The 105,122-nt window shown below is 44.5% G+C and overlaps 1 protein-coding gene across 1 annotated transcript; it reads left to right on the top strand.

Annotated features, from left to right (window-relative positions):
* Positions 1–42,933: 42,933 nt before the first annotated feature.
* Positions 42,934–102,370, top strand: RTKN2 (rhotekin 2). The gene is given in 12 exon segments (XM_059730327.1): positions 42,934–43,395; positions 46,648–46,962; positions 47,767–47,803; positions 48,636–48,694; positions 54,257–54,354; positions 55,271–55,275; positions 60,872–61,064; positions 70,248–70,437; positions 77,271–77,435; positions 87,077–87,237; positions 91,134–91,243; positions 93,348–102,370. Coding segments are annotated over 12 exon segments (1,938 nt in total). The 5' UTR covers positions 42,934–43,347; the 3' UTR covers positions 93,905–102,370.
* The last annotated feature ends 2,752 nt before the right edge of the window (positions 102,371–105,122 follow it).

Here is a 105,122-nt window from a genome sequence, read left to right as displayed (position 1 = left end):
TTAGCCTGGGATGTCTGCTGCCTCCTGGGGGCCCATATCAGGGACATAGCTGAAAGGGTCCCCAAGTTTATCTGGTCCTCTGACCACAACCCCTATACTCCTTATACATGTGGGCACGAATGACACGGCTCAGAGCGATCCCAGCTGGGTCATGAGTGGCTACTGGGCTCTGGGAGTGGGGATTAGGGGGTTGGTGCAGGTGGTCTTTTCCTCGATCCTCCTGGTTACGGGTCATGGACTGAGGAGGGAGAGACAGATTGAGGTAGTCAACTGAAAACTGCAGTGCTGGTGTCATTGTGAAGGCTTCTGCTTCCACAATCAGTCTGTTCTTTGGTGAGAGAGGCAGTGATCTGCTGGGAAGAGATAGCTTCCACGTCACTTCACTGGAGAGGAAGCTCTTCTCAACCTGATTGGCTGACCTGCTTGGCTGGGCTGTAAACAAAGCCCTCCAGGGGATGGGTGGACTACCACCATAGCAAGCCCACCAGGCAACTACTGCAAAACCAGCAGGTTAGGGCGCTCAAAGAAATCACTCCTACCCCAGCCCTGGAATGGTGTCCTGGGAGTGCAAGGAAGCCTAGGACTTCCAACGGGACACTTACAGGTCTGTATACCAATGCCAGGAGCTTAGGGAACAAACAGGAGGAACTGGTCCTCCTGCTAACCGAGAATGACTATGATCTTATCGGGATAATGGAGACCTGGTGGGACTCCACCTATGACTGGGCCAAAGATGTAGACAGCTATACCCTGTACAGGAGAGACTTACCCTGTACAGGAGAGACTATGTGGAAAAAAGGGGTGGGGGTGTAGCCCTCTATGTCAAGGAAAGGTAGACATCCCTGCATTCTGACATTGGTACCCACAGAGGATGATTGGAGACCTTCTGGGTTAAAATATGTGGGGAACGTGGCACAGGGGACACAGTGGTAGGAGCCTACTATGGACCTCCTAATCAGGAACAAGAGCTCGACCAGGAATTTGCCAGGGCACTGGCTGAAGCTGCATGCTCTCAGTGCATGGTTGTCATGGGAGACTTCAACTACCTGGACATCTCATGGGAAGAGCACTTGGCCAAATCCGAACAGTCACAAAGCTTCCTCATGTGCATGGATGAGCTCTATCTAACTCAAGAAATCTATGGATCGACAAGAGGTAAAGTGCTGCTGGAACTGGTACTGGCCAAAAGGAATGGTCTAGTCAGTGACCTAAAAATTGAAGGAAAGCTGGGAGACAGTGACAACGAGCTGATCACTTTTACTATCCATCGCAAAGCTAGCAAGTCAGTCAGCAATGCAGAAGTCCTTGACTTTAGGAAAGCTGACTTTGATAAGTTTAGGAAGCTTGTTAGTAAGGCTCTAAGGGGCCATGACTCAACAGGGAGGGGAGTCCAAAATGAGTGGTTGTTCCTTAAGGGAGTGATCCTGAAACCGCAAGGGATGTCCATCCCATCTCAGAGGAAAGGTAGCAAAAGGGCACAGCAACCCCTTTGGCTCAGCAGGGATGTCATGGACCTCCTATGTCTAAAAAGAGAGGCTTATAAAGGATAGAAGACAGGAATCACCACTAAAGAGAAGTATTCTGCACTGGTCCATACCTGTAGGGAGCGAACCAGGAAAGCCAAGGCTGCAACTGAACTCCAAATGGCTACATATATCAAGGACAATAAAAAGTCCTTTTTCAGATATGTGGGGAGTCAGAAGAAAAGCAAGGGTAACATTGGACCCCTGCTAAACCAAATGGGACAACTGACACCCAGGAAAAAGCCAAACTGCTTAATGGGTACTTTGTGTTGGTTTTTTACTAGCTCAAAGGGAATGCCCTGCCCAACATGATGTGGGGTAGCCAGGGTGAGGGTGAATTTATATCCAGCTTCAGTTTAGACCTCTTAAAGGAACACCTTGAGAGGCTGGACACCTTCAAGTCACTTGGTCCTGACAGCTTGCACTGCAGAGTACTTAAGGAGCTGTCAGGCATCATAGCCCAGCCACTGGCAAGGATATTCGAGAACTCATGGCACTCAGGTGAAGTACTCAAAGATTGGAAGAAGGCCAATGTGGTGCCTATCTTCAAGAAAGGGAGGCAAGTAGATCCGGGGAGCTATAGGCCAATCAGCTTGACCTCGATCCCTGGAAAGATTTTGGAAAAAATTACTAAAGAGACCATTCTAGACAAGCTGGCTGATGGCACCATTCTGAGGGACAGCCAGCATGAGTTTGTTGCAGGTAGGTCTTGCCTGACCAATCTCATTTCCTTCTATGACCAGGTGACATATCACCTGGACAAGAGAGAAGAAATTGACGTCATATATCTGGACTTTAAAAAGGTCTTTGATTTGATGTCCCATGATCTCCTCATGGAAAAATTGGCCAACTGTGGCCTCGGCTACATCACAGTCCAATGGCTGGGAAATTAGCTCCAAGGTCAGACCCAGAGAGTGGTAGTTGATAGAAGTGAATCATCGTGGTGCTCCGTAACCGGTGGTGTCCTCCTAGGCTCTGTCCTTGGACCTGTACTCTTTAACGTCTTTATTAATGATGTTGACACTCATGTCAGAAATGAACTGGCCAAGTTTGCTAATGACACCAAACTTTGGGGTACAGCATCCACAGGATAGGCTGGTGATCCAGGCTGACCTTGATAGGCTTAGAAAGTGGGTGGATAAAAACCTGATGACATTCAATAAAGATAAATGCAAAGTACTCCGCCTCGGGGGGGAAAAAAACCCCACATCACGCTCATCAGCTTGGCAATGCTATGCTCACTAGCACCACGGCTGAAAGGAACTTGGGGGTCATGATTGACCACAAGGTGAACATGAACCACCAATGCGATGTTGCAGCTGGTAAAGTGAACAAAACTCTGGCTTGCATCCATAGATGCTTCTCAAGCAAATCTCAGGATGTCATCCTCCCATTGTACTCGGCCGTGGTGGGGCCACAGCTGGAGTACTGCATCCAATTCTGGGCTCCACAATTCAAGAAGGGTGTAGAGAAGCTTGAGAGAGTCCAGAGGAGAGCCACGTGCATGATCAGAGGGCAAAAGAACAAGCCTTATGAAGAGAGGCTGAGCCATGGAACTCTTCAGCCTGGAAAAGCACAGGCTCAGGGGTGACCTGGTGGCAGCCTATAAGTATATAAGGGGTGTGCATCAGGATCTGGGGGGATGCCTGTTCACCAGAGTGCCCCAAGGGATGACAAGGTCCAATTGTCATAAACTCCTCCAAGACCATTTTAGGCTGGACATAAGGAAAAACTTCTTTACTGTCTGAGCTCCCAAGGCCTAGAATAGATTCCTTCAAGAGGTGGTGCAAGCACCTACTCTGGACTCTTTTAAGAAACATTTGGACGCTTATCTTGCTGGGATCCTTTGACCCTAGCTGACTTCCTGCCCCTGGTCCCTTCCAGCCCTAATGTCTATGAATCTATGAATCTGGCACTATTCACATAGCTACAGTTTATGACTCATCCTTGAGTTTCCAAGGGATAGGAGGACATTATTCAGTGTATTCTTATGCACTTTTCATTCATGATCTCTTCAGGCACTTTACAGTAAGACTTCCAAAGATAAAAGCGAGACAAGTGAAGCAGAGTAGAATAGATTTCAAACAATGTGAGGTGTTGAATGGAAGTTAAGGATGCTTAGGGTTCCTAAGGGCGTGATCAACACCTGTTACAGGTCAGTCTCAGAATGCCTGATTTTTGTGGAAGCTGATGGATGATTCTCTTCTTTTAAGGAGTCTCAGTTTAGCAACGTATTTAAAAACTCAAATCCATTCCATTTCGATTTTATTGCTACATTATTAAAGATTATTAAATTAGATTAGAAACAATCCTTATTTCATTTTAACACATTATGTTGTTTGTTTACTTTTGAATTTCTTTGCACCTGAACAATGAAAATAAATGTTAGTTTCACTTTTGTTTATAATCACTTTCACTGTCAGATTCATAATGCTGCAGTTGTGTTGTAAATAGTATGAGAGATTTTAAAAAATCAGGTTCATTGTGATCTCTTTGTCTTGCATTTGATTGGTGGTTTGATTTTTGAAAAAGGGATAGAAAATAAGGAGAGAATTAAAGAATGTTAAGATTTTCTTTCAAGATCTCTTGCCTGTACTATATTATTTTTGCCTATACAAGTGCAGGTAGACTGGAATCTGCAGAGATCTCTATTTTAATATAACATTACAGTCATTAATTTTTAATAAATGCATGAGAAATATATTTTCACTATAAGCTCAAACTATGGGTAATGGGCCCAATACTGGTGTCACACTAGTTTTACGCTACTGTAAGGTCAGTGAATTTCCTGATTACTTAGGACTCCTACCAGTATAAGACTCAAGCCAAAGAGGTTTCTGTTGCTAACCTTTATATAGATGCACAGATGAAAACTGGAAGTATGAGTAGAAAAAGTCAATATTTTTGTTCACTTTTAATGAGAGTGATCTATGCACATGGTAACTGTGTTATTGATTCTTGACTGTTATTAATATTGGGTTAAATTGTGAGATTTTTACTGAATTTAATCTAGATGTTAAGTAGGAATTTGCCTAAGAAATGACTCAGTAAAATCCAAGTGAAAACTTAAGGATTCTGTCCATGGAATTAATATGAATTATTATTAATTAGTTAAATACTATTAATCACCTCTGTTATAATAGTAAGTACCATTGGGGTCCCTTCCAGCTTTTTGCTTATGTATACTATATGCATACAATGTACCTCAGTGTTCCTTTTATTGTTGTATGTGTGACAGACCCATGACCTACCCATCACAACATCGACATCCAGGTGGCTGGTCTGCAGGCAGATTGGCTAGCACCATGTAGCTGGAAGAGGGCCTGCGGATTGGTCTGGCCCTGAAAAGTTCCATGGATAAGAAGAGCTCACCAGCTATATCCTAGGGAAGAGAGAAAGAGCGAGCACTAGACATGCTGCTGGAGACTCTCCCTGCATTGGAGTGTAACCAGCATGCCCCTGGGGAAGCTGGCTGTTTGGTAAGGCTGCCAGAGCTCAGACCACCCAGACTGAAGAACATTGAAGACAACCAAGCACCTGTGAGAGAGAGACCAGGTGTCAGTGTGGGAGTGGTGACAGGCAGGCCAAAAAGTGTGGAGCTGATCCAGCACCCACCTACTCACCGTGCCGCCAACAGGTACACTGAGGGCGGCTGGGATGGGAGGAGGGCCCACCCGATACTGACCGGTGGGACCCACCAACAGGAAGAACCTGTGTGGTACCCCTTGACTCTGTCTCCTGTAAGTGAGTGATTGCAGACCAGACCCAGATTGCAGACCCAGACAAGTGCAAGGTGCTGCATCTAGGGAGAAGGAACCTGCAACATACTTACAGGCTGGGGAACACCCTTCTCAACAACACAGTGACTGAAAGGGATCTTGGAGTCATTGTTGACTCCAGAATGGACATTAGCTGCCAATCCGAGGAAGCAATCAGTAAGGCTAACTGCACCTCGTGCATCTACAAATGCATCACAAGCAGGTCCAGGGAGGTGATCCTTCCTCTCTATGCAACGCTGGTCAGGCCACAGTTGGAGTACTGCGTCCAGTTTTGGGCACCGCAGTTCAAGAGGGATGTGGCTAACCTTGAGAGGGTCCAGAGGAGGGCCACTCACATGGTCAGGGGGCAGCAGGCCAGACCCTACAAAGATAGACTAAAGGGCCTGAATCTATTCAGCCTCCACAAGAGAAGACTGAGAGGGGATCCAGTGGTCATCTATAAACTCACTGGGGGGACCAATAGAAAATAGGTAAGTCTCTGTTCCCCCAGGCACCACCTGGGATAACAAAGAATAACAGCCACAAATTGATTAAGAGTAGGTTCAGGCTTGATATCAGGAGGCATTACTTTATGGTTAGGGCTGCCAGGCTCTGGAATGGGTTCCCAAGGGAGGTGGTGCTCTCCCCTATCTTGGGGGTCTTCAAGAGGAGGTTGGATAGGTATCTGGCTGGGGTATTATGATCCCAGCACTCATTCCTGCCCAGGGAAGGGGGTCAGACTTGATGATCTGTTCAGGTCCCTGCTGACCCTAGAAACTATGAAACTATGAATTCCCTGATAGGGAAGAACCAGTCTCATGGGGCCCACCTGGGCATGAGGGAATATATTGTGGAGTGCTGTGGTACATGGATGGGCGCCAGCCAGTCTAAAACATCAGCCTGCCTGGGGTATATCTACAGTGGGGGAGCATGAGAGCTGTGTGAAGCATGTCATGCAAATCTCAGAACTCTGAAGGAAAGTGTTAGATGCAGGGAGCATTGTTCAAGCACTTTCAGTTCCAATATTGTTAAGTTGTGTGTTCATTGGTTGAAAAGGCCTAACCTCATTCCTGCTGACAGCCACAAGGGCAGGCGTTCTGAGGGGGTGTGCAGTGCTTGTGGCCCATCCAAGATATCAATAAGACTGAAGGACCTGAGTGGAGGGGGGTGGGATGTAGGGAAAAAGGAGCCCCACAGAAGTAGTGCTGGCTGAGGTGCCTGGGGTCAGAGGAAAAGCACTGAGCAACACCTCCAGGTAAAATAACAAATCATGGTGGGCAAATATGTCCCATGGGGGTGCCCAGGTGGACAGGGCATGCTAGTGGCGGCACTGCAAGCATGTTGGAACTGCAAGCACTGCTATCACAGTTCCAGTATGCTGTAGTCCAGCTTCAAGTAGGATAAAGAATTTGTCCAGCCTTTCTGGTCTGATAGTTGAGGAAAGGGTTGGCTGTCCAGTGAACAACAGAAAAGGAAAGGATATTATTGTACATACTGTCTCTACATTGCTGTTCAATGCTGTTTAGTCCACCACAGGCTGTTAGTTAGGGAAAGCGTAAATTGTGCATTTAAGTTAATTATTTTTTTAAAAAGCTTGGATCTGATCATTTAAAGGCAATTTACTGAAAAATTGAAATCTCTTTTTGTTTCAAATGAGTTCTGTTGTCAAGGCAACAAAGAGGCAGCGTACAGCAGGACTGCTATTAATCCACTAGTATTTTGTCAGGCCAAGTACATCAGCAGCATCCAGCCCTTCTGTGGTCTCTCAGAAGTAATTACTATTCCCATAGGTAGCCCCTTTCTGGAGATGACTATGGTTAGCTTTTGTCCTGTGGATAATTACTGTTTCATGACAGTAAAAAAGTAAAAAAAATTCTAGACAGTTTCTAAGTAAAAAATAAAGAATGAGCCCTTTTTTTTTAAAAGATGACCTGTGTAGTGTGACCTGCAGTGGATGATGTTCATGAAGCCTCAGTGTTAATGGCTTCTGAGAAGGCTGTAGAAATATTTCCAGGAGATAAAAAAGGAATGAGAAGGATAAAAGAGGCTTTAGTCATGAAGATGGTTTGCATTTTGAAGATCTTGCACTTGTTTAAATAAATTACTATTGTGGCAGATTAAGACATATTTTCCAGTCATATTTTATGAAACAGTGGGTGCATCTACATGTTCATTAATACATAGTGCCTACTGCACATTAAATGTAGTACTTGCAAAAGGAAGTACTAAATAAATGCACAGTAGGCTGCCCTACTGTGCATTAGCGTGATACCATGCTTTTTTGTGATGGCTAATGCACAGTAGACTAATACTACTGCGCATTAGCCTAATAGTACATTTTTGCTGTGCTGTTGTAATGTGTAGTGAGTCATAGATTTAATAGATTTTTAGGGTCACAAGGGACCTCAGTAGATCATTGAGTCCAACCTCCTGCCCTAGGCAGCAAAGAGTGCTGGAGTCAGATGACCCCAGCTAGGTGATTGTCTAGTCTCCTATTAAAGACCTCCAAGGTAGGGGAGAGCACCACCTCCCTTGGAAGCTCATTCCAGATTTTGGCAACCCTGACTGTAAAGAAATTTTTCCCAATGTCTAATTTAAATGTCTAATCTAATCAGTCTACTGTGCATTAAGCATCTTGTCTAGATACAGCCAGTATGTAGATGTGCCTTGTACTTAGGACATGGAAAATCCCTTGAGAGAGAAAATGTATGAGAAAAGACCAAGATGCAGTTTCCTCTCATCTTACTGAGTAATATATAAAGTTAAAAAACACAATGCCCCTTCTAAGGAGAGGTATGTACAAGCTCCTCAGGCATACAGAGAAGGGTAATCTATTCAGCTGAATCTTAGGAGGGCTGTATCCTGTACAGTACTAGGAAATCAGAATTCCAGACTGTCTTACTGATTTCAAGCAAGTTATCTACATTCTTTGTGCTTCACTTGCCCTGATAAAAATGGGACTAATGCTACTTAGGATTCTTTTTGGCAGGTGATCTAATATCTACTTACCACCTCATCTGTATGCCAAAATATTTAGACCACAAATTTAAATTAGGTGGAAATATGTTTGAAATAGATCATATGTTCAGTTGGCCTGGGAGTTTATTCAATCTAAATAATTTTGGTTCTATTGCAGGCATAAAAAAACTGAAAGGGTTGAATGAAGTCTTCCTATTACTGCCCCCACCCCCCATAACACTGATGGTCTTTTGCCAGAATACATTACTTCTGGAAGAAGTGCTAGGAACTATGGGATGTATATATCCAGATGCTGTTGCAATGGAAAGGGGCTGGAAAATCACTAGTATAGACACAACGAACCGGTAATGGTTCTTGAACTGAAGCAGTAATAGCTAATGTTGACAAAATTCTTTTGCTTAAACCAGTTCTGTTCAACCAGTTCAGTTACAAACAGTTCACTTGTACAGTGTTTGCATTTGAAACACTTCCTAGTTTGGACATTAGGAAGATTAGATTGGACATTAGGAAGAACTTCTTCACAGTTAGAGTGGCCAAGGTCTGGAACGGGCTCCCAAGGGAGGTGGTGCTCTCCCCTACCCTGGGGGTCTTCAAGAGGAGGTTAGATGAGTATCTAGCTGGAGTCATCTAGACCCAGCACTCTTTCCTGCTTATGCAGGGGGTCGGACTCGATGACCTATTGAGGTCCCTTCCGACCCTAACATCTATGACTCTATGAATAATGATGTGGACACTGGAGTCAGAAGTGGACTGGCCAAGTTCGCCGATGACACCAAACTTTGGGGCAAAGCATCCACGCCAGAAGACAGGTGGGTGATCCAGGCTGACCTGGACAGGCTCAGCAAGTGGGCAGACGAGAATCTGATGGTGTTCAACGCCGATAAATGCAAGGTTCTCCACCTTGGGAAGAAAAACCCGCAGCATCCTTATAGGCTCAGCAGTGCTTCGTTGGCTAGCACTATGCAAGAAAGAGACTTGGGGGTCATCATTGACCACAAGATGAACATGAGCCTGCAGTGCGATGCTGCAGCTAGTAAAGCGACCAAAACGCTGGCTTGCATCCGTAGATGCTTCTCAAGCAAATCCCGGGATGTCATTCTCCCCTCGTACTCGGCCTTGGTGAGGCCGCAGCTGGAGTATTGCATCCAGTTTTGGGCTCCACAATTCAAACAGGATGTGGAGAAGCTTGAGAGAGTCCAGAGAAGAGCCACACGCATGATCAGAGGTCAGGGAAGCAGACCCTATGATGACAGGCTGAGAGCCCTGGGGCTTTTTAGCCTGGAAAAGCGCAGGCTCAGGGGTGATCTGATGGCCACCTATAAGTTTATCAGGGGCGACCACCAGTATCTGGGGGAACGTTTGTTCACCAGAGCGCCCCAAGGGATGACGACTAGGTCGAATGGTAATAAACTACTACAAGACCATTTCAGGCTGGACATAAGGAAGAATTTCTTTACTGTCCGAGCCCCCATGGTGTGGAACAGCCTGCCACCGGAGGTGGTTCAAGCGCCTACATTGAACACCTTCAAGAGCAAACTGGATGCTTATCTTGCTGGGATCCTATGACCCCAGCTGACTTCCTGCCCTTTGGGCAGGGGGCTGGACTCGATGATATTCCGAGGTCCCTTCCAGCTCTAATGTCTATGAAATCTATGAAATGTTTCAAAAAATTAAAAATGTTTTGAGTTTTGACCATGAAGCTGGGGCTTGCCTTCAATGACTTGCCTGCAGGGAAAGAGAAAGTAAAATAAAAAGAGGGAGGGGGAGGAGGGGGAAAGGTTGGGGCGAGGGGGAAGGAGTGCTCTTATTATTGACTGTCTAGTTGGCCAGTGACTGTCACCCTTCCCTGAGGTCCCTTCCAACCCCAGTGCTCTGGGGGAGGGATGGAAAAACTGCATAAAAGCCAGCATTTTTTGAACTCCCCTGCTTTCTGCTTACTGAGCTGTGTGTTCTAGCAGCACACCATCAGATCACTATAACTAGCAGCACTAATTTTCTACAGGATTCCCTGCTTGCTACCCTAGCAAGAGGGATTTCAGAATACCTTTTTCTTCTAGGCGCTTTTATTTTATTATTATATTCATTGATTTATTCTTTTGAATTTTATACTGATATTGGATAGGATTACTATAGAATTTTATTTATATAGGAAGGGAAATACATTTCTATTTTATTTCTATACATTTAAAGCTTTGCAGCATACCATACATCATACATTATAGCTTTTATATAGGAAGAAAGATATATTTATATTTGTTTTTATACATTCATTCTTTATACCACACATACGCTATAGAATTTATATAGGGAGAAAGATATATTTCTATTGGTTTCATACATTTCTTCACTACACCACACCTACATTTTTGAATTTATATACAGAGACAGATATATTTCTATTGGTTTTCATACATTTCTTCACTGTACCACACCTACACTATTGAATTCATATAGGGAGAAAAATATATTACTATCAGTTTCACAAATGTCTTCACTGCACCACACCTACATTTTTTAATTTATATAGGGAGAAAGACCTATTTCTATTTGTTTGTATACATTTCTGCACTGCACCACACCTACACTAATGTATTTATATATAGAGACAGATATATTTCTATTGGTTTTCATACATTTCTTCATTGCACCACACTTTCACTATTCAACATCTTTATCAGCAATTTGGAGGCAGGCATGGAAAGCACGCCGTCCAAAATCGCTGATGACACAAAGATGTGGGGAAAAGTGGGCACACTGGAGGGGAGGGACAGAATCCAACTACATCTAGACAGGTTACAGAGGAGGATGGATGAGAATAGAATGGAATTCAACACAGACAAGTGCAAGGTGCTGCATCGAGGGAGAAGGAACCTGCAATATACTTATAGGCTGGGTAACACCCTTCTCAACAACACAGTGACTGAAAGGGATCTTGGAGTCATTGTTGGCTCCAGGATGGACATGAGCTGCTAAAGCGAGGAAGCGATCAGAAAGGCTAACTGCACCTTGTCATGCATCTACAGATGCATCACAAGCAGGTCCAGGGAGGTGATCCTTCCCCTTTATGTGGCACTGGTCAAGTTGCAGTTGGAGTACTGTGTCCAGTTCTGGGCGCCGCAGTTCAAGAGGGAAGTGGCTAGCCTTGAGAGGGTCCAGAGGAGGGCCACTCACATGGTCAGGGGGCAGCAGGCCAGGCCCTACAAAGATAGACTAAATGCAAATGCTCCCAATACTGAATCTATTCAGCCTCCACAAGAGAAGACTGAGAGAGGGGATCTGGTGGCCAACTATAAACTCACCAGGTGGGATGAGCAGAAAATAGGTGAGGCTCTGTTCCCCTCGGCACCACCCGAGATAACAATGAATAATGACCACAAATTGATTGACAGCAGGTTCAGGCTTGATATCAGTTAGGACTGCCAGGCTCTGCAATGGGTTCCCAAGGGAGGTGGTGCTCTCCCCTACCTTGGGGGTCTTACACGAGGAGGTTGGATAGTTATCTGGCTGGGGTATTATGATCCCAGAACTCATTCCTGCCCAGGGCAGGGGGTCAGACTTGATGATCTGTTTAGGTCCCTTCCAACCCTAGAAACTATGAAACTATGAAACCTATGCTATTGAATTTATACAGGGAGAAAGATATATTTCTATTGGTTTCATATATATCTTCACTTCTGTGGGGCTTGCGCTCCTCTCACCTCCCAGTCTATCGGGGCTTGCTCCTCCCCTCAACTCGCCTGCCACGACTTGGATGTTAAACGCATTTTAAGAGGGGTCTACAGTGGAGATCTTAGCACGGATGGGGCCTCCCGATAGACGATGGTACTCACGGTTGTTCGACACGGTGTTCCACAGGGCTTCGCCTCCCCTGCACCCCGTCCACACGCCAGCCGCTGGATGATGCATTACAGATGTTTCCTGGCCTCGTACGACGGCCTTGGACTGGTTCCCAGGGTTCCGGTCGCTCTCCCTTCCATCTTGGGGAAGATCTCTTTTTTTTTATAGAAAATTTTCCTCCGAATCAGGAGGAGCTGCAGGGTTATCCCTCTTATGCCAGCTCCCACCCAGATTCTCTGCTGTTTTCTCTCCCTTACCACCAGCAGGGAGCTCCCTTGCCTCCTGAGTGTAAGCTCCTGTCAGTGGCTGCAAGAGTGCCTCCACTTGCCCTCCTTGCCTGCCTCCTGCTCTGCCTCCAGCAGAAGGCTTAAAGCCCTTTCGTGGGCTGCCTGCTGAAGCCTTGCAGGCTGGGTCGTCCCCTTCTCATGCCGGAGCTCGCCTCACGAGCTGCCAGCCCGTGCTCTCTCTCTCTCCGGCTCTTTCCCTCCCCGCTCCACCGGCATTTTTTAATCCTCCCGCAGCGGCCGATACGGCTGCTGGGATTGGCTCAGCTGTTCCCCTTATCGAAAACAGCTGAAGCCACAGCCGGCGTAATGCGGGTTCGCATGGCTGTGGCCGCGAACGCGGCTCCTGCTCCTGCTGTTCTCCTGAAGGTACGTACGCCCCTCTGGGGGCTTGCTCTCGGGGTCTGGGGTCCGTGGGCTCTCCTCTCTCTCCCTCGAGAGCCTGTGGGGGCATCTCACCACCACAACTGCACCACACCTACATTTTTTCATTTATATAGAAAGAAAGACATTTCTATTTGTATACATTGCTTCACTGCACCACATCTACACTATAGAATTTATATACAGACACAGATATATTTCTATTGGTTTTCATACATTTCTTCACTGCACCACACCTATGCTATTAGATTTATATAGGGAGAAAGATGTATTTCCATCAGTTTTATAAATTTCTTCACTGTACCACACCTACATTTTTAAATTTATATAGGAATGCAAATACATTTATATATTTGTACAAAAGGAAGACATGAAACTCACCATGAAGCGTGATGGAAAGGCAGGTGGCCACACTGGTCAACCTTCAGGGAGAGGTGGAGAGCGGGTAGAGGGAGAGCTGTAAATTCCCCCTGCCTCCCACCAAACTGAGATGGAGCCTCTTTCCTCCAGCTAAAAGGGATGAGGCTGCTACAAGCATCAAGGAGCAGTGCCACTGCCACTGCCTGTGACCCTCACCACAACAACAACCACAACCAGCAGCACCAGCACAGCAGCCTACTCCACCCCTATTTCACTTCCCATGCTGAGCCTTCCAGTGCCAGAAGAATGGGTGCTGGATCTGGATCTGAGTGCTCTAGCAAGGGAAATTCTGGGGAAGGAGGGGGGATCACCTGAGTTTGTGCTCAACACCCCTCAAGTTTCCCTTTGAGCCAGGCCTCCTTCCCCAGAAGGCACTTCGGAGGAGGCTGATGTACAGGTGGAGGCAAGCGGCACAGCTGAGTCTTCTCCTCCTTTTGCTGTGCCTCTCCCTGCTGAGGAGAGGAAAAGTGCAGCAGCATTCACAGATGCACCCACACCCCAGAAGCGAATGGGTAGTGTGGTCTGGGATCATTTTGAGCTGGCAGACGATCCCACGTATGCTATCTGCCTGCACTGCCAAGTCAAAACCAGCTGGGGCAAGGGAAAAAAACATATGAGCACCACGGGGATACTGATGCATCTCCACAGGCACCACCTCCTTGCCCTTGTTCCTTCTCAGCCTGGCACTAATGGAAGCATGCCCAAAGGAAAGTCCCCCGCTCACTCCAACGCCCTTGTCCCCCACAAAGCAGAGACAGGCCACCCTGGAACAGTGTGGGAAAGTGGGAGTGCACCCATGGGCAGGGCAAGCTGACCCGTGGGCTCATGGTCATCGACAATGGGGCCAATATGGTCAAGGTGGTCCGCGATGCCATGTTCGTTGGCATCCGCTGTGTAGCACACAAGTTGCACTTTGTTGTCAGGGATCACCTTGGAGGCAGCAGGGCTGCTGGTGATGGCACCAGTACCACCAGCAAGCTAACTTCAAAATGCAAGAAGGTGGCAGGCTACTTCCACTGGAGCATCAAGGGGGGCAAGATGCTGTGGGATAAACAGAAAGAGCTGAACATCCCACAACACAAAATCATGCAGTATGTGGAGACTTGGTGGAACTCCACTTACCTGATGCTCGAGAGGCTGGTGGAGCAACAGAAGGCCATCCATGAGATGGCCTTGCTCAGGGAGATTGGGATCAGTGGCCCTCTGAACAGAGCTGAGTGAGATAACATCTCCCAGATCTTGGTGGTCCTCAAGCCCTTCCTCGAGGGCACCAAGACCCTCAGTGCTGCCAATGCCCTCCTTAGCCAGATGATCCCTGTAGTGAGGGAACATCAGAGCCAAATGGAGAGCTTCCAGGGGATCAGTGTTCCTGGCTGTGGCAAGCCACTCACCGGACATGCAGGCACTGGTGAGGCGGCTGAAGGAGGGCATCAGGAAATGTCTTGAAACCTTGTGGTTCAGTATAGTACATATGCTGGCCATCACGTGTGACCCAAGGGTGAAGGGCATTATGGCCAAATGCTGAATCAGTGAATGGAGGTGCTAGTAAAGAAAGTCATGGAGGCAGAATGGCGGAGGTGGGGGGATGTGGAACAAGGCGATCCACTGTCTCATGCTAGCACACCATCCATGAGCCAGTCTTCTCCTCCACCACAGGTGTTGCCAATATGGGCTAAGGGCATGGCTTCTATGGTGGGGTCCAGAGCCACCAGACCCCAGCATCAGGCAGGTAGCACTCATACCACATAGGTGGCTGCACCTAGGTGGCTGCCACATAGGTGGCTGCCTATCTTGCTGAGGACATGGAGCTGCTGCTGTGTGACCCCTTGGCCTACTGGGCAAGCCGCAGCCAGGTGTGGCCAGATTTGGCCACAGTTGCCCAGGAACACCTGGGCCAGGAACAATGTTCAGAGTGAGAGGGTGTTCAGCATCGCTGGGGATGTTGTGACACCCCACTGCACCTGCTTGGATGCTGATGTGGTGCAGCAGCTGGTGTTCCAGAAGCTGAACCTCCCACTGCTGGCATTCCCCAAGCTCCAGATGCAGATGGACTGAATGCCAGTCTCCTCACTCCATCCATAACTATTTTCTTTTTTCCTTTTTTTAAAAACCAGGTAATGCCCTGCTCTCAGCTGGAGGGATCACTCACCACATCACTAGCCAGCAGGGAAAGAACATATCCCCTGCCAGGGCAAACTTGGAGGTATGGCCTGGGGCTATGGGGAAGGAGGAGGTCCCAGGTCTTGGGTATGACACTAAAACTGCACCCTGCCAGGGTTGGGAGGTCTGGTGGGACTGCTGGTGACACAGCAGCCCTGTAAATGCCAGAACCAATGATCCCCTGGTGAAAGGTGGGTAGGAGGCGCCATAACCTCCAGATAATGCAATCACGCACACAGTCCTGGCTGGGGAAAGCCCAGACCTAGATTCATAGATTCATAGATGTTAGGGTCGGAAGGGACCTCAATAGATCATCGAGTCCGACCCCCTGCATAGGCAGGAAACAGTACTGGGCCTAGATGACCCCAGCTAGATGCTCATCTAACCTCCTCTTGAAGACCCCCAGGGTAGGGGAGAGCACCACCTCCCTTGGGAGCCCGTTCCAGACCTTGACCACTCGAACCGTGAAGAAGTTCTTCCTAATGTCCAATCTAAATCTGCTCTCTGCTAGCTTGTGGCCATTATTTCTTGTAACTCCCGGGGGCGCCTTGGTGAATAAAACTTCACCAATTCCCTTATGTGCCCTGTGATGAACTTATAGGCAGCCACAAGTTCGCCTCTCAACCTTCTCTTGCGGAGGCTGAAAAGGTCCAGGTTCTCTAGTCTCTCCTCATAGGGCTTGGTCTGCAGGCCCTTAACCATATGAGTGGCCCTTCTCTGCACCCTCTCCAGGTTATCTGCATCCCTCTTGAAGTGCGGCGCCCAGAATTGCATGCAGTACTCCAACTGCGGTCTAACCAGCACCTGATAGAGGGGAAGTATCACCTCCTTGGATCTATTCGTCATGCATCTGCTGATGCACGATAAAGTGCCATTGGCTTTTCTGATGGCTTCGTCACACTGCCAACTCACGTTCATCTTGGAGTCCACTAGGACTCCAAGATCCCTTTCCACTTCCGTGCCACCCAGCAGGTCATTCCCTAGGCTGTAGGTGTGCTGGACATTTTTCCTCCCTAGGTGCAGCACTTTGCATTTCTCCTTGTTGAACTGCATTCTGTTGTTTTCTGCCCACTTGTCCAACCTGTCCAGGTCTGCTTGCAGCTGTTCCCTGCCCTCCGGCGTGTCCACTTCTCCCCATAGCTTTGTGTCATCTGCAAACTTGGACAGAGTACATTTGACTCCCTCGTCCAGGTCACTGATGAAGACATTAAAGAGTATTGGTCCAAGGACTGAGCCCTGCGGGACCCCACTGCCCACACCCTTCCAGGTCGAAACTGACCCATCCACCACGACTCTCTGGGTGCGACCCTCTAGCCAATTCACCACCCACCGGACTGTGTAGTCATCCAAGTCACAGCCTCTTAACTTGTTCACCAGTATGGGGTGGGATACCGTATCGAAGGCCTTCCTGAAGTCTAAGTATACGACATCCACCTCTCCTCCTGTGTCCAGGCGTTTCGTAATCCGGTCATAAAAAGAGACTAGATTAGTCAGGCACGATCTGCCTGCTACGAACCCGTGCTGGTTTCCCCTCAGCATAATTTGTCCTGCCGGGCTCTCGAAAATGTGAGCCTTGATAATTTTTTCAAAGATTTTGCCAAGGATGGAGGTGAGACTGACTGGCCTATAGTTGCCCGGGTCCTCCTTCCTCCCCTTCTTGAAAATGGGGACCACATTGGCCCTTTTCCAGTCCTCCGGGACTTTGCCCATGCGCCACGAGCGTTCAAATATTCCCGCCAGTGGCTCTGCAATGATGTCGGCCAGTGCCTTCAGCACCCTCGGATGGAGCTCATCCGGGCCTGCCGACTTAAAGGCATCCAGTTCTTCCAAGTGACTCTGCACCATCTCAGGGTCTACGCATGGTAGTCTGGCACCTTGCTGCTGCCTCTCTACAACCCCAGTGAGAGACTTGTCATGCCCCTCTCTTAGGAACACTGAGGCAAAGAACTCGTTGAGGAGTTCAGCCTTGTCCCCCCTGTCCGTCACCAATTGTTTCTGCCCATTTAGCAGGGGTCCTATTCCTCCCTGGGCCTTCCTTTTACTCCCTATATATCTAAAAAACAATTTCTTGTTGTCTTTTACTTGGGTTGCCATCCTCAGCTCCATGGTAGCTTTGGCCTGTCTAACTGCCTCCCTGCAGGCACGAGCAGAGGAGGTATATTCATCTTTGGTGATCTCTCCCTGTTTCCACTTTTTATGTGCTCCCCTTTTGCCCCTTAGGCTGCCCTGGATTTCTGTGGTCAGCCAGGGAAGCCTCCTGGCCCGTTTTCCTCTTTTACCTTGCTTGGGGATCATCTTGCTTTGTGCCCGAAGGATCGTTTCCTTAAGGCACAGCCACCCTTCTTGGGCTTCCATTTCTTCAAATCTCCTACTCTGCAGTGCGTCCTTGACTAATCGCCTGAGTTCATTGAAATCAGCTTTCCTAAAGTCTAGCACTTTCACCCTACTAGTTACCTTAGCCACTCGACGTCTTATGGTGAATTCTATTATTAGGTGATCACTGTCCCCCAGATGGCTACCGATCTGGAGGTCCCCTACCATGTCATCCCCTGTTGCCAATACCAGATCCAGTATGGCATTCCCCCTAGTGGGACCGTGTACCTCCTGAGTCAGGTGGAGGTCCCGTACACAGGTTAGAAACCTGCGTGAGCAGTGGGACTTTGCCGTCTGCGTCTCCCAGCAGATGTCTGGGTAGTTTAGGTCCCCCACGACTACCGCCTCTTTAGCTTTTATGGTCTCTGGGAGCTGCCCAGGAGCCTCAAATCTAGTTCTTTCCCTTGATGTGGGGGTCTGTAGCAGACCCCTACCACCAAATCCCTTTCTCCTTGCCCCCCATGTAGCCTAACCCACAATCCTTCTACTTCCTCATCCTTGGATTCCGTCTTGATGAGGGTTGATGTATAATGCTCGCTGACATAGAGCACAACCCCTTCCCCTTTCTTTCCCACCCTGTCCTTTCTGTACAGTCTATAACCCTCAATATGTACCGCCCAGTCGTGGGACGAATCCCACCAGGTTTCCGTTAGCCCTACTAAGTCATAGTTGTTTTGTGCAAGCAGGAGCTCTAGTTCATCCTGCTTGTTCCCCATGCTCCTAGCACTAGTATATAGGCACTTGAGCTGCGACTGGTGCCTTTGCTGCCCCCCCCCGCTCTGAATCCCAAGGGGCCCCTTATTTCTTACCTTCTCATTGCTTACATGTGCTGTAGTGCTGGACACCCCATGGCTTGCAGGTTCCCAATGTTCTTCTTCAGGCTGTGCTGTCCTTGTGGGTGCCACAAGGTTTGGTGGTCCACAGCTTCTCCCGCCCTCATCTTCCCCTCCCCACAACGAGCCTAGTTTAAAGCCTGCCGGAGGAGATCCGCCAACCTAGAAGAAAACACATGCTTACCTTTGGGGGACAGGTGAAGCCCATCGCAACTGAGCATGTCCCTCGTCGTGATGTGCGGGTCGTTGTTCAGGAAGCCAAAGCCTGCCTCGAGACACCACTGCTGAAGCCGCCAGTTGGTCTCTCGGATGCAGTTCTCATGCCGTCTTCCACATCCGTTCACTGGTAGGATGGAAGAGAATACCACCTGTGCACCGAACACCCTCAGCACACCGCCCAGAGCACTGTAGTCCGCCATCAGGTGATCGGGGGTTCTCCTGGCCGCATCATTAGTACCCACATGGACTAGGACCATGGGGTAGTAATCGTTGGGCTTGATCCTGGCCTGGATTACTTCCGTCACATCCCAAATCTTTGCTCTGGGCAGGCAGTAGACCTCTTGTGTTGAGGGGTCCTGGCGACAGATGGGCCATTCCGTACCTCTCAGGATGGAGTCGCCTATGATGAGCACTCGTCGCCTCCTCCTCTGGGTCCGCTTGGATCTCTTGACCTGTTCGGAGCGTGGAGAGTGTGGTGTTGCTTCCTGCCCAAGGGTTTCCTCCTCTCCTTTCATCTCCTGCAGGGTCGCCAGGGCCTTGTACCTGTTCTCCAGTTGGACTGGAGGAACTGGTACCTGTTCGCTGCGAGCAACTCCGGTCCTGGATGTGACCGTCTGCCACTCTGCTGTGGAGGGCATTCCCCGGGCTGCTTCTTCCTTAGGTGCCTGGTCCTGCAGGGAAAAGAAATAGCCGTCAATTTCATCCTCCGCCTCCCTGATACCCCTCAACCTGCTAACCTCCTCCCGGAGCTCCCTCACCTGCGCCTCCAGAGCCCTGTCACGTTTTTGACAGGCCTGGTTGCAGTGCAGTTGTGAGGCTCCCAATGAGCTCAGCTTAGCTGCCCAGGATGCCAGCTTTTGCATTGAAAAACTCTTTGTCAGGGTGAGGAAGTACCTGCAGTTTTTGTGTCTCCTGGTCCTGCATGGAAGGAATAGTAAAGAAGTCAGAGGCTGGCCTGGCAAGCAATGCAGGTAAGAAAGACAGTCAGTGAAAATGGAAATGGAGGTGTCAGGGGGTGAGGGACAAGCTGGGGTGGGGCAGAGGGGGAAAGGAGGCTGTGGCAGTGCAGGCAAAACTGCAGAGGTACCTGGGAAGTCAGATGTCCAGCAGGTTGCAGTGTGTCACAAATCCAGTGCCTATATTGAGTCTATGAGTTTCTGTACCTACGAGGCTGAAGAAGTGAAGTTCATAGGCCCAGCTGTGAAAAGTGGTTTTTAATTTGTTCCCTCTCAGGATCAGGCTTGAGAGACTGAAGGCAGAGTGATTTTTTGGTGAGGAATGTGCCCCCACAGGTAGTTGGGTTTTGTTGTCTTTGATAGATTCTGGTGTGCAGTTTGTGGGGGTACTGGAGATAGTTGGCAGGTTTTGTGTTTTGAGCTAGAGGAAGTTGGCTTCAGTTCTGGTGATGAGGTTAGGTGCTTGTTTGAATGTACAAACCACTTTTCAGAGCTGGGCCTATGAATTATACTTCAACAGCCTCCTAGGTAGTAGGTATAAAAACTCATAGACTTAATATACACAGTGGAATTCTGGCACACTGAGACCTGCCAAACATCTGACCCCTCAGGTACCTCTGCACTTTTACCTGCACTGCTACATCCCCCTTCCCCTCGCCCCCCCCCCCCCCCCCCCAAGCCAGCCTTTCCCTCACCCCCTGATGCCTCCATTTCCATTTTCACTGACTGGGTTTGTTGCCTGCATTGCGCACTAGGCCAGCCTTTGGCTTCTTGCCTATTCCTTCCATCCAGGAGGAGGAGACACACCAAGTGCAGGTAGTTCGTCAGCCTGACAAAGGGTTTTTCAACCTGAAGGCTTCCTAAGATATATTTCTCTATTCTGTTTTTTTTTTTCATAACAAACATATAAACATAACAACACAAGATAAGTCATCACATACCACGAGTAACATATATCCAACACAACATCTTTACTTCTTGCTGTCGATTCCTTTATAACAAGAAAGGCTCTGTGTGACAGTTCTGTTTGGCTACCTTTGATGCTGCTGGTGCTGACTGCTGAGTCACCTACATTGTTTTCATCTGCTGTCATTTACAGTGGTGGACTGGACCGAGGCTGTAGGGGAGGAGGAAGCCTCACTGGGGCACACTCCCATGTTGTGCAGAGGCCCCACCACGAGGACAGGCACACCTGAATACATAGTGTCACCCACCCATGTCATGAGTTTTGCCTGCCTGTGACCAGAGGTGCAGGGCCCCAGAATGCAGAATCCCCCTGCACCTATCTCCTTGACAGCTGGGAGGCTTTGTGGCTGCAGCAGGGCCTGGCAGGCCTGCAGTAGTTTTTTTCACCCCCCTGTGCCCTAAGACAGACACAGCTGGCAGGCTTCATGGCCACAGCAGGGCCTAGCAGCCAGGCTTGCAGTAGTTTCCACCCCTCTCTGCCCCAAGACAGACAAAGTTCCACAAGCACCCATGTCATGAGTTTTGCTTGTCAACAGCCGGAGGTGCAGGGACCCAGAACCCAGAATCCCCCTGCACCTATCTCCTTGAAACTTGGCAAACTTTGTGGCCTCAGCAGGGGCTAGCAGGCCTGCAGTTTTGACCCTGCTGTGGCTTAACACATACAAGTGACAGGAGTTTTGTTTTCAAGACTTTGGGGTGCAGTTTCTACAAATCCCCTGCACCTATCTCCTTGAAACTTGACAGGCTTCATGCCCTCCACAGTGGCTACCATTCCTGCAAGTTTCACCAAAATCAGGCCAGAAATGACAAAGTTACAGGCTGTTTTAACTTTCCCCATTATATCCTATGGGCGAAACGGCAAAATTATTTCGATGGCATGGAATTGAACAGTTAGGGCCGTAGAAATCTCTGATAAACCAACCACAATGAAAAAGTAATCACTAGTCCTCCCTATTAATGTCTGCTTTCTAATAACTGTGAGTAGAAAGGTTCTTTGCAAAACAAAAATAAAAGCATTAGTAGGTGGTAATTCCCACTTGGCACTAAGGAGAGCATAAATACACAATCTGATATAGTCCACATGTATCCCATTTCTATGGCTTGACTTCTAATGGTTACCCAAAAAATAGCAAAGAAATAGTCTGCTTATTCATACAGTAGAAACCTGAATATATCAAAGTGTGTGTTCTATTATTAACCCCAGCAGGACCAGGATTTCATTTCATATGTAGAGTCTTTCTTCAGAATTTGTCTGCTTTTATATCCCTCTGCTTCAAAAAGCCCCATTTCAATAGCTCATATATTTTAGTGCACAAACTTGATCTAATATCAGAGTGATTCAGCAAAAATGGTTCTTGTTTCAATTTGGATTCTCTTGAGAGGATGTTTCACAGGGGGAAATTATTTCACACTTGTGTTTCATCCTAAATAAACAGACAAACACCCCGCCCCAACCCTCAGCAAATAAAAACAAAATCTCTCCAGACTCTTGCACAGTAAATAAAATAGAACAAATAAACAGAAACATCATGAAAAACACACATTGCATCCTCTAACTCCATATGGCTTTTTTAACTCTGGAATGAACACAAGCATCAAAAAGTACAGTTTTATTTCTAATAATGAGTGGAAGAGGAAAACTGTATTAAAGTTCTGATTTAGTAGGGAAGGTGTAGTGAAAAAACAGACTGGAAACCTTTTAAATTGAAAAACTAACAGTCAATCCTCAACATTAAAAACAAATTTTGCTGATGGGTGGATTCCTTTAGAAATATAAATTTTGCTGAACTACCCAATATCTTCTTCATATATACTCTCCTGGGAAACTGCAGAACTGTAACTGAAGTTTCTGTGAATAAAGACTGCAGATTTAAAACCTATAAAATTAATTTCCAAGTGCAAAGAGTTATGCTGATTTTTAAAAAAGATGTCCTTTATTATTTCTCATTAAGAATTGTTACTTCCATACTCGTATGTAACTTTTATCTTAATGATTTTTCTCTTTCTCTTCTCTTCTCTTTCCTTTCATACCCACCAGTATAATGGAAGGGCAGTTCCTTGCTATGAGAATGACAGTCTTCCAGTAAATAGGGAAGTTATTGGTAAGTCTGTAGTTGACTGAAGAGGCTGATCCAAGATCTGCATGTCTGATTGCAGATGTGGGAAGAGTTCTGGGAGGAAAGAATGATGTTGGGTGATGTTGGGACACAGCTCTTTCCTCTTGTTTCTCTTGTCTATCTGCCTCCATAGTAAGGTGAGTTTGCTCAAAATGAACTATGCCTCATCGTACACCATAGTGCCATTGGGAACAGTTCAGTTCTCGAATCTTCCAGGTATTGATGTTAATATTGCACATCTTCAGATTGGCTTTCAAGGTGTCCTTGAATCTCTTCTTTTGTCTGCCACTAAGCTGATGACCATTGGTGAGCTGAGCGTTTCGGGAGCTGGTTGTCAGGCATCCTTATGACGTAACAGCTGCATCCACCCAAGCTAGCATGTCTGTTTTGGCATCTCAAAGCAGTTTGAGATGCTACAGAAGGCACACAATGAACTAAAAAATGTTCCCTGAGCTGCATATTTGCAGCGCAGACACTAAGTTTGCTACTGAGGAAGCAAAAGAAAACATACTGGTAAAAATGATGCATGGTTTGATTCTACAGCATGCCCCAAAGCAACTAGAGGCTGGGTCCTTCGACGACACGCTCTAGCACCCAGGCAGAGCATCTCTATGCCTGCTGCATGCCCCTGCTGCTCTGGCATGCTGCCTCACCATGCTGGAGGAAATAGAAGCAGGGTATGGCTGGCAGCAGTGGCTCTGAGCTGTCTGGGACCCAGGCTTTGTCCCTGGTAAGCAGGAATGTGGGGGTGAGGGGACTATGTGACAGTGGAGGAACTATGAGCTGTGTGGGTGTGGGGGGACTGTGTGGGAGGGACTGTGTGGTAGGGATGGGTCCCCTCCCAGGCTCTCCCACAGCTCACAGCCCCCGCCACCAGTACCAGCAGCGGGCCCTCGGGGCTCTCATGGCCCAATGTAGGCAGAGCTCCTCAGCCATGATGCCATCTGAGTTGTGGAGGTTACACGTAGCTCATGGAGCCGGCCCAATCCAGTGGCATGTGCCTTCAGGCAAAACCAGGCCAGCTTCGGCTGCCACCCCGTACTCCTGGCACTGCAGGCAGGAGCCCTGCACCATCAGGCTGGATTGGCTTCTGACTCCACATGCCTGCCACGTGGAGGCAGGAGCCGGCCCAGCCTGATGGTATGAGGGCCACATGGAGGCAGGAGAGGCCACCAGAGCCAGCCCAGGAGCCCTCCTGACCCTCTAGACCAGCCTGCGCAGAGGAAGGCTGGCTTGGAAGGTAAGGGGCATGCCCAGCCCAGTTCCTGAACCCCAGTCAAGAGCTTCCCAGGAACAACATAGGGTTTGCTGGGGCTTGGGTACTGGCACAGGAAACAGAACAGCAAGGGGTGGCATTACTCAGAGCTACAAAGCAGCGGGTGGGACAGCTGCAGCTGGATCCATGTCCTGATGCTGGGAAAGAGCTGCTGTCAGGAGGGAGCCAGCGGGGGCAGGAAGGGGCTGTGGGTCAGGAGTGAGGGGCACAAGTGGGGATGTGGGTTGGGAGTGAGGGGGGAAGGGCATCAGCATTACAATGCTGTCCAGCACCAGAAAGCAGCTGTGGGTCCAGCTGCAGCTATCTCCACATCCTGGTGAATGAAGGGGGTAGAGGGAGCTCTGATTTTTCTATGATAAAAAAAAAAAGCAAATGCCAAAGTGTAAGATATTTAGAATTTATTTTATTATTGTGATGGAGGCACTGGTAGGCTTCCAATTTGCTTTAAAATTGTAAATATATCAATAAAACATTTCCCTGATCTCTTTTTCTATATAGTGGCGTTTCATTTTAATCGTGACATGGGTGGCAGTGTGTGTATTAAGGTGCAGCAGGATGAAAGCTGCAGGAATGGTGGCCCCTGCTGTGGCCTTGAAGCCTGCCAGCTGTTGAAAAGATAAGTGTAGGGGTTCTGGGGCCCTGCACCTCTAGCTGCTGACAGACAAAACTCATGACATGGGTGCTTGTACAACTGTCTCTGTCTTGGGACAGTTGATTGTCTATATTGATTCTTTTCTCTCCTTAGTCTGTGGTTTTGTAGGTGTTAATTGCTGCCAATTAACTGGTTACATTAGCTAGCAACCCTGTCTTGAGCTAGTCCCTGAGTGAATCATGATTGATTGGTAACTGACAACACAGTAGCTTAGCAGCCAGGCCTGCAATAGTTCCCCACCCCAAGACAGACATAGTTGCACAAGCACACATGTCACGAGTTTTGCCTGTCAGCAGCCAGAGGTGCAGAGACCCAGAACCCCCCTGCACCTATCTCCTTGACAGCTGGCAGGCTTCATGGCCATAGCAGGGGCTACCATCCCTGCAGCTTTCACCCTGCTGCACCTTAGCACACACAGTGTCACCCATGTCACGAGTTTTGTTTGTCCACAGCTTGAGGTGCAATTTCCCCCAAACCCCTGCACTTACCTCCTTGAAACTTGGCAGGCTTCATGGCCTAAGCAGAGGCCACCACTCCTGCAGTTTTCAGCCCACTGCACCTTAACACACCAGGGTCATCTATGTCATGAGTTTTGCCTGTCAGCAGCTTGAGGTGCAGTTCCCCCTAAACCCCTGCACCGATCTTCTTGAAACTTGGCAGGCTTCATACTCTCGCCAGGGGTCACAACCCCTGCAGTTTTCACCCTCCTGTGATGTAACACATACATGTGACATGAGTTTTGCTTTCAAGAATTTGGGATGCAGTTCCCCCCAAACCCCTACACCTATCACCTTGAAACTTGTCAGGCTTCATGGCCTCACCAGGGGATACCACCCCTGCAGTTTTCACCCCCCTGTGGTGTAACACGGATGTGACATGAGTTTCCTTTCAAGAATTTGGGGTGCAGTTCCTCCCAAACCCCTCCATTGATCTTCTTGAAACTTGGCAGGCTTCGTGCTCTCAGCAGAGGCTACCAACTCTCAAATTTAATCCAAATCAGACAAAAAAACAACAAAGTTATAGATATTTCATTGATTCCCCATTATACCCTACAGCTGGATCTCCAAAGTGGCTCCGAAGCTTTTCCAAATCACTTCAGAAGCTCCAAACTGCTTTGGAAAGCCTAAAAAAGCCAGTGCTTTGATTTGGACATACTGCTTCAGACACTGAAGCGTCTGAAGCTTCTCCAGATCTGAAGCACAGTCTGAAGCCTCACACAGCCTTATTGCTTAAGCCAGAACACTAGCATTCATTCTTATATCCTTCCATTTTGTATGAATGATTTTCTGAAGGCGTTGCTGATGGTAACATTTCAGCACTTTCAGGTGTTTCCAAAAAGTCCAAAGTTCATACCCATATAACAGGATAAGGGTGACAACAGCCTGGTAGATGAGAAGTTTGGTTTGGTTCCTGATGTCTTGGATATTGAAGACATCCAAAGACATTTGATCGTTTGGAGACATCCAAAGGCAGCACTGGCAGATTTTACCCCCAAGCAGGGGAAATGCTCAGCATTCTTCAAGGATTGCTTTCTGATTGTAATATATGAAGTAGCAGTTGGTTGATTTACAGGAGGATTGGTAAAGTATCTTGGTTTTCATGAAGTTGATAGTGAGCCCAAGCATTTCACATACTTCCCAGAAGCAATCACGAGTGACCTGGATCTCTTAAATTGAGTGGGCACACACCATACAGTCATCAGTGTACTGGAGATCAGTGATGGAGGTGTTCTTTATATTGGATTTGGAATGTAACTAGTTGATATTAAAGAGATTCGCATCCATGAGATACTGAATGCTGACTTCAGATGGAAGTCTATCACCAATGCGAAACAGAATAGCTTCAATAAAGATGGCAAAGAGAAGTGGTGCAGTCACACATCCTTGCTTGATTCTAGTTCCAGTAGTGAAGGGGTCTGTTTTTGAGTCATTGCTTAGGAGAGTTGCTGTCATATCATCCTGAAGAAATCTGATAATGGCAACAAATTCTGGCAGGCATCCAAATCCCATTAGGCTCTTCTGTAGGCATCAGGTAAATGAAGGACATATAAAGATCTTGGTGCTCACAGCACTTCTTTTGCAGCTGTCTAGCAAAAAAGATCATATATTTTTTTACCTCTGAGTGATTGAAGCCACACTGGGACTTGGATAGAATGTCAACTGAGCCAATTTAGGAGAATGCAGGTGAGGATCTTCCTCTTTCAACAAGCCCTTGGCCAGTCCTGGCTCTGGTAATTATTTCCCGTACCTCAGAAGCCATATCAAACAATGATGTGTCCAGCAGTGTTCTGCATTGGTCATAGCTGTAGTGATATGAACATTGTGGCGGTCCAGGACACAGTATAACACAGTCAATCAGGTGCCAGCGTTTTGATTAGGGGTGCATCCATAAGGTCTTCCATTGGTTGCTTTGGCTGAATAAAGATTTTGTGATGATGAGATCATGTTCCAAACTTGTTAAGGAGAAGAATTTCATTTTAATTGATTTTTACCACCCCTTCCTTTCCATAGCGCAGAGTCCCTGCCCACTCTAGCATTGAAATTGCTAGACAGAGTCCCCCCATGCAGAGTGGGGCAGCAGGAGGCAGTGGGGATTGCCCTCCTGCCTGGCACCAGCCGGTGAGTGGGGGTTTTGTGTGTGTGTGTGTGTGTGTGTGTGTGTGTGTGTGTGTGACAGACTCACCCAACCAAGCTCCAACTTATCTTGGGGCTCGGGAATTCGCACTTCTGATTGGTGGAGCCAAACCACCAATCAGAAACAAGCTTGGGAGAGTGGGCACCGCGTCTTTTCCCAGGGGGAAGGGGAAAAGAGCTCCACGACCTGATTGTAAACTGCGGCACAGTAGGTCTGCCGGACTTCAGGGGCAGGGCCCCTGAAGTGTATAAAAGGACAGCGTGCTTAGCATGCTGGGGAGATGCAGTGAGGGACTTAAGAAGAATGAAGCTGAGAAAAGCTGGGGAGCTCCTCCCCAGCAAACAACAGACCCCAGGCTCCTGAAGCCGCCACTGGAGGAGCAGCCTTGGGAGCGGTGCAAGACCACTCAGGCTATTGACGGTGCACAGGGTTTGTGCATGGAGACATAGCCCTAGGAGCGGTGTGAGACCACTTAGGCCCATCATGGTATGCAGTTCGGTGCACAGAGCCCAGGGTTGGGAGCCACAAGTAGTGGCTTGAGCCTGCAACCCCAGTAGGTGGCTGGGCATCACATTGCACATTTCAGCGCACAGAGCCCAGGCTTTGGGAGCCGCAAGCAGTGGCTCAAGCCTGCAACCCCGGAGGACCAGTGGGCCACCTGGTGCACATGGTGGTGCACGGTGTTCTAAACCCTGGAGTGACGCCAGGCTGCTTGGGTTTGAAGGCAGAAGGTGAGATTTGGGTTTTGGGACCTGCGCTAGGTGGCTCAAGCCCCAACGAACAGCAGAAGGTGAGAGCAGGCATCGGAACCTGCATATCAGGCAGTCCAGACCCTGACAGAGGACCCAAAGAGCAGGGACCAGGGTGGCACAACAGGGCACCCATGACTCAGGGAGATCCCTTCCAGGTGGATCTTTGAACTTGTGAATACCTGGGAAACGGGTCCCCATTTTTCCCCCCAGCAGGAACAGGGGAGGTGCCAGGTTCTCCACCCTGAGGAAATGATGAACGGTCTCACCCAATAGAGTGTGTAGAAAAGGGAGGGAAGACTTGCACCTCCCATGTAAGACCCAGTTATGTTTTAGAGATAGTTATAGATATTGATATGTATATGTATTGATGTGTTGTAATGATATTAAGATGATTGGGTTTGGGTTATTTAGTTGATGTGTGAATTTATTGATAGATATTTGTGTTTATTTGTCTAAGTGTATTTATCCGTGGTTATTGAATATATTTGTTTCTTTTATGACCCTTATTGATTTGTAAATATTCTTATTGTATTGTATATTAATAGCTATTTTATTGTTGGGTAAACAATAAAAAATCTGTATATAGTTTAGAGTTTGTATTCGCCTGGCTCTATAGAGGAAAGAGGGAATTATCCTCCAATGACACACCCTTCTCACAGCACTCTCACCTGACCACCCCAACCCTTCCAACTGAGGACAGGGCATACCCCAAGGGTGTACCCGGACTACAATTTTTTTTTAAAGATCTGGGAGCTGGGGCTGAGAGAGTGGGTGGGGGATGGGGGATTGTGGCAGAGCCCCCCCCCCCATGCACTGTGGGGCAGTGGGGGACAATGGGCTTTTTTTTTTTTTTAAGATCTGGGAGCTGGGGCCAGGTGGGACAGCCATTGATGGGGCTGGGAGAGCAGGCGAGGGATGGAGCCAATTCAGAGATTTGTCTGAGTCGGCAGTGACACTGAATCGAATCACTGGTCCCCGAATCAGCCAAATCCGAATCCAAAGTGCTTTGTACAGACCTATTAGCTAATTCCAGCAGCTCTGTTCAGCCTCTCTACAAGCCCATTTATTTGATTGAAACATATGTTTAGAAGATCTTTTGAGACTTTAGCATCAATTGACAGATGCACTTGAAATCTGTAGTGAGACTTCAGGATAAATTGCAAAAAACTGCTTAACTTAGTGCATGCAATAGTGACTGAAGGTTTGTCATGCCAATTAATGAGCAGTGAGGAGAGCCAGCAGAATGTCTTCATACCTGTTGTCTGTGTTGTTCACTTCCAAAAAGATAATCAGGCATTTACAAATGTCTTCAAACACTCCTCCACCCTTCCAATCACTAGCTCTTTGGTCATAGCTGTTTTTCATGACCTGATCCAAAAAGCATGGGCTACCAAATAAAAAAGACAAAGATCCTAAAAGAAAGGTGAATTCATCAGGGAAACTTCTCTTGATTGAGTTAATAAATGTGCATTGGTAATTGTTGAGCCCAATATGCCTGCCTGAATTCTAATTCAGGGGATGGAATTGCACTTTTTTTAAACACTGCTTCAAGACCAGAGGTATAGTCAGCTCTTTCAGTGCTTGGGGCAGAGATGGAGGGTTGGAGGTAGGGGTGGAAATTATGCTGACCAGCACAGAGCAGGGGGGGTGGGGAGAAGGAAGTAGGGGAGAAGTCTTATCTTCCTGGCTCTCCTCACTCCAGTGGCAGGTGCTATTGTTGAGTGACAGGCAGTAGTATGGGCTCCTGGGGGACTCTCCTGGTACCATGTTTTCTCCCCCTACCCTCCAGGTACAGGGCTGTGCCTCCCATGACAAAACTTCCTGGGGTGGAGTGGGGTCATCATTCTACCTTCCTCCCCTGCAGATATACTACTGGGCGTGGGGCTGTGCCTGCCTAGTTTCTACAGGTGCTCCCTATCATTACGCTGGGAAGAAATGGCCATTTATTTTTGCAGGTCAGTTGATGAACATACTTTGCTGGTTGTGTGAGTGCCAGACAGCATAGCAAGATTATGCCTGTATCCATTGCCATTCATGGGTCCTCTTGGTTACAGGTTTTAGGAACTTCCAACAGAGTACAGTGACAGGGGAGGCTGTGATTTGTTCAGCCCAAAGACTAGTGAAGATCTGCACTCCTTAAAATATTTGTGAGCTACTCTACTCCTTGGTTGTCTACACCCCTGGCACTTACAAGAAAGTAGGCCAGACCACAAGGTTACTGCAAACATATGCCCTCTACCTAATAATAATCATGTGAGATCACCTAAATTACTTTAGGAAAAGAAAAGATTTCAACCAAGGCCACCCTATGTCTTGTCCCCTACAATGACTCACCCTCAATCCATTTTGAGGCAGAAAACGTCCTTTTCTCCATTCTGTTTTTAACGACCACCACTTTTTGTTTCAGAAGACCTTAAATCACCTCAGATCTCTGCATTTTAGAGATTATATTCAATGACCCTGGCCTTCTAATGAGGTAGCGTTGCATCAAGAAATGGACTCACTTCTAAATCTCAGAGCATTGGAAGATGTTCAGGGGAAATAAGGATTACGGTTAATTTTTTTCCAGTTTTGAAGAAGAAGGTATTGACATTCAGTCCTAGATTTAAGACAAAAGAAAGTAACCATAAGGATGTGCAACCCCCTTCTTAGATTCCCAAGAATGGTTTGTAACTCTGGGCTCAGTAATCTCATCCTTTCAAATATCAGTTAATCCAGCACACAGAAAATACCTGAGGGCACTTTTGCACATGGTCCAGAGATGTAAGGGGGTGGTGCTTTAATTAGTGTGGCCCCAAGTGCTGCTTTAATTAAAGCAACACAGCGAGAGTTCAAATTACAGGGGAGTTTGGGGGTGGGGGCTGGGCCCCCACATAAGAGACAAGAACCTCCCTGCAGGCCAATCAGCTGCCAGCCCACCTTGCACCTTCCTAAGCAGCCCAGGTGGTGGTGGTAGCAGCTCCTTCCAGCTGCCACCGCCACAGACATCCACCACCCAAGAGTCTTAGGTGTAATTTGAACCCTGACCGCAGTGTCTCATGTATCAGTGCTTCAAGATGTGCTTCAAGATGGCGGTGGAGGTGCTTGAACTAAGCTCATTTGATGAACTTTAGTTCAAGCATCCCCATGACCACTTTGAAGTGCAGGGAAGCTGATACAGAAGATGCAGAAGGCTGCTGGAGTGTGAGGGTGTGTCCTGGGATAGTGAGAAGCGGGACTGGGAAGCCCCACCCGCAGGGCTCAGCATGGGAAGAAACACTAAAATAAAAAAGAAATGCAAAATAACCACTTACCTGCAGGAGGAGCAATGCCAGAAGACAGAAGAGAAAAGCCCACATGGTTTACAAGCTGCGCCTTTATGCAATTAAGGCCGGCGGGTGACATCATAAGGATGCACCAGCTGCCAGGGATAAAAGTGGCTGCCAGCAGTAGGGAGGGGAGAGCCAGGGAGGTGGCGGAGGCTCTCTGTGCCGGTAATGGGGGGAACCAGCATGCACAGGGAGCACCCGGACATTGGGCGGCTGGGGAAGCAGTGAAAGCTCCCCAAACCATGGGCACTGTGATTGAGCCCCGGGAAGGGTGGAACACTGGGGGTGAGTTCCCCCTTGTGTCATTAAAGAAGTTCATTGGGGAAGACACCAAGTGGTAGTGTGGCAAATTTGTGTCCGCCTGGCTTTGAATGCCCGGTCATGGGCTGCCTTGGCCTGGACAGCAGAAGGTGTACACTCTCTAGGTTCGTGGGTTCCCCAAGGTGGGTTTCGGTTGTCCCACTGGCCTTCCCCCAAATTCACCTTCCACGTCTTTGAATGTTACATCAGTGTGGGGTTCAGCCTCTAAACGCCCCTCAGGGATGACCAATCCACTTGCGGAATGTTCGTGGGGCTCCACCTCCCCTACACCCCAGCCTTACACCAACCTCCGGCAGGGTGCCAGATATTGACTCGGCTGCCACTCCAGTGTGGCTGTTCCTTGTGCTCTGTGGTATCCCCTTTTCTCCTTGGGGAAGGATACTTAGCCAGCCCAAACTCTGGGCCTGAGATCCACTTTGAGCCAGTTGGATCTCTTCTTGGGCCTTAAGGGTGCCCCTGTCGAGCAGGGGTAAAGAAATAAAACGAACAAAAGGAAATAAAGAAAAAAGGAACCAAAAGGGGTCTTCCTATCCGGTATCCTACCGGTTGGCTTTCCTAGCCCTCCTGCCTGAACTTGGCAGTTCTCCCCTGATGCTGGTCCTGCGGGGTCCCTCTCTTCCTTCTGGCCTTAGCTCAGCTCCCTGACCTGATACCTGGGGCGTTCAAGTGGGAAGACCTCCCCTTCCCTGAGGTTGTTTTTCACTTCTTCTTTGCATTCGCCAAATTGACCAGGCCGCCACTTGGCATCTCCTCACTGGCTCACCACCACTTTATACATCTCCTCACTGGCTCTCTCCTCCCTACTGCTGGCAGCCGCTTTTATCCCTGCCGGCTGGTGTGTCTTTATGACATCACCTGCTGGCCTTAATTGTATAAAGGCATAGCTTGTAAACCGCATGGGCTTTTCTCTTCTGTCTTCTGGCATCGCTCCTGCAGATAAGTGGTTATTTTGCATTTCTTTCTTTATTTTAGTGTTTCTTTCTGTGCCAAGCCCCGCTGGCGCAGCTTCCCAGTCCCACTTCTCACTAACCCCAGGACAGGGTGCTTGAGTGATTAATGGATTAATGGATTAATGAAGTCTGCTCTAACGCACTGCAATTACAGTGCATGGGATGAACCTCGAAAGCTTGCTTAATAACCATTCTCCAACTATTTGGGTTGGTCTAATAAAAGATATCAAATTCACCCAAGGAATCTTGTCTGCCTAGGTCCTTAGACCAACACGGCTACAACCTACACCCCTGGGATCAGCCTCCACACTTGTGTATAAGCACCCTTAGATTCCAAATGGGAAATTCCAGCTATCGGGACAAACTTCTGTCCTTTTATTTTCAAAGAGCTCCATATGTTTTCAACAAGGACTTGGCAGTTGAGAATTTGCCTCATATGAGAAACAAGGCATACAGATAATTGAGAACATGATGTTTGGCTCATCTAAGGAAGATCACCAGAGCAGGTCAATGTTTTCTTTCACCTGATGCCAAGATTTTTCATCCACCTGAGACCCAGTATCAAGAAGGAAAAATCACTGTTACTGAGTCAAATAATAGCATTCATAGGAGCAATGCTTGATTCTACAAGAGCTTATCTGCTATTGGATAGATGCAGTACCACAGCAGGTGTGATCAACTAGCAGCAGGCTCAGCCTCAGACATTTGTAAGGGGCTGTCTCAGATTCTTTGTGGTCTAATGCACTCTTTCACCTATCCAGTGTGCAAGGGTAAGTGAAATATGCTTTATCCCAAACAGGCAGCATCTGGGTTTCTGTGAGCACAGGTCCTCTAGGAAATCATTTTGTCATTAAAGTGATAAAAAGACCCCTCCATGTGTGTTTATGAATATGATTTTTCCCACTGCTACCTACCAATGTGTTGGTGGCAGATTATTCTACACTCAAGTGGGGAGCACACCTGGACTGCTTTCAGACTAGTTTTGCATTTCCCAGGCTTTCAAAATGAAATGGTTTCATAGAAGAGGGCAGCAGATATTCAAACTATTCACCATAGAATAGACTGGGATTGCTCAAGCCCTGGTCTGCTGGCCAAAGCTGACCTGAGAGCCATGCCATCCAGCCCACAGGGATTCCCAGGGATCTGAAAATGTGGCAGCAGGGCAGTAGTAGCAATACTTGCTACTCCCCTGCTGCCAAATTTGTGCACCTTTGGGGAGCCTTGTGGGTCAGATAGCACATTGGGTTTTCATGCAGAGATGGTGCAGGGCCTGATCCAGGGATGCAGGAGCCAACCCCAGGATGTATTGTGTTTTCTGGGAGGTGGTATGAAGAATTTGGATGTGGCGCAGAGCCCCAGGTGCTGTGTGGGGAGCTGTGCCATGAGCCCTCATCCTCCTCCCGCTCTCAGCCCCATCAATGGCTGCCCCTGTTACATGGGAACTTAATTAAGCACCTAATTAAATAAGGTCACTCAATGGGCTGTACCTTATACTGTTTACTCATGTAAAAGGAGGTGTTTCTTGGCCCTGAGACAATTAGCTGGTAAACCAGGGTATATCTATCACTACCCAATTTACCAGGCAATTAAATGAAGCTGGCTTAACTACCACACAGACTCAATTAGCACTGAAACAAATAACATGGTTTATTAATAACAAGAGCAACTAACAACATTTAACAAGTAATATTAACCACAACTAATCAATAAACATTAATCAATTAACTATAACAGGGAGGAAGGGGTGGAATATATTAGAGGAGCAAGAGTAATTTTATTTATCTCTGCCGCCGTCTGATTGGTCATCAGCTGGCCATCCTCTAGTACAGGTCAGTGGTGGCTTATCTCCCACCTTGCTGCCTTTCTAACAAGGGTGCTTAACTGATAAAAAGACAGAAGAAGGAGTGGAGGGATTGAGGCGATACATACTAATAAAGTAAAAGGGCTGCTCTTTGTCAAAGACACATACACCCAGGGAGGAAAAATCTGGGGAGCCAACTCTATTTACTTTGATAAAGAAGCCGAGCCAGAGGGGAGCAACCACAAGGAGACCTTCAAGCCTCTGGAGTATACACAGCACAGCATCCACGGAGTGCCTATCTCAGGGGTGGGCAAAATGCAGCCTGGGGCCCAGATGAGGCCCACCAAGCCATTCTATCTGGCCCACGGGGCCCCTAAAAAATGTAGAAAATTAATATTAATCTGCCCTGGGCTGCCTGTCATGCAGCCCTCAATGGCTTGCCAAAACTCAGTAAACGGCTCTCTGCCCAAAATAATTGCCCGCCTCTGGCCTATCTTCTCCTTCAGTCAGTCTCTTCCTATGCTCTCACACCCCAGTCAATCTCCAATACAGACCTCAATCAATCGCACTCCCTTGACCACATACACACATATGTGCCCTCAGACACACAGACCCAAAACCTCAGCCACACATTCACCCACAGATATGCCCCAAACCACACACAGCCCCAGACACGCATGCCAAGCTCTGCCCACACACACCCTTTATGCACCTAGGTGGCTCTGCACTCAGCTCCAAAATCTTCACACGACACCTCTTTCAGGGGTCTTACATCATCTTTCATGAGGCAAGGTCACTCACAGTTTTGGTGACCCACTTTCCATTTGTGCTATGTGTCTTCCATAGTGTCTTCATCCTTATACGTAGACCCAGACTCTAATTTTGGCTGCAATACCCTGCCCAGTCCCAGCATCCTGACGCTTAAAAAAAAAAAAGCCTTGCACCCAACAGCTGCTGCAGCAGCCATCAGGGCCTCTGCAGGCTCATGCCGGATCCCCCTCACACAGCACGGGGCAGTGGGGGGCAGTGGGGGTGGCCCCCCTGCTGGTAGCAGCCGATAAATGCAGGGCTTTTTTTTTTTTTTTAAAGAGCCAGGACAGCCATTGATGGGGCTGGGAGAGCAGACGGGGGATGAGGCCGAATCGAATCACTGTCCCCAGAATCGGCTGAATCTGAATCCAAAGCAAATACTAGCCTAATATCTACTACTGTACGAAGCCTCTGCACTGACATCCAAAATTTATTAGTACAAAACTGGAAAGGTTCCAGTGGAGTGATATAGACTGCCAAGTAGAAGAGACATTATTTAGACAGTACAGATGCCCCTTCTGTAAAGACCTTATTTCCTCTTATTTTGGATTACCAGCAATCCCTATAAGAATTTGGGCCTATTTAGCAGCTGTGTGAGGTGAACTTAGCAACAATAGCAGATCAGTCCTCTTCAGGCTAGAATCATGCCACATTTCCCATCCTACAGTTGTAAAATTCTTAAAGGACCTCCTTCTGGCATCTGGAAGCCCTTTCCTTCCTAGGATCTTATTATAGTTAAAGGGTCCTTCCCTCAGATCCTTAGTAGCATGTTCACTGAACCATCTGTCTATTAAAAGAGCTTCTCTATTAGTTACAGTTTGTGCCCGTTGCAAGTTTTCTGACACAACACAGGCTTGTTGGAAAATGCATGTTCATCAAGCCTGAAATGTTTAGTTAGAAATATCATGGGTTCAGTGAATTTTTGTCCAATCCAAACCAGGTTCTGATGGAAGCCTCTCTTAATTCCCAGTGAGTGAGGCCAGGGAATCTGGAAGCCATGATTTCCAGTCTTGGGAGATTCCCCCCCTGGCAAGTAAGCATCAAATATATATGACCCTTGAAAGTTCCAGTTCCTTGGCTGTTAATCAGTCTGCCTGTTAAGCAGTCAATCAAAGATCTACAGCATCCAGGGCCCCTAGCCCAGAAGCAATCTGCCTGGTAGAATTCAAGAGTCATGGTTCTGGGGCAAACCCGCCAGGCAGACTGCCTTAGGTTCAGGACCTTAGTATTACAAGTTCCATAGCTCCAGGATATATAGCTATGCTAGATTTTCCAGGCTCTGCCCAGGACCTGGGATTCTGAAAGCTCTGGGCACCCTAGATCCAATTGGACCTTGGCTGACAACTCCACAGCAGGGAGTATGAAAACATTTAGAACTCCCTTTGGAGTTCCATTTGGGGTAAATAACTACCATTTCCAGCATCAGAGCCAGCTGAAGGAACTAGCTTGGGTTATCTCTGCATAGCACTGCACTGGGCCATGTGAATATATCCTAAAGTGCTTGAGGTGAACACTTCTTAGTGAACCATAGCACCTATAAGGTAGATAACTTATTATTTGTATGAGCAACTTTAGTACATGGAGTGTGTGTCTACATGTGCAATTAATGCATAGTAAGGTTACTGTGCAGTAAAATAAGGTTCAATAATATGTGGCCAGGGACACATCTACATGTGCACCCTGTTGGGTGCAGATTTGTGCTCAACAGGAGCAGCCCAGTCCAGGCCTGCACCTGCCATGCTTTTCTCCCCTGCAGCTGCCAGGGGGAGCTCTAGACTCTACCAGGTGCCAGCCTGGGGGCTGGCAGAAGGGCACAGGAGCCAGTTTTGATGTGCATGGTGTTGGAAGAGCTATGCCAGCTGCAGGTGCAGCTTTCTCCCAGCCCCATGCACATGGGAATGGTCCTGATGTGCATGGAGCTGAAAGAGCTGTGCCAGCTGCAGGGGCATCTGTCTCTTGGCCCTGTGCAGCCAGCCTACCTCTCCCTGTCCTGTGCACTTTGGGATGAGGAGAGAGCTGCCTCTGCAGCCGGCACAGCTCTCCAGGCACCGTGCATGTTGGGACAGGTCCTAATGTGCATGGGGCTGGGAGACAGCTGCCTCTGCAGCTAGCACAGCTACCCCCACATTGGAGATTAGCCAGGCAGCAGTGGCCCCCTGCTGCCTGGGCTATCAGCATCTCCACATGTGCTACTGTGCATAACCTAATGTGCCATCTATCTAGTGCCTATATGTGCTGGTACTAGCAAACAGAACATTCTACTAATTTAATGCACAGTAAGTCCAGCACACTTGAAAATGGTGATGCTTTACTTTGCAGTAGTCTAATGTGCCCAGAGGTATGTCAAACTGCAATTCAACACCAAACAGATGTAGCTAATTTGTTTTTTATTGCATTTGAATTTGACGTAGAAACTGTACATTATTTTTCAAATGTATATGGGAACAGATTTTTGGTGAGTTCATATTTCCATTGCAAAATATAATCTTAATGCAGTTATCCCATATGTACTTATTACAGTGCTGTGTACTCTAATCTTGGTTTAGCAAAGCTCTTAAGTATGTGCTTAACGCCAAGGCATCTTGAATAGTTCCAGTTTCTGGATACTCTATGGAAGGAGAAAAATGAATTCTAATAACTACATGTCTTGTGCTGTTTTTGGTTTCCTAATATTTGTGTGAGAAATACTACAAGAATATAAATGGCAAATGCTACCAAAATGGTTTATTAAAATAATCTAATAAATTTATTTATTGATGTTGCCATAAATATAATAGAAAAGCCCTTCACTGAAAGGTGTCCCTAGCTAACTATGCCACCGGAAGCCCAGACGCAACTTGCAGAGCACGTCAACCTTGTAAACATCTTGAAAAAAGGTGGACAAACATTCTTGATAATGGAGACAACAAAGCCTCAGTGTTCTTCCTTAGCCAATATTGCTACTTTGTTTGGATTAAGCCAGTCAACTGTCTTTTATTTAAGCATTAATTTTACACTCATAGAAGTCTGTCCAGCTCAAGATGAAGATTCACACAGGGCAGTGGAAAGAAGGTACCTATGTCAGTCTGTTCTGTAGGTAACGTGCACTCCACCCCCCGCCTTTATTTGTTGCCTCCTCCGGTCAGTGAAAAGAATCTCACTAACTTCAAATGAATTAAATAAAAAAATATTAGTTGTGAGGGCTGACAGTTTCGCCCTTTATCTTAATCTTTATCTTAATAAGAAGTGGAAGAAAAAACATTAAATTGCTTTAGTGATAAGTTTGTGCCTTTATCATATTTAAAATGGTGTTATGGAATGGTAATCCATGATAATGGTCCTCTTTTCCATTTTAAAAGAAATAATAAAACCCCCCTCAGATTATTATAAGCCTTGTAAAACCTTTTGTGTGTACAGAGATTTGTATCTGACATGTTTCCATTAAGCAGAATATTTAAATATGATTTGAACATGTTTCTACTGGAAAACTGTTATGATATTCAATGAGTAGGTGTAACAAGCTGTAGGAACCAAGAAATTAAGAAAAATATTGCAAGGCTATCAAGAGTAGGCGTAGACATTTTGTACCTGCTAAACTAAAATGATGGGCCTAACATTTAAAAGAATATGCCAGTGCAGTAGTCAAGCAGGAAAGTAATTTAGATCTCTACTATTCAGTCAGGCCTAATTCTGGTTCCTCACGGGCTGCTCTGAATGCTCCAGTATTACCAACACCAAGCAGCCAAAAGGCTGGTTTTACTGATTGCTTGGGACTTTGCTTTTCACATAGAGCCAGCATGGCAGTTCTGTACCACAAACCCTCAAGTCCCTCCTCATGGAGTCATAACCTGGGGAAGACGGCATGGCTAGGTTGTTTGCTCTTAATTATTCCTGCATCCTGGAATTGCCTATTCGCATTAAAATTAGGCTAGGGACAAGACTAGTCTGCTGCTGACCCATGAATCTAGGGGCTATCATAGATGGTGTGAATCCAGCCCTCATTCAGAACTTGTGCCCCTCTCTCCACAGCAAGCCAATATAGTCAAAGTTAAGCAAAATTTTCAATAAAAAAACCTACTTTGCCCTGTAAAGACACATCTACAAATAGAATTTAAAAACTTTAATTCCATATTTACTTAAAGAAACAGAAGGGTGCTTGTGTTACAGATTTTTGCTGATGTGTTTTATTTTTTTAATTGAAAAATTTTCAGATTAAATGAACAATAAAAATTTGATCTATAGAAAAACTAAGGACTTTAAATAGAAAGAAGTAGGTGTAGGTAAATAAAAGATTAAACTTTGCAATATTTTAATATAAGATAGTGTTTCACGATTTCAGTTTTTACTGAAACTGACCAACAAATTCCCTGATTTTTTTACTGAAGTTATTTGGTTTTTACTGATTTACACCCGTTTTTTAGTTCACTCAATTTTACCGGGTACAGTAAAATCCCTGTTAAATGGCACGAGTGGAGAATAGCTGGGGTGCCGGTAAGCTAAATGTGCCAGTTACCCAAGGCACAGGTTTCCAGATGGACATGGTGGGGAAGGGGTGTGGTAGCTGCCACACGCAGAGAAGGGGGTGGTGGCCGCACAAGGGTCAGGGGAGGTTGGCTGGAACTGCTGCCTGCGGGCTGCTGGGGCTCTCTGCTCTGAACCCAGGCCTTGCAGCTCCAGCTGCGGCCCTGGCCCAGGTGCTGGGGAGCTGCAAGCCCCGCCAGGAAGGGAGGCAGAAGAGCCTGGCCCTGCTCCCTGCGGGCGCTGCACCCGGCCATTCTGCATGGGCCTGCAAGGCTGGAGCCGCTTTCCGGGGTCATGGGGCTCCCGCCTCTGACCATAGGCGTAGCAGGAGGTGCCAGTGCTGGTGCCAGGGTCGGGTCTCCCCCACTCCACGTCAGCTGCTCAACTCTCCCCCCAGCCCCTGGACTGCGCCGTGCTGTGGTGCAGGCAGGTGGTGTTGGCTGCTTCCAGGGCTGCTGCAGCAGGGGCTGGGGTGAGTGGGTACAAGCTGCACCGCACCCCTCGGGACTCCATTTGTTCCTACTCACCCCAGTCCCTGCTGCAGCAGCCCCAGGAACGGCAGTCGCCAGCTGCAGAGGTAAATCAATGGGTGCAGGGCGCAGGGGGGGTGTGTGTGGCTCTTGCTGTTCTGTGAGCCCTGGAAGGGCTGCACTGGGCCGTTCTTGCATGCTGGACGAGATCTGCATGCTGGTTGAGAGCAGGCTGCTGCCCACCCCGAGCACCAGGAAGAGCCTGGTGCTGCTGCCTGCCCCAGCCTACAAAGGCAACCTGCTCTCATCCTGCATGCAGATCTGGGGGCAAGCGCCCCCACCCTAGGAATAGCCCGGTGCAGCCCCACAGCCTGCCCCCCTCCTGGGGTGCACATAGCAGCAACAGCTACCCTGCCCTGCCCTGTCCTACACCTGCTGACAGTTCCCTCCGCTTTGCTCCGTGCTGCAGCCCTGGGAATGGAGGGATGGGCTGCACGCACCCTCCACCCCTTCCCTAGTCCCAGCCTTACTCTCTCCCTTCCTCACCACCACGGGAACATATTATTTTCCCCAATTTTTTTCTTTTCTTCCTTTTATCCTGATTTCAACCCAATTTTTATGTTTGGAAAATAAACCCTGAAAAATTCCCAATTTTTTTTTTTTAATAAAAACTGAAAATGTGGAACACTAAAGATAAATCTTGATGCATGAGCTACTTAAAATGGCTATTTGACTTAAGAAGAATAAATATTCACATTAATTAGGACCCAGTTATACTGAGATTACCTCCCCCCCCCCATTGATTTCTTCCGGTTTTCAATTCAAGTCAATATCAGTTAAATGTGTAAAGGCTGGGGGTATAGTCCCATTTATTCTATGAACAGAACCACATTTTGGGGCTCATTAAAGCTAGGATTTGCCAAACAAGATTTGGGCTATAAAATCCAATTAGCAATGTAAAATTCTTGGAAGGCTGCCTGGGATTTCCAGGGGTTGTCTATACTGCAGGAAAATATGTTTCAGGAATACTGAATGCATGGAATGGTTTGTGATACCATAACTTGTACTTGCAGTGATTTATCATATCCACGCATTGGCATTATTTCTGGAATAACCATTTTAGTGCCCTCTTGAGGTATCTATCCATCTAAATTCACCAATGTTTCTGGGAGCAAGCGATTCTGAGGTTTCTTAATATGGGGAAACCTGCACTGGAGGGAATGGATTAGAAGAGCTGCCTGAACGACTTGCTGTGGAGGAGCTCTATGCTGAAGGTGCAAGATGTAGGGTACATAGGTTGCTGGTTCTGACGGTTTGAACCATTTGAATTGGTTAAAACTGGTATCAACTGATTCTGACTAGTTTGAACCTGTTCTGAAAGTTTCCAGATAGTTTCAACCAGTTCAGAGCAGTTTTGACCAGCTTGAACTAGTTCTGACCGGTTTGAACTGTTTTGAATTGGTTAGAACTGGTTTGATCGGTTCCAACCTGTTGGAACCTGTTCAGTGGCCATGCATAGTGGTGCACAGGGATGCACGTGCACCCCGAGAGTGCTGATGCACCCCCTGTCAGCCCATGTTCCCAGGTGGGGGGGGGGGGAGGGGGGCAGGCAAGAGTGCCAGTGCCCCCCTCAGAGTGCCAGCTGGGGAATGCAGACACCAGGAGAAGTGGTCTCCCCACAGCCAATCATGTGCACCTGGAAGTGCCAGTGGCACGCTGTTGCCACTTGTGGGTCAGCGGAATTGGCCCCAGGGGGACTCCCCCCCCAATCTGCAGGATCAGCTGTGGGGGGACGTTCCCCTGGTTGCTGACTGTCCACTGAGGGGGCAAGTGCCCCCCCCCCAACTCAGGAGGCACCAATCGCCTGTGAACTTGTTCCAACTGGTTTGAACCTGTTTTGAAAGGTTCTGCCTGGTTTCAACCAGTTCCAAATGGTTTTGACCACTTCTGACCAGTTTTGACTAACTTGAACCTGTTCCAACTGGTTCCGGTTGGCTTGTACCCGTTCTGACTGGTTTTGACAGATTCCAACTGGTTCTGACTGGTTTGAACCTGCTCCGATCGATTCTGACGGGCCTGAACAGGTCCCAAGTGCTTTGAACTGGTTTTGCGTGGTTTGATCCGGTTCTGACCTGTTCTGGCCAGTTTAAACCAGTTCCTACTGTTTTGAACAGTACTGACCAGTTCCACCTGGTTTGAACTGGTTTGGACAAGTTTGAGTTGGTTCCTATCAGTTGTAATAGCTTTGACCAGGTCTGATGGTTTGATCTGGGCCCTCCACTGCAGAAAGGATGTGGACAAATTGTAGTCCAGCTGAGGGCAACGAAAATGGTTCAGGGGCTGGGGGACATGACTGGTGAAGACAGGCCGAGGGATTTGGGTTTATTTAATCTGGAGAAGGAGAGACAGAGGTGACTTAATAGCAGCCTTCAACTCCCTGCAGGGTGGTTCCAAAGAGGATGGAGCTGGACTGCTCTGTGGTGGCAGATGACAGAACTAGGAGCAATGGTCTCAAGTTGCAGCAAGGGAGGTTTAGGTTCGTCACCAGAGTTGTGAGGCCCTGCAACAGGTTACACAGGGTCCGAGACGCGGTGGAGTCTCCCTCCTTGGAGGTTCTTAAGACCAGACTCGACAGAGCCTCGAGTGGGGCGATGACCCCTCCGGTCCCGTCCAGCCTTCCTGTCTCCGATCCGATGTCGCAAAGCACCACCCGCTCCGCGATGCTGCACCGTCGCTTCCTCAAGGTATTCATTCCCACCGCCAGGCTCCCGGGTGCGACCCGCCCGCGGGATCTGGAAAGGAAACAGCCGCTTTCCCCTCGGCGCTTGGAGCCCCCAGGCCTTGCGGCTTTGCATCAAGGGGCGCCGCTGCGCGGAGCCGGGGCTTTGATCAGCAAGAGTCGGGCGAGTCTCAGGCTGAGCGCTCCGCGCGGGGCGGGGCCTGCGCTGCCAGCGGGGCCTGCGCTGCCAGCGCCTGCCTACAGCAGGGCCGGGGCGGGGCTGAAGTGCAGTTTGGCAGAGGTGCGCCGGGGGCGGCGGCAGTTTCGAAGACTGCGGTGGGCGCGATGCGGCGGGGCCGCGTGGCCTGGGCCTGCCCAGAGCTGGAGGAGCCGGTAAGGAACGCGCTGCCCATCCCGCGGCGGGTGGATCGGGCCTGGGGCCCCAGCCCGGCACAGGCAGGGCACGGCCAAGGCGGGGGAAGGGGACCCTCCCACCGCCCCGCGCGCGCAGCCAATGGCGTCACGCGGCAGGATTTAAACACGGCTGGGAAGGGACTGGTGGTTGCCCGGCAACCGAAGGCGTCGGGGGCGGGGCAGGGCAGGCTGGGCCTCTGGCGGGGGGAGCGCTCCGCTCCTGTTGTTGCTGTGGCTGGAGGCGGTTTGCAGTTGGTCTGTGCCGGGACCCGCCTCGCCCGAGCCAAGCTGCCCGCTGCCTCCCTCGTTCCTGCGGCCGGAACGCTGGCGACGACAGGGCAGGGCCAGGGGCAAGGTGTTTTCTATGAGAGCTGGGTACCCAGCCAGCACCCTCCTACCTGCGTGTGTAGGGGTGGGACCAGGCGCTGGGATTTCCCTGTTTCTGCCTCCTGTGCCAGGATAAGCACTTAAAAGCGGCGATCATGAGCTGTGCGAGGAAACGGGAGTTGCAGAAAAGAGAAGGGTGTAGAGCCTGGGGCACTTGAGATCCGCTGAAGGGTGTCGTGGGGTTAGCCCTCTTAACAGGGTTAAGTGTGCAGATGTGATTCGCAAGATAAACTGGGGCCTCTCAGAGTTCATTGCAACAAGAGTTGCTCTATTTTTCTATTGTCAAAAAATCAAGTGAAAATTAAGAGCTGATATTATCTGAGGGTGCCTCGAGTCTAAAATAGAAGGGGAGCCACTGATGTAGAGCAGGGGGGTTCTCAACATCTGGCCCACAGAAATTTTGTCCTGTGGAGCTCCCCTTGGCTCTGGAAATCCAGTGGTGAGAGAGCAGTGGCAATCAATACTGCCCCCCTTCCCCTTCTGCCAAATTCCCAAGCCTCAGGCAGCTGGTTTGGGGCCAGGCCATGCACCCTTTCTACCCTTGTACAGCCAGATTGGGGTCAGCTGTACTCCATATTTGGAGTGGATCCTTGGGCAGGATCTGGCCAGTAGACAGATTGGGGACTGCCATCTGGCCTGTGAGACAGAAAGTTTGAGCAGCACTGGTGCAAAGAACAAACAAACAGAGACTGGGACAGCCTGTCCTCATCTGTCTTCACTGAATTCTTGCTAGTGGCAGGCAAATGAAATTGCCCTTGCTGTCAGGTCTCAGACACGCACACATTCATACCGCACTCTTCTTACTAGGGCCTCTCAGGGCCCCCCCCCCCCCCCCCATAAGGTCTCCTTCACGCATCAACAATTTGTACTGCCTTGCTCCCTTTCGGAGCGGGCCCCTTCAGCCATAGGTTTTACCTAGCACACGCCTTGGGTGGCAGACGTACCATTTTTTGGGCCTCTCCCATGGCCGTCACCAGGGTAGTGGCCAGCCGATTACCTAACCGGGGCCAAGCTTGCCCTGGCTCCTCCCATGGCAACTCTGTACACACTCACATTGGGCTCCCAGCCCTCTGGTTTTCCCCTCACTGGGACTCCACATTTCCACCCCCTCTCACTGGGGCCATGGGGCTTCCTTCCCCAGTGGGGCCTCAGGTAGCTGTAGCCAGGCCTGGCCCCACCTGGGTCTTACACCCTCTTTGGGCTCAGGTGGCCATAGTACAAGTCCCCTTGTACCCAGTGTTGTGGGGGCTAGAGGTTAAGGCACCCCAACCCACCTTTCACTAGGGTGATAACTGACCTGGTATTTCCTGGGGACTCCCACACCACTGGGAGCCCCACCAGGCCACCCACTCCTGGCAGTGTGCAGTTTTAGGTCATGCCCAGGACCAGGAGCCTCCAAACCATCCCCCTAAGCTCCTGCCCTTACCTCCAAGATGTTTCATGTAACCTTTCAGCCAGGCAATGTTTCTGCAACAGATTTGTCTCTGTTTCGAAATCCAGAAGTACTCATGGCCCCACATTTGGCTATAGTCAAGCCACACCACTCAAACCTGATTTACAGCTGAGTCACCTGCTCTCTGGCAATGTAAAGTTATGCAACTAATAACCCAAAGGGAAGGGAAAAACAAGGGTCTGTAGCGGTGGTAATAAAGAAAGAAGCAGCTTGGTTATGTTCACTGCTGTCAGCTGCTAACTGCTGGCCCTAGTAGCCCTTGGTAATATTGGTATTGCAATAGCAGGTCCCTCTGGCCGTGTCTTAGCCTACACCCTAGTGAGAGTTACCTTCTCTTAATAATCATTCTCCATATTTATATGAATTGACATTCTCCATACTTACATTAATTAATATTTTAATTTTCTGATCTATACATATAAGAAAGTATGCCCTATATTTCTGGACTGCCAAGGCAACATTATTGGCTGTTGCATTTCAGTGAACATAGGTAAAGGAACATTTTATTTCATCCTTTTGGATGAAAAATCTTCTGTTACCTTTAATGGTTGATCTTTAAACTATAATTGCTAGTTGACCTTTGGCTTTCAGTTCACTTTAACTAGCATTAAATTTGCATCCAATTACAAATAAAAAAGATGGCACTTTTTAAAACATTTTTCATTTTCAGGTGTTAATTGATTGTATAAGAATATAGAGCAAAAGTTGAGTTAACTGATTTTTATACCTCTTTTTGTAAGATGACCAAAGAAGGAAAACTGAAATGTGTTTGTTTTCAAATCTTTTTCACCCTTTTGCGTGTGCGATGTTTCCGTAGAGTCACAGAAGCTCCCTCCACCCTGCAAACAAGCCATAGCTCTATCCGGTGCCCCACCCCCCAGTTGGGCAGTGCCTGGCCCAGCGCCAGCCCCACTCTTCCCTCACCACAGGGGCGTTGATCTGCCCCCTCCACCCCCACTTCCCTTCTACCACAACAGACCAGCTGGACGTAGCTCTTCAAGCTGCAGGACTGTGTATCGGAAATTGGATTGGTATCGGCCCCTAAAATCTCACCCCTATCATTTTCTAAAAGTGGTGACTGAGCACATACATGTTTCATGCCCTTCCGGTGATTCAGTAAGTCACTGTCAATAGCTTATTTTGGCTCAGCATCTGATTCTCTACATCTTTGTACTTTTTTATATTCTGCATTGTATATGAAAGATACTAATTTTAAATATTTCAGTAGACCAAACAACTCAACACAGGACTTGGGGTACCAAACACTTCCTATGATGTGGTAAACAGTGCCTGCTAAAAATACTTAATAAGATTTCTGTGCTGTTAATCAGTTTTATGTTTGGTACCTTTTTTTTTTTTAAAAACAATATTGTATGTATCTTGACACCTAGGAATGCAGCATTCAAGAAAAGATCAACTTTGAAATCCACATGCGAGAAGGAATTTGTAAGCTGCTTACAGTGAGCACTCAAAAAAATCAAATTTTGCAAGTAGTTAAAAACCTGATGGTTTGCAATGATCGTATACTTGTCTACAGGACAGAGCTCCAGAAACAAAAAGAGCCAATCACATGTGCAAATGAAGGATGGTTAGCAGAAGTCGGGAGTTTTCTATTGCAAACTGAGACTCTTGGTATTCATCCATTCAAAAAGGTCTGTGGTGGGGATTCTTGCTGCTCAGGAGCATGTATCTCTTTTTTTAGAATATAACTTATGTCTGTCGGCTTCTGTATTGGTATCAGCAGAACTAAACCACTGTAATTATAAATCTATTTTGTTCACGTTTAATGTCATTATGGTTAGGTCTGCTTAACCGTTATAGGATTGGACAAATGTAACAGTAGTAACGAATAACAACAGAATAACAGTATTCTGAGGTATAGCTGTGCATACCCTGACAGATTGTATGTTTGGGGTTTTATTTTTGGGGGTTTTTTTTTTTTTTTTTTCAAAAAGGTAAATTGGTACTGTTACATTACAATTTATCCTCAGATAATTAGATCCAAATAAAATCCCAAAACTTTATCACTGCATTAATGTTCCAGTCCAAATCTTCACTTTATAATTTCATTTGAAACTATCTTTTATTCTGTCAGAAATGAAAATTCAGATAATTTGGTTTTCAACTGGATGGTATTATGGATTTATGTATTAGCATTTAGCACGTAGCCCCCATGGGAATGTTTTGTTGATTACAGTGAATATGTCCAGAGTTGTCAGCGTGTATCTGGATGAACAACGCATGGAAAACCTTGTAAGAATATTCCTCACAACTAAGGATGCCCTTATTTTTTTGCTTTCAGTCTTTTCCTCTAAATTTACTTTAATAGTAGAAACACAGTGGTTAATTGGTACCCTCTGCTGGCCAATGTACTCAACTACATCCATGTAATCAAAGTATACAACTCCATTAACGTGAAGAAAAATCAGCTTTGTTGAAACTATCCCCCAATTTTAACTCCTGAGGGAGCTAAAGCATAAAAAGCTTATTTGCATAATGTTTCTCTGCAGAGTGGAATAGAACTTGTATGCAGTATTGAGAAGAGTGGTACAGAGTTACTATTTCTCTCAGATTATTGTTTTAATGAAGTATTCTATATCAGCTTGGTGCAGAAACTCTACAAATATGTGCTTAGCTCTAATGAATTGTATCTATAGCATCAAACTTCTGTTAACACTCCACATATAGAAATGTTGTTGTTTTTTATTGGGGGGTAAGCTAGTTAAGGAGACAATTTTATTTACGCTTAGATCTACCATCATCATAAATGCTAATTTTTAAAATTAGTACTTTTGCACTTAGCTAGAAATTCTAATTCAATTTTAATTTGGACAAGTGATAGGAGAAATTGCATGTGGATATGGAACATGCTACTGTTTGTTCTTTCTAGAGGTTGTATTCATTTAATTTTCTTTCACTTTATTGGTCTGGAATTCTCACAAGATCTCAGTTGACATAAATAAATTGAAATATTGAAAATTTAACATAATGACTTCTGTTAGTTGAAGAAGCAATAGTCATCCCTTATGTCTAATAACAGAAGTGCGAAAGTTAATTGTAGTGGCTCCCCCTGTGTGTATGCTTGATTTTTCTGGAGTTGTTAAATGCAGCAGAGAGAGAATCTATATTTTCAAAAATATTACCTTGAAAACTTATCTAAGTTAATGGATCTTCCTTCAAGAATATGTAGAATCTAACTACTTTATCTGAAGACCTCTAAATCCAATGGTAGCCAAAGTTATCTTTAAAGGAAGGCATTTGAATTGAACATATATTAAACCTATTTTTGAAAAAAAACTACTGATTTTCAAAGGGTTGTTTTTTAGAAATAAAGACACATTTTCCCTAACATTTCTGTGTTGTTTTTCTTTTTGAGCAGGAATTCAGTTGTTCACCATAAATAGCATGCAGTGTGCAAAGGAAGAGTTGCCATATCAGGTACACAATGGTATAATCTTTATATCATATTATGAAAATAAAGAAAAAGCCGAATAAATTGTCTTAAAACCTCTCTGGCTTTACAGCATGTATCATATCAGTATAGCATCTCTGACCTTACCAAATTGGGCCAGGTGTCTGAAAGTACCTAGGTAACTTAGAGACATAAATCTGATTGACTTTCAATAGCAGTGTGCTCCAGTGTCATTTTAGCTACATTTGACAGTTCTACCCACTATCTTGATATTGTTTTGAAGGTCTTTCCTATTAGGAAATAATTTCATATATATCTTACTAAATACTCTACATGTTAAAAGGCAAAATTTTTAAATATTTGGAATACTTTTTAAAGTGCCTAAGTTACTTTGAAACTTCATAGGATTTATGTTACTTATATATTTATGTTTTACTCTTGCTCTTGACCCCTTATGACCCATCTTCTACAGCAGAGGTGGCCAACTTGTGCCATAAGCAGAAAGCAGAGCAGCAATTGGGCAGGGAGCACAGCGTGTGGAGCAGAAAGCAGAGCAGCTGATCAGGCAGGGAAGATAGGGTGGGGAGCAGAAAGGAAAAGAGCTGGTTGGGTAGGATGCAGAAAGCAGAGGAGCAGATGATGTAAGAGAGTGGGATCAAACTGGCTCTGCAGGGAGAGGAGGGGTGAATTTGTGGCATGCTTGTCAAAATGTTTTGGTCCCACTGTTGTATAGGATCCAGAAGATGTAATTGGTTGATAATGCCCACTCTAGCCCCATACGTCTTGGTCAGCGTTTGGGCAATTATTTGGGCTGGAGGGCAAGCTAGAGAATTTTAGTGTGCTATTGTGTGCCAGGTGAGCCACCCCCCTACCCCCACCGCACTGGGACAACACCCTCTCGTCTCTCCTCACACACCCTGCAACAGTGCACCAAAACTCCCTAAGTGGCCCCCCACAGGCAGGGTGCTCTTAGCTGGGTGGATGGGATGGGGCCACAGGTGGGTGGGGAGCAGTGTCTAGAAAAGGGATGGGTGATCTGAAAGTGGAGAACACACAGTGGTGGTGCGTGGGGGTTCATGTGCACCCCCTGAGAGCACCAGTGCACCCTCTGACAGGCCGCGTTTGCCGGTTAGGTGACGGGCACGGGGGCACGCGGGAGCGCTGGTGCCCCCCCACCACAAGTGCCAGCTGGGGAGTGGGAGCACTACAGCCGCTTTGCAGTCGGCTGTGGGAGACCCCCCTGTCGATGAGATTGGCTGCGGGGAGGATCCCCCCCAGTGACTGACTAGTCACGTGCCCCCCCTGACTAAGGTGGCACCAGTCGGCCACAGGAACACATACTCCTGGGAGACTGCGACAAATTTCAAGAGCATTTGTAAGAGGAAGGAATGGGGGAAAAAGGAGGGAAGGGGAAATATAAATGAAGGAATATAAAAAATGAAGGACTTAAAAAAGGGGATGTGATGCACAAAATTGAATCATAGCTAGCACAGATAACAATGGTGGTGACGTTGCATTAGCACAGATTTTAGTTTATCTGGGAACCTCAACAGCCTGGTTATTGGTTTCAGCAGAGATTAGCAATCCAAGTTATCACAGTTTTGCTGCTACTGTTATTCGTATTAGATTAAACAGGCGTAGGTCTTCCATCTTATGCCACAGTTACATCTTCATTTTCCACATCCATTCCTAGTAAAATCTGTAGGATCGTATGACATTGGTAGTTCTCATTTCTATAACATTGGGTTGTCATAGCACAAGGTTTTGCCTTCATTTGTCTACAACCAAATGATGCTTTTTAATTTTTTTCAGATAGTTTGAGCACAATAAAGGAAACTCTAAGGAAATGCAAACATTAGATTCCAAATGTAATGCAATTCCAAGTGCTGTAAATATGTATGAGTCTTTCTGAAACCAGAAGTTCATGCGCCTAAAACATTTTTAAACTCCTTCATTCTAGGTTTTTGTTAAGCAAGTTTTTGTACGAGTTGGGCCATCTGCATCAACTTAATATTACAACTCGAGTTCCCTTTTACTGTATGGCTGATGATGGTAAGAGTGCAGATCTTTTACGAATCAACAGTGTTTTTTAAGACATTGTTAAAGGATCAATAAAAACAGAAAGCAAGGTTTTTCTTATAGCAGGGATCATTTAAAAGTTAGTTAAGGGTGTGGGGAGATCTGACACGACTGACTTTTTGTGATGAAAGTGTGACATCTGCTGTTTTTCCATCACCTAGTATTAATGGAATTCTTTAATGATTTTGTCTGGCTGCTAGGGTACTCATGCTGTGCACTCATTAGTCTGGCAGCATTATTTCAAGCATGGAGTTGGGAAGTACATTCCTTATCCATAAATTTTCTTGCTCTAATTTTCACACATTGAACCCCCACTTGTGTGAAAACATTACATAATTTATGCGTTTTACCTCTTACTCTGTCAGGAGACAATAAATTAAATGTTGATCAATAAGCATAACTGTAATTTAAAGTTTTCTGTTTTATAAAGTTCTAATAAATAAAATGTCAAAAGGAATCATTGGATTTAAAATTGATTGATTATAGTACATGAATGTATCCAATTTAAATATCCAATTTAAGTCCACATGGATTTACAGCTAATTGTAACTGAAATTAAGATGTGTGAAAATTGATCTACATTTTTGATAAATTCTAGCTGAAGGATGGACTGAAACTGATTTACTAGTATTATATTAAAATTGTTCAAGTAATTACGTATTTATATCCCGATGACTCTTTCAGATGAAGTTGTAAATTTTTCATTTTGCCTGATTTCAAAAGAAGCAAACAAAAACCTTTAATCTAACACGCGTAATTGTTAGCTGTCATTCACAACCTGCTATGTACAAAACTGTGAAAAGATTCCTATTAAAACTCCTTATTTTCACATTTATACTATTGAGAACTTTTAGGGCTTAACTATTCTGTTCTTGGTCTTTGATCATAGATGAATACTTCTAAGTCTGAGAGATTTTATAGCTGTTTGGGTTAACTGTGGACAAAAATACTCTCTCTATTTTAAAAACTTTCAGCTATTTGTAGATGTAGCTATGACTCGAGTAAATGAATAAATGAAACTCAAAATGAAAGGCGGTTTCTGAAATTGGATTGGATTGAAGTATTTGGTATTGATTTTAGGAAGCTGCAGCCATCTAAAATGGTGATATATTGCCCAAGGTATTGGTCACCCACTGTAAAAAATTCAGAGGTCTCATGTCTGTAATTAAAATGAATGAGCTAGGAAGCTCTGTGTTTGAAATAGCTTAATACAGTGCTACTTTTCATAGTAGAACTATACCTTAACCTTTTCTAAACACAGACTTTGTTGAATGTGATACAGGTCCTGAAACAGGAGTGACTATTTTATACAGTTGTTCAAATATAACCCCCCAAATGTGCAACCTTGGATGAAAAATCCTTCTGGGAATACATGACTAATGGGATTTGTTGCAGAACTATCAGTATTAATTGCCTCTAAGCAAATTATCTATGCCTTTTTTTCTGTATTCCATATGTGGAGAACAGCTTCACAGCTAGAAAAGTTCCTGTATGAAAAACTAAGTTTGAAGATTTTTACTGTGTGCTGTTCACTGCTGCCATCCTATGCCACTTAATATATTGCAGGCTTTTCAGAAAGCTGTTGATTGTACTTTAGAATCCAACTTTCTTAAAATTATAAAGTTATTGTCATATGACCTTTGAAGAATAAGCTGTAAGTAATAGCACTAAAGCCTGCGGTGTCAAAGTTGAAGATGTGTAATTGAATATTGTACTGATTGTGTAGATAAATTAAGATGTTTGTTTAAAGAAATACCAGCTCCATTAGTAGTTAATATCATGAGTGACTTAAAAGACTAAGGGAAGCTTAATTGCTTTAATGTGCTGTTATGATATTGAAATAAATCTTTCCCCTTACCAAAAAAATTACGAAAGTAATCTTTATGCCTGCTGAGGTGATAACCTTGGTATACGATTACAAATGGTATTTGCTAAGTGTCTGACAAAACAAGAATAAGTATTTGTCATGCAAAGATCTCTAATGCGTGCTCACTTGCTCTGTCTCTCAAAATATGGGGGTTTCTTTCTGGCAGCAAGCCAAGAAGCTCCCAGTGCAAACCCACAAAGCTTTTACTTAAGTCTTTTCTTTATAATTTCTTTCACTATCACACAGTTTCATGTTACAGCAGCCACTCTGAAATATTATTCCAGATACTCCTATATAAGATGATAAACTATCCTGGAATAAAGAGCATTCTAAAGGAAAGTGACCCTTTATATTGGACTATGTAAACTAGGAAGTTTCTTTTGGCTTAACTCTAGTGATTGCATTAGTTATGTTATTTTATTGGACAGAATGGTAGGTTCAATTTTCCTCCAGAAACAGATGAACAGGAAAACAGACCAGAAATAATCTATATTAGTTGGACCACACATCTACAGTGTCTCTTGTAACTTAGTTTTTTCTTTTCTTTGTAGATATCCAAGTACCATTAATGTGGAAAGACTATGATCACTTCAACAATAAAGAAAGTATGTAAGAATTTAGCTGTTTTTTTCTTTTCAAATATATGCAAGCAATGTTTGTCAAAAGGTTATACAGGGCATGTACCTTAGACTTGTGTTTTCAGTCATTCTTTTGCAGGAATCATTCAGAAGCATATATCATCTTGTTTTTAACTGTACTACTGCATAGTAACCCTTACCGTGAAGTTGATAGTGGTAGCAGTTTGAGAGAGCTTATGACTAGTTGTATTCAGTGGAACTGTTGTCACTGTGGAAGGACTCCTGTGGATAAGCATAGATGTAATTGAATTGAATGAGACTCTGACTGCTGTAGATGGAGGTTGGAGGGACTAGAATGAGAGATACAAACTCCAGAGGAAGAAATAGAAAAGTGCCACCACTAATTGGACTAATAGCAGAGAAATGTCTTGTTAAACATATTATAGTATTTTTTGCCTGCATCTGAAAGAGACTTTACAGGGAGATCTCTTGGCAGAGAGAAATTAAAATGAAAGTTTTGTCTGGTACCAAGTGGATTATTGGAGAGTCTTGAAATACATGCACTTTGCTCTATCATGGAAATTAACCCTAAATTTGTTCTAGCTATCACCTGGCATGGATTTCACTTTGATTTTTGGGCAGGTCAAAGGGGCTAAGCATGGCAAAATACTCCAATCCTATATGTAATGTATTCATAATACAATATAACCTTTGGTAATTAGATATTTTACTTTTAAATATTCAAGGATAGTGAGTACAATTACTTTTTTTTACCAAAGGTTTTGAAAGTAGTAGCAAACATAGATGGTTACTAAAAGGAACACTTGAGCAGAGGTTGAAATTAATTTTTCCCTATGCAAATGTTGCTCTATTGATGCAGCAGCTTTGGTAGTTTGCCTCCTGTAACACTCTGGAATGTATAATTTATGACTACTTGAATTTTATGATGCCATGTTAAGAGAGTCAAGTGAAATTTCAGTGAAACTCATTTCAGCTTTTGTTTGCCAGAAACATTTCACATTGTGATATGTAATATCTCTGCTTAAACATTTCTGTGGTTCTAGGATCACAGCGCTATGCAATTTTTGCTCATTCAAATGGGAGCTAAGGTTTTTGATACAGATGTGGCTATTGAGGATAGTTTTGAAAATGTAACCATGTTGTGAGTATCAGTTTTTGAATGATGAAGATGTTAGTTTGTGTTATGAAAGAAGCCTGGTAGGATGTGCACATGGGCTCCAATCTAATGTCCCTTAAGTTTAATCTAAGTCCTTGTGTTGATTTCAGTGAGTAATGGGTCCTTTTTTTCCCCAGATTCCTTGAGTATATAATGACTCTTTTTTTAACTAGATCACTTGACATATATGTCTTTTCCTTTGTGTCATTTTGGAGTATTTTGTAATTTAAAACACAGGGCAGTTAAGAAGAGGGAGTCAGATTTAATGCATGAACACTGAAAGTAATTTGCAGAACAACAGTTAGATGATAAACATTGATTCCATCAATAGATCAGGATCCCATAACTCATCTGCCTCATGGCACTCTAGATTATCTTCCTCATTTTTACCTTTTGATACATTTTTTTGTGATCCTCCGTCCCTCAGGCTTAAGGGAACTGGACAGAATGCTTTTCACTGTCTGTTAAAGGTGACCTGCAAAAGAGGGGAAAATGTAGGTGTAGGCCTTTTCATCCTCTTTATAATGTATAAATAAGGCCTGAGAAGCACTTATCCACATTTCCTGCTTGTTTAGATATTAAAAATTTGGCCTATATTTTTTCTGGAAGATTCTTGTAAAAACAAATTCAAGAGCTGGTAAACTGGGCAGCCAAAAAGGGAAGGAATTTCTAAAATGACTTGAAAAACATCTTTGCCACCTGTTCAAATGAATATACAGAATAAAGATTGAATTCCACCACTTAAATGACATGAGAACAGATAATACAGATCCCTGATAAGGCCTGTAGCAAAGCCAGAGATCTGGCTGATTTGTCAAGGGCTCAAGATTTGTCTTCTTTATAAAGCATATGACCTATTTATAAAACGATTTTATCATTTCAAACCAACTTCTTAGTTGAGCAATGGTTGACAAACAACTTGAAATAGTTCTCCAATCCATTCAACTGCTGTTGCTACAGATAAAGCTAGACTGGAGAACACTAGGTTGTTGGAGAATTAATTCAGAATCACTGTTCATGTGTAAAAATCTAGGATGTCTTAAACCACTGAATTTATTTTGCTATACCTATTTTTATTTTTACTGATTATTCAATTCACTTTCTATCAACATAGACTCTACATAGCTGTCACACACAGTGCTATTTTTTTATTTGAAACTTTCTAATGAATAACAATGATAGTGTTGCTTTTTTAGCATTTGGAGTATTTTCTTTTTATGCCTTAGATACAGGGTTGGGCAAAATATGGTCCTCAGGCCAGATCCAACCCTCCAACTGATTGTATCCGGCCTGTGGGCAAGTCGCCACCATGGGGTCTGGCCTGGGGGTAGCCAGAGGCTCTGGCTGCCATGTAGTGTCAGATAGGCAGGATGGCTTTTGCTCAGTGCTGATACGGTGGCATCAGCTGTGGACCTGGGTGGGTACCACAATCCCTACCTGCGTGGCACGTCTACAGCTGATGGTGGTACCTACCTGGGGCTGCTTCTGCTGCTTTGGGTGGTTGGTGGTATAAGCTGTGGATGAGGCTGGCAAGTTCTAGATGGGGATTGGGATTGGGGTGTGCTATAGCTCTGAGTAGGAGGGGGTGGGGGAGAGGGTAAGGGAAGGAGAGAGAGAGAGGATCAGGGCATGCTGCATCTCTGGGGAGGCAGGGAGAGAGAGAGAGGATCAGGGCATGTTACCTCTGGGGGTGGGAAGAGAGGATTAGGGTGTGCTATAGCTCCGGGGAGGAAGGGAGGAGGAAAGAGGGATGGGGATGGGGCATGCTGTAGTTTCAGGGAGAGGGGGACAGAGGGAGAGAAAAAAATTGGAGCTTGCTACAGCTCTGGGAGGGAGGGAGGGAGGGAGGCATGGGGAGGGAGAGAGAGAGGTGTGGCCTTCAAAGACACCAAAACTGATTGAGTGTCCTTCCAGCCAAACTAAGTGCCCACCACTGCCCTAGAATCTAATCTCAAGAGTTTCAGCAGTGGAAACTTAAAACTGAACATTTGTAATGTGCCTCTCACAAAAAAACCCACACTTGACATTAATGGCAAATACACTTGATTAATCCAAAGCCAGTGGACTCAATATCAGGGAAATTGCTACTTGTCCATACCATTTTGTGGGCTTTAACCCAACCATGTAACCCAAATACATGCATGTTCTGCAACAAACTACCTATTAAATCCACATAAAACCTTTTCTGTAGCACTTATTTAATTCTTTACAACCTTGCATACAAACTTATGCTTCAAAAAGATCAAGTGCTTATTCTTTATTGCTGCACCTGTGGTGGCATTTGTACCTGAAATCTGAGGTCACACTTAAGGTTTTGATGTTTCACCTTGAGGACAGAAGCAATTAATGAGTGCTTGGTGGGAAGGGACACAGGGTAAGGTATGGGCTGTGGATGCCATGAGTGACAAGTGGTGCTTGCAGTTGAGGAAGCAGTGTTTCTGTAGTAGCACAATGAGGAAAACATGATCTAATGTCTTTAAAACCGTTTAAATTAATTTGGGACTATGACCACCATATATGTATTGTATAATTATTGTACAGCATCACTACAGGGCATATTTAAGTTTGTTTCATCGATTTCATAGACATTAGGGCTAGAAGGGACCTCGGAAGAGCATCGAGTCCAGCCCCGTGCCCAGGGGCAGGAAGTCAGCAGAGATCATAGGATCCCAGCAAAATAAACACCCATATGTCTTTTGAAGGCATTCAGAGCAGGTGCTTGAACCACCTCTGGTGGCAGTCTAGTCCAAATCTTGGGGACTCGGACAGTAAAGAAGTTCTTCCTTATGTCCAGCCTGAAATGGTCATGGAGGAGTTTGTGACCATTTGACCTTGTCATCCCTTGGGGCGCTCTGGTGAACAGATGTTCCCCCAGATCCTGGTAAGCACCCCTGATGAACTTATATGTGGCAACCAGATCACCCCTGAGCCTGTGCTTTTCCAGGCTGAAGAGTCCCAGGGCTGTCAACCTCTCTTCATAAGGTCTACTTTCCTGACCTCTGATCATGCGCATGGTTCTCCTCTGCACCCTCTCAAGCTTCTTCACATCCTTTTTGAATTGTGGAGCCCAAAACTGGATGTAATACTCCAGCTGTGGCTTCACCAAGGCCAAGTACAATGGGAGGATGATGTCCTGGGATTTACTTGAGAAGCATCTGTGGATGCAAGCAAGCATTTTGCTTGCTTTACTAGCAGCAGTATCACATTGCAGACTCATGTTCATCTTGTGGTCAGTCATGACATAGTGGGGCTCACTGAAACTTGGTGGGACCCTACGCATGATTGGGCCGTAAACATCAAGGGCTATAGGCTGTACAGGAGAGATAGAATAGGGAGGAAAGGTGGGGGTGTGGCGCTCTACATCAAAGAGCAATACACATCCTCAACAAACAATACTGGGTCAGAGGAGGGGCAGACTGAAGTGCTCTGGGTCCGAATACAAGGGGGTCGGGGGGAAAGGAACTTAACGGTGGGGGTTTACTACAGGCCATCCCAGCCAGGGAGAAGATCTGGACCAGGAATTCTCAGGTCAGCTCACGGAGGCAGTTAAGTCAAGGGACATGGTCATCATGGGTGACCTAAACTATCTGGACATGTGCTGGGAAGAGCAGTCAGCCAGGTCTGACTGCTCATGTAGGTTCCTAGCCAAGTTACAGGACCTCCAGCTAACCCAGGAGGTGCACAGTCCCACCAGGGGAAATGCCTTGTTGGACCTGGTCCTGGCCACGGGAGACGACCTGGTGAGTGGACTGTGGGTTCTCGACCATCTGGGCAATAGTGATCATCGCCTACTGGAATTCACCATCCAGCGCAGTGTCAAAGGCCTGCAGCAAGGCAACAGCCCTAGACTTCAGGAGGGCAGATTTCAATGAGGTAAGGAGACTAGTCGGGGAGGCACTGAGGTCCCAGAGGGGAGGGGAGTTGGGAGTCCAAGAAGAGTGGTGATTCCTTAAGGAGATGATCCTCCAAGCTCAAAGGGCGACAATCCCAACGTGGATCAAAGGGGGCAAGAGTGCTCAAAAAGCCCCTGTGGCTCACCAAAAGCATCCAGGAACGTCTCAAAGCTAAAAAGGAGGCATACACCCAATAGAAGGGAGGGCCATCACCAAGGAGGACTATACCTCCATTTCTCAAGACTGTAAAGGGGCTGTTAGGAAGGCTAAGGCGGAGATGGAACTGGGACTAGCGACCTGGATCAAGGATAACAAGAAGTCCTTTTTTAAATACATAGGGGTTAAAAAGAAGGTACCAGGTAACGTAGGGCCTCTGCAGGACAAGCTAGGAAATCTGGTGATTACACCAGATGACAAAGCTAACCTCTTTAACAATTTCTTTGCCTCCATTTTTTTGAGCAGGGACCAGGGCATCCTCCCCACTGGGATCCCCGATGGACCCAGGGGAGGTGCTGCCAGGCCCAAGGTCACTGAGAACCTAGTCAGAGAACTTCTGGTGGGACTAGACGTGTTCAAATCAGAAGGTCCTGATGATCTCCACCCCAGAGTGCTGAGGGAATTAGCAGAGGTCATTTTGGGACCCCTGGCACAGCTTTACGAGCACTCATGGTGCTCTGGTGAGGTGCCAGAGGACTGGAAAAGGGCCAATGTGGTTCCCATTTTTAAAAAAGGGAGGAAGGAGTACCCAGGATACTACAGGCCCATTAGACTTACCTCAGTCCTAGGGAAGCTCTTTGAGAAAATTATCCAGGAGCACATCTGCGAGGGACCAGCAGGGGTGATCATGCTTAGGGGCAACCAACATGGGTTCATTTGAGGCAGGTCCTGTCAGACCAACCTGGTGGCCTTTTACAACCAAGTCACAAAATCCTTGGACACATGTCACGGTGGACGTAGTCTTTCTGGACTTTAGGAAGGCCTTTGACACTGTCTCTCACCCCATACTCATTAAGAAATTAGGCGACTGTGGCATCAATGCCTATACAGTCAGATGGGTCACAAATTGGCTGGAGGGCCACAGCCAGAGTGGTGGTGGATGGGTTTTTTTCAACCTGGAGAGATTTGGACAGTGGGGTCCCCCAGGGCTCGGTCCACAGGCCTGCACTGTTCAACATCTTCATCAGCAACTTGGATGAGGGGGTGAAAAGCACCTTGTTCAAATTTGCAGATGACACTAAGATCTGGGCAGAAGTGGGCATGCTGCAGGAAAGGGACAGGCTACAACTAGATCTGGACAGGTTACAGGGGTGGGTGGATGAGAACTGGATGGGTTTCAATATAGACAACTGCAAGGTACTGCACCTGGGGAGGAAGAACCAGCAGCATACCTATAGGCTGGGGAACTCCCTTCTCATCAGCACAGAGGCAGAAAAGGATCTTGAAATTATTATTGATTCCAAAATGAACATGGGCCGCCAGTGTAGGGACGCGGTCAGGAAGGCTAACTGCATCTTGTCATGCATCCACAGATGCATCATGAGGAGGGCCAAGGAGGTGATCCTTCCCCTCTATGCGACACTGGTCAGGCCACAGTTGGAGTACTGCATCCAGTTCTGGGCGCTGCACTTCAGGAGGGATGTGGGCAGCATCGAGAGGGTCCAGAGGAGGGCCACTCGCATGATCAGAGGGCAGCAAGGCAGACCCTACAAGGGAAGGCCATGGGGCCTGAACCTGTTCAGCCTCCACAAGAGAAGACCGAGAGGGGATCTGGTGGCCGTCTACAAACTGGCCAAGGGGGACCACCAGGCTATAGGAGAGTCCCTGTTCCTCCGAGCCCTACCAGGAGTAACAAGGAATAATGGCCATAAGTTGACTGAGAGTAGATTCAGGCTAGATATTAGGAGGCACGACTTCACAGAGCGGCTAGGATCTGGAACCAACTTCCAAGGGAAGTGGTGCTCTCTCCTACCCTGGGGGTCTTCAAAAGGCTGGATAATCACCTAGCTGGGGTCATTTGACCCCAGCATTCTTTCCTGCCCATGGCAGGGGGTCAGACTTGATGATCTACTTAGGTCCCTTCCAACCCTACCAACTATGAAACTATGACCCCCAAGTCCCTTTCATCTGTAGCACTAGCCAAAGTAGCACTGCCGAGCCTATAAGAATGCTGCAGGTTTTTCTTCCCAAGGTGGAGAACCTTGCATTTTTCAGTGTTAAACACCATCAGGTTCTCATCCGCCCATTTCCTGAGCCTGTCAAGGTCAGCCTGGATCACCCTCCTGTCTTCAGGTGTGGATGCTTTACCCCAGGGTTTGGTGTCATCGGCAAACTTGGCCAGTCCGCTTCTGATACCAATGTCCACATGGGTTTGAATGCCTTAACAGTATATCTCCATAACACACTCAAGTTTCATCTTTGGATTTCTTATGTTTATCATGTGTGTTTTATGGTCTTTGATTTTGTTCTTACATATGATTTTTATTTTGGAAAGTAATGGAATTTTCTGTCTTGGTTATCAAGATATGTTGTTGGATACAAATCTGAGTAAGAGAATACCTGTGCTATACACTCAGCTAGTTTACAGATGTTCTGAAAAACTTGTTTTTCAGAAGCAGGACCTGACTTCCAGCTGAAGATTGAAGTATATAGTTGCTGTATGGATGAGTCTTCATCTGTAACAAACACTCCTAAAAAGCTAGCCAAGAAACTCAAAACATCAATTGGCAAAGTTACTGGGAAGAAATTCAAATCTCTGCCAGAAGACAACTCTGAATCCTTTTTGTTCACTGACCCACGCATACTGTAAGTTAATATTTTTCTTGATTTTTTTTTTTTAATTTGCTGTTGTATAAGCTATCTTGTAAACCTTTAGGCATTTACCAAGAAATAAGTATTTCTGTACTTGCCTGTGTAAAATAAAATTTGCATTTTAAATGATAAATCAGAATGTAGGCATGAATTCAGACTATGTACTCCTGAAAGCCATGGGGAGGCCAGCACTACGGCACAGGTAAGAAATGAGAATGTAAGAATCAAAGGGCCCCTTGGGACTCGGAGCGGGGGGGCAGCAAAGGCACCAGTCGCAGGGCTCAAGTGCCTATATACTAATGCTAGGAGCATGGGAAACAAGCAGGATGAACTAGCGCTCCTGCTTGCACTAAACACCTATGACTTAGTGGGGCTAACGGAAACCTGGTGGGATTCATCCCATGATTGGGCAGTACATATTGAGGGCTATAGATTGTACAGAAAGGACAGGGTGGGGAAGAAAGGGGAAGGGGTTGCGCTCTATGTCAGTGAGCAATATACATCAACCCTCATCAAGACGGAATCCAAGGATGAGGAAGTAGAAGGATTGTGGGTTAGGCTACATGGGGGGCAAGGAGAAAGGGATTTGGTGGTAGGGGTCTGCTACAGACCCCCACATCAAGGGGAAGAAAGAGATTCGGGACTCCTGAGGCAACTCTCGGAGACCATAAAAGCTAAAGAGGCGGTAGTCGTGGGGGACCTAAACTACCCGGACATCTGCTGGGAGACACAGACAGCAAAGTCCCACCGCTCACACAGGTTTCTAACCTGTGTACAGGACCTCCACCTGACACAGGAGGTACATGGTCCCACTAGGGGGAATGCCATACTGGATCTGGTATTGGCAACGGGAGATGACATGGTAGCGGACCTCCAGATCGGTAGCCATCTGGGGGACAGTGATCACCTAATAATAGAATACACCATAAGACGTCGAGTGGGTAAGGTAACTAGTAGGGTGAAAGTGCTAGACTTTAGGAAAGCTGATTTCAATGAACTCAGGCGATTAGTCAAGGACGCACTGCAGAGTAGGAGATTTGAAGAAATGGAAGCCCAAGAAGGGCGGCTGTGCCTTAAGGAAACGATCCTTCGGGCACAAAGCAAGATGATCCCCGAGCAAGGCAAAAGAGGAAAAGGGGCCAGGAGGCTTCCCTGGCTGACCACAGAAATCCAGGGCAGCCTAAGGGGCAAAAGGGGAGCACATAAAAAGTGGAAACAGGGAGAGATCACCAAAGATGAATATACCTCCTCTGCTCGTGCCTGCAGGGAGGCAGTTAGACAGGCCAAAGCTACCATGGAGCTGAGGATGGCAACCCAAGTAAAAGACAACAAGAAATTGTTTTTTAGATATATAGGGAGTAAAAGGAAGGCCCAGGGAGGAATAGGACCCCTGCTAAATGGGCAGAAACAATTGGTGACGGACAGGGGGGACAAGGCTGAACTCCTCAACGAGTTCTTTGCCTCAGTGTTCCTAAGTGAGGGGCAAGACAAGTCTCTCGCTGGGGTTGTAGAGAGGCAGCAGCAAGGTGCCAGACTTCCATGCGTAGACCCTGAGACGGCGCAGAGTCACTTGGAAGAACTGGATGCCTATAAGTCGGCAGGCCCGGATGAGCTCCATCCGAGGGTGCTGAAGGCACTGGCCGACATCATTGCAGAGCCACTGGCGGGAATATTTGAATGCTCGTGGCTCACGGGCCAAGTCCCGGAGGACTGGAAAAGGGCCAACGTGGTCCCCATTTTCAAGAAGGGGAGGAAGGAGGACCCAGGTAACTATAGGCCAGTCAGTCTCACCTCCATCCTTGGCAAAGTCTTTGAAAAAATTATCAAGGCTCACATTTGTGAGAGCCCGGCAGGACAAATTATGCTGAGGGGAAATCAGCACGGGTTCATGGCAGGCAGATCGTGCCTGACCAATATAGTTTCTTTTTATGACCAGGTTACGAAATGCCTGGACACAGGAGGAGGGGTGGATGTCGTATACTTAGACTTCAGGAAGGCCTTCAATACGGTATCCCACCCCATACTGGTGAACAAGTTAAGAGGCTGTGACTTGGAGACTACACAGTCCGGTGGGTGGCGAATTGGCTGGAGGGTTGCACCCAGAGAGTCGTGGTGGATGGGTCAGTTTCGACCTGGAAGGGTGTGGGCAGTGGGGTCCCGCAGGGCTCAGTCCTTGGACCGATACTCTTTAATGTCTTCATCAGTGACTTGGACGAGGGAGTCAAATGTACTCTGTCCAAGTTTGCAGATGACACAAAGCTATGGGGAGAAGCGGACACGCCGGAGGGCAGGGAACAGCTGCAAGCAGACCTGGACAGGTTGGACAAGTGGGCAGAAAACAACAGAATGCAGTTCAACAAGGAGAAATGCGAAGTGCTGCATCTAGGGAGGAAAAATGTCCAGCACACCTACAGCCTAGGGAATGACCTGCTGGGTGGCACGGAAGTGGAAAGGAATCTTGGAGTCCTAATGGACTCCAAGATGAACATGAGTCAGCAGTGTGACGAAGCCATCAAAAAAGCCAATGGCACTTTATTGTGCATCAGCAGATGCATGACAAATAGGTCCAAGGAGGTGATACTTCCCCTCTATCGGGCGCTGGTCAGACCACAGTTGGAGTACTGCATGCAATTCTGTGCGCTGCAGTTCAAGAGGGATGCGGATAACCTGGAGAGGGTCCAGAGAAGGGCCACTTGTATGGTTAAGGGCCTGCAGATCAACCCCTACGAGGAGAGACTAGAGAAACTGGATCTTTTCAGCCTCCGCAAGAGAAGGTTGAGAGGCGACCTTGTGGCCGCCTATAAGTTCATCACAGGGGCACAGAAGGGTATTGGTGAGTATTTATTCATCAAGGCGCCCCCGGGGGTTACAAGAAATAATGGCCACAAGCTAGCAGAGAGCAGATTTAGATTGGACATTAGGAAGAACTTCTTCACAGTTCGAGTGGCCAGGGTCTGGAACGGGCTCCCAAGGGAGGTGGTGCTCTCCCCTACCCTGGGCGTCTTCAAGAGGAGGTTAGATGAGCATCTAGCTGGGGTCATCTAGACCCAGCACTCTTTCCTGCTTATGCAGGGGGTCGGACTCGATGATCTATTGAGGTCCCTTCCGACCCTAACATCTATGAATCTATGAATCTACTCCAGCCTTGAGGCCTGATTCTGTTTTTAAAAATATGACCATGTTTCCTCCCATAGCCAAAACACAGTTCAAAGCTGTATAATAATTAACCTATGCATGAAAATGAATATTCAGCTTGTAGTATAACCAGCAAATGGCTCATAATAGCGGTTGAGTATTCTGGCTGAAGTTTTTAACTCTAGGGATTTTAAGTAAGGTTCTCAAATATGCTTTTAGGTACCAAAATAGAAGTGGCCTTTTATTTTTTGTGTGTGGAATTTCATGGTATTATGCTTCTATTGATTGCAATGGGATTTATGGATGAGAAGCTGTTAGAAACTTTAATAGTTTTAATATTAACACTTGCATTTATAGTTTTTAAAAAAATGATTTATATAGCAGACTTGTAAGAAGACTATGATCTAATAGTCCCTCTGATGTGGACCTTTCACATTATATAGGACTGTTCTTCCTGAATGTGCGCTTTATTTAACATACTGTCAGTTCTGTGATGAAACTTATGCATCTTTCCTTGATAGACTGATTCTTAGTTATGCTGTTCTTACTACTAGGTTACATGTGCACATAGACATCATTGACAGCAAATCTGTAGGGTGACCCCCCTACTATTTCAGTTCTTGAGTTCTCATTATCAGAAATGAGACAATTTTTATTTGAGCCATTATTCAACTGTCTAGAAACCCTACTGAAACAGCAAGCTAGCACTTATCTCACATTTATTTTAAGGACAGTAGTGGATAAGATGATAAGAAGGTATAGTAATGTTCTGGGGACTTGAGGGTAGGATTGGGCCCCTTAATCTCCTGGAGCACATGCTCAACTTCCCCAGCTTACAGAGAGGTGCAGGGAAATTCACAGTTCCCTGCTTGTGGAGACCCACCCCAGAATCTCAAGGGCACATCTCTAAAACCAGGGAACACCCACATGGATCCCTGCATGTAGGCATTGAACCTGGGGAGTCTCTGGTGCCCCACACCTTTGTGCTGGGACCTACGTGATTCTGTGCCTTCACACTGGGACCCATGCTGAACCATGCTACATGGACCAACATAAGTCCCAATGTAGAGTGGCTCAGGAGCCAGGGAATTCCTGGTTCCCCATACCTCTGCACTGAGACCTGTACTGACCTATGCCTCTTTGTGTAACATGGGCCAGCACTAGTTCCAGCAAGGTGGTGTGGGGGGAATTCTCCAACTCTCATGCCAAGCCACTCCACAACCTGTGCTGACTTGTGCATCTGCATGAAGCAGAGGCCCACTTGTACTAACAAGGAGCCATGGACACTGCCCTGTGCCTCTGTGTCAGCATAAGCACTGACCCATGCCTCTGAGTCAGCACAGGACCCAGCCTGGGCCCCAGCATGGAGGAAAGGGGAGCCAGGAATTCCCTAGCAGAGACATGGATTAGTGCACATTCTTGTGTGGAGGTATGGGATGCTGGGGGTTCCCTGGCTTCTGTGCCACCTTGGCGGGACCCGTGCTGGGACTTTTGCCTTCATGCAAGGCATGGGTTGGTGCAGGACCTAAAGGAGGTCCTAGCAAGGAGGCGTGAGGCAGCAAGAGATATGGGGACTCCATGAGTATGGTGAACACTTTCCCAATAAAGCAGATTAACTGTGGTGGGAGTGTTTCTGTCCTGAGAGGTTCTCTTTCCTATCTGGTTCTGTGGGAGGAAAGATTCTGGGTTAAGGGAAGGGGGTGGGATGGAGGGCTGTAGAAAAAAAATCAATACTTGTTTAAACTCTTATTTCAGGACTTGAATATTTAAAAGTAACACTGATCTTATACACCTATCCTGAGGTCCTGTTATTAACTTTCTTCTCAAGTACTGTAACTTTGAGCAATTAAGTGTTACTATGGCTCAGGTGCTACTTTCAAAATTGAATTTATATTATCTGTTCTATTAACAACTTGACATTAACAGATCAGCTTCTTTAAACCCTATCCACCCCTCTTCACTTCTGTCCCATTACTCGTTAAAAACCTAATAATAATTTGAACAAAATTTAAAATTATTTAAATAATCTCCACCAAAACCTTTTTTATTGAATGGTCATGAATTAAATTTTGTTTGTGCTATCTTTTGCTGTATATCATGAAACAAATTTGAATAGGGTTAATTGATATCACTGATATATTTAACAATAGCTTTTCTATGTCAGGGACAAATGTTTTTTAAAAGCAGGATTGAATAATTTTGGAGAGCCCATCTTGAGTTCCTATTTTTATTTAGCTTATCTTAATGTGGGTACTTCTTGGATATTTACATCTGTGTACTCTTTGCACCTTGAAAGAACTATAAAATAAGAACCAAACCAAAAAAAAACTGTAGTATCTAATGCAAAAAATAATTTAAAACACAGTTCAAACAAGAACTTCTCAGCCTATACTTGTTCTTTGTAAACTTCAGCTGTCTAGGCCTCTTCTACCTCCAAAGCTCACATATATTTTAGCTCTTATCTCAAAAATCATATAAACTGCCAGACATATTTAGTCTCAACTTCTAAGCTTCCATGTTTTGTCAGTGTGCTTTGTCAGCTCATTTGATGAGCTTTAGTTAAAGTGCCCCAGAGGCTATTTTTAAACCCACAGGGGCTTAGACATGTGACTGCGGCAATGCTAGAGCATTCTAACTAGAACGTATCAGAGCATGTGTATAGACATCCTAAGTGCTTTTCTTGCAGTCTTAGAGCACATCCATGTGAGTGTGCACATGCCTCTTGCAGTGTCTCAAACTCTTTGAGACTCTGCAAGATGCACACTGGAAACAAAAAAATGTTCCCCATGGTACAAATTTGCAGCATGGGCTCAAAATCCAATACCTGGAGATCCAAGTATCTAAAAATACTCGGGGGGGGGGGCAGGAAAAGTGGGGCAGGGCATAGTCCCAGACCATGCCCTGAGGCAACTAGAGCTTCGGTCCTCCACAGAGATGCTCTGGTAGCCAGCCAGAGCATCTCTATGGCTGGCCCTTGCCCCGGTGCTGAAGCACTGTGCCTGCCTGTGCAGGCTGCAGGGACCTGGATCCAGGCTCTGTGCTAAGTAAGTAGCGGGTGGAGGAACTGGAGGGGGGGGAGGGGACCATAGGGGGGCTCCGCCTAGCCCCAGCCCCCCCCTCACTCCCAATAACTTCCGTAGCCCCTGCTCATTCCCCCAACCCCGCCACAGCCCCCCCACTTGCTGCCCTAACTGGCCCCGTCCCCACAGACCGCACTCACCGGCTGCAGCAGCGGCTGTCGGGGCCTCTCAGGACCACATTGCACAGCCCCCCTGCATAGCGGGGGGCAGCAAGGCTCAGCCCCGACTGCCTGGCACCCATGTTGCTGCATCGCACAGGTGCAGCCCAAATTGGCAGGGCACCATGTGGTGCCTCACACAGTCTGGCAGTTTGGGGCCGCTCAGGCTGAGTGGTGCTGAACCCTGGGTGACAACTGCGGCATCCCCGAGTGGTCTGACAGCACGTGGTACCCTGCCAAGCCTGGCCACACCTGTACAATGTAGCAGTGGCTGTGCGGGTGCCAGGCAACCAGGGCTGAGCTCTGCTCCCCAACGCTGTGTGGGAAGGGGCAGGGGGGTTGTGCCACAAGGCCCTGAGCACCCCAATCGCTGCTACTGCTGGTAAACTGCGGGTGGTGTTTGAGGCTGGAGTCTGGCAGGGGTGTGATCAGGAGGCTGGAGCTGAGCAAGGGAAATCCCTCAATCATCTCTAGCCTCCCAATCACTCCCCTGCTTTTCTCCAGCTCCCTGCTCCTTCCATGGCTCATCTCTAGCTCCCTGCTCATTCCGTTGCTCGTCTCCAGCCCCCTGCTTGTCTCAAGCCCTGTGCTTGTTCCCCTGTTCATCTCCTGCTCCCTGAGGGCTGGTACTCCAGACTCCCTTCCTCCCCTGCTGGTCCCCAGCCCCTTGCTTGTCCCTCCCCCCTCATTTCCAGCCTCCTGCTTGCTACCCCACTGGTCTTCAGCCCCTGGCTCATTCCCTTGCTTCTCTCCAGCCTCAGGGGCTGGAGAAGAGCAGGGGAAAAAGCTGAGGACCGGAGAGGAGCAGGGGAATGAGCAGGAGGCTAGACAAGGTAGGGGAGCAGCAGGGGGCTGGGATCAGGCAGGGGGCTGTCAGCCCTGTGGGAGGTGTGCTGGGGGGGGGGGGGTCTGGGACGCTACAGGCAGGGCAGTCCATGTGCTGTGCCGGGGAGTGCACTCTGCGGGGGGTAGGGGACCCACCCCTCCAAAGCACCCCCCAACACAGTCCCCATCACACAGTCCTCCCACACCTACCCACACACTGACCTGCATCCCTCCACACCCACCCACACAAACACCCACCCTGTGATAAGGAAAACAAAAGCAAGCATCAAAACATATAGCTATTTAGGATTTATTTTATTACGATGATGTAGCCCTGTGGGGTCAAGCCAACTCTCAGGATCTCAATATTGTGCTGTTAGACAGGAGGGTGTGACACAATTGCACATATACAAACACACAAATCAATTAGGTGCATACATACACACACTACCAGCTCAGGCACATATACATCCAAACCAGCCTAGGCACATGCATACCTATCACCAATTCAAGCACATGCGCTATACACCCCAAAAGTTAGACACATCACTAATTCATATATCATGCACATAATGCCATACACACACATTCACCAGTTCACACACATACAGCCCACCTACACATACACACAGGTAAGTTCCTAACTTGGATGGTACAGTGTGTATGTGTGTGCTTGGGGTACCTGGAATACTTGGGGAAAGGTTCAGGTGAGAGAGAGAGAGTTAAAGTGTAGGGAGTGAGAGTTGCCAGAACTGGGATTAGAACTGGTGGACTACAGAGAAGCTGGCTGAGGAACTGAGGCTTGGGTTTACTTAAGGTAGACTGGGGCTGGAAACTGAGGCAGACAGCTGAGATGTTGGGGGGGGGGGCGCAGATAAGTGGTGGCAAGGAGGAGACAGCCAGGAAAGAAACTGAGGCAGAAACCTGGTTGCTCAGGGGAAAAGGAAAAGGCAGTGGGGATAAAACAGTGGCAAAGAAACGGAGTTTGGAGGCAGAGAGGAGCTCAGGACAGGTGTTGGAGGTGGCAGTGAGCTAGAAGCAGGAGAGGGAGAAATGAGACAGAAGTTAGAGGGGCGAGGAGCAGAGATTGGAGCAGGGCCAAACCATAGTAAAGCAAAACCCAACTTAGGGGTCCCGATAACAGTTTTATTACACAGACGACACACTACACAACCCCATGAAGTTACTGGTTCACACACGCACGCACGTGCGCGCGCGCACACACACACACACACACACACACACACACAAAAGCACTCACAATGGCAGCAGGAAAAAGAGACTCAGTGGAAGAGCTGGAGTCCACGTAGGGAAGAGAAGCAGAGTCCAAGTCCTTGGTTGAAGAGGGGGTGGGAGGTGATAACTACCTGTCCAGGCTGGAAAGGGGTCCTTGTCCAGTAAGTGTTGTCCAGAAAGGGGGTGGGGGGGGGGGGGTCGCTGGCAGGGCCTCTGGGTGGATAGGCAGTGTGGCATGGTGCTGGTCCAGATGGAGAGGGCACCCCACGGGATCTGTCTTCACTGCCCCTTTTTATAGAGGCAGACCTTGTGTGACCCTAGTGACAGGAGGCATGCCCAGGCAAGGGTCAGCCCCTGGCATACTGAGCATGTGTGCTCCATGCAGGGATGTGCAGTTTCGGGTGTCTGTAAAGGTGGGGTACAATGGGAGAGTTGCTGGTTCTGCAGGGTCTTTTGTCTTTCAAATGCTGGGTTCTTGTCTCTGTTCCTGGGTGAGGCCCGTGGTTCCTGGATGAATCAATGTGTGGTGATGGCCTGGTCGTTACAGGCCATTCAGTAGAGGCCTGCTACCATTGTATTTCAATCATGCCCAATCACTCATTCATCCAGGAACCAATTTACATGGGAGGGATACATGAATCATATAGTTGCAACCCACGGGATGCCCAGTCAGAGGACACAAAATGGAAACTTGACATTACAACAAAAAAGTCTCTAATCAATATTGGGTGCCTGTCCTGCAGAGTTTCCAACAGGCTCTACTCACGGTGCTCCAGGCTGATTCAACTGCTGCTGCCCTTGGGGAATGCTTTCGCTCCCATGCCTCTGCACAGGAATTGGCTCTGTCGCTCAAACTTCCTCTCTCGGCTTCGGCTCCTCCCCCTTCTGGGGAAAAGCAGCAAGTTAAGTCCCACTCCTCTTATAAGAGCTCACTAATTAGTAATTTACAAATTTTCTGGTCTATGATGCAACGAGTATTCCCAGCACCGGCGGAACGACATCATCTCGCCAGCTGGTCCTGCCACATGCCTGGTAAGTTTCTCGCTCTCTTTTCTCCTTCGTAACAGAGTCACCAGCTCCCTGTTACACTGAGAACATGCTGCTTTTAGCAGCAGTTCAAAGAAAAACAGCGTATTTAATGCAATTCACTTGTATGTATGGGACGGGTGGCTTTGTCTTGTATTTGAGTAAATATGGTAGATAGAAAGCTACTAGAGAAATGCAAAATGCTGTTCCACAAGTGGCACATAACAAAGTACTATCTGCTATATTTATAAAGTCTATTTAAATCAGTGGGCTAATTCTCTCAAATACACAGGCAAAATTCTGTCAGCGATGTGAATTAACTCATTACATTTGAAAAACTGTTACTTTTGGATAGTTATGTTTGATAAGATTTTTGGAAATTTTATTGAAGTTGGCTTAAAAGAATGATTATGTTTTAGTAAGAAAATATTACTGTGAAGCATATTTTTAAAGTAAAGTAGCTTTTTTTTGGCAAAGCTGTTGCTGTAATTCATGCTTTAAAAACCAAGCCACTTAAAAATTGGGAGAGAAAAATCATTTTATCTGTGAAAAAAAAACTGAACTTTTCTATACAGTTCAAACAGTACATTCACAGATGACTTAATTATATATTACATTTGGTATTTAGTATTTATTAATTAAATTGTTCCCAACAGAATATGGGAGTATCTTGTAAATGCTGAGAAAACTTGTGTTTAGATCTGAGTGAGTCATCATCTTTGCTTTGCCATGTAGCATAAATACTGAACACGTGTGATGTCAGCATAATATTTAATTTTCTCCTCAGTCACTGAGCTGAGTGAGTACCAGCACTGGAAAAACAAACTCCTTGCAAAGTATATTGCTGCTTTTGGCCTTCTCCTTTGGTAGGTTTGAGGTAGGACAGCATGTGCTTTCTCTGTAAAGCTTTGACTTATTTTCTTACTGTGTATTTCCACCATGCTATTAGGAAAACTACCAATTAAAAATAATGTCGTATTTTAAAGAAAGTAGAAGTGGTAGAACTTTAAAACTTTTTAAATTAAGCAATTTAGTCTAACCTTGCCTTCTGCCCTTTCTTCCTGTTACTGAACAGTGGACGCATCTACACATGTACTTTACTGTGCAGTAGACTAATTAGCTGTGGAGTAAAGCATCACTATCTACATGTGCAATGGTATTAGGCCACAGTAAACTAATTATCACTGCCATAAGATAGTACTGCCGGAGTAATTAATTGTAATTAAACACGCATGTAGATGCTAACCTCAGGCATAAATTGTACCTGGTCAGTCCGGGCAGCAAGGGTCCAGACTCCTGCCTGCTGCCTAGCCCATGGGTCTGCACTTTCAGCACCCTCATGCCACAGCAAACCTCTCTGCTGCCAAACACCACGAACTGGAGTCCATGGCAGAGCAAGGCAGGAGCAGCCCTGACATAAATTGCTCCACCCTGGCTCAAATTGCCACTGTCCCAGTGTAGACGTACCCAGTGTTATTCTGCACTGAATGTATTTTAAGTATTGACTAGTGATCTCAGGGTGAGGGGTGAGTTGTATTAAGCAGTTGTCTGTGAACTTAGTTTTAACTCATTAGCCAAGTAGAATACATATTGTACCTCTGGGTTGTAAATCTGTGAATCTGTCTGAAGTGAATTTGGAACAAAAAAAGGTTAAATGACCTCTGTAAATTTTGTGGGCACGCCATGAGTTGTTCCTTATGCCCTATGCTGAATTGTAATTGTGACTCTTTTCCTTCTTCCCTCCCCCACCCAAAGACAAACAAAACAAAAATAGCATTCATCAGTTTGTAAGCAGAAGATGTCAAAAAGTCCATCTGTGCTGTCAGTCCCCTATATTAGTCCACAGCTTGGTCTTGCCTATATAATCAGAACCAGGTTGTCACATATCAGAGTTCCAAAACAGTATTTAAGCCCTGTAGGAAGCATGGTGTAGTGCCATCTACAAAGGCAAGAGCAATGCATAATGTACTGTATAGCTTTATTGTTTGTTTTAAATAGGCCCTTAGAATTACATTAGAAAATGGACAAGGCTAAGAACAAAATATTTTTTGAATCATGTTGACTTGCGGGCCATACATCATTAAAATATGTTAAAGAAAAATATATTTGCTCCAAGGAAAAAAATACAAAATACATAGAAAAGAGAATACCCATAGCAACAGGTGCTGCAATTAAAATCCCTCAGTCAGTGATTCAGAGTGTTATACTCAAGCAATATAAATATTATAAACTGGTCCACATTATTTGGAGGGTGTTGCAAGGTACTAAAGTGCCTGCTCCTTTAAGAGCAGAAACTGCCTAGGGAGAGGGCCCTGAGAGCCAGACAGAAACCCCACAGGTGCAGGCTACTATGGCAGCAGGCTAACAAGGGAATTAGCCTGCACCTGTACCCAGTCAGCTGGCTGGAAGAAGGCAGGGCACTGGGCACATATAAACCCCAGGGCTGAGACCAGCAGGGGTTAGTTCTCTGGCGGCAGCTGGGGGAAGGAACCTCCAGGGAACAATTGCCCAGAGACACTGGTGGCCACCTGATATGCTGCATATAGGCCTAATGCAGCCCCAGGAGCTCACCAGGTACCCTGGCCTACAAGGCACTTAGTGCTGGGGGGAAGTTTGACTCCTTTAAAGGGAGAGAGCACACCCTGAACTGTTTGTATCATGTTATAACCTAGGGGCTCATATTTTGGTTGCTGTTTGTAAACCAGTGGATCGGGGAAGGAGAAGGCCTCATTGGGGGCCCACTACAGTGTGGGGACCTCGGCACCAGAGGGCATGGTGACAAAGGGGGTGAGCAGACCCCAGCACCAGGGGGCGCAGTGACAAAGGGTGTGAGCAGACTCCAGTGCCAGTGTGGGTGCAGAGACAAGGCTGCGGAGGGCCCAGTGCCAGTGTGGGTGCAGAGACAGGGCTGCGGAGGGCCCAATGCCAGTGTGGGCGCAGAGACAGGGCTGTGGAGAGCCCAACAATGACAAGAGGCTGAACTAGACTATGGCCTCAGAGAGGTAACATGTAATTACCATCTGTGAGGCTTGGGGCATGGTGAAGGGGTGGTTTTGGAGCCACATCTAGCCCATAAGGCTCAGGATGCCTGTGAGGCATCCATTTTGAGCGGTCCAAGAACCCACAGGGTTCAGCAGGGTCCATCAGGACCATGTCCAAACAAAAACTCGAGGGCATCCTCCCTATATTATAATTACCAGCAAGACGTGGTAGACGAGGAAAAGGGTGCCCATTGGGCAACACTGGCACGGTCACGGAGCCTTAGGAGCGTCACGGCCATCCCTGGGGACCCCATCCTGTGACAGAGGGAAATGCCCCAAATGGTAAAAGTCAGAGCAGGTTAGAAGTTATTTTTTCAGGAAAATGACTTTTCGTGTTCTCTTACTTTAAAAATTGTGAAAAGTCCTGGGTACAGATAAGAATAAGAAAAAATTCTGGAATCTCAAAAATCTTTGTGAAATGGACAAAAATGTCTTGCCTAGTTGCAGTAAAAATAAGAATGTTCACTCTCAGCAACTTACTGAACACTATGGCCATTTTATAGGTGTTGCATGGCACCTAATCATTTCACAGTGCCTAAAAGTATTATCTACAGGAATGCCTAGACTCTTTTTAATAACTGCCTGAGAAAAGCCAAGCAGAAATATTTAAAATGTGCTTTGTCCACCAATTCACCAATTTAAGGAAAGAAAAGATAAAGTGAAATTAAAAAACTTATAAAAAATTTCTGAATGCTTATTTTTTCTTGCTACTTGAGCTAACAGAGAAGTGATTCATACCTCTACTAGATCATTTTAGGCCTAGTTGTAGATCTCCTTAGTCCCAAGCTTGTTGCCAAGTAGATTCCAGATTTGAGAGAGCACAAGAAACTACAAGAAGCAACAGCAGACCTAGACCATGAACAGGTATTACGTTTGTGCTGAGAGAAAAGGAGTGGGGTAATAACAGAAACAGAGTGCATGGGGTGGAAAGCCCTCCCAGAGCTGTGGGACAGTTCCAGCCCTGACAGAGTGACCCCCATCAGTGCCAGGGGCAAGGAGTATATGGGGTGAGGACAGCAGTTCTCTGTACTCTCCTCAGGCAAGAAACTGTAGCAGCTGCTGCTTTTCAACAGCTGCCTATTTCACAGTCTGTCCCTTTCCCTGGCAATGGAGAGAGCAGGCTATCAATCCCTAAGGGCTGGGGTGGCCTAGGGAGCAGACATCAAGTGCCCCTTGGCTGGAATGCTCTCCTGTGTAGCTCTCCAACTACAGGGCTGGAAAGCACATACACTCCCAACTCCCAAACTAGAAATGAGTGCCATCCATGGCTCTGGATTACAACATGGAAGCTGCTGAAAATATGGCTGCATGTAAAATTAATTACTAGCAAGGACCTAGTTTTAAACATATGTTCCATCAAACACATTTCCCAGAATTGTATTTTGCTTTAATTTGTACAGATTTATTTGGTGTATTTGTAAACACGTAACTTTGCCCAAAATTTGTTTCACAAAAAGTAAGATCTTGTTTTTTAGCAGGCTTAGGTATAATAGCTTAAAATACTTATAAATGCATGTCATTCTTCACTTCATTGTATAAACAGTCTTTTCTTGACAAATATCAGCATTTTGGAATCTTCCCTCCTTTTTCTGTTGAATGAAATCAATTCATTTTTGTGTCATCCAACAATTGACACAATAGTTTGGCTGTAATTAGGGATTTATGAAACCTGACTTGCTAGCTGTTCAGTGGACCTAAACTTCAAAAGATAAATCTTTAAAAAAAAAATATATATATATATATATTTTGAGAACTGTGGGGAATAGTAGTATGCCTGACAGTTTCCTTGGTATCTCAGAAGAAATTTCTGAGTGCAGAAGAAACAGCATTTATTTCTATGCTAAATAGAAAGAGAAATCATATAATGTTTAATAGTATTACACTCATCTTGTGGTCAGGAATAAGATATAAAGAACATCACATTTTAAATGTAATTGCTTCTAATATTATAAAATAGCAACAAGGGTTTAAGTACACATTTATAAATTGGTCATATGTCATAATGGTAGAGGCTTAGAGACTGTATATGGTGGTTTCTTAAAATTGTAGCTATAAATGTAATTTTAAGTGACAGACAAAAGTTGGCTTAAGAAATAATTTACTTGACCTTCTAAGGAATAGTAATCAAAGCACAGTTAAGGTCAACCCTGCTCACAAAGGGGCACACTAGAACTTAGCATTATGATACTAACCTTTAGAAACTTACTCTTTTTAAAAAGGAAGCTAATCAAAAGTGCAGAAAAAATGGAATCTCTATGATTGTCAAAGAAAAATAAATATGCTATAGTAGTTGCAGAGGACATGTGAGCCACTAACTCAGGACTCAGCAACCTATGGTTTGTGGGCCAGATCCAGCCTGCAGAGCCATTGGATCCAGCCCAGAGTCAGAGAGTTTTGGTGGTAGGAGCTATGTTTGTGTAACCTTGGACCTGAGCTGTTGCCAAACGGTGCTCCAGACCAGGGATGTTTGACTGGCGGCCTGCAGGCTGCATGCAGGGCCAGCATGTGGACCATGGGTCCCAGAGGCTGATGTCCAGTTGTCTGTGGGGTAGGTGTCTGTACATCACTTTCATGACCCACTGGCCTGGTCAGATCTGTGCACTGCCCAGGGGCAGCTCCCACAATGTGTTGCCCATGTAGTGTTGGGCCCAGGGTTTGTATGGAAATTGGACAGCCCTGCTTTAACCAAAAAACGAAAGTTAGAAAAATCGTACAGTTAAATTGCTTTGTTCCAAAGATTATTTAAGCTGTAGTGTATCCCTCAGGAAATGAATATCCAAAGTTCAGGACAGAGCTGAGCATTCACCAGGGCAGATAAAAGGTACTTACACTTAGAAGACCAAGGGAATTTAAAAGGAAACAACAAGAACACATCTCACTTTCTAAAGGAGCTTTGAGGAGGAAGAGGAGGTGTTCTGCAACCTAGTGCATTCAACTATGAGAGAGAATAGTTAAATAGTGCTTGTATTGCTTTTCATCACAGGGAGTGTTGCGGTATACTTGCCTCTCTAGGGTAATAAAGGTGAGGCACAGTCAGAATGAGTGTTTAAATGAAGTGCTAGAACAAATCATTAAATAGCAGTAGGTCATCAGAATTTTCATGGCAGCTCAGCTCAGAGTTCTGATAGTACTTTGGAATGAAGTGGCTGAGCTGCTGGAAAAATATATCATCTCTTGTTAAAATAGCTACTGTGTTGAAGGACCATATGATAGCAAATGTATTGCTTGGTATGATAGAATATGATAGCTGTACTGGTAATGGTGCCACCAGAAAAGGCTCTGATAATGATCTTGAGAATTAGGCCAACAAGCTTCACTTGAATAATCCTTATGTTGGATAAAGACTGTCATAAAATACCTGAAAACAAATTGGCTTGACAGCTATATAAAGTAGTGCCTCTCCCGTCTGTTTTTAGACTGTTCAGCCCTGCAAAATCATAGAATCACAGAAAAGTAGGGCTGGAAGGAATGTCCTGATGTCATCTAGTCCAAGCCCCTGTCTGAGGCAGGATCATTCCTGTCCAAACCATCCCATAACAAGTCCTTGTCTAACCTATTCCTAAAACTACAGTCAACCCTGGTGAAAATCAAAATGTACGCATGAAAATGTACGCAGTTAAGTTCAATACTAAGAAACTCCTATTTTCAGTCTTTGCTTTATGTGAAGAGCTCTATCTCTTAGTTTACTAAGTTTCTTAGGTTAAAATATATACAAATCACTGTCTGGCTTTATGGGCAATGGTTGTGACTTTTTCAGAGGAATCTTCTTTCTGGCTTCCTTTGTATGGAAGCATGTGCTGCTGTTTAGTTGTTCAACCATCCTGCATGACTGACGATGTGGTGATGGGATTTCTTCATCATCAGGTAAAATAAAGCTGGCTTTTTTTGTTGTCTTTTCATGAACAATTGACACTCAGTGGTAACTGGTAAAACATTAGCATATTCTTATCTTGATATGTTGTCATCTGGTATCTTACTCCAAGGCTGGGGAAACAGCTCTCTTAAGGTGAATACTGGTAAACAGTGGCCTAATAATGGCAACCTTTGGGCGCGGCCACACAAGTATGCATGTTCTCCTTGCCCCACCTTAAACCCATTTGAGGCAGGGTAACAGTCACGTGCGGGAACAGAAAAATATTCCCCACGCTACAAACTTGTAGCGCAGGGAGAAAATTAGACCCCTGGATATCCAGGGGTCTAAAAAAACATCGATGTTTAAAAAAGCTGGGCAGGGCATGGTCCCTGCCCATGCCCTGAGGCAACCGGAGGCCATTGGGAGGGCTGCAGCAAATGGTGGGGGCTGGGGCCGGGGGGGGGGGGCAGCAATTGGGTGGGGCAGGTGGGCCTTGCAAGGGGGGCGGTAGCTCCTGTGGGGGCCATTTGGCCCCCTCTGGGGGGATGTACCCTTGTATCAGGGCTGAACTCCCTGTTGGGGGCCCGTACCCCTTGTATCAGGGCTGAACTCCCTGTTGGGGGGGCCAAACCCCTAGTGTGGGGGCCATTGCCCTGTGGGAGTGCAGCAAAACTTGTATTCATGAATTCATGAAACCTGTATTTAGAGTTCACTTTATTATTATTATGAGAGACTTAACACTGTAACATATATCAATAAAACATTGTCCAACTGATCACTGTCTCTCTCTTGGCCTCTGTCTTTATAGTGGTCTTTTGTTTTAATTGTGGACGAACATGGATTTTGGGGTATTTTACAGAGTGACTTTGGGATTTTTTTTATCAGGGATTTTTCAGTTTTCCAATAGGGAACACCAAAATTCCTGCTAGGGAGGCCAGTGGCAGGACTCTGCCTGCTCAGAGCTGGCACCTTGCACCCATCTGGCTGTGGCTGACCTCCTGGACAAATTGAGCCAGGAGGACATGCTTTGATAGTTCAAAGCAGACCACCACACCCGGAACATCTTCCGGGTGATAGCTGCCCAGATGGCCGGGCAGCGGGCACAAATGGCAGTAGTGCCGCACAAAGGCCAACCCTGCAACTGCAGTCCACTGGCAGCTGGCCCAGAAGGGCAGATGCCTCTACTGGCTCTGCACTCCCCATCCGAGTCTGGCAAGTGCACAGCAGGTCACAGCCAGATAGCAGCCCCCACTGCCACACTGCTGCAGTGGGTAGAGGGTGCAGGAAACTCTCAGGGCTGTTTCAGCAGTCCAGCTGGCATAAGGGGTAGTGTCCCCAGGTACCAATTGGCTGGGCCCCACAAGCTCCTGAGAGCTAGTAGCGCTGAGCTACTTGCCAGGGCAGCTTTTTATACTGCTGGGGCCAGGACAGGGTAGGTTTTTATACTGCTGGGGATAACACAGGTGCTGGCCCTGGACTCTAGCTCCCCCTGGCTGAAGATCCAGGAGGAGCCAGGCAGGGTTATTTTGCCCCTATTGGCACAATTTGTTCCACAACAAAGTGCGTGTCCGAGCACCTGCTCTGAAGCAAAAAGCTCTGACTCAAATTTGCACCACTTGTATTTGAGCTGCTGCAAGCGCACATGCTTGCATCTGTGTACGCGCCCCTTATGTTCTAGTGAGTGGCATTTAATTTCTTAACAATGGACATAAGCTACATCTCTTATACTAGAAGTTGGTTAACTCAATTTACATGCTAAAGGATAGAAAAAAGAGTGAAAAGAAAGGTTATTAAAATGTGTTTTTTTAGGAAGAATAGTAACTTTAATTTCATAGTTTTAAAGTTATAGATGAAAGGCCATGAAATTCTGCAGAGTATCTTGGCACTAGTCTAATAGTGTTATCTCTGAAATGACAGGATTTCTGCAAACAAACTTTAAAAATTTTGCATCATTTTATTTGGCATCATTTTTAGTCTGAAACTGTCATTCTGGCATATTTATTAGCTTACTAAAATTAAATGCTTTTGCTAATAATGATTCAAAGTTTTGTACAAAGCCATAATAAATTCCTTCTGCATGGTTTGTAAATTAGTACTTTATGGTGGTATCATAAATGCCATTTCTATGCTACTTTGAAGATGTTCTATTTAGAATTGAATGTGTCTATAGGTAAATAATTAAAATATTGAACAATTTGCATATTTAAAATTAAAGTATATGAAAAAAATTGTAGAGACTTTTAAGCCATATTTAAAATTTTTAATCATAGGTCATCATTTTAGGACATGACCCAGATTGTATTTCCTAGTTTTCAGAAGTTTTTTTTTAAAGATCTAATAAAAAGAAGCTCTATTAAAGTGATTTCTGTTTTATCTTCTAAGTTATTGTTATTCCTACTTACTAAAATGTATTTTCATGTGGCTTCTGAAGAATGGGTGCATGTAAAATCCATACATCCAAGTTTTGTCTCATGGAAATGTCATATTGTTAGAGAATGCATTCTTGTTTATTTTATATTAAAGGAAAATCAAATTTGTATGCACGTTTGAGTGCCTTACTAGTAAAGCTGGAAAGTTTCTAACACCAATAAACATTTCTTTACTGTACTAGGACTTTCTTTCATAACAAATTATTAAATACACAGAACTGAAGCCTGTAGTACTCATTTATAACATGCCTCTTAGTTATGCAATTACAATTTAAACAAAATTGAGAGAAAACATCTTGAAGTAATGATCTAGCTAAAAATCTGCTCCAGTGGCTCAGATGTATAGCATTTTTTATTTTTTGTGTGGGAGTTGATTTTTCTTATCCTTTCAGAAATAGCTTCTCTTAAAGTGGCCAGACCTCACAGAAAACTATCTATAGATATTAATTTCCATAGAATTATTCCTCTCTCCTTTGAAATAAAACTTGAAGGGGTCATTAACATCAGAGTCATTCCTTCAACTTCATATGATTGAAGTACTAACATTGTTGAACAGAGATGTTTTTGTAACACAGGCTTAACAGGAGTTACAGTTTCTGTTTGAATACAACAGCCAGGTACAGCCATTCAGTTTCTACCTGAATTGCTGTTCTCATGGTAAAAATCAAGAGTGTACAGACATTGAAGCTTTTTTATTTTTTGAGCAAAAATGACCACCCCAAGAGATAACAAAAATAACATGGCAACAACCAGGGTTAAATCACTTTGGGACAGTTTCTCCTGGAAGACTGCACCTCTAACCATATTCCCCTGGCTTAATTTTTACTCGGGACTGTCATGACCCATGATTGTGTGTGCACTTCGGCACTGCAGAATTATTTCCTGCCACATGGAGCTTTCTTTGCACGGTGCAGTTCTCAGCTGCAGAGAGAAAACCCCGGTGCAAAGGAGTTCCCGCCACTCGCATGCAAATTTGTTCCCCATTATTGGCTGTTTCTAAATTATTCCCACATGGCGGCTAGTGATTGGCTTGCTAGCCATATAAGAGGCTTGAGCAGTTTTTGCCCAGGTCGGAGATCTCCGGGGAGGACCTCATTTAGGAGGACTCCGCATCCATCTCATGGAGAACTCTGGGCCACGTGGTAGAGCCTAGCAAACTCTGCGCATGTCTCGGAGCCGACCGATGGTTTGATCACCCATCAAGAGTCTCTCCCCGTCACCAACCGATCCCTCGATGTACCCCTGCCCTGTGCGCTCATTGAGAGTCACAGCTTGGACTCTCGTATCTGTTCAGAGAGCTCTCATCGTGTTTGTTTTGCGGAGCCTAGCAAACTCCGCTCGTGTGTCTTTGGTGGAGCCTAGCAAACTCCACTTGTGTTTGTCTGTAACTGCAACTCAAGCAAGTTTTCCTGCCTGCACCGCGACCATCTACGGCGTAAGTAAAATAATCTTTAATCGACCTCCACGCGTCTGTGCCTAATTCTAGTTCGCCGTGCCAACTTCCTCGGCCCACGTGCCTGGGCTGCTGGCCACAGCCCCTTGGCCCCGACAGGGACTAGGATGAGTGGAGCTGGGGAAGAAGGCTCCATGTCTTCCTCAGGCTGGGGTGGCCCCAGTCCTAGGAAGGTATGAGGGGTGGAAAACATGGAGTTGAGGGGAAGAGCAACCACCACTCTCTGCCTTTTCCCCAAATGGGCAGTCCCCAGTTTTGGGAGGGGGCAGGGGGCCTTGCTAGCCCTTCTGGCTTCCCCTTGCCACCCTCTGCTGCCTAGATGAGTGACATGTTCCTTTGTAAACAAACATCTTCTGACTCCCTTATTTTCCACCTACGAACATCATTTTCTGTAAACTGAGATTGTTATAAGTCTACATAAAGTATTAAGTTTGAGGCAATTTTGTTTCACTACCTGAGGCTGGCTACTACTTTTTGGTGGCTGTTTATCCAACACTTTTTATATCTCCTTCCATTTCAAGAGTGGAATTTTTTATTAATCAATGGCATCCTTTCATCTGTGAAACAGTGGTTATTGCAGCCTGTGATGTACATGGTTTGCAGTGTCTCATGTGACTGAATAGTTCAATCTAAGATTGCATCATCTGTGGCAGTGGCTGCAAATGTGTGTGTCATGGTTGGGTGGTTTGGGAGCTGCTTGCTTCCTACAGACTCTTTTCTTTTCAAGCTGTTGGAACCAATTCCTGTCATGGGCTTTAATGCCCTGGTGGAGAAAATTATGCCACTTATTCCAATTGCTCGCCAAGGTTTCCCATGGATCAGGATCAATTCCAAATGCCTTCATGCCTCACTTGCATGTGTCTTTATAACAAAGCTTAGGGCATCCTGTTGTTCTTGTTCCCTCCAATAGTTTCCCGTATAGCATGTCATTGGGTATACGTCTATCTTCCAATCTGCTCAGATGGCCTAGCCAGTGCAGTCATCTCTGTCTGAGTAGGGCTGTCACACTTGGTAAATTTGCCCTTTGCAAGAAAGTTACCAATGTGGAGGTACTTCAGTTTAACGTTGAGTATGCAGTGTAAACAGTGCAGGTAGAAGCTATTTAACCATTTTTCTTGATATGTGTAAGTTGTCCATGTTTCCCCACGATACATGAGAGTGCAGAGTACACAAGCTTTGTACACTAGCATTTTAGTCTTGATGGTAAGCTTTCAGTTGTTCCATACTCTTTTAGTTAGTCTGCTGAAGGTGGTGGAAACCTTTCCTATGTGAACATTAACTTCTTCATCCAGTGAGAGGTTGGTGGTCACTGTAGAACCTAGATAGCTGAACTTTTGGACTACTAGCTGGTTCTCATTAAGGGTAATTGATGGATTTTGTGGAACTCCCTGTCCTAGTACAACTGTTTTCTTTATGCTGATAGTGAGAGCAAATGCCTGACAAACTCTTGAAAGGCGATCCTTGAGTTCTTATAGTAGGTCTTCATTGTGGGCTGTAAGGGCAGCATCATTGGTGCATAGAAGCTCCTTGATAAGCATCTTTCTAACTTTAGTCTTTGCCTTGAGTTGTGACAGGTTGAAGAGTTTCCTATCTGATCTTGTGTGAAGATACACTCCACCTTACCATATCTTTAAACATACAGTTCAGGAGTACCAAGAAGAAGATTCCAAAGAGTGTAGGGGCAAGAACACATCCTTGCTTCACTCCACTTTTCATCTCAAAGCTGTCCAATGTAGACCAATCAAACTGAACAGTTGCTTTCATGTTGTCATAGAAGGAACATATAACACTTAACAGAATTGGTGGGCATTTTGTAGGACTGCAAGTCGACCTGCTGTGCTGACAGTGTGAAATGCTTTGGTTAAATCTTTGAATAGTCGGTTTTTCTCTCTGCATTTTTTTTGAAGTTGACGCAGGGAGAATATCATGTCTAGGGTTGATCTTCCAGTCCTGAATCCGCACTGAGATTCCAGGTAGACACAACTCGCCAGCTGTTGTAGGCACACCAAGATGACCCTTGCAAAGGCTTTTCCTGCTATACGTAGCGAGATACCTCTGTAGTTGTTGCAGTCGCCCTTATTTTTATACAAAGTGACAGTGTTTGCATGATTTGAGAGGGGCAATTTTGTTGACAGTAGAGCACCATCTTTTGAATCCCTTATTTTCCGCCTACCAACATTATTTCCTGCAAGCTGAGATTGTTATAAATCTACATAAGGTGTTTAGCCTGAGGCAACAATTTTTTTTTCACTACCTGTGGCTGACTGCTGTTTTTTGGTGGGTGTTTATCCAGTCCTTTTCATATCTCCTTCTATTTCAGAAATTGAATTATTTTTTAACACACAGCAATTTCCTTGTCCTTCTGAAAAGGTAACCACACTTTGAGATCTCAGGGTTAAAAAGCTTATAATCATTCTAGAGGGGTTGATTCCTTTTTTGCAGCCTTGACTGTGGCCATGTTCTGTGTCACCTCTATATAGCATCTATTGTCTTCCTACCTGAATAAAGGGGTAGGCAAGATGTACAAAAAAGTTGTAATTATGTCGGGAAGGCACAGATCAGCTAACTGTTTGCAGATCTACTCTCTTTATAATATCCCAAGTAATATTGCTTAAGCCAGATCTACAATTGCTTAAAAGAATTTGTGGATTTGTGAATGGGAAGCAGTTATAATATCCAGATCCCACTTGGTGAGCCCTGTAACACAAATGTTGAAATTGAGTGGTTATGAAACTATGCTTCATAGCCCGCTGGTGCTCCTTGGAAGGTTGGCTGGTTGTGTGGTGCTGGCTCCTTCCTCTTCTTTCTGGCTGCTGTATTAAATTAAAGACTTCTAAAAATACATATGTTTCCCAATATAGCTCTTCTACTTAGTTCTGTACTTGCTGTAGTTCACACATGGATGCTATATAATTACATATGGGTGGGGATGTAATTCATATGATGATGATGCAAGCCAGAGGCAGAGTAGCCATGGGCTCATGAGGAAGATGTGATCTTTGCTATTAACAAGTTTGAACAGCACTGTTTTAAGTCTAATGATACCTCTTTGCCAATCTGAAACAAAGATGGAAACATGACATCATGCAAATAGACTGTTTTGTTTTGAATTGGGGCTAAAGTGATTTAAAAGCAGCTTGTCGTAAGTGGTAAGCTTTGTTTAATCATAATCATAGTATATAGAGTTGTTTTCTAAACTATTGAATGTGTGATCTTGATTTCAGAATTGTAAGTAGCTTTGGTTATTTTGAAATATGCCTTTTTCAACTCCATTGTTCTTTGAGAGGGGAGGGGGCAGGAATGACTGTTTGGAGGAACTGGTCCCACTTCTCTTCAGTGGAAGGTTCCTTTTATTTGAACTACCTAACACAGGGGCCAGCAATCTACAGCCTGTGGATCAAATCTGGCCCACCCTACCACTGGATCTGACCCATGGGGTTTCAGCAAAATTTGGGGGCAGGGGCTTTGATTGCAGATACTCCCTTCATGTCTCCATAGGGACAAGTGCCAGGGCTGACCCCCTCTGACCTAGGGTGGGTCATTCTGGCTCGCAGCTGGAAAAGTTTGCCTACGCTAACTTAACCAAAGTGAAGTTTCCTGTGGGACAGAGTGGAGGGGTGGGTATTATCAGGCAGAGATGCTTGGGATTGGGGCAGTGGAAGAGGGAATTTGAAGTTTTAATTTATGAAATCTATCCATTCTCTTTAGTATTGCACCCCTCCAAAAATTCTTCTTATGCACTTAGATCAGAGCACTGCCCTCATCTCAGAAAAGGAGCAATGACAATTCCACAAGGCTGCCTACAGTAGAAACACTGAGCTTAATCAACATGCTGGTTCTGACTTTTATTTATTTATTTTTTTACAGTAGCTGTAAGCATAGTTGATTCAACTGCTATAATGCTGTCAAAGGTCAGGGCACTGTTGTATTATAACATAGTACTTTATATTATAATTTTTTGTTAATGAAGAGAGGCATGTTGTGTAATGCCTTGCTGCTTAGTAAGCTCATCAGCCCATTACTCTAATGATATCTTATATCATTTCTGAAATATTCAAGTGTTAGGTATAGATTGTTGCATGAGGATTTATCTCCTTTGAATGATAACATATTTGTGGGGTAAAACTTGCAGCAAACATCATTAAATAAACTTCTGTCTATGGTATGCTTGAAGTTCTTACCTGTCAAATGTTAATCTATTTGATTTAATTTTTGGCTGGTATCTATGGTTACCCAAGTTAATGGGATATACAGCACTTATGGATGAATTACTTTATCTCCTATTTTTAGACAGAAGAATTTAAATGAGCAAATCCATCAGATATGCTTCAAGCAGCTGTTAGTATTTCATATAGTTACCTCAGTAATGCATTTAAAAATCTGGAGAATGTTCTGTAGAATAATTGTTTTTCAGAGTATTAGCACTAGATTTATCCCCACAGGACAAAGTATGTAGCTTAATTTCTGTAGGTATACATTTGATATTTCTAACAGGTGTTTGACATTAGGTTGAAATGGGTTCTGTGGAGTGAACCACAATGACTTGTTCAATCAGTTTTGAAGTGATATATGTGTAAATAAGAGAATGTCTTCTCTCTCTCTCCTCTCTCTTTCTCTTCCCCACATCCCTTTAAATGAGGTAGTTAATGGCTTTATTTAATTTCATTGAATGTGTGTGTGCAATAAAAAGTGGCTCTACTATCAAGGTCTGTGTTAGGATATTATACCATGAACATCACAAGATTTTGAATTTTTAAAATATTACCATATCTTACACTGAAAAAGTACTTAAGGTAACCTGGCTTTTGTTCAGTCAGATTGCAGAAAGTACTATGTTTCACTGTAGTAACACCATATCAGGGGACACAGATATGATTAAAATAGAATTCAGTCTACTTTAGATGATAAAACGAATTTAGTCACGTCCCCGAAAAGTGAATAAAGCCTTGGATAGAGTAATGCTGTAACATAGTTCAGGATAGAGTATTTTAATCAAGTCTAGCTAGAACTCATTAAATAAAGCACTTATACAAATGTATATGTTTTTGAAGTAGCAACTTGATTATTGTCAGGATAACAAAATAATAAGAATTGTGGGTTTGAATTCAAAGTTTAAATTTCTGAATGTTGGAATGTTGGAAACTTGTTCCAGTACAGATGTGTGGGTACAACATTTCTTCTACAACATTTCTTTAAACTTGGATTGGGTCACTTCCTTTTTAAGCTTCTATTATTATGGTATTAGGAAAGTGACCTGCTTTTACTGAAACTAAACTAAAATAGATATCAAATTAGAATATGTAACTGCAGTCAAAAGTGGCTTCCAGCACAAAAGTAGGAAAACTAAATAATCTTTATTGAATGCAGTTGACCAGAAATTCAAGTCAGAGAAATGGAATAACTTGTATTAAACTAGTTACCAAACTAATCTGAAGAAAGATGAGCCTCATGGGATGACTTTTTTATGGAATAAGTGCTTACAGCATGTATACCCAATGTAACTTCTTATCTCTTCTGTATCAGTTCTGTTCTATTCCTTTATCTTTTATGTTACTTCCTTCTCTCACCTTTAATATATGAGAAAATAATTCATATTGCCTTTATTCTGTTTACATTTGATAAAAAAGTAAATTTGTATTGGATTAACAGACCAGTTGACAAGTGTCATGTCAGCTGTGGTACATACCTGCTACTAATGCTGAGCAGAAGATTTGTGACTCGGTGCAGCAATAATTGATTACTAGTCTGTCTATTTTATCATCATTCTTAGGAAAACACAATCCGTGCTGTGCATAAGGATTCCAAGAAAACTCATAATTTTTCTATTATTAATCCTGTGGCTGGAGAGGCTGTGACTCAAATTTTTGCAGCTGACAATAGGGAAGAACTTCATAAGTGGATGGAAGCTTTTTGGCAGCATTTCAATGATTTTAATAAGTAAGCAGTTTTGGCAGCATTGTCCTCCAAGTGGTTATTATGTAACATCAAATGAAACATTAAACAATCTGAACTGAAATTTCATCACAATCCTGTCATTTATAACAGGAAAGATAGAAGTATTTGCCTGATGAGTTTATTGTACTATGGCTCAGTCCTCTGTAATCTTTAACTTCTTTTATTAATTCTAATGTGCCCAGAAATGTCCAGTATGGAATTCCTTAGGAAGTCAGAATAGAAGTTTGGACTACTTAATGGTGCGTGTTGGGGCAGGAGCAAGGAAAAGTGGGGAAGGGGATCCTGAAGTGATTGGTCAGAAGTGATTGGTCTAGTTAACTTCTTTGGAACACCAGTACCTTTCCAAGTGTTGGTGGAATCTCACCATCCTTCCCTCATTTGTAGTAAATAAAGAAATACTCTTATAGAATCCTGAAAACAGCATCTTTTTGGTAAGAATAATTAGAGGAGATTTTGAGTGCTGACTTGATGGAAGGCCTGAACAGTGTATTGGAAACAATATTTGATCAATCCTTGCAAATAGAAAAGGTTCTGTAATGACTTGGACTTAACTGGATGTGATTATGATACCACTGAACACTTAGTTCTTGTGCAGTGTTGGAATTCTTCATTTTATAGAACTGAGAAATCAAAGATGACTCAGTTTCACTGGTACCTTCTCAGTGGCAGGTGCAGCTTTTGTGCCCAAGGGTTAAATGAGAAGATGGGTGTGTGAGCGGGTGAGTGATCCTAGCTCCACCTTCTTCTGAACTCGCCTGCCACGACTTGGATCGAAAGAAAATGTAGAATGTATCAGTGTCCTTTTAGAGCTAAGAATCAATGACGCCACCCAGATAACACATGCTCACAGTGTAGTTTTTATTTTCTAGTGGAGGAATGGCTCAGTAACAGTAGCTTTGCTAATTACTTCATTAGTGAGGTGCATCTGAGCTGCCAATAAGTTAGCTCAGGGCCAGATGCCTCACAGATACAATGTAGCACTTCCCATTCTTACTGCTAATTGTCTTGTTAGTGAGGTGCGTTCCCCATGTCTCTCGCATCTGGGAGCAGTCTCGGATGCTTCTCCGCCTCTCACGCTGCCACTCTTGGCATTGTAGAAGTCCTGGGGTCAAGGCCAGGGCTTACATGCGATCCCCCTGTCTGCCCATCATCCAGGGGGGTCTCTCTCTACTCGGGGTTCCCCCGCCAAGCAGTTCAATGGAACCCCGGCTCTTCCCACACTCACCAGAGTGGCGGGAACCTCAAGGTAAGTAGCTTGTCTTGAGTCCTGCGATCTTGACACTTTCCCAGGTCACCAGGTGGGTTACTCATCTCTCACTCTCTCCATCTGGGGCTTCAGTTGCCCTGCACTTTTCTCTTATGCCCAGAGGCAAAATGCATATGCCCCGCTGCCGGATATATACTGTCCATGGCAGACTAATCCACCCTGCCCTGCCCTGCCCTGCCCTGCCCTGGGTAAGTGATTACCTCCACCTGGCGGGGGGCATCGTTGGGTCAATCTTGCCTGATCCTGCCTCAGTAACAGGGCTCCCTCCTGAGCCCCTGTTACAGGGTGCAATACAGAAATTGTTGTTCTGTTCTCTGGTCTTAGTGTTTTCAATAGTAAAATATTTGTATTTTGAAAGGAAGTTCTCTCTTTTTTGGCTTTGGCTTAAATCCTTTGACTACACTGTTTTTGCACTAGTATAAGACTGATTTATATGCATTGGACAGTGAAATCTTACTGAAATTATATGTGTTGATTAGACTGAACTCAGGGTATTATAATATGAAGTGCACAGGGGGATTAATTAACATTTTCCTGATGCAGTAGTTTGAAGATATATTTGAAGATTTTTTTTTAAATACACATAAAGTGGTTACAGACTACACAACAAAATATGTAAATGCATCTAATATCTTTTAATGGGTAAGTTATAAAAATTGGTGGCTGGTCATGGGGAAATGGAGTTAAATAAATGCATAACATCAGTGTGTTAAATCAGGATCTATATCTTTCAAATCAGTCAACTAAGGATATGGAAATTGTGTGTTTGTAATTTGAAGTTTTTCTTTTTTTTTTATAACTTTCTCTGTGTTACAATGATAAACAGTATCAATTAGGAAGACACAGAAATTAAAAACTAGAATATCCTCCATAAATTAATGGTGGGGCAGGGGGCAAACAGACTAATTTTTATTCATTGTAGGTAGAATACCAGGGTAGGTTGCCTTGGATGAGCCATTTTCTTTTGACGTAGGAAAAATTGGGCAACTTGGCATTCAAATGCTTGCTTCTGGTTTTAAAATGTTCTCAAAATATGGTCAGAAAAATTAGAATAATCAGCCTATACAACGTACTTTTATGGGTGTATTCTATTTTCCTTAAAGTAAAAATCTAATAAAAAAGAAGTTTCCTTGGATTTAGTTAAGTTAGGTAGCCCTTTGTGTTCTGATAGTTGGGGGAAGGAAAAGAAACTTTACAGGCAAAACTGTATGTAACAAGTGATGGACAGCATTGAATTTGCTGTATTTTGGATTCATATGCTCCTGACTTACTGTTTCCCTAAGGTTTCTGTAACAGGTTGCCCTCCCCAGCGGCATCTTTTTGCTTGCTATCTGTGATCTACGAGGGGCGCCCTTGAAGTCCTTTAATGTTTCTCGTGTCCCACTTTTACTTACCTGCCACATCTTGATGGAAATTTTATACAGATGTTCTTGTAAGCAGGAGAATGCCTATTGTATTTTTATGTTGGGGTTCTCAGCCACCATGGGCCTTGACCCCTGTATTTCTCTAGCTAGGCCTTCCAGTCTAAACCCACCAGATAGGGTTCAACTCTGAGCCTCTAGCTCCTTGGTCTTGGGGCTTGTGGCCCTCCTTTTTGCCTCCAATACAGAGACCCAACTCTCTGGCCTAGAGGCCCATCTATTGGCCCCACAGCCCAGGGGCCGCAAGTTCAAAGCTAGGCAGTGGTCTCAAACCCCCACTGTCCCAGCCCAAAAGCACACAACTGTACACCTGGTGTACCAGGCCACCTTGGCCTTTTATGACTGCATCTAAGGTGCTACTGAGGCCTCCTCCACCCCTACAGCCTCATCCACAAACCACCAATTTATCAATCAACCAAAGTGTATGTGTATATATATATATATATATATATATGTGTGTGTGTGTGTGTGTGTGTGTGTAGTCAGTTAGTGAGTTCTAGCCATAACAAAAAAAATAGAAATTGAAGAAGGCAGCAATGCCAGCTTATATTTTCTTTGTGGCTTGGTGCTTCTGCTTCTTCATTGCCTGTGATGCTCCTCCCAGTGGCACTGCTACCACTTCTCTGAGGATCAACAGCAGTTCCCTCCTTACAGCAGTCAGACCAGCAGCCAAGCCTCTTTGGGGAGCTCCCATACACAACTTCTTTCCCCTTTGGCCACTGCCCCTCTACTGCTGCCAAGCCCAGGGTTTTTATAGTTCTGGCCTGCCCCTTCCAGTCACCTGACTAGCTGGCCAGGCTCAGCTTTTAACCCCTTCCCTGCCAGCAGGCTGTGCCCAGAAAGTTCTGGTCTTAAAGGGACCAACCTATCTTCTGGTAACAGGGATAGGTTTCCCTGTTACAGTTTTCTTAATTTAAATTCTCAAAATCTTGCAAAGTCCCCTGTTTGGGGATTTGGGGGCATACATGAAGGTTTAGCATTATAGTCTGGTAATATTGCTGAGATTAGTTTAATATCTGTTTGTTACCTTGTGGTAAGGGTTAGGAAGAGCTTACCTGGTGGGACCAAACATTTACTGCCTAGATTTGCCTGTTTGGAGGAAGTTTGAAAATATAACCTAATTACTTCAAATTTTTCAAAAGATGAAGTGTATAAATTCTAATCATTGTTCTATATTCCCTCCCAGGCCATTGGAAACATTGTTGCGAATAATTAATGAAAATTGAGATTATGTCACCACAGAAACCACCTTTGTTCTTGACAAAAGAGGCAACCTCAGTCTACCATGATATAAGTAAGTAGGATTTGTCTTTTCAAGTTTTGCAGGGTAACTGAAACAACATTATCTGTATTCAAATGGCTTCTGGTGTTGATGTTGAAACACTGAATTTTTCAAGGGCGATTTCAGATAATGAAGCAGAGCAACATCATTGCATACCAAGAAGTTTGTATTATATATGAATTAATAATAGCAAAAAATAATACGTTTTCATACCTTGAACCAAAAAATGCAGTCTGAGCTATAATTAGGGAGCCCTTAAAACGTTCAGACAAAAAAAAGCTATTACTTGAAATAAACGTTCACTACAGGAATAACTTAAAACCCAAAGAATTAAAATGTAGGAGTTTTAAATAGTTCAGACTGCAAACCAATAATGCCCAGAACTAGTTACATTAAATTAATTCACTGTTTTTCCAAGTTTTGTAAGAACTATTTATAACTTAACAAACTGTTCAGTCTATGACAACAACATTAAGACTAGGGTATGTGAAAAAAATCTTCCTTAAATGCATCTGAGCTATGCTAATGTTCTTACCCCTACTTTTGCACAGTAAAATATAATGCCAGAAGATTACTTGTATATATATGTTAGAAACGAGTGTTTGCAGTCTAGAAGTAGGTTGCTTTATTTCACTGAGTCTCATGTGACATTGTTCGGGAAATAATGTGCGAGTATATACGCCTGGTTGCTTGCAGCAGGAGAGGTAAGTTGCAAAGATTCCCAAATTGACATGCTAGTCATTGAGTTATAATGCATCAGTGTATTGAACAATGTAAAAGTAATTCCTTTTTAACCATGAATACAGAGAAGAAAAGCAGTAAATCAACTATAGATGAGTCCTGTGTAGGCAATGTGATGAAGTACTGTTGCATATACCTGCATATATTAGAGAGTTAATTGAAGAATCTGGACTTAAATTTGAAACCACACTTAAAACTTAAGTTCATTTTTATGACCAATTATAGCATTCGTCGCTACAAATCCAGCATCTATGGATATAGGGCCTGTGAGACATGCATGATCCTCCTACTCTTTTTGATCCAGGGTTTAGGACAAATGCCAATGATTACACAAATGGACAAATCAACATACATTGAACGTAGTTTGTTCTGTACACTGTAAATTATGTGGTGGTGGTTGGGAGAATAATGAGAGGAAAGGAAATGGGTCAAAGCTATCTTCAAGTATTTGAACACAAGACTTGAAGGTAAAAAATGCCCTTTTTGGTGGGGTAGAGGTGCAAGAATATTTGGCAGTTTTGACTTTTTTAAATTGATCCATGTATTCTATGCACTTTTCTAAAATGAAATATTCAAAGAATTGAACAATTAAATGTATAGAATCAGTTCTCCTAATTTTCTCATTGAGCAAAAGTAAAAAGATAATCTTCCCTGGGTGCATCTACACAACATGCTTTACTGCAGAGTTGACTAATTAGCTCCACAGTAAAGCCTCACCATCTACACATACACCCCTTTTAGCCTGGAGTAAACTAATTAACTCTCCCATAGGATAGTACTAGTACTAACTCCACCATAGGATAATATACAAGTACTATCCTATGGTGAAGTTGTTTACTCCACTGCAACACGCATGTAGATGGTGTCCAGTGCTTGCTAGCCCTGCACTGTAGCACCTTCATGCCCCAGCCAGCCCCTGTGCAGCATGATGAGCTTGTGGGGTGGAGCTCCAGGCTGGCAAGCAGACACCACCCCCTACCCCAGTTTCCCTTGCCTGCTGGGACTGTACTGCCTCAGATCAATATGCTGCAGTTTGCATTTACACGTGCACCTGAGAGCAATAAATTCCAGCGTGAACTGCACCAGAGTTTATTGTGCCTCATTAATATCACATGTAGACACGCTCTCTTTGAACGAAAATAAATAGAGCACTTGATGTTCACAACAGTTAAATGCTGGTATTCCTGATGCTGTCATAGGAAGCTTCTAGTCTTCTGCATTTAAATGTATACCATCTTTTCCATTTTTGGCTCTCCAGAATTTGGGGAAAATGATACTCTGTTTTCTATATTCATAAGACTGATAACCAAGCTGGTATGAATGAAGTTGTTGTATACTAATTCAATCAGTGTTCAACCAACTTCTAAAATTATAGGCATTGATTCACCAAAGAAACACAAGGGCTTAGTTGACATTATACAAAGAAAAATTGAGGAAACTGATGGAGAGTTCCTGATCGGCCAGCAGAAAGAGTCTGTACCTTCTCTGTGGGCCCCCATATTTGCTGGTGCTCACCAGATGCTTGTCCAGAAAAGTATTGTACTTCCATGTGAAACTACTAGTCCTAATGATAGCAAAGGGAAGAAAAGAAGAGCTCCACTGCTGCCAACTGATAAGCCACCATACAGCTCAAAAACACAGATGAACACAGACCAGTTGGACAAGGAGAACTTTGGGAAGAAGTCTGCCATTACACATAGGACCTCTTCTTCTTTTGATTCCAAGTTATCTTCCGTAATGCATCACTTGCAGAAGCCCGTTGCTGCTCCTCGCAAACTGGGACCTTGTGGAAAAAGCAGCCTACCTGACAGTGAAAATCCCTTCTTTTCAGTTACTGAAAGAGAGTTTGAAGCCAAACCAGTACCAGCTCCTAGGAAGAAACCTGTGAAAGAAATGCTAGACCCTAGATCCTGGATGGAGTCACAAATGTAACATTTAAGCCCTAGACAAACATGCTGTTTGAGGTGCTCCAAACAGCAAAGTTAGAGACGTGTGGCTGAAGAAGCATTTAAAAAATGGCCAAAGTATTTCAAATATGACCTTAAAAAAACAAGGAACACCTTTTAAATGCTTCCTGAAATATCTGCATATTCCATCTGTCTTTTGGCATCCCATGGTGCTCCATTAGCCATCCCCATGGGTCACTAGGGGAGGTGGGGCAGACAGGGAGAGAGGCGTGCAGGAATTCCTGCTCTCCAGCCCCCTGGAGAGGTGGAAAATAGAGGTGACATCTATCTCATGCGGTGCTGAATTTAAAGTGCTCTAGGATTTGGAGTGTTTCAGATGCATGTCTGTCCATGCCCTTAGTTTAAAAATATGCTCAGAATATAAAAGAGCAATTGATGTTCATCAGTGATGCAAACCTTTTGCTAGAACTTTGTGGCCATTAAAAATAATTTTTAGCATTAAGTTAATAAATGTGGTTGATTGGCAAAAGTCTCTTATTTGGCCTTGAATTTTTTTGAAATCTTAGCTTTGTTTTTCATAGCTAAGATCCGAAGAAATTCCCTAGCAAAGAAGACTTTTTGGGTGTACAGAGGAAGGAAAACCATGATCATGCTCGGAAACTGATTTCAGGTTTGTCTTAGCAGGTCTGATATGCAGTCACCAAGTTCATCAGTTAAGTTTTTTAGGAGTTGGTTCGTTTTTAAACAATCCTGCCAACTCAATCTGCAATCTATGAGGTTCCTTGTGCTTGATATGCTGTCAGAATAGGCCAGGATTATTACAGCTGGCTTGTTAGTTCTGATAGCACATAATAGTCTAATTTGTTAGTGTGGCTGCTGGTTCTATACCAGTAACACATTAAAAAAATCCTATTTAAGATGGGAAATATTTACTAAAAATCAATTACTATACACAGAAAGAAGTTTTTAAGAGTAAGGTGTTCAATTTGTTGTCACTTTTATAACATAAGGGATACATGAAAACCCTCCATGTCAAAAAGATATATTTCATACTACTCCATAGCAGCTAGTGGTAGACAGAATAATTGTATGCAGGACCTTGTACTAGAATGCAGTTAGGGGTTTCTCCCTTGTGTTCTTTAACTCCTTGAGACAACATGTGAATATAGTGAAGTCAGACAACTCCTTTGTGGTCTATTGACTACTTGTGGCAAGTTTAGAATTCTGTGAGCAGGAAATTCACTGGGACTGCTGCAGGACACCAGTAGATAGGAAGATCTTCTCTTTCTGATGGTTAGAGTGCAAGACACTACATTTCCTCCCTGGAAATGGTCAGCACCTAGGTAAGGGGATGCATTTGTCAAACCTCAGATAACTATGGATTCTGTTCTGAAAGTCATACCAGTAATTTATGCATACATATCACTCAGTTGCAGACAAGACCAGTCTGCAGTAAACCACTGCCTCTGAGGTTAGAAGGCAAGGGCTTAAAGTATTATAGTAATGCCAGTCTAATATTCCATTGACCTTGACGAGTTGTGAATTACTGATCTTTTTTTAAGAAAAGGAATATTTAATCCTGGGTAGAGATCTGGAATATTGAACTCACTAGCTGAAGACCCTAATTGCCCATCTCTGTGTTCATGGATAGCTTTGTTTTATATGCTGGATTTTAGTACATGAGAAAATCAGATTATTTGTTTTACTAATAGAAGCAGTTAGTGTTAGATGCCTTTATACAGTTATGAATTATCCTGGTTTATAGCTGGTCTTAATCTGCTGTGCTACATGATGCCATTTATTAAGTTTTTAAAAATCTTGATACAGTTTTAAAGTACTACAAGCTCAGATATTTATAGTTTCTCAATTTTGTATTTTTATCCTCATACATATCCTCTTTGCTGTAGCCTTGCAAAGGGTTCTGCAAGCAAAAACCTTATTCTGTATTAATTTATTGGAAAGCATGTGTGTTAAAGTACGGGTTTTTATATGCAAATCCCTTTGCAGGCTGGGGGCCTTTGGTTTCTAGAAAGCTTCTGCTCATTTTATATTTAATCAGGACCCTATTTTTGTCTATGGTAGCTGTGCTCAACCTTCTAACAAATTGCAAAGGATTGTTTGTAGGTGGGAAATAAATAACGGGCAGAGAAAGAAAAGAACAAATACATGATTGGTGTAAATTGGACACCCTCGGAAAAGTGGACTGCAAATACTGTAGAAAAAATAAGGGAAGAAAAATACAGAAATAAAATGCAGAAGCAAATACATGAAGTGTGATTATAAGGAAGATGGTAATGGACCATGTGGCTGCAGGGGCAGGGCAAGAAGTAATGGTCTTAAATACAAGAAGGGAAATTTAGGCTGGATAATGGAGATAATTTTAAAACTTATAAATGAGCATGTTACTTAGGGATTTGTGCAGTCTCAATCCTTGGAAGTTTTTAAGAGCAGGTAGGGACAATAGTTGGCTGGAATGGTTCGGACTGGAATGATCCTGGCTTGAGCAGGGGTTGGACTTAGTAATATACTGAGATCCTTTCCAGCCCTATATTCCATTTAGAAATAGGTTATAGGAAAATTCTCTGTGACGTATTGGCAGCTCCTTTGCCTTCAAGTCTTAAACTGTTGGAATAAAAAGTACATTTTTCATTTTTTTTACCACATCACCTCTATTAAGTTACTGTATTCCAAGATATATTTCTAAGATTTTTAAGGTCAAAGGAACACTAAAGATTATTTATTCTGGAATTCATCAGGCCATTGAATTTCACTCAGCAATTTCTCCATTAAGCTCAGTAAAGTTGTTTTGCACTGCAGTGTATCTTTAAGCCAGCTTTTAATATTGATTTTTAAAGATGCCAAGTGTGATAGAATTCATCAATACCTCCTGTCATGAGCTGTTTCAAAGGTGAATTACTCCTGTGTACATTTTTCACATTAAGTTTTGAATTTTTTGAGCTTCAACCTCCAGCTTTTACATGTTGTTATACTTTTGTCTCCTAATACAGACCCCTCTGCTAATATTTTTTCTTGTAGGTAGGCAGTTAGATCACAGTTGAGTTTCCTTTTAACCTTATCTTTCATAAGCTCAATATCATTACCTTAGCTAGGGTTCTGCTTGTGGTGCACAGGCACTGGGTGCCCTCACACAGAGGGGTGCAAAATCAAATTGAAGTAATATTATGTAGTAGCATGTAAGGAGGCACTCTGTACATGACCTGCACTGAGTACCAAAATGCCTGGGTATGGCTCTGCTTAATATATTGAATTCCTTAAATATCTTATTGCAAGGAACCTTTTTCTTTCAAAGCCATAATTGTTCTTAGAATTCTTCCTTGAACTTATCAACTATTTAAACATCTTTTTTGAAGTGTGGACATGCAAAACTGGAAGTAATATTCCTGTAATGATCTAAATATTTGTGTGCATGTATGTGGTCTCTATTTTTTGTTCCTGTATGGATCATGTTTTTGCTCTTTGCCAGAGCATTGCACTGAGAAATAACGTTCATGACCCAGGTTGCCTCCCAAGTCACTATATTCAAGAGTGTCGTTCCTCATCCTATAATTGGCCTACTTTTTTTCCTAGATAGATGTATAACTTACGTTTAGCTGTATTACATTTTGTACCATCTCCTGAAGTGATTCAGATTGCTCTTTATAACCTACCTGTCTCATCCTTGACTAGTCAGTCAAGCTTTGCCAGCTTACTACCAGTCACTTCTACACTTTCTTTGAAGATTAAAAATTTTGAGGAAATGGTGGATTGAGAACTGACCTATCTGAGGTCCCACTATTGATGGTTCCCAATTAACATTGTATTTTAAGAGCAGCCAGTTGGTTCACTGAATATGTCCGTATTGATTTATAGTGCCAGTATTTTAATCAGAATGGGGTGGCCATTTCACACACATTGGAGAATTAAATGCATTACATCAGTGCAGTCACCCATTATCAACCAAACTTGTAATATCAAAGGTAGATATGCAACTTGTTAGACAAGATCTGTTTTCTGTGAGCCTGTATTGGTCTGCCTTAATTATATTTCCATCTTTTGAGTCCCTTATCTCTATTCCCTTAGTTCCCCAGAGAAATAGAAACTCATAATGTATGACACTGTTTCCTTCCAGTCACCTGGGAAGACTCCAACGTGCAAAGGTTTGTTAAATGTATTCATTTAGGAACATAGGACTGGAAATGATTTGCTGATTCACTGAGTCAAGTGTAGAGCCATCATAGGCAAGCCTTCCAAATGTATCTAGTGTCAGCTGCTGCTATCTTAATAGTTATTGTCATCAACTTCACTTTCTTCTTTTGTTTTTCACATCGCGTGTACCAGGTTAATTCTTTAACTAAAGTAAACTACTGTTTTGTGACTGAGGAATTGTGGCATTGCTATATCTAGCAAAGTATTTTTCTAACGTTGCAGTTTTATTTAGGCAACTACTGATACTTTCCAGTCACAAACTTGCCATTCCAGAGTGCTTCCCAGCTAGAATGCTACAAGCATGTGCTGTTTCATTTCTCTTGTCACAGGCTTTTCCTATCTCAGCAGATCCAGGTGGACAAGTATTAAGACTTATGTTCATTTAAGGCTCTTATTCTTTCTTGGAAAACCAAAGGTAAATAAAACTCTCTTGGTTTGAAGACACTTCAGGTAGTATTTAATCCACAACTGTTCTATTTAAGGCAGTGGTTCTCAGCCTTATTAGATTCAAAGAACTCAGAAAGACTGCAACAGATCAGAGTATTTTTTTGACAGTATGGATTCCTGTTGGAAATCTCTGCATTTATCTTGTGAATTGTGTGTAGGTGTTTGCACACCTAACAGTGCTATGTGTAGCACCCTTAAAAATGCTATGCCACCCAAAAATGCCACAGCACCCTGGTTGAAAATTGCTGGTTTAAAGCTTACGATTAACATATTTACTCAAATGCAAGACAAAGTTCAATGAAGCTCCTCATCTTGGATCCAAGTACAAGGTGGAGGGCAGGCAGTTGTTGCTATCGTTTTTACATGCCCCACAGGCTGGGGCCACCATTACCTCAGCTGTTGCTGCCTGGCAGGGCAGGGGCCACAGCTGCCATGCTTGACCAACCCCGTCTTCCACTTTGCCCTAGCTGCTGCTTTCCCTGCTACACTGGTGGGGGAGACTAATTTAAGTGACCCTCCAATAATTAGATTCTACACATGGAAAATGATAACGTATTGATACATTTTCCATATATAGAATATGATTATTGGGGGTTATCTTAAATTTGAAGTCATCTTGGATTGGGCTAAAGACAATATTCAATAGTCCTTCACAGGTCATATATTGTAATATGAATGTTTATCCTTTTTATCTAAGGCCAGGGCTGTTTTGGTCCATAGGTTACTCTTTAATTTTTTGTTCCTTTATGTCAGGAGCCTCTGGGAGTCTCCAGGTTTCCTGCATCTCCTTTCATTTACATGTTTGAGGCTTTTCCGTCCCTGTTATACATGATCTCCCATGTTAACTAATTTTCAAACCTTTTTTAGTATCAAATGCCTCTCACCAGGCCAAGGTGGGAGCTGAGCTGTCACAGAGAGCTGGGTCCATTCCCCTTAAAGGAACCAGTCACCCAAGAACACCTCAGTCAATTTTGACTCTAACTATTTTTAGCTTAGGGAAGCTGACCCTCTTAAATTGCGAAGTGGGTTCTTTAATGTGTTCATACATAACAAAGAACCAGATAATGATCATTTACCTCTCATCAATCACTGTTTTTCCCCTTTGGTGATCAGTTCCTTATTACTTGTCAGAATAAGGTCTAATATTAATGTTTTTGTTGGGAAATTATGATCTACCTTTCCAAAGTCCAGGAGTACTTCAGTACTGCCAGCATTTATCTCCTAGTTTCAGTCCCATAGGATAATACCTTTTTTCTTTTTTCATACTAGAGATGCTTTGGGGTCTGATATTCCTATTCTCTAATCTGCTATGATCAGTAGCTGCCTGCCATAAAGAACTCTTTTGCTTTAAAGTGTGGTGCATAAGCATCTTAAAATCCCCTGCTTCCAAGTTGTCTGTAAGTCTAAAGCATGTAATAATATATTTGATAGAGTGCCAGTTCCCAGCCCTACCCCCTTTCTTAGTTTTAGGGACTGTTTAAAATTAAATCCTCATGAGAGTGCTTCTGTCAGGCTTCAACAGTAGCAAAAAAGCAACACTGTTGCTCTTCTTCACTGTTCTGGCCAAACTAAGAACTATCCTCACTCTTGCTTAAGCAGTCTCCCCATGTTACCAGCTTCTTAGCAATGGGTCAGGGTTATCTGCCCACCATGGAAGAGGAGGATGGATTCTTATAAAAATGTATTGATACTTGTTTCACCAGCATTTGGCTCCACTGTCATTTTTCTCTGTAGGTTTTCAGCACTTAGAGTGTGTTCCAAATATCTGTCTGTCTGTCTTCTTTTCTGAAGACCCCAGTCCCTTGTCTAAAGGAGGGAAGCCATGACCTGTCTGCCCAGCAATTCCAAATCTAGTATCCTTTTTCCCCATGTACATTCTTTTCATGCTGCCAACATACTTTGACCTTAGAAATCTAGATCTGGCAGATCTTTATTGATTTGCCTTCTGCACAATGACAGGCTATAGTATTTTGTTGCTGAAAAGTTGCACTTTTTTGTTCATTAAACGTGTACATTTAGATATTAGAAGGTTTGCCTTCCTCTTTTCTCTTGCGTGTTTCTGTGTTTCACTCAAATGGTTTGAAATATAACAAGGACTTTTTATTATTGCCTTTTGTTTTTAATAAGTTGCTCAGCACCTCAAATCCTCTTAGAAGGAAGAAGGTGATGCTTTATGAATACAGTTATATTTTTTAATGTCAGCTTTGGTTGATGTTTGGTACGGGACTGTTTCAGTTTGCATTAGGTTATTTCCCAAGCTGTGAAGCTCTATGTATGTAGCATAAGGTAAATGCTGAAGCTTTTGTAATGATATTGTTGTTTTGGGTTTGTTCATGAGGAATAAATTGTGCAGACTAGCAGAGGGGTAGTATTACAGAAGTCTGACCCCTTAATGCAGGGGCATCAAACACACTTGGGGTCCAGGCTGGAGACAAACCATGGAGCTCCATTTGGTCCGGATCCATCCCAGAGCACAGGGGTGGCCACCATGCCACTGCAGCAGCAGTATGGTGTCCAGTGATGACAAGAAGTCTGAGGGAAGGAGGCCCAGGTCTGCAACAATGATCTGGGGGCAGTGGCAGCAAGCCAAGCTCACCACTGACAGCCATGGCCAAAGGGCCCTAAACTCTGCAGGAGACCATGCCCCCAAATGTGCAGTGGCCCAGTGGGCTGAATGGGGAGTCTGCATGGGCTGAATTGAGCCCACAGGCCTTGTGTGACACCCTTGCCTTACTGAAGATAATGAAATTCTCTTGTCACTCCAGTACTAAAAGAAACATGTCAATTAAGCCATCTTCTCAATTATGGGACTCATAGGAATTAATTCTGATATTTTCTTTTACTTCATAGCTTGAAAAAAGATTAGTAATATAGAATGCTTGTAAAAATGGTAAGTTAGATTTTATTTTAACAAATACCAATTCAAAAAGGTTTCCTGCTGTGACTAGACTTGCCAGATAGCACCAGGCAGTGCAGTTTATCCAGAGTCCTTGAACTTGTCATTCTCTGTATAAGCTTTGGCCATCAAGCCCATGTGCTTCCTATCAGGGTGTCTTTTAAATGGATTCTACTGAATGGGAGAAAAAGAGCTAACTCATTTGAAAGCACTTGGTATTTTCTTTTTAATACATTACTAAAACTTTTTGAATGTAGCACAATGAAAAGGAAAAACTAGAGGTTTTATGCATCTAATTTGTTAATCACACTCGCATTATCTCAGCAGTATCTTTCAATGGACATGAGCTGTTTGCTTTAGAAGTTAATTTTTTTTATCCCAGTAGAGAACAAATTGGTACAATTTTGTTAAAAATGCAATTTGAAAAAAACAAAAACCTTTGTGACTTAGAGGTTGGAAACACAGGTGCTAGAAACAGTCAACATACATTCCTTGTCCTGTGAACTACCCTTTAGATGCAATTGATGGTACAAACTTTAGGTTAATAGCAACATAGTAGAAGATGAAGGGTGTCTTTACTGCAATACTTGCACTGTTGGCTCTGTAAAGTTTTGTACTGTATCTAATGTCTTAGTTGTTTTATCTTGATGTAGATGGAACTAAAATTTGAAAATTTATCTTGGACATCAGCTTAATGTGTTTACATTTTTACTTCTGTTGTAATTTAGTTTTATCTGTACTAATTGTATTAATACTTAGTATGTTTTATTTTTGTTTGTATGTACTTAGAAATACTGCTTAAGTGTTCACAGTTAATTTATAATCTAACTCAGTTACTTTAATAGAAAGATATAGATATGAAAGCTAATGTATTTTATGAAAGGTTAACAAAGTCTGTTGCTAAAATCTGTATTTCAAATAAAGTACATTTTGGATAAAACACTTCTGGCATAAAATAATTGGTATAATCTTTAAACTGGAATACAATTATGAAATATTAGGATTATAAATATGTTCATGACTTCTGTAAGAAAACAACTAACTTATGGTTTATTTCCCTTTGCTAGATAACACATTTTATAATGTCCACTGAGTGCACTCCCTTAGGCTAGCCCTGACTATAGTAAATGCTTCAATTTAATAATCAAAGAAGATAGCAATATATAGTAGCTAATGTTAATTGCAGCTCTAATAGCTAAATAGATCCAAAATGTAGAAGGAGAGTATTTATGAAAATATAATTGGACATATTATGTCACCTGATATTTCTCTTACATAAGCATATGCAAATATTAATATGTTTCTTCTGCTCTCCAACTGCTTGCTTTATTCTTTAGGATATCTTGTATCACACTGACTAAATAAGTACTATAAATAATTCAGTCAGTCTGAGCATAGTCTGCCAGACATATATGTTAAGTATATTTGCGAACCACCAATTTTACTCAAACCACCATTAAATATTTTGTCCCTAGATTTAAAGAGGAAAAAATCACTGTTTTCTTCTAGGTGGCACCCTGTATGTTGGTTTGCTAATTTAAAGCCAATGGCAGTGTTCAAATAAGGTATATTATTTGTCCAATTATCATAAAAGAACAGTAATAAAATTACAGGGAGTTATTAGACATTTTAATTTTAGAATATTTGATTGATTTATGAGTTCTTTGAACCGGGGGGGGGGGGGGGGAAACAAACAATGATTGATAATGCCAAAGCGAGGCAATGTAGATGGGTGATTTAATGAAAATCATGTTGCAGCTAAAGTTGCTGCGGTTTTCTTTAAGGGAGCATATCAAAATAAGATATGATGATCTCTTAATACAGCTATTACCAAGTGGTTATGTTGAGATCTTCCCATATGTGTATTACATTATATATTCACATAAAAATCTGTCTGGAAGACATCAAAATAAATTGCTTTTCATGGGGAAAAAAAGTCTTTCAACATTTTAATATCAAGATAGCTTTTTAAATGTTCTTTATGTACTTCCCAAAGGGAAAAACATAGTAACTAGTGAAATGTCTTTTTATAATGTTAAGACTGTTTACTTTGTAGAGGTTCCTATAAACTTCCCTCAAAATAAAATCAATAAACAAAGACACACAAGAAGCTGCCACACTGCAGTTTTCGTCTGGTCCGGGAGGTGGTCTATGATGGTGAGCAAGGCCATCTGCTTTAGAAGAAAGGTGAGCAAGGCCATCTGCTTTAGAAGAAAGGTGAGCAACTCATGAAGAATGACATATGGCATAACCTGTAGACAAGTTATATTGCTTTCTTATCTGCACTACTTAGAGGTTAGTTTATACATGATGCTTTGTAGACTTCCAAAATTCTAGGATTTTTAAAAATATTTACTGTTGTAACTTTTAGTATTCTTACAAATGTCCAATCATTCTTTAATCCTGCTAAAGTACTTAGCCACGATATTATCTAATCAACATAAATTTAATAGTCTAATTGTGCTGTGTGTGTCTTCAATAATTCTTGTCATTTTTATTCATTTATCACTATTTAAATTAATGTCCCTTTTGCTTTTGTAATGAGGGGGTGAAAATCAGTGCCCTACCTTCTCTGTTGCTGTCATATTGTGCCATGTTTTATTGTCCTGCTTACTATGTAAGTGTTCCAAATCTTGTTCCGAAGCCCCAGAGCTGGTCCTGAATGGTCAGTTTTCTCTGCAATTGACGAGGCTCCTGCTGCTGTAAAACCAAAACGGCCATGGCTTGTGGGTGCTGAGCACCTGCTAAATGTTTTGGTGGGTGCTTGAGCCCCGAAGTACTCACAGAGTCAGTGCCTGTGTTTCTTAGCATCTTCAAGTGCACTGGAGAAGCAGTATAGATAGGCCTTGAAATGAGTGCTCACTTTGTGGAGAATCACTCTTCGAACCTTTGGACAGCACAGGAAAAGCTGTAAAAGTTCAGTGTATATAAGAGATTTCTGAGAGTATTCATTATAGCAGTCTATCATATGCTCTGTTCTTGCCCTGTTTTGCTTCTGCAACAGGTGCTTTGTATCAGGAAATAAAAGGCCTTAGCTTTAAACAAGTGTAGCTGGCTTAGCGTAAAACTGCTGCTTTGACAGTCCTTGAAACAGTACTAACCAAGTGAAGCTATGGTAATCTGCTACTTGCAAGCTCTTGGTAGTTTTAGTGTGGTGACAGTGAAGACTCAGCTTCTCCTGGTTAAGTAAAAAGCAACATTTTCTGAGGATGTAGGTTATTTTCATGAACAGAGATATAGAAAAGCTGGTGAGGAAATTTCACCATTTGACATTCTGGGATCATTCTCCAAAAGAACAATTACGTTCTTCTACTGGCGTACGTTTTTCAACCTGCTAATTAATTTGGTCTTCTCTTGCACCACTTCAACAGATTGTCAGGAGAAAATAAAAATATTTGCTCCCCCTAAACGGGGTTTCTAGTAGTATAAACCAACATACCAATTATGTCAATATCAAAGGTACCCATTTAAGCTGTTACTTTTAACAGGTGTAACTTACAATGCTGTAGTAATAGTAGTATAGTGTAGTAAAAATGCTGCAAAAATCCACTCTGTTTCGTTCATTCAAAGTTAGGGTCATTTAACTAACTTGTATTGGTACAGGATCATGCAAAATTTAACAGATTATAGCTGGTGACATGTGCTTCCAAGTGGCAGTTATCCCTCATTTAAAGTGGTTAAAGGCAACATTTGT

This window comes from Alligator mississippiensis, chromosome 6, assembly GCF_030867095.1.
Source record: "Alligator mississippiensis isolate rAllMis1 chromosome 6, rAllMis1, whole genome shotgun sequence".
In the NCBI taxonomy this organism is placed as follows: Eukaryota; Metazoa; Chordata; order Crocodylia; family Alligatoridae; genus Alligator; species Alligator mississippiensis.
Note: the sequence above shows the minus strand (reverse complement) of the source record. Positions and strands in the feature narration are given on the sequence as shown.